The 142,711-nt window shown below is 40.4% G+C and overlaps 6 protein-coding genes and 2 long non-coding RNA genes across 14 annotated transcripts; 3 read left to right on the forward strand and 5 right to left on the reverse strand.

The window, feature by feature from the left end:
• Positions 1-13,327: 13,327 nt before the first annotated feature.
• PSMA6 (proteasome 20S subunit alpha 6) lies at positions 13,328-24,273 on the reverse strand. Of its 2 annotated transcripts, XM_066322107.1 has the most exons (7): positions 24,122-24,273; positions 20,118-20,212; positions 19,289-19,370; positions 18,973-19,128; positions 15,944-16,122; positions 15,191-15,285; positions 13,328-13,535 (listed from the first exon to the last, which is right to left on the reverse strand). In XM_066322107.1, the coding sequence occupies exons 1-7, from the start codon at positions 24,195-24,197 to the stop codon at positions 13,478-13,480; spliced, it is 741 nt and encodes a 246-aa protein (XP_066178204.1). In that variant the 5' UTR covers positions 24,198-24,273; the 3' UTR covers positions 13,328-13,477. The 2 variants fall into 2 exon arrangements, with proteins under 2 accessions (XP_066178204.1, XP_066178205.1); XM_066322108.1 differs by lacking the exon at positions 20,118-20,212 and having other exon boundaries at positions 24,122-24,230.
• Positions 24,274-25,082: 809 nt separating this feature from the next.
• LOC136363048 (uncharacterized) lies at positions 25,083-26,523 on the forward strand. Its single transcript, XR_010743889.1, has 2 exons — positions 25,083-25,543; positions 26,370-26,523. It is a non-coding gene; the product is annotated as an uncharacterized lncRNA (long non-coding RNA).
• Positions 26,524-28,489: 1,966 nt separating this feature from the next.
• PRORP (protein only RNase P catalytic subunit) lies at positions 28,490-66,693 on the reverse strand. Its single transcript, XM_066322110.1, has 7 exons — positions 65,289-66,693; positions 64,183-64,230; positions 62,710-62,842; positions 52,311-52,418; positions 31,419-31,567; positions 30,603-30,798; positions 28,490-28,902 (listed from the first exon to the last, which is right to left on the reverse strand). Exons 1-7 carry the CDS (start codon positions 66,287-66,289, stop codon positions 28,774-28,776), a joined length of 1,764 nt encoding a protein of 587 aa, XP_066178207.1. The 5' UTR covers positions 66,290-66,693; the 3' UTR covers positions 28,490-28,773.
• Positions 66,694-67,440: 747 nt separating this feature from the next.
• PPP2R3C (protein phosphatase 2 regulatory subunit B''gamma) lies at positions 67,441-80,874 on the forward strand. The gene is made up of 13 exons (XM_066322116.1): positions 67,441-67,539; positions 68,200-68,327; positions 69,359-69,463; positions 70,044-70,156; positions 70,947-71,044; positions 73,400-73,470; positions 74,205-74,337; positions 75,403-75,458; positions 75,535-75,610; positions 76,227-76,363; positions 77,919-78,056; positions 79,663-79,722; positions 80,426-80,874. Exons 1-13 carry the CDS (start codon positions 67,491-67,493, stop codon positions 80,612-80,614), a joined length of 1,353 nt encoding a protein of 450 aa, XP_066178213.1. The 5' UTR covers positions 67,441-67,490; the 3' UTR covers positions 80,615-80,874.
• Positions 80,875-81,633: 759 nt separating this feature from the next.
• Positions 81,634-97,833, reverse strand: FAM177A1 (family with sequence similarity 177 member A1). The gene is made up of 5 exons (XM_066322120.1): positions 97,684-97,833; positions 93,588-93,764; positions 86,675-86,741; positions 84,873-84,970; positions 81,634-83,870 (listed from the first exon to the last, which is right to left on the reverse strand). The coding sequence occupies exons 1-5, from the start codon at positions 97,750-97,752 to the stop codon at positions 83,658-83,660; spliced, it is 624 nt and encodes a 207-aa protein (XP_066178217.1). The 5' UTR covers positions 97,753-97,833; the 3' UTR covers positions 81,634-83,657.
• A 4,007-nt stretch (positions 97,834-101,840) lies between these two features.
• Positions 101,841-116,971, reverse strand: SRP54 (signal recognition particle 54). Of its 5 annotated transcripts, none has more exons than XM_066322111.1 (16): positions 116,765-116,965; positions 113,272-113,380; positions 111,818-111,909; positions 111,153-111,237; positions 110,530-110,634; positions 108,901-108,967; positions 108,757-108,814; positions 107,961-108,111; positions 106,925-107,073; positions 105,462-105,562; positions 105,270-105,356; positions 104,778-104,851; positions 104,419-104,527; positions 103,476-103,646; positions 102,931-103,026; positions 101,841-102,305 (listed from the first exon to the last, which is right to left on the reverse strand). In XM_066322111.1, exons 2-16 carry the CDS (start codon positions 113,347-113,349, stop codon positions 102,214-102,216), a joined length of 1,515 nt encoding a protein of 504 aa, XP_066178208.1. In that variant the 5' UTR covers positions 113,350-113,380; positions 116,765-116,965; the 3' UTR covers positions 101,841-102,213. The 5 variants fall into 5 exon arrangements, with proteins under 5 accessions (XP_066178208.1, XP_066178210.1, XP_066178209.1 ...); XM_066322113.1 differs by lacking the exon at positions 116,765-116,965 and adding an exon at positions 116,339-116,725; XM_066322112.1 differs by lacking the exon at positions 116,765-116,965 and adding an exon at positions 116,316-116,725.
• Positions 111,987-113,258, reverse strand: LOC136363053 (uncharacterized). The gene is made up of 2 exons (XR_010743890.1): positions 113,000-113,258; positions 111,987-112,961 (listed from the first exon to the last, which is right to left on the reverse strand). It is a non-coding gene; the product is annotated as an uncharacterized lncRNA (long non-coding RNA).
• Positions 116,972-117,295: 324 nt separating the features above from the next.
• LOC136363051 (uncharacterized) lies at positions 117,296-138,302 on the forward strand. 2 transcript variants are annotated; one of them, XM_066322118.1, is made up of 8 exons: positions 117,296-117,407; positions 127,980-128,101; positions 129,200-129,338; positions 130,159-130,280; positions 132,014-132,124; positions 135,394-135,500; positions 136,863-136,953; positions 138,092-138,302. In XM_066322118.1, the coding sequence occupies exons 1-8, from the start codon at positions 117,311-117,313 to the stop codon at positions 138,206-138,208; spliced, it is 906 nt and encodes a 301-aa protein (XP_066178215.1). In that variant the 5' UTR covers positions 117,296-117,310; the 3' UTR covers positions 138,209-138,302. The 2 variants fall into 2 exon arrangements, with proteins under 2 accessions (XP_066178215.1, XP_066178216.1); XM_066322119.1 differs by lacking the exon at positions 117,296-117,407 and adding an exon at positions 125,645-126,142.
• The last annotated feature ends 4,409 nt before the right edge of the window (positions 138,303-142,711 follow it).

Genomic DNA, 142,711 nt, shown 5'->3' on the forward strand with positions numbered 1-142,711 from the left:
GATGGATTTGCCATGAACTCACTGTAAACGTGAACATAAGAACAGCAGATGGGAGGAGAAATACCAAAATACTGAAAGGGGAGAGGATCCCACTTTGAAGGACCAAAATCAGCTGCCAGTGTGGAATTGCCATGGGATAAACCTGGGAATTCTCCTGCCCCCAAACCTTTCTATCACTAGAATAAAGCCAGACAAAACTTGGTTTTGAATGTTGCTACATGACATTGCCCACAACAGCTATAGGAACTCAGGAAATGTTCCCAGTGAGGGTCAGGGCTGGGGCAGAAACACAGAAACTGGCTGAAACTGAGCATTGGGGAAAGGCAATTAATTGTCAGGCAGCCAAAACAGATCAGGGCAGAGAGGTCCAGCTGAAGACTTGGCCTGACAATGGCTATCATCACAGCAAAATGAAACCTGGGTCAAGCTGATGCAATTTCGAGCTGCATGTGGTTTATTTCATTGTAAATGGGTGTGCCACACAGATAATTTTTTTGTTTGTTTAGGGGTTGGGGTTTTATTGGGATTTTTTTGGGATTTTTTTGTTGTTTTTTTTTTTTTTTTCTTGGTTGTTTGTTCAGGGCTTTTTGTTTGGGTTTTGTTTTTTTGGGTTTTTTTGGTTTTTTTTTTTGGGTTTTTTGGATTTTACGTTTGTTTGATTGTTTAATTGTTTTTTTGCTTGCCTTTAGGTGTCTGGGTGTTTTTTTTTTCTCAGAAAGTGGAGGGCTTCCTGTGATCACTTGCAACAAAAAACTCCTGTTCCTGAGTTTGGAAGAAAAAGATTAGGGAGAAGGCAGGACTTTCTCATGGGCTTGTGAACAGCCAGAAGGATCATCTTTCTGTCCTCACTCTCTTTTTATTGCTGTGTGTGTGCCTGGCTGCTGCAGGAGCTGCTGCTGCAGCTCCCGTGGGACAGGAGAGCAGTGGAGCTGTGCCTGAGCCAGTGCCAAGCCACTCCTTTGGCCTGTGGTTTGCTGGGGAATCTCCCAGCCCAAAGAAAACACAAAGCACCTGATGGCTCTTATTAAAGAGTTTCTCACTTCCCTAAAGCAAGCAGTGTCCTCCACTGCTCTCAGACCAAGCTGGGACCAAACTGCCTGGCCAGGAGGAGGATGCTCCCAAGCCCACCACACTGAAGTGTGTCCAGGCAAGTGAGGGGAAAATCACTCACCTCTTAATAAGGCACATAAAGGTGCTTTATGTCATTTTCTGCTTCATATGAACTTTCCTATGGGTACTCTCGTCCACTTCCACAGTGAAATAAGTGGGAAACACTGTTGAGGTGTGAGTTCCATGGGGTGGGGAGCCTCAGAGGCTGACTGGAAGGTCAGTGACAATCAGCTGGTCCCATCCTAGCCCCATTTAACCCCCCTGTAGCACTCTACTCTCTGAAGCACTGCAGGAACAGAAGGTTTGGTCTGTGAGCTCAGACCTCTGCCCTTAGCCCAAGTATCTGTTGGGATCTCTCCTGCTCGTTTTCCTGGAGGAGGAAACACTTGGAAAGCATTTCCAACAAGCCTGCAGGACCTGGGTGGGAAACACACACATCTGTAAGTCAGATTGGTTATTTAGGGAAAAAGGATTAAAACCAACCCCATGAGAACTGCAGGACAGATGCTCTGTAGCCCTTATGTGGAAACAAGGCACATTCCTCCCATTCTTTTCAGCCAGCTTTGCCTTGCAGCTGAACACAGCAAGAGACCTTAGCAACATGACTTTTCCCTGGGCACATTTCCCCTCCTTGCCTTTTTTAAAAAAATCTTTTTTTTTTTTTTTTTTTTTTTTTTTTTTTTTTTTTTTTTTTTTTTTTTTTTTTTTTTCCCCTGGGCACATTTCCTCTCCTTTCCTTTTTTAAAATTTTTTTTGTTTGTTTGGTCTTTTGCCATTTTTGCCCTTTTTTTCCCCCTCTGATTGGTCGTATGTAGCAACAGCTGCTTTAGGAGGAGTCTTGCCATGGCCTCAACATCCACCGGTTCAGCTTACTCAGCTTCTCCTCGGGGGGATTTCTAGAGGAAGGCAATCAGCACTGTGGCTAAAGCAGCTTCCCTTCAGCAGTGAACAAATAATCCCTGACCTCCAGAGGAAGGGCAAATGCACTTTGCTAGAATGAGCCCTTTCATACAGCCCGTGGTAATGCCTGGTCCCTGTCCTGCTGAAAGCAGGGGGAGGAGAACCAATCCAGTCCGTGTGTTCCCAGCCCCTAATTCCCCAGATCCCTTAGCTCACTAATCAGGCTCGAGGGGTTTTGTGGGATTTAAAGGGATTTTCCTCTTTGTGAAAATTATATTTCTACTAAAGTTAAAAACGCTATTAAGTCCTGGTTGTCCAGAACCTCTTCTCCATTTACATGCTGAGTTTGTTTTCTCTTACTCCTTATCAGCTTTAAATCAAGAACATTTTTGCCCCAAAATTTCCACTTGTGTGGGTTTTACAATCTGCCTGTTCCCAGAGGCACTGTCTGTTTGCCCTGACAGAATAGTGGAGGATAAAAGGAGGATTCCTGCCTCATCCTGATGCCAGAAGGGTCTCTCGGGAGGTGAGTCTGCAGACTCTATCCTGAATGGAGCCAGGAGGAGTTCTCTCTCTTCTTGTTGCTCAGAGGGCACCGTGTGGCTGTGAGATGACAAAAGCCCTGCGTTTCAGGAAGAAGAAAAGCAGAAGGAAACTGTGCAAGGCTGGGGTTTCCCAGCCTGTGACACTGCCTTTGACCACGGCACTTTTGAATGGAGCAGAAGTCTGGGAGCAGGGAAACCAGGAGGGGGTTTTGGTACCTTTACTTCTGCTTGCTGAGATCTCAGCTGAGGCTGTGGCCATTGCCCCACCACAGGGAACCACTGGCCAGGCATGATCCTGTAAGCTGTGAGAGGCACAAAAAGCCCATAAAACCCATCTTCTGCCTCCTTGGCTTCTGGACCACTCCTCTCACCTGCAGGGATTTCTGCCACTGTTCTGCACTGTTGGAAATGAAGTTAGGTTTGAGCTACAGGTGGAAAGATGTCACTGCCCACCTGACCACAGGAGATAAAAGCATAGACCAGACCAGCTCCTTTTTATCAGAGGAAACACCATTATTCAGTGCTCAGCAGTGAAAGACAAAAAAAAAAAAAACAGAAGGAAACCACAGTGTCCAGCAGCTGCAAACAGCCTGATATCTCTGTGCTGAGCACACACACTCGGCTGGTCTGCAGGACAGCCACAGAAAATCTTCGGACAGAGGACTGCAAAAAAGCCGTGCACAGTGGTGAAAACTCGCACTGTGTTACAGGCTGTGGGATGGAGCCGGAGCTGGGGATGTTTTTGCCGGCGTGGGAATTCCCTGCAGGGAGGAGCTGGGTGTGGCACCGGCACAAACCGGCTTCTCTCAGGGTGGACCTGGTAAAAATGTGTGTGATATAGCTGGCTTTTCCCAAATGTTAACGTGGTTACTATAGGCAGAATTAAGCTGCATTGTATTTTATTAATAAGGGTTTAGAAGGGTAACGAACGGGTATTTTCTGATTATACCAGAGGGTTAAGACTGAGGTTGGGTTTTTTTGGGTTTTGTTTTGGTTTTGTTTTGGTTTTGTTTTTGTTTTGTTGTTTGGTTTGGTTTTTTGGTTTTTGTTGTTGTTTTTTGAGGGGGGCTGATTTTTTTGGTTTTGGGGGGGGGTTGTTTGTTTTGGGGGTTTTTTTTGGGGGGGGGGGGTGTTTTGGTTTTTTGTTTTTTCGGGGTTTTATTTTGTTCTGTTTTGTTTTGTGGTTTTATCTCTTCTTTGTAACGTCTAAACCACCAAGCCTGAAGTTATGGGAAGAGGGTGTCACCTTGTGACCCTTCATTAAAAAAAAAACCAACAACCTGTTAAGTTTCTGTTTTCTAGTTATGGGAGGGGGAGGTCACCTTGTGACCCTTCATTAAAAACCCAACAACCTGTTAACTTTCTGTTTTCTTATCCAAATGAAAAATAAACCAGAGAACCTCAGAAGAAAATTTACACCCGTGTAACTTGAACTGAGTGGAGCATCCACAAAATAAATCTATAAATACGATGATAAGATATTATTTCTAATAAATATTATATAAGATATTATTTATAATAAATAGTATAAATAATATTATTTATACTATTTCTTATAAATAATAAATCTATTAAATAAGGGGAATACTTAAAACTGATCAAAAGAAGAATGTTTGATTAGCATCTATTGAATGTTCAACACAGCTCTCCTTAAAGACAGAAGTCCTAAAAGGGGGAGCTGGGCTATGGGTGGACCTTGTGAAGCTCCCTTGGCTGAGAAGCTTTGCTTATTCTGTCTCCTAATTTGTCTATTTTCTTAGTTTTTTATTAAACTTATAAATTTTTTAAGAAGAGTGGAACTCATTTTTCACATGGAGGTGGGGGAAATTATTAAAATGTTTCTCCCAGGTCAGTAGGGGAGTAATTGACTGCTAAGTGTATGGAAGTTGAAAGGGGCAGGATTAGGACTAGCAGTGATTCAACAAATTTCAAGTCATCTTTATCTCAGTATTTTGTAACTTACTTCCAGCAGAAATTCTCATCATTTTTGTCTCAAAACAAAACAAAACAAAACAAAAAAAAAAAAAAAAAAAAAAAAAAAAAAGAGAACTGATACATGATATGCCTGTGACCTAGGCATGAAAATGTTTTTAATGATAACTGAAAATTGTTTATAGAAGTTGCTCAGTTTGCAGAGTCCACACCATAATCATGTTAAAATTGTCAAAATAATCATCGTTTATAATTAAGAAGAGAAAAGAAGGAAGGCTAGCAATATTTCTCACTGTCATCAGTGGCAGAAGGTCTTCAGAAACAAGCTGAGAAAAGAGGCTGTAGCTGCAGGGGAGTTAAGGAACCACCACGGCCTTATCCTGCTGCAGGGTGAGCACTCAGGGGCTGCTGGAGACACACCACCAAGGACATTTTCAGTGAAAATTCCAAAGCACAGATGCAGGAGAAACAAGCCAGGCAGGTTCTGCTGCAGCTATATTTAATGCTGCTCTGAGTCCTCTCGCACAGCCTGTGGCTGAAGGCTCTGGAGAGCACTGAAGAGCTTGGGTTGGCTTCCTTTTCAGCTCAGCTGTCCTCACATGACCCTGCTTACTGAGGACAATGCTGTTTTCTTTCCCAGCTCTAAAAAAAATCAAGAGATGTGCAAAACCGACTTTGCCCAAGCTTTGATCACAGTTTCTGTAAATACTGGTTGTGTCAAATGCCTATCTTTCAGCGTTGATGTACTTCAAGAGTTTTTGCTGTGTTTTATTTATTTCTTTTTCAACAGACCTGAAGGTAAATCCAAGCCAGAAGATTATGAAAGAGCAGAAAACAACACACTAAGGCAGCACAACTAACCTGTCTCAGCAGCTCCACACTATTTGTCAAGACCAGAGGGAGGGAGCTGGAGCCTTTCAGCAGCTGGAGCAGTTCCAGGCAGCAACCACAGCTCCTGAATGCAGCCCTTTCAAACACCCATTTTGCACAAACAGAAGGGAACACACAGCAGAAGGAGTTCCACGCTCTTTGTACGGCTGTGGATGGGGCAGAGCCGGCTGAAGGACCACCTGGAGGATTGCACTTCAGTGCTGGAGAGTGCCCTGAGCTAGCAACGGGAGGGATGCTGGCAAAAGGCAATTGTTTGTTCTCCTAGGAAACGATCCATCTGAAAATGTCTCAAATGCCAGCACAATAGAAGCGTAGCAACCCGCAGCATGTGGCACAAGCAAACCGAGGGGTGTGCTCTTTGCACTGTGACAGGGTGGTGAAGCAGCTGGGTCCTACCCCTCCCTGTTTCCTCAAGATCTTATCCCTCTCTGTTCTGCAAGACTGCAGCCCGTGCAAGTGTGATGAGGCAGAGCTGAGCCAGACTGGAGTTAATCCTGCAGCAAAGGGCTGAGCTCTGATGGGCTCCCTGAGCAGTGTCAGCAATCACAGGGCTGCCCAGTGGGGGACCAAGTGACAACTGAAGGCAGCTCCTTCTGACTCCATGGACCTGTGCCCTCACCTGCTCACACCAAGAGCTCCATGTCAGCACCTGAGCTCCAACTTTGCCCACTCTGCACTTGCAGCACTGTTGCCTCAAGTTTACCTGCTTTTCATTGTTTGCGTTTTGTTCTCATGCAGCTTCAAGTAAACGATGTGTATTTTTAGAAAATTATCTATTGTTTACATACTACTCCTCTGGGAGGAGAAAGATGATTGATGGTGATGTTCACCAACGAGGTCAAAGAGGTGGTGACCTGTGTAACCAATCTTGGCCTGTTTATAAAATTGTATATTATGTATATTATTACGTATATTATGTATAAAATTGTACATTATGGAGTCAGAGAAATAAAGTAGAGTTTTCCTGCTTGACCTCCTGCTGCCTGCTTCATCCTTTCGTGTCCCTAACAGTGACACAGCACATCTTGGTCTTTCCTGTGCTTTTAAAAGCTCCATGTTCCCAGCATGTGTCTATCACACATGTTGATTCTTGTCACAAAGCACAAGTGCTCATGTGCTGTTATGCTTTGTGCTTTGATGTGCCACCAAGTGGGAAAGCATCACACACTCGTTATTATCTGCATTTGAAATATAGACCGTAACATCCTCTTGCAAATATGTACTTCATCAACAGAAGTAGTTTCTCAGTCATCCCGCTGAACTCATTGGACATGCTTTTATTTCTCAATATGTCCAGCATCAGTGAGCAGAGAAATCCAATATATTCTCTTTTTCTCTACTAGTAACTAAATTCCCTTCTTGAAACTGACCTTTGCTATTTCATTCCTGTAATATAGACCACTTGTAATGCTATTTGTCATTAATTTGTTTTGTTATCTTCCTCTCTCTGACAACCTTGTTCTCTTTTCCTTACCTGCATACCAGGACATTCACATAATCTCGGTCTGTTTTATTTCTTCCTCCTCCAGATTTATTTTGCAGCCCATCTCTGTAACTCCTGACTTTGAACCTATGGACCATTAATACACTTTATACAGATGCACTTTGTCCCCTGATGAACTACCTACACAGGAGCCTGTGTCTGTTTCCTGCGTTGGAGTGAGAAAGGTGTAGGTGTCAGCGCAAAGTGCTCAAAGTAGGAAAAAAAGGTAAAAAAAATTATTTCCTGGTAAGTACCCTCGTCACCCAAAGGATAAAACTATTTTTGCATCTCCAAAGCCAATTCTACACTATTTAGTATTTACTTGTTTTGTTACTAGGTAAGAGAGGTTAGTAATGGAAACTTCTCTTGGAGATAGGAACGGGGAACATCATCACCTAATCTTCTAACAAGTATCAGCAAATATTTCATGTGTGCAGACACCCACCAGGTGAAGAAACTAGGAGCTACAGGCTGAAAAAAAAATCCACTGGAGATTGAGGTTTTGGGCAATTTGCCACTACCTTGTGGCAAGTCAGGCAGCCTTCCTGGTCATCACTGAAAAATCCTTCTTTCTCTCCCATCCTTTTGCTAACAGCTCTGACTCCAGCAATCCTCAGCCTTCTTCCTGTCACCTTCAGAGGCAGTGAGTAACTAAGCAAACCTGGTAGTCTGCTTCCAAGGTTCATCACATCCTTACATGAGAAACGTTTTTTGGTTGTTTTTTTTTTCTGTCAGCAGGCATTTCCAAATACTGTTAACTGAAACTAGGCTACCATTCAATGCAAATAGTTTTCTTCACAACGCCCTAAAGGTATGCAAGGCGACAAGTGGTTTAAGAGACAGAAAAGGAAAAGAAAGAAAGAAAGGCTGCCCATCCCACTTGTGCTAAAACCCAATGTAAGGCAGCTGCTGTCCCCACTGGCAGCCAACTTGCTGCAGGTTTTCTTGACACCTTGTTCAAAGTCCTGGCTTCCTAAATGACCTAAGAGTGCACTGCCTCTGCCCAGCCATCCACGCCAGCCTGCAGTTAGGTTTCATGAAGGAGGTTTCTATGGATTGTGAGAACGAATATCCCGTCTTTCCTTGACGAAAATACTTACTTACAAGAGAGAATTTTGGGTGTCACTCCTACCAGGTGTGCCAGCAGTTTATCCAGCCTCTCCTTGTGGATCCTGTGCTGCACTGCCCCCTGTGCTGGTACTGTTATTGCAGGACTGGTATCAAGGTTAAACCAATGCTCACACTGAGCTATCGTTCTGGCTGGGTTTTGTTTTGGTTTGTTTTGAACTTACACATGTTTTCCATATAAGGTTCCCTGGGTAGCCCTGGAAATTCCTGGGCTGGACAGTGGTTTCAGGAAGAGAGGAATGGAGAAGGAGCTGCTGTCACAGCACTGTCCCCAAAGAAACCTTCCTCAGAGGAGAAGGGAGTAGCCTCGATGCTGCCCAGGTGAAGGCTCGAGGCACCTGCTGACAAAGAGCAACACACAACTTTGACGAGCCATGTGTCATCATAATGGTTTAAGTCAAAGACTAGCCAAGGGGACAATGAGCTATGGAAACTCCTGTTCCTTTGGTGATGCAGGCTGTGGTTTCACAGCGGCTTAAAGCAGAGGTAATGCAATCCTATTTCCCTCTTCCCTTCTTTACACCTGCACTACAGCAAATGTGATCCCAGAGCAAGACGACTTAGGTCACTTATGCAACAGAGAACTAAGCCTAAAATCCCAACGTTTTCCATCAATTAGCAAAAGAGAATGGGTCTTTACAAATGCAAATAAGCACCGGTGCTTGCTGAAGGAAGAGCCAGAAAAAAAAAAAAAAAAAAAAAAAACCCGGGGAGATTGAGGGCACCTGCAACCATCACAGCAACATCAGACCAATGAGTGGTATCGCTATTCCTGCTCATGCCAATCCATGTTATTTTTCTCCATCAACTAGTAAATTTGACTCTCGAACTTGAGAGAGGGTTGCTTTCTACTCTAAGGAACCTCATAAAGGATTAAATTCCTTATGTTCACAGCTCTTTATGCCACTGGGTGTCACAAGAGTCAGTTTTCTGCAAGAGGAGACAAACACAATTTGTTGGCAAAAAAATTGAAGTCTTGGCTTGCGTATGCTAACCTGCACTGCATACTATGCTGCCAGAGGCTCAGAGAGAAGACTTCATTCCAGAGCTTCGTGGTCCAGTGAACGTATCAGCTAAGCCACAAAGGCAGGTAGGAGATGGCCATGAAGTACATCTGCAGTGCCAGGATGCTCAGCTACAGCTGGCAGGTTCTAAAAAGGACCAGGAGAAAAACACTACCCCAAAAACTGGAAGCACACGCTACTTGGAAGATGACTCAATCCTGCCAAGCAGTTAGCTTGATGTTGACTTAGAGATATGCTGGTTCTATTTATTCATCAGGTTTATAGTGAAGTACATTAGAGTTACCACATTAAACATTGCAGCACAGAATATTCATAGAAGATGGTGACATGGGTAAGACCATTACTACAAGAATAGAGGAGTATGCTAAGAAAATCTTAGTGAAGAGAAGCAAATACTGCAAATAACTGAGAGCTTTGTCAGTCACTTAAAAATGCAAGTTTATCTATACAGATTTACAACAGGGGACGGGTTAAAATGCTTTATGGGGTTTTCTAAAATATGAGAACCACAATAAAAAAAGTCCAGACTATTTTAAACAACTTTGCATAAGCATGTGATGATCTTTGCTTTAGTTTGGGCATGAGAGCTTCACTGTTCCAACAGATCCTGAACTACAGGATGTCTTGCATTGTTTCCAAGTACTTTGGGTTACAGCAAAACAACGGAACAGAACAAATTGTTACTAGCAAGAACTGGCTGGAACAAGCTGTGACAATTTTAAAATTTCCCATCTGAAAAGGCAAAACTTCACTGATTATAAAATGAAAAGCAATGCTCCTACTGTTACTACCCTGGTAGTGTAGCTTTTTTTCCTAGAAGGAAATATGAATATTGCTATGGATATGCTTCATAAAACTTGATCTCATGACCCTGCTGTTTTACAGAACTCAAAATAGCAAGCTTTGCTTCTGTGCCAGGAAAAAAAAAATGGGAAAGTTATGTACTTTTTTTTTTTCTTCAGATGCTAGAAAATGACATAGTTCTTTCATCTTACTTTCAACAATGCGTGCTGAACCAAAATATTTCTTATTTGGTAAGCCTGGACATTGATTTAATGCAAAACAGGACAGAGAAGGTAAAAAAGAATGCTGCACATAATTCCATGTCATTAAAATTGTTGTGATCTATCTATAAGTATTCACCCCACCTACTCATCCTTAGACTGTGATCAGCTTTACAGTGAAAAGACAGAGCCAAACACTGTGCATTACACAGTAGCACATATTGCTCTTAAGATGAACCTGAAATCCTACAGAAGTTCACTACTGCCTGCCTTAACAGGATTGTTGCATGTTTAGAGAGGGTCTCATGAGTGGAGATTTGCCACAGTGACCACGAAGCGATAGAAGTCTAAAATCTGTGTTGACAGGAGGAAAAGTGCCAGCAAAACTTCAACTCTAGATGTGAGGAGAGCAGATTTCAGGCTGCTCTGGAAGCTGGTTAGTAAGGTCCCCTGGGAAAATGCCTCTGAACACCTAAAGGATGTGGTCACTGGTCACAGCCAGCACGCCTTCACGAAGGAAAAGTCCTGCTTAGCAAATCTGATTTCTTTTTATGCCAGCTGATCAGGGGAAGCCAGTTGAAGTAATCCTTTTGGATTTCAGTCAAGCCTTCAACACCATCTCTCAGGGGATCCTTCAGGACAGAATGTTCAGCACATAGCTGGATAAACACATCATGGGATGGGTGAGCAACTGGCTCCCCATTGAGCTACTTTTGTTTATGATATATATAATAACTGTCTTTGGGGCCCCATTTGCCTGGAGGGAGGGAGGTTACTCATAAGAAATCCAGATGATTTTCAGAGTTCAAGAAATACTGATTTACCTAAGCTAACTGCAGGTACTTGGAATTTGCATCCTTCCACTACACCACAGATAAAGAACACTGGAAATGAAATGTGGACAGTTACAAGGCTGTGCAGAGCCAGTCCAAATTTAGTACAGGCAACACTGCTGTGGGTTTGGTATGCAAATAAAACTCGATCCTATACCTGTTTAACTACTTGTGCATTCACACTCTAACCGCATCTGCCAGTTTTCAGCACCGGCACAACAAACCACAAACACATGGAGCAATCCCAAGTCTGGTATCACTCTTCCTGAGCTCTACCCAAACTAGAGGCACCAGGATCATGCCATGCATACTCCAGCCTCTTTTGAAGTGCCAGGTTTGAAAGAGCAGGTGATATCAGCTACAGCTCAGCACCAGCCACAGCTGTACAGCTTGCTTACAGGTGGTATCTGCTCCAGGGTGTGAAGAATGTAATTATGTGTTATGTGTAATACATGGGGGTTTCCCATTTGGTCAGGTATCCCCACACCTGCATTGCTGCCTTATCTTCAGGAACAAAAAGCTTTGACTGAAAAAGAAAAAATTCCCATTATTAATACGCAAAGAGAACCACGAAATTTCTCTACAGGGCAAAATACTCACAAAAATGTCATTTTAATTGCTGTGATTTCAACTTTGCTTATTAAAAAAAGGCAATGTTTACAGTTAATATATTGTACACAGCTTATTTCATCATCTCTGAACACAAGATGAGATGTTCTGCATTGCAAAACAGGCAAGGTATGAACAAACACCCACTGCTCTCAGAACCACCACCTGAGTTACAGTCCCATACAAGCTCCAAAATTTAGAATTAAAGGACTTGCAGGCAATTTTGATACTGAATACTATGCAAATGTGTTCTAGTCATATGGATCCCTGATTGTCATCTTCCCTTTTTGTTCAAGAAGTCATTCATGACATTTTCCATACATTATCAAAGCTGATCAAGAACGAACTATCAATGGATATTTTGTGGCAGACTAAATGATGACTTAAGCCTACTCAAATTCCATCTAGGTTGTTCAACTGGACTGTTAGGAAGAAAGGCCCTACGGATTTTCAGAAACTGAGCTCTCACTGGCAGCTGAAATGACACAGACCTTTCTAAATGTGCCATTAGCTGCACAAACACACTGATTTTTGCACAAACCCACACAGAATTTTCAGATAACCAATCTAAATTAGAAGCAGGGGTGCTTATCTACACTGCACCACCTGACACGAGGGAAGCTGAAATTTGGTGGCACAAATAGAAATCCAAGAAGCTGTGTGAAGCCTGCAATTCACTATACATCTGAATCTCCTCAACTCAGTTACCACATAAGGTTAGCATCATCATTTATTAAAGCCATCAAACACAGAATTGCAGCTTCTTTACTACAATGAACTTGAACAATACATATTCAAGGGGCTTTAACTGTAAAGCACAAAGAAAAAATAAAACAACTTCAGTTTCTGACAACTTATGAAGCCTTTCCCAAATGCCTTCAAAAAAATCACAGGGAATTTTGGAATAATTAAAACCAATTATGAGAAGTGCAAAGCAGAAAATATGAAGGTAGGTAGGGAGTTATGCTGCATTAACTTGGCATTCTTAAAGGAGACTTGTGTGCAACAACTAAAACTGCCTGGGAATCTTCCCTTTCTCCTCAGTGCCTGCTCCCTCACCACTTTATCATCTCCCTATTTACTACTGAGGCTGGAACCTCTTCAATTGAAGCAAAACAAAAAGTTTTTTTTTCTTTCACCTTCAGGATTTTGCAGTCTTGTCTCCAAACCCAAAACCTCTGAAGGAGCAAGAATTGTTTCCCAGAGACATTCCTGTTGATGGACTTTATCTACTGGCCTTGTCTAGCCCCAACATTGTTTCTGGCACTGTCCAAAGCCTCAAAATCCAGTAGGTGACCAAGCCAAAATCCCAAAGTACATTACATACAGAGTATTTTCCCTAAATAAACGTCAGCTTCAGAGCTGTTTAATTACAGAAGACATGTCCTAAATACACTACATGCACCGCAAATAAAACAGTCCAAAGGACTCACAAAAGGGCTCAGACTCACAGCTCAAGCTTTTTCCCTTCTGCTTTTGCCCTATATCCTCATAGAGGCCTGAAAGATCTATAAGAGATCTATATGAGACATCATAAGATCTTCCTAATTTCCCCACAATTCCCCTTACAACATTCCCCACAACCAGTAATGTTGTAAGGCTTTCAACTTCGAGCCATGGAGAGAATGAACATGAATGTAAGAATTATCTTAAGACACACACACACCTCACAAAAACTGATATTAACTTTACATGAAGAGGGCAAATAGCTCACATGAAAAATACAGCTGAGAGCACAAAATTTCTCTTAAAATACAATTAAAAGGCAAGCAATAACGACAGAAACACTAAAAGTCATCAAACATTTTGATGACAATTTCATAGAGCTGGAAGTTTAAAAAACAACATTAAAAGGAGACACCAAGAATTTCAAAAACCTCTGTTTTATTTTGTACAGAGTAAAATACACCATATAGTGAACACTGTTTTCCACCCACAACCTAGAACCATTATTAAGTGTTTTCTTTTCACCAAACATCCTAGACAGAAGCACAGACAGTGGAAACAGGAATGCTAATTAGTCTCTCTCTGCCAGAGCTACAAGGTGCACATCAATCTCTGCTTCTGTGAGGATCCTGAAAGAACAAAAAGAAATCCTTAATAGCTTAAATGATTCTTCCCCTTAAGCTCCAATATTACAACCTAATATCTATACAAATAAGTTTTACAGCAATGCATCTTTCTGCCCTTTAAAGCCCTGCTGCCAGTGCCACAGGCTGACATTCCAATTCTCTTGAAAAATAAAGGAAGGATCAAAGGCACTAGAGAGCAAGAGGTAAAAAATGATAAAAAAGTAACATGTCATTCTTCCTGAGTAATGCATTTGCAAGTTGTGACCTAGTGAGAAGGCAGCTTGATCCCTTGAGGGGCAGTAGAAAAGTGGCCATGCAGTTCCTGCGTGCTTTCCCACAAACACTGCACTGGTCTGCTGTCCTCAGCACACACCACCAAATGCAAAACCACCCACCACCACTATGTCCACCTTAAAAACATAAGGAAGGAAGCACTTCAAAGACTAAACCTGTAGGACCCAAAGGTTTGAAGCCTCTCTTCAAACTTTTAAAGTCTCCATTTACCAAGTAGTTAAGACTAAAGTAGCAGTGAACTTTGTTCCCAATTTAACGTTCCTCTCTTTTTCTCTTTTTAAATAAAAAAAGCCAAAGCAAACTAAAAAACCCAATGAAAAACTAAAGCAGAAATAACTGAATCCCTCTGCAGCAAGCCAGACTTAACCTAAATTTTAGGTAAGCCATACTTAGAGAGTTCTTTCGCATTGTAAAAAAATCCCCCAAACTTTTCCTCCCACATTTCCTGCATACTTCTGCAGCCATACACTGTTGTGAGAAGGCTGTCAAGTGCACTGCATCCCATGGGAAGCTTTCCTGCCCTCAGCAGGAAGACTTCCAGGTGTTGTCTTGATACACTGGCCAAGTAATCTTGGTGCACACAGTGTGCTGCAGGCAATAATGGAGGAGGGAAGAAATAGCAGGTGCTTTGCTTTCATGGGAAATGAAAGCATTAATTTAATGAATTAATACATTTTATACAAATTTAATACAGTTATTTCTTTGCTTAGATGGGAATGCAGAGTACTTGGAAAGGAGATAGTTCAGGCATTTCCAGTTCACTGGTGATTTTTAAAATCCATGATCTTTTAATCATATCAGATTTAAATACGGTTTTTCAAACCGTACAGATCCATACTCTATTGATTACATATTTTAAAGTTAAAAATGCTATCAATTAAAAGATGAGCAAGAATAAGTTAAAGATTAAATTTAGAAAAAGAATAAAGAATTTAAGGGACTTCTAAACACTCCAAAATATAAACCAGACTTTACTGCATTAGTTAGCATGACTGTGATTTGGAAGTGGACTCCAGATGCCATTTCTATGAAAATTTTTTATGCTTTTAAGCATGAAAACACTTCTAGACCAGATGTAACTACATTTTGATCATCACAGACCGCTATAACCTTTTAAGACATGAAAGAGAATGCTTTTCTCTACTAAATCCCTTAACCACATCATGGATTTTAAGACAGCGTTATTCTTTTTACACAGTGTTTTCTATATCCATGCATTTTGAAGAGTTACAAGTAAAAAAACTTTCTGAACTTCAATCTCTGAAATTTCTCTCTTCTTCTCGATTTACAATTATACAAGAAGATAAAACTAATTGCACATAATCAGAGAAACACACCAAGTTTTATCAACACTGATCACTTACCTGAACTTAGGATTTTCCACTGTGACTACACCAACTTCTATTTCTGAAGGTTTGAAATCAATGGATAGTACAGTAGACAGGCATGTTATTGCTGTCTGAAAGATGACAAAACCCCCTATCATTAGAAAGACAGCATTAAAGCTTTTTTTTTTTTTCTTAATAGATGTAGCATTAACAACTATCCTTCCTTCTGGTTTAAAGTTACTTCAAAATCTCATCTTAGAAATTCCAAATAGTTTCCCCTTGCTACAGAACACAGCCCCTCTCCAGTCCTCTCTCTAAACAGTCCAATCTACAAAAAGCAAAGGGACGTGTTTTCATAGCAGAAATAAACCACAACAAAACCAAAACCTTTTATCATGCAAAGATGCTGTTTGAAATACCTTATAATATGAAGATTGTTTCAAATGTCACTAAAAGTTAAGTCATATTGGTATCCTCAAAATCAAGCACTGTAGTAACCAAAACCAGCTACAGTGCGAGTACTACAATTATAGAATCTGCTTCAGCTTACATAAAGAAAAAAAACAAAAACAAAAAAACAAAAAAGCAGATTAAATGGCCATTCAAACGCTTGCAGAATATCTTCCAAATGATTTTCTGGTTGGAAGAGCTGTATTTGCTCTGGCAGCAATACAGAACTGTAGGGAAAGAGGAAATGCCTAACTGCATTTCCCTGCATCGCAAGCCTATATGCACCACATTCATTAAAAAAGACTTTTAACAAATTTTCATGTCTTTCTGCTGGCCTACCTCTACTGTTTGTTCATATGTCCAGTCAAATTTCTTCTTTACTTTCTTTTCAAGAAAACTGGTCGATTCTGTCTGTTTAACTCCTGCAGCTGTGGCCTTGAATCCACAATAGTAACCTGCTGGATCACACTTGTATACCTGAGGGCCGTGCTCTTCATCAATACCAATCAAAATCATACCTTGAAGAGAAAATTTGTTAATTTATTTATTTCCCCAATTTTAGCAATTTAATTCCACTGAAGAAGAACAGAATAGATACTCCTCTCTGTGAAAAAACATGCATGCACAGCAGTGCAACTTTGGGAATCAGTCCCATACCTGGAGCTGGGATTTCCTTTTTATCTCTAATTTGCCATTTCTTAGCAGCATCTCATTACAAAGTGTGCAACTCAGTTTAGTAGAAACTATATTTCTGTCTTTCCCAAAGAAGGTTACTCATTAAACACACAAACATTTTTGCCATGCTCAATGTGTAGAGAACCACAAAGTCAGGAAACAGAAAGGTTTTATTCTGTTTACCAAGCCACAGCTCACATCCTGTGTTTTTTGACACAAAAGGGTGAACAATAGTTCTATTATCATGTGCCTTATACTCAAAAGCAGCTTTACAAGCATGCTGAAATTAATGGAAATATTAACAGATCAAATTTAGATTTCTTGTTTGCAACCCTGAAAAAACACTGGATTACATACCTTTTCCTCTTTAAAACTGACCACATCATTGAAATGCATGTGTTCACCCTCACTTGATTTACAGTTGCATGGTCTCAATATAAATATTAAAAAGAAAGTCAAAAGCAACACTTGCAATAAAAACCCAAAATAGAACAAGGTCATGGTTTTCAGTTATTTTTACTTTACACTTGTGTAACTTTTAACTAGTAGTTAGAGCTGATAAACTTCTGAGCAGCTATTACTACATTAGGAAAAAAATCCCCTCATATTTTCAAAAAGGCTAAGTAAGGGAAGTTAAGAAAAAATACATTTTTATTCATGTATCTAAAAAAAGATATTTCCAGTAGTATCAAGGCATGGGAATTGCCAAGGGAAGAAAGAAACAATCCTTCCTGAAAATTACAAGCACACAAGCATAGGAAAATTGCCCCATCATGGAAACTGTGGTGCAACTCTGAATGTCGCTTCTTTAGTGAGAAGTCTCAGTGCCTGCTACGATTACGAGAAGTGATTCATCAATTCTGAAACTATTCTCCTAAAAAAAAAAAACCAAAAAACAAACCAGTCCAAACCCCAACCAATCAAAAAGAAACTCAGACAGAATGTTTAATGAAAAAGTAATTGAGGAAACCTGTTAAGTCTTTTAGCTCAGTTCCTGAACAGCCTAACAGTAAGGATGAAATTTGCTTACGGCCAGACGTAAGAGAAAAAACAAGTCAGAACCAAGCCCAGAACACACAGATGACCAGAAACATCGACAAAAAATGACTCAGCACACAACTTCTTTTCAAGCTGCATTTGCTGTTATAAACAAGACATGTAGAAATATTTGCAAGGGAAATATTTTAGGCACTTTTTCCTCTACATTATATATCCAATAGCTAAGCTAGGAGCAAAAATTATGTAAATCTGTCCTGTACATACTACTTAGATAAAAAAGCCACAAAACCTGCACAAGGATAATTGCACTCTCCATCTCTCTCTTTTACCTGTGACATTTGCCCAGACACAGTGTATTGGGCTTGCATGGCAAGGATTTGGTAGAGAGCGGGCCCAAGGGCTGGCTTCTGTGAAAAGCTGCCAGAAGTTATCCCAATGTCCAAAGGAGCCAAAGCCAGCTGGCTCCAAGACCAACCTGCTGCTGGCTGAGGCCAAGCCCATCCACACTGGTGCTAGTGCCTCTGGGAGAATGTATTTAAGGAAAAAAAATACCAGAAGGAAATTGCAGACAGAGAAGAGAGGAGTGACAATATGTAAGAGGAACAACTCTGCAGACACTGAGGCAAACGATGGAGGGAAGGAGCTGCCAGAGCTGAGATTCCCCTGCAGCCTTGTGGTGAAGACCATGGTGAGGCAGCTGTGCCCCTGTAACCCATGGACATCTATGGTGGGGAGACATCCACCTGCAGCCCCTGCAGGAGCCCATGCTGGAGCATGTGGATGCCTGAAGGAGGCTGTGGCCCCGTGTGAAGCCTGTGCTGGGGCAGGCTCCTGGCAGGAGCAGTGGCACTGTGGAGAAAGGAGCCCACACTGGAGCAGTCTGTTCCTCCAGGGCTGCACCCCACAGACAGTGGGCTCCTTGCTGGAGCAGTCTGTGAAGAACTGCAGCCTGTGGGAAGGACTCACTTTGGAGAAGTTCCTGGAGGACTGTCTCCCATGGGAGACACAGTGGAGCAGAGGAAGAGTGTGAGGAGTCCTTCTGCTGAGGAAGAAGCAGCAGCAGAAACAATGTACTGACCACAGACCCTCTTCCCATCTCTCTGTGCCACTGTGCGAGAGGTAGAGAATCAGGAATAAAGCAAAACCTGTGAAGGAGGTAGGGGGAAAGTGTTCTGAAGATTTGGTTTTACTACTCAGTATCCTATTTTTATTTGCTTATTAATACATAGAGTTAATTTCCCCAAGGTGAGTCTGTTTTGCCCATGGTGGTAATTGCTGAGTGATCCCTCCCTGCCCTTAACTTGACCCATAAGCCTTATTTTTTCTCTTCTATGTGTAGCTGAGGAAGGGAGTGATGGAGAGGCTTTGGAAGACACTTGGCATCCATCCAGGGCCAGACCACCACAGACAGACATGGTTATAAAGAGCATCTGCTGCTCACAGATATCACTGCACAGGGCAAACAGACCAGGCCCCAAAAACGAAGGTGAAATAGTATCAGTGAGGCTACATTATTGCAGCTGCTGGGCCAATGGCAAAATCATGGCTCCAGTTCAAGACCTACAACACTGCTCTCTCATTCAGCTGTTCATCCCTCTTACTCCCTCCAATACCAATTTTGAAAACGGGTGAGAATTTCTTATATATGAATTTGACAAGAAACAGTAAAGATCATTTTCATACACTGTACTTACAGCAACCAAGGGGCCTCATTTCAGCATTCTGTGTATAGACCTGAGAAATATCTGCAATCCTTTTACACAGCATATCCACAGGGATGTCATATCCATACTTGTACTTCCAGTTAGCAGCCTCATAGCGGGCTCTCTGCACCTGGGATCTGCTGTCAGCTAGACAAAAGAGAATTAATATTAATTCCACTGAACATGTACCATGTTTATTTCTAGCACTGCAGAAGAATATAAATTCCTGGTCCAACTTTACATTGTCTTTAAATATACCCATTAGAACTAGGTAAGTTCTCCAAAACCAGACTGATGAATTAAATACCTGTCATTCCTGTCATCACACAACCAATATTTTCAGTAATCTTGAATAAATGAGTCACTGTGTTGGAATCCAGTAACTTGTCCTAAAGAGGAAACAGAAATAACAGTAATCACTGTCCTTAAAGTAAAAAAAAGACAAATGACAAACTCTGAATCCTCTGGTTTTTACAGACGAGCCCAAAAGGACCCATAACAGCTAAAAATTGTCTTTCAGGCTTTCCAATTTTTACTGCTGTAGGTATGCAAAGGAAGAAACTGGAGAACAGGGAAGATTAAAACTAAAGATCTGGAGAAGGAGAACAAGAACATGGTCAACATCACAGTCCTCCCTTTGAGGAAACTTTGAGAACCCACATAGAAAATCTTGTTCTCTTATTGATTGCTGCCCTTCAAACATAAAAGAATTCCCCCCTCTTTTTTAACAGTACACCATCACTGAGCTGAAACACTCATGAAAACCTGTTCCACATACTATAGGTATAAGATCTCCTCAGCAGAAATCAAAGAAATCAGGGAACTGGTTATGGACAACTCAGCCCTTACCAGCCAGAGCAATGAATGCATGCTCAATACAGCAGGGTCAACTTACAATTTATATTTATCCCTTCAACAACCACAGAGAAAACCAATATTGCAATACTTAGTGAGAAAATGTACAGTTGAGCACTACATGGAGCTAGAAGTTGGAATAGGCAGAATGAAAATTAGATATTTGGTTCAAATAGCCATTTATGGCAGTGCTAGAGAGTATAATACCAGTATTGCTGAGTCTCACCCCATCTTTTTTTCCCCTCTTCTTCCAGACCTCCCCTCAAAAGCAGACTACTTACAGGGACTTTCTTCTGTGTTACAATTACTGCAGAATCTTTCCCACGAACAGCTACAGATGTAAGTCCACCTTGGTTTATGGCCTTAAATGCATATTCTAGAAAAATACACAAGGGTTAATAAAAAACTTGTGTCAGAGACACTAGTACAATTAACTCTGACACACCTTCCCCCAACACATGAATCTCACCCATTTATGGCCTTTTAGTACTTTAATACTCGTGCAACACTTTGTGTCCTTAAGGTCTTTAGTGCAATGTGCATTGCCTCTCTTCATAAAACCACTGTCACTGCCTCCTTCAAATATTTCTTCTAATTTCACTTTTTAGAACAAAACGGCTGTTCTGAACTTGATCAAAATTGTCCAACCTTAATCTACAGCAACCATAAATTCTTACAGAAGAATTTTTGACATGAATTTTGGTGTTTTAAAGGACATAAGCTTCTTTTCTAATTTTTTACTGATACAGATGAAAACTGATAAGACGACACAGGAGCAGACAGGTTTTAACATTACTCTCATATTTTCTGACTTGACATTCAAACACTGCAATGCTTTTCTTCACTTTTTGTAATGAAAGCTACAGAGATGCAAATTTAACAGTGTTATTCATGTAAGTACAATGGATTAAGAAGCAGACACTAAAGTAATGGTCGTGAAATAATCCATGAAATTAATTTCTCCTGATTAATGGTTTCAAAAGCCTTATGAACAACAACTTCAAAAACTGTTTATCTGGCAGCATTTTATAAACATTCAGGAATTCCTAATATCTGGCTGAGTGGCAAGTTTGAGACAGCAGCTAAGGTAGGTGAGTTTTTTTGCTAGCTATACTCACGAACCCAGAATTTAGAACGTGTCTACAAACAGCATAGTAAATTACTAAAGCTATTTCAAAATAATGAAAGCGAGAAACTTGGCTATTTTAAAAGCTGCAATCAGCTCTACAGAAGAAATTGCACAACTTATTACTAAGGAAGAGTAATAATCAGAAGAGTAATAATCTGAAGATGGAAAAAAAATCAAATCTTGCATCTTAATGTTTAGTCTGCTGAGTCAGTGTTGAGGAAGGGCTTATTGTTGTGTATTTATGGCACTGTATTTCCTACTCTCAGACATCAGAGCATTAACTGGTTACCCAAATGTGCCAGAAAGGATGTTCCCCCTTTCTCTCTGTACTACTCTGCTCACCCAGGGTTATCAGTGCAGGCCTGCAGCAGAATACAAAACTCAGTAAAACATGAGCCAGCACTGCCTGCAAACTGGTCATGCTTGAATCCTTGAAACACTTGTCTATTTATCTGTACAACCACCTGAAGGGAGAGTGTAAAGCAGATGGACAGAGCCAGCCCTTTTTCAGTGATGCTCAGGACCAAATCAGACATGACTGGAACAACCTGAAACAGGAAGATCCACCTAAACACCTGAAAAGATGTTCTACTGTGATGGTGAGTGAACTCTGGAACAGGCTGCCTGTACTACTCAAAACCCATCTGGAAACACTCCTGGGCATCCAGCTCTAGGGTGGGCCTCCTCGGGCAGGGGCTTGGGGCCACAGAATCTCCAGAGGGCCCACCTAATCTCAGCCATTCTGTGGCTCTGAGACACTTGGGTGGCAGCAGGAATAGGTGGCTTCACAAACGAGTTTTTGCTCACCACTACCAACAACCAGGATTGCTACACTGCAGCCCCTTCTGGTGTTATTAACCACCTCCACTGCTCAGTTTTCAAGGAAACAGGCCAAAAGGTGAAGTGGCTCTTACAATGTAACAAATCCAAGCAGCTAGTGCTGGTTTAAGTCTGTTTACTGCTGTGTAAGTATTTCAGCAGCACTGCAGACATTCTCTCTGAAAACAGCAGCACTTTGCTGTTCCCTGAATAATCACAACAGCCAGAAGTTTTACTGTAGTAATTTTCTTTACCTACCAAAACTCCACTCAGAAGAAACATCACCTTTGAAGATTAAAACTAATTGGTAGCAAGACAACATTGATGCTCTGAGGGATTTTAACCATAGTAATGTAAAAGAACTGTTAAGTTTTCTAATATGAGATCACTTCAAAGCCACATGAGTTTTCTGAGCTTTGGAAGCAGAAGTCAGGCCTAAGATGAAGTATAGGCATTTCAGTCCAGTATAACCATGGTGGAAATCTCTGTTCCCATACCGCCAATCCAGAAAAATCTCAAGTTTTAAGGCAATCTTAAAGCAACACACATCCATGCTCATCCTTGACAGCCCCTAGCTAATTGTAATCCAGCAAAGAGGCAAAGATGAAACAAAACCACCTAGATGTGGACATTTGATTACAAGCAAACATGAGATTTCTGCCCATGCTGTGGCTAGATGTGACACCATGGGTGAGTTACCAGCCTGGCTGTGAGCAAAGTGAACTCATTCTTGCTTGAAGTTAGCTATGCACATCCACATATTTTTCTTCCTATAGCATATAGGTACTTAAAATAGCTTTAAGACAGCTTCAGGCTGTGTGCAGAAGCTCTCAAATACACATGCAGATACTTGTTTCTAAGACGCTGTTAAAAGGTATGGAGGTACTCTACATTTCTCATACGTTAACCTAATGGATAGATATACACCAGAGCAAGAAAACCAAGGCTCAGTTTTCTCTGCTACAGAATGCAGAAACAATTCCCAATGACAGAGACAATGAAAAGTGATGCAGACTAACCGTGTTTTAATGGCAGTGGAAGGTCAGAGCCCAGGACTCCTCTGCCACAGAACACTGAAACCCTGTGTGAGGAATCACTGTCCCTACTACCCCTGTGTATTAGGGAAAATCAGCATTAGACATGCTCCAGATAGAAGACAGCACTCATATGTAGGTATCTAGCACAGGTAACTTTCTGTCTGTGTACAGACACCTACACACAGGCCACCTTCTTGATTCTTCCTTGCAGAAAGGACTGCCAGAAAGACTGGACCACTTGTCCATGAGGCCTAATGCATACAGGCTTCTTCCTGAGAAAAACTCAAGGGCAGTCACAAAAAAACCCATACATGGCTGCTTCAGGCAGTTCATGCAATCTGACCCCAGCAAGCTCCTTTCCTGCAGAACAGATGGATTTATGGACATAACGTGCAGTGGATGTGCAGTGAAGCCACTGCAGCTGGGAAAGGCAGCATCAGGATGATCCTGCAAAACAGATAATCTGTTCCTGTTGTGAGGATCCTCCAGGAGCACTCTCAAACTACTGTGCTGCCAGACTGTGAGCTGACTGTATCCTACACGAGGGGCAGCACAACGCACTTCTGTACAACCTGTGCACTGCAAAAATAGGAATAACAGAATCAGCGGCCTACAGAAGGAGCTGAAGCTTGGCTTCAGATTGTTCCAAGAAACCTGAGAACAAAGGATGGTTGCTGCTATCCCACAGGCCACAATGCACAGAACACGCGGCATTCAGGTGTAACAAAACAGCTCATGAGTTACATCCAAGAAGTGACTTTGTCATTCTGGCATGCAGGGTTTGGGGCAGTTCAAACCCCATTTCAAACAGCTATCATAGTCCTCAGATCCCAAAACGCAGCGCTCCGAGGCTTGGCAAGATTCACTCAGAGAAACACTTAAGGCAGACTAAACAGCCTCTGGAGAGCTGCAAGTTTAGTCTCCAAGCATCTGAAATCGAGCACCGAGGACTCAGAGGAGAGGACCCTCCCGGTGGCAGGGAACACTCCAGAGAGCCCACCCTGGCTCTAACTCTTCCTTATCCCACGCGAGGATCCCTTCCCGGGCTGCCCACGCCGGCACCACCGGCACCGCCGCTGCTCCACGCTCCCACCAGGCTTTCTTTCCCCCACACACCGCGGGACCAGGCCAGGAGGGAGCCGGGCCCCAGAGTCACGACAGGCGCCGCGTCTCCCCGCTCCACACAGGCGGCCGGGCCCGGCGGAGCTTTCGCGAGCCGGCCGCGGCCCCGCTCGGCGGGGGCAGGCCGGGCCCGTGACGGGGCAATTCGGCGGCGGCCCCCGCGGGCCCGGACACGCACCGACTTGGTAGAGGCGGCCCTCGGGCGAGAAGATGGTGATGTGGCGGTCGAAGCCAGCGCTGGAGCCGCGGGACATGGCGGGAGCGGCGCGCGGCCGGGGGCAGCTGTGCGCGTGCAGGGGGCCCGCCGCAGCCGCAGGCACCGCCGGAGCGCTTCCGGGTCACGCGCCCCGCCCGCGCAGGCGCGGAGGAGAGCGCGCCGCTCCCGCACAGTCACGGCCCGGCAGCGGCGCTGCGCATGCGCGAGACCCGCCATACGTCAGCGGTGGGCGGAGCCCCGCATACGTCAGCGGTGGGCGGAGCCGCGCCCGCGGAAACAGCGAGCGCCTCCCGCCCACGGAAACGGGATAAGAGTGTCCTCACGGCCTCCATCGGCACTGGATAAAAGTATCACCGGGAAAACAAAGCCCCTCCTAAAATTCCAAACTGTTTCCACGTGCCCTCTTCAGTGAGAATGATTTTAAAGCATGTGCCTCAAAAAGCATGTTTAAGGTGTTCATAGGTAATTGTTGCCGCAGCTGCGTTAGAATGCGATGTTTAAAAGGCTTTTTAGCGGCGTCCGGTACAAAGGGAAATTCCCCACATTTAAACTGGTGAATATATATTCTTTTTGCCTTTCAACGCCTTGGAATTCCCCTACTCTTTGTGGGAAGGCATTTTTTTTAAAGTTGGTCGTTAAAAGAGTTGGAAAAGCTGTGTTCTGGTATCCACAGCTCTACTTTAAAATTATTATTAGGCGAGCCTAATAATAGGCTGTTTGTGTATGGCACACTATAAAAGTCTGCATTCCCAAATTTTTCAAAATACTTCTCCTTGCTTATTAATACTATGGGAGTAATACTATGTATTACATAGTATATGTACTATATATAGGGAGTACATATACTCCCTATATATACATATATAAAGGGACAAACCTGAATTTGTCCCTTTCTTTAGGGAAGGACTTTGTGGGCAGACATGAAATATTTAAAGGGAATACAGAGAACATGAACTGACTGCACCTGCCGGGCCAGAACGGAGCCAGTCTTATCCAAGGCTCTGTCTCCAAATGTGGCCAAAAGGGGCATTCCCAAGGAATTAAGACTAGAGAGGGCCCTTCATGATACATCCCTGAATCCTCTCCCAGTCTCAGACACCTGGAGGGACTTCCCAAGGCAGGGATACTGTCTGGTTATTTAGTAACCCTTGCTGGTTCCCTTTCATGAATTTGCTGCTCCTCCTTGATCCCACGTGAATTTCTTGAATCCGCAACATGCCGCGGCAAAGAGTCGGTCAGAATAAGGACAGGTCGTGTGGTTTTGTCTGAATCTTCTTTTATCTGAATCTTCTATCTGCCAGTTCCATTTGATGCTTTTGTACTGACACAGCCACCAATGCATTCCTAGGCATTCCTTCCAGAACACTGACTCTTATGACCTCTGTGTCTCTTAAGAACAGTTTCCCCAAGATGATGATCCATACCTTTACAGTTCTTCCATCTACAGAGCTCTTCCATTCTCTAGAATGATTTTTTTTTCCCCTGAGAAAAAAGGGGATGAGAAAATCCAAGTAAATATCAAGTGTTCAGCCTGGTTGCCAAATAGTACCCAAGAAAATCCTTAAGTCTGGAATCAAAGACTCAGTATTTGAATTAGACAAAGGAAAGAGGAACAGTTGCTCAATACCATGGACATGATGGAGTAGAAGTTATGCTGTTTTCAGGTTATGGCTTCCAGAGTACAGCTTTGTTTCCAAAAAGCAATCATGCTTTTGGTTTAATGTTAAATCACTTCTGATGAGTACGGGTATGGAGTCAAATCCTGTGCTGCAGGATCCTGAGGAAAGCTGTTCTCACTATCATCTTTTTAACATAGTAAGCAGTAAGTGGGAGATCTTGGAGGTGATAATAGCTGGAGTGCAGGCTGAATCAGTTCATCTTTCTCATCTCCATCTTCTCAGTGTGTCTCTGTCTCCATGGCACACAGCAAACCAAGTTAAGGGCACATTCCTTTGGATTCCCATTCTCCTCACTTAACGTAGTACACATAAAACAAATGGCAGTCAGGGTCTCTCTGGGGGTACCAATTGCTGTACTGTTTGGAAGACTTGCCTTTCTGGCATTATCATGAACCCATCTGTGCAATAAATTACCTTGAATTTTTACTGTACCACTATATAAACAACAGTAGATGTCAAATAGCTCTGCTGTTTGTTATTGGCTTAGGTTTGGCTCTCCCATTTATTTTTATTGCCAGTGAAATCCCCAGAATTCCTTTTAGATACTTGGCAGCAAATCCTCATATTCATTGTTATCTTGAAATGCCATATTTCAGTAATCTGAAATCTGAAGGCTTAGAACAACACAAAAGAAATGTTATTTTACAGATGTCTTAACTAAAATTCAAATAATTAACCTCAGAACTGAGCCTCTGGGTACCATGTGCATCTATGTAACAGGTAGTATACACCTGAAAAAGTCTGTAGGATTATCACTAATATTTCCCCTTTGGTTCCACAGAGGCCATTAATTCCCTGTAAGGATCTACAGAGAAGTGTATTAGCAGCAAACAGAAAAAAGAAGTCACAAATCTGACACCAATGTTGTAATAACTTCCAACTGTAATTTCCATCATCTGTTCCATCACCCCCTAATTATACTAGTAATGTGTATTTAGGAAGTGTTGTCATTTAGAAGGCATTACAGTATCTCTCCAAGGACAGTTTTTGAGGTGAAACCCAAGTGATTGCTTAGGGACATCTGATCAAAAAAGGAAGTAGAGGATGCATTTATTGCAGCTATATGTGGACATTATGCATGCCTGTTAATGACCAGAGTGAGGTAAAACACAAACTGGAAGAGATGAACATGTCTGGCAATGACATGGGTACCCTGAAGGTGCAGTTTCTGCCCAGCCAGGGCTGACCTAAGGCAGAGCTGCTGCAGGGATCCACCTTCTGCAGCCTGACATTTGAAGCCCACTCCCACACAGGTACCAGTACTTGTGCAATGGTGCTAGTTGAATCATATTGACAGAATAAACCAAGTTTCAAGCCCCAGCTCTGCATGGCTTTGGGTTGATGACTATCAGAGCTAGTACCACAGGAGGACTGTAACAGCAGTGATTCACAGCAGCCTATGCTGTGCAGAACTTCACACAGAGGGTGCAGCAGCCTTGGACAGAGTGGCAGCTGCTAACTAAGCAGTCCTGCCCAGGAGCAGGCACCTAATTTAAAAGCAGTATTTCCACTTTCGGGGAGATGTGGCAATTCTCTGACTTAAAGAATTATAAAAGCAATCTTCTGACAAATTAGAATTATTGAAGAATGAGAGAAGTAGATCCAATCTCTCTGCTTTCTCTGCTGCCTCCATAGGAGCCCCCATGTTCTGTCAGGAAAAGGGTTTGTGATGAACACTACCAACAATATGATGAATTTAGAGGCAAGGTTTTATGTTCCCTTAAGAGGCACCCAGCTCCTTCACACTTTCTGCACAGTACCTGAAGGACTTGACTGAATGCAAATCACACCTGCTGGTTTACAAACTCATACCAGAAGTAGAACATGTGTCAGGACTGTCCTGGAAAAAACATCAGGGAACATGCTTGAATGCTGAGTCCTGAGGAACTTGTCATGAGAGCTTGTCTCCACTATCTTCATGTTTCATCTCAGTTTCAAACAGGATTTTTGTATGAGACAAATGTGACAGGCCCAGGTTGTTTTACCTGAGCTTTATGTGGAATTTCTATGTTTTGGGGGGAGAAAGGTTTGCATTAAAGTCGTAAGTGCAATAAACAAACATATTTACCACACACACACTTACAAATAACTTAGAACACTTTTCTGTAATTTATACTATTTTTTTGCTTTATAACTTTGGATAGATTTTATAGAAATGTACAAGAATCAATTTTGTCCATTATTGTCCTTAAGAATTTCTAGCTATCCATTTTCATTTAAAAAAATTCATGAATTTCCATCAGCAAACTATTGCAGTGATGCCAAATCCTGTCAGAAACAGCAAATTTAGGAGTGTGAAAGAGCCACAAAACATTCCACTGGTTGTTTCCTCATTCTTCCAAACAAATGATTGCTATATGTTCCTCTAACCAATCTCTTGCATTCTGTGTGATCAAACAAATTCTAATTAGAGTGAGGAAGTCTTAGGTCTGTGTGTGTCTGGTGAATGGGAAATGCATTGTTTGTTCCCCTCATCTCCACTGAATAGAAGTAGACATTGTGCAACTCAATGTGTGACTCTTGCAAGGTCAGCACACAAACTCTGAAGGTACTCTGCAAGTCTTGCTTAATTTCTTCTCTCTGTGCACTTTATACATTTCAGTGTAGATGAAAAGCTTGAGAAAAAAATAAAAGATAAAAATGCCCGAACTGTAATTCCAACAGGAAAAAATGAAGTTTTAATTCAAATCACAAAATTGCCTGTAAAAATGGAAATAATGGACCTAATTCACCCTCACTGGACCACCACTGATGTTAAGAGATGTATGCAGGAATGATTTTGTCAAAAGCAGTCACTCAATTTTCTTTAGTTACACACCTCACACATAAATCCCATAATTGTCCTGCTGAGTTCTCCTAGCCAGCAAGAGTGATTACAAAAAAAAAAAAAAAAAAAAAAAAAGGCAGCTTCAGCATGTCCAATTACATTCTTCATCATTTCTGTTGAATGCAGAGCCATTTTCTTGGTACTTGGTAAGAATATTTTTCCTCAAAAACATCTTTATAGGGAATATGCCAGGTATCACCTGTCGTCTGAACCACACAGTCGTAACGGAAAGCAGGCTGTTGGGAAAAAACAGAGGAAAAGCTTTTTTTTTGGACTTTATACAACATATTACTAAAATATCAATTACAGGTTATTCCAATGCTTGCCTTAAAAGCAGTTTTATCTCTTAAAACCTTTCATTTTATTTTCTTACACAAAACAAATCCTAAATTTTAGTACAGCAAAAAAACCTAAACTATCTTCTAGTATTTTGTGGTCTAGGAGTCATTATAAATTCTGGCTTCAATCAGCAGCAGGTAATAATGATTTCAGCATAATGCACTCAATTACTAGAAATGGCAAAATGATTGTTGTTTTGTTCAGTTCAATGAAATCATAGGGGAATTACTCAGGATGTGGAGTTTATAGGCTTGAACACAGGATTTAATGACACTAATGACATCTTGTATTTGTTCTCCCAGTCTGTCTCTTTACAGAGCTGACTTGCTCTGTCCCAAGGAGAAGTAAGAAAAGTAGATGTAAGAAAAGGGTTTATCACTAACACTGTCAGAAGCATCTGGTTGAACACACAGAATAAACAATTTTTCAGGTCTGTTATGTTGCAGGTGTACTAACCCAACATATATAAAACAAATAGAAAAGAAACATTACTGGCTAGTAATTATGGTTCCCAGGACATACTATCACTCTATATGTATAGTCTTGGAAGTCTACTTTCCTGTGGTAACTTCCAGAATAATAATATTAGAAGACAGCTAAGAATATCAATGACCCTAATCACTTGTATGGAAATTAAGATGTGAAAAATAGTGGTGCCTTTGTACAAAAGAAAGAAACAAGGTGCAGCTAAAGCTGTGTTATTCAGGTAACCCTACCACTCATTATTTGGCTCCATAAGAAGAAATGTATATATGGCAACAAAGGATGAAAGGCTGTCATTCTTACCAACTGGTATCTGTGTTTGTAATCATGAATGTTATTTTACAATTTTAACCAGAGAAGGAAGAAAATTAATCTATGTAGGTGCAGTAGTGCTTTAAGCAAGCAGTAACAATACAGACACACCAGATAACAAAAAACCTGCATACAGAATGTCATATGATTATTTTTTTCCTTAAAAAAAATCTTTAAACAGCTGCATTCCTGTTAATGTAGTGTTCACAAGGATATATATCTCCTAGATAATAATAGTAGTATTCTGCCATAACATGACATTACTGCAATTTCTGCAGCTGAATGAATGCCCATTATAAACCTGACTGTTCCAGGCTTTCCCTCATGAAACTTTACACCTATGTTAGGTTACTATTACAGTGAATACTGAAATACCTGTACTTTTCTGCTTCTTTAAAATAAAGATGAAAGAAATTATATTGTAAAATTAGAAGCATGATATATTTTAATAGTGCTGCAGAGGAGAATGAGGGATTTCAAAGTTTAAAATAAATTAAAACATTGGCACTCAGGTTTTATTGAGGCCAGTAATGGTTTCACAGAGTTTCCAGCTCTGGAAAGATTTGTATACATAAACTTTTATTTACATTTTAAACATTTAGGTAGCATTTCTTGGGTCTCTTACATTTTTCTGTTGGTGGTGTACTTTGTGAATCCAGTGAATTTTCAGTTAACACGGGAGTTTTGAGCGCTTCGGTACAAATCCATGTCTTAGATTTCAACCAGATATTTTGGCTTCCAGAGTTTGAAATAATGTATCTTCAATGAACATGCTCTGCGTGTTTTCTGACTGCAAACTTACCAAAAAATGTATAGTCTTTCCTCGTGCAGAAGGGAAGAACACGATCTGGTGCCCACGCTGCCACTTGCGGAACAGGTGACGTGTCACAGTGTCAGGGAGACAAGCCTTGTGATCCCGCAGGAAATCTCTAGTAACAAACCTGCAGTGCTTGCCTGATCGGAGAGTGGCATACAACAAGAAGGCATCATCTTCAGAGCTTCACAAAACAAATGGAAAAGACAGACGTCATTCACAAGGCAGTAAGTAGCTGCAGGAAGTGGTTCAAATGCTGGTCAAGATTTATTCGTCAGCAACATTGAAAATTCCCACCACTATTCTAGTTCTCTGTAAAATAAAAAATTGCTTACCACCACACACTAAAAGCTAGAGTGCAGTAAAAATTAATTGTATGCTACTTAGAGCACTTTTTTCACCCCCTTATCACAATCTGAGAATATAATCTCCTGGCACGAAGTTTAACAAAACCATGCTATGTGGAACAAAACTGCTAAAACTCAACAGTGTGCCCCCACACAGCAGCAGACCACAACTGCACACTGATGCTACCAGAAATTCTCTAAGTTCAGGGCACTGTGCTCTTGGCAGTGGTTTTATCAGTCATATATCCTAATAAACCATACAGCTGTCAGTATGATTCTAAGTGATGAAAGTCTTCACAATGCAACTTTTTATGTATTATTGAAGCAAATATAGCACTGGATATGTTTCTTACACACACACAGATAGAGATACTAGTAATGGTACTAAAAACTAGAGAAAAATGCACATAAATCAGGTGTCGGTCTTTATTATATTGAGCCATTTTCTTCAACTTACATATTTTCAGCAAAGAAGAAGTCTGCCTTATTCTCCATCTCCTTCATAATATCTCTTTTCCAATTTGAAGAGTTTGTCAGCATATGTTTGCGTCCCAGCACAAGCAAACGGGCATTGTCTTTTGCCAGGGAGTTGACAGCATCAGACAGCTGCAGAAAACAAAGCAAACCCAAAGATTTTCTTAGCTGTAAAAACAGAGTGACAGGGAATGAACACTGCCATGTGTGTCTCACCTAAAGGGACTTCTAGACTACTCTCGTTTCACACAGCTCTTAACTGCAATGTGAATTAAGCAGGTAACTAATTTAATTCCTTAATCACAAAGAAAAAAAAAAAAAGAAACAACAAACCAACTCATTGAAGGAAGCTGCTCTCAACCACACAGGAAATACAGTGCTTTTATACTCCAGCTCCTGCAGTTCAAACGACATGAACGACCTCGGGCAGAGTTGCATGGAGGTGTCAGAAGTTCCAAGTCGGCCGAGGGAAGTGAATCCCGCTGGGATCTAAGTGATACCCACTCGTGGTCACGGAGCACCGGGAGCTGTGAGCACACCGCCTCCCCAGCCCCACCTGCTGGAGCTGGAGACCTCTACACACGGCCCGGGCTGCCCAGCGAGGAGCAGCAGGACACTGAAATCCGTGACCTCGGGACAAAGGCTTTATGGAAACCACATCTAGCTGTCCATTTGTGAACCAACATACTGAGCTGGTAAACTCACTTCAGAGGGACTGTTTGGCAGTCTCTGAGCGCTGTGCCTGTTCTTCAACAAATGTTTCTCAGGAACTTGTGCCTGGAACTTTGCCTCACTGCTTCACCCAGACTGAGCTCAGAGAGGACAAAGGTTCTGGCTTTCAGCATCCATGTTATTACTGTGGACTGCTCACAAAACAATGGCATTTCAGTTCGACCCAGAAAGACAGAAGAATTGTTTCTTGAGATTGATGCATCTGTCATATTTGAAAGACAAGGACAGTATGCTCAACCACCAGGGAAAGGTATTTCCTAATTTTTACCTGCATTTGCTGCCACTATTAGCCAACATATAATCTCCTGATTATTCTTTAATCCTTCCTGTTTTTCTAGCTACCTCCCCCTTCCTTGCTACTTTTTCTCCCTTTAATACATTCAACGGCCCTTCTCCTTCTCTTGCTCTTTTCCCTCCTTTTCTCCTATTTGTGACCCTTCTCATTTTTTGGTATAACTTACTTTTGATTCAGGGGCTAGAAAGAATTGTTCATGTAACTCTTGTGTGCCATTTTACAACACATTTAGCTGCATCTACCTGCAAGTACCAGCAGAAAGGGGTGGCCCCATTCAGTCTTCTCTCAAGCTGCACAATCTCACCACTTCTGTTATGTCAGATCTGTATCACAACTACACACGAGCTCACTGATCCAACAAAAGACTTTTTTGAAGGGTTGAGCTTGCAGGAACCCAACAGATAGATTTGAGTACAGGTCAGTGACTGACAGGAACACATCACTGGAGGTGGTGAGGACAGGAAGTGTGGGACTGCTCTTCAGAGGAAAAGATCTGCAGATGGCTCAAATTAAGTATGCCATAAATCTGGATCTGGGAGAGGAAGCCAGAAGATTTTCTACATTAGTTTTAACTGTTGAGCTATAAATTGCTGTTGCCAGTATTGATTCTGAGGGACTAAAGGCTCTGTTTTCATACAGATATAGGAGCTTGGTGCTAATCAAAAGCACAAATGCCTAACAGTACCTATTGGAACTGACTTCCTGCTTCCAGGAGATCACACTGGATATTGGCTACACATGCATACAGTCTACTTTTCCCTGGTTAAAACAAACAAAACATAATGTGAGCAGAAAAAGGCTAAATGCAATAAGTTCTCATGCACTGAACCAGTCCTGCAAATAGCTGTTTTCAAATACCAAATGAGAATTAAGTTGGTTAATCTGAGTTCATTAAAGCTAATAGAAGTTAGGACTGTAGCTAATGCATCCACAGACATTTTCATGTCCGTGGATGCATTACAGAAGTCAACAGTGAAGAAATAATAACCATGAGTAACTATAGCAAACCCTTAAAAATTCCAAACAAAAAACATGTTCTTTTTGCCTAATGTTCTGCTACATTAAGGGAAGGTTAGCAAAAAATCATGTGAAGAAAAGGAAGTTAAAAAACAGCAGTTCCAGATGCAGACTGGTCAACAGTAGCTATTCCTAAGTTTATGAAAGACTTAAGGGTCTTGGATCCAGCTCCTGTAGGTGTTTCTGGAGGTTGTAACTAGTGGCACTTTGTACCTGTTAGTCATGTGCACTTTCTTGTCCTATGTATTATTAGCATATGAGGTTTTCTAGTGTGAAGTGCTTCTGGGAGAAAATTGAGAGGTTGGTATGAATTACCTACAGCAATGGAAAAACTCAAAGCAGGCTTAAAATGTAGTAAAATTAAAGGGAGTCAGCATTTTAAAATTTTGAAACTCCTGCTTACATAATAACCCACTGTCCCTCCTCTACATAACACAGAGATTACCCTTACTTACACTACTGAAATACAGAAGATAGAAATTATTTTTGCTTTCATAAGATAAAAATAATTTTGTTCTGCACACCCCTCTTACCTGGGACAACTTTTCTAAAGAGCCTTTTCTCTCACTTTAGGCTTGGGCCCTTAATGGGGGTGATCTACAAGGAGTCACAGAACTTACATGGTGGGTTTCCCAAGTGTGTCTACTCCCACGCCTGACTGCTTCTCAAAAAAGCAAGATGTGAGACACACTAACACTTGTTTCAGTCACAGAGGAAACTAACTGAACACAATGGTGTTAATACAAAAACAGTAGGAGTGATCTTTCATTTAAAAAGTCAAGGGTATTTTATTCATCTAGTATTTTCAGAAGTTGCATGAGTGTGTAATGGAGCACAAGGAAGACAGATTAATTACTCTAACTATGAGCAGAGCAGGACACAGATTTCCTAAGACTTCACTGCCAGTCTTTTTCTGATCACTAGATCACACTGTGCCACGTGTCCCCAGTTTCAAGGGTTAGCTTTAGGTAGAACAGCCTTTCTCATTAGGTGCTGCTGGGTAGATTTCCACTTGTGAAATGGGAAATTCCTGCACACTGCTGCTGGGAGGCACACCACTCAGTGATTCAGCAAAAGGTGACTCACCTATATACACATACAGCATGAAGAAGCAACCACCAAAAATATTTAAATCACATTTTTTATGAATAAATCATGTTCGACATTGCTTAAACATTTGGGTTCACTAACTGCCATTTGAAAGCAAAACTCACCTACAGGTTATCTGCTATATAACAGCAACAAACTCCTCTATTATTGCCATTTTCACCTGTTGCTAGTGCTCTCTCCCACCCGACCAAAGCTGTGAAATTGCAGAAGAAACCCCAACACAGACTGTGGTTCAGAGCTGCCATTATTGTACTGTCAGGCAGGGCTGAGCACGATCATTGTCTCCAAAGTTTAGTCAGCAATTGCAGCCAGTCAAAAGACTGTCCCACTTCACTCTTCACTGGTGTGGCCTCATCTTGAGTCCTGGCTATAGTTTTGGGTGCCACAGTATAAAAGTGACATTAAGCTATTAGAGAGCATCCAAAGGAGACCAACAAAGATGGTGAAGGGGCTGGAGGTGAAGGTGTATGAGCAGCACAGAGGTCACTTGGTCTGTTCAGCCTGGAGGAGACTGAGGGGAGACCTCACTGCAGCTACAACTTCCTGGGTGGGGGGGAAGTGGAGGGGCAGGCATTGATCTCTTTGGTGACAAGTGACAGGACCCAAGGGAATGGCCTCAGTCTGGGTAAGGGGAGGGGGAGATTTAGATTGGACACTGGGAAAAGCTTCTCCAACCAGAGGGTGGTTGAGCACTGAAACAGGCTCCCAAGGGAAGTGGTCATAGCAGCAAGCCTGACAGAGTTCAACAAGCATTTGGGCAACACTGTCAGGGACGTGGTGTGATTCTTGGGGTGTCCTGCACAAGGCCAGGAGTCAGTACTTTGATTATCCTTGTAGGTCCCTTCCAACTGGGGACATTCTATAGTTCTATAAATGAATTCCTCTCATGGCTACATTTATTTGACTTAAGAGTTTCACCATTTTTGATTACCTTTTTCCATAGAAAAAGATCAAGAAAATAAGCCCAAGAAAAACCTGTTTACTTCAGTCCCACACACAGGAGACAGACAAGAGGAGAAGCCCAAGATTTTTCCCACAGGACAGCCAGTTACTCAGGAAAGGCATGTATGCTGCTTGCAAGAAAGGCTGGACTTTCTCACTGAGCCTGGTAAATTCACCAAACCACATTCAAGATCATTACCACAGCACCAAATAAAAATGCTTCTTATATTCTCTACATTATTATTGACGACACAGTGTAAATTAGTCTCCAGTGCTCTTAACTCAAATCCGGGGGCAGTATACACATTTCTTGATTTCTCTGGAGCTTATCTGTCCTTAACTGGCAAGGGAGTAGCTACTTCAAAGGGAAAGCAGTGATGGATGAATAATAACAGTCACTAAGATTAATCAGCCTGGTTTACTTTCTTTTAGACAGTCAGCAGCTAACTCCTGGGAATTATCCCTTACAACACCAGGGACCTCTGCAATACTTCAGAAACAATATTGTTGGGAATATTTGTATCCCGTGTTACAGTAAGACCATTTAGACTGATGTAACACATCATCACACAAAACTCTATCAATGACAGCCCTTCACACATCAATGATGGCAATCACACAATGTTTAACATGTCTTAACCTGTCTGCATTGACTCCACGCCTGGAATTGACTTATTCTCTCTTGACACATTCACTAGAGATATGTCTTAACTCCCCACCACAATTCATTAAAATTTGCACATTTTTAGATGTTAGCTTGAACAGTCAACACTATTAATCAAAGGCAGATTATTGACTGAGCAGGAAAACTAAACCACAGAAGCAGATTCCCGAGTTGATTTAATATAGATTGAGGATGGTACAGTGGCCTCAGTTTGCTCAGATGAGGTGATGCCTAAATACAGCTGTGCTACTTGCAGAGTAAGTCTGTATTCAGAGACTGAAGATGCTTCTGCAGCACCCAGGTCCAAACTGACTGGTACCAAGTGTGTACCAAGACACCAAGTGCTCCTGCACAATCCAGTGTTCCCGCTGCCTGAAGGACTTGGCTCAGTTGTAACACTGGGTGAATGCAAACACATTACTTTCAGGTTAAAACTGACTGCAGCAATACTCCACGGACTGTGACCAAGCTAATGAATCTCATCTTGAATCCTGAGTAGTAGGGAGAATGAAGTAGAATAACTGTAAATATATTCAGGTCAGATACAGAAGCAATAGCACAATTTATATTTTTCAGTATTCATGGTACCCTGGCTGTTATGCCAGTAATGTGCATACCTTTAATCACAACTCCATTTGATTTCCACTGAAGATGCAACCTGCTCAAGCCAATCCCTGAAACAATTCTGAATGTAGAAATAATATGTTTGTAGATAGTCTCTGACACTGCATTCTGCTATATTATAAACTGTAGATAAAGTTTTCAATTTCAAACAATCTAGAAGAGCCACTTGTCTGTTATTCTAATGATGAGCTCAGAGAACAGCACAACACAAACCAAAACTGTGTAAATCAGCCTCAGATTTGGTAAGACTATTATGAATTTCTCCTGTGTAGATAGGGAGGGATAGGTACTGATCCTTCCCAGCAGAGAGCCATATAAGGAAAAAAAAAAGTTTTGAAACAGGTATTTTCTAATTAGTCATATCCTGCTCTGTCTTATTCCCAAAAGACACAAGAGGTAATCTGATGGACAGTGAAGCAGTATTTCCTACATGAATTAACAGAATCAGAGTGGGATGCATGCAGAGTGAAGAAATATATACCCAATTTAAAAATGGAATTAAAGTGTGTGTATGACATGAAGGATGGGGAGGTGGAGGAGCCATTAACTTTTTGGAATCTGGCTTTTTAGAATGGACTGTCACCTTTAAAAGGTCTCAGCCACTTTGTCAGACTGAGAAACCTTTTAGTGTGAACATTCTTGCTCACACTTTTTGAATGTCTCTGCTTTTGAATGGTAATGTTTTCATCCTCATGATCTATAGATAAATGAAGATCATCCACAAATAAAAAAAAAAGAAAAATGGGTAGTGACAATAGTTAACAATAGCATGGTATTAGATGAACAATGCAAAGAACTCTAGAAATTATGGCTAAAGAAGATACAGACATTTGAGGATTTACTGAATTTTATAGTACAAGTTGCAAAAGAGAAAAACGGGCAAATTTTTCTGACTCCTACAATTCAAGAAATACACAGACAAACAAATATTTTTCAGTTGTCTAACTGCATTTTTGGAAGTTGAAATTTGTAAGTTACTTCAGTGCCAGTCAAGTTTCTAAATCTAAAAGTTTTGTTAAGCAGCTACAATATCATTTTCTTTCCCAATTACTTACGAAAAAATGTAATGTTGATTTAAATGTACAAGCAGACCTTTGATGTTGTGTCAGCAATTATGAAGCAGGAATAAAGACGGAAGAGAAGGGGTGAATCTGAAATTCAAAGCAGCCTTCTGCTGGGGTAACAAGTGGAAATGTACATTTCACCATTAACTATAGCCCAGTGCTAACAACTAACTTTTTCTATTTTAATTAAAACTTAATGTTTTCTATTTCAGTTGTGGACTGGCAGTAAACCATTTTTGTTCATGAATTTGAATTTTCTGAATGTCTTCCTTTCTAGTCATGTAGAATGACAAAGGTATTTGTCCTTTTCTCATCTTCTCTGAGATATTTTTTCTCCGTAGCTGATACCATGGTATACTTTTATTTCTCCTCTTACTCATCCTCCTTCTTGTAACAAAGAATAAATACCAAGATCTTGACAATGACTAAGGGGCAGCTTATGTGGATTTGATTTTATCCAGACATCTCCTGAGAACTTACTATTTTGTACCAAAACCTGGAGATTTACCAAATATTAAAAAGTCTTAACCCTCCACACCAAGGAGAGGAGTTAGGTGATACTGTCTATCTGTGATTATACAAAAGTAGGAAGAGAAACATGTAAATCCAGAAAGTGTTCCTTTTGCATTTCCATAAATCAATACTATTTTTGTTCTCATCCTTGAAATCTTTTTGCTTGCACGGCTCTTTCATCAACAGTATTTTCTCACTGATCGCTACTGCACCAATATTACACATACAACATCTTTATATTCTTGAGGAAGAAAGTGAAATAAAAATAAAAAGGTATGAGGTTTTACATATTCTTGCATAAGCTTCAGATGTGAAACTTTACCGGTCAGAGCCACTAACTGTAAATGGAATATTTTTCCCAACTGAAGTCACAGCTTCAGGGGTCCGCTTTCTTTCACTGGAAATCCAGACTTTGCAATTACACTGATACTCTTGTTTTTCTACTATTACCAGAACAATGTATACACAGACTTAAGGAAATCAGGCAGTTTCTCTTACCACCTTTCATTTTAGAAACAATGTAAAAGTCCATCGGAAATGAACTAGAAACAGTGTGGCTATTAAAAAGGAACATTTGGGAGCCCAATGGAGCTGGGCCAGCCTTAAGATTTTCAGAGTGGGTCAGAAGCTGTATTTAAGTACTGAAAATCCAAAATGTGAGCAGGATCTCTGGGTCGTGGTGGCAGCAGTGGTAAAGTGGTGTTATGAAAATGAAAGCACAAGCTTGACTGATCCTTTCCATAGATAGGAAATAACTCGGTGCAGGACTGAAATCGTCTTTGTAAGACTGAAACTGACAGTTCAAAAGGTAATAACTAACACTTCAGCTCTCACCGCTGTCCTATGCAGATGTCTGTACAATGTGACTGACCTAGACTGATGTTAAGTGTTTTCCCCACGTCCTTTTTGTGGTTCAAAAAGTCCCAGGCAGTACTTTTGTCCTTTGAGAAAAGGTCCTGCAGCAGCTGAGGACATCACTGTTACAGCAGGCACAGGCATCATGCTGTTATGGTGTATTAAACCTACACTTCTGCAGAGATGTCCCACATTTTAATAAACTTGATAGTTCCACATACACTTTATCATAGGCACTATTTCTAAGCTCACAGGACAACAGACATCCAGATAGAATGACACGATAACCAAGGAAACATCAGTAAATCGACAACTTGCAGTTGAAAAAAAGCATCAGATACAGCATGGAATTGTTACAATCAGATACAATTTTCACACTGCCTTTCTGCTGTTTCTCAGTAGTACTATTTTCCAGTTGCCTGCTACAGATTATTATACAGAGGTTACCCTTAAAACTTTTATACATCTTTGAAAATTATTGCTCCAATAAGAACCTTTGCAGCTCTTAACACATAAATACATTAACAAACACTACTGAAACGAGTGGTGATTTCTCTGTGAAGGTCAGGAAGAGGAATATTTTGTGCAATATGAAAGAGAGCATATAAATGTTCTCCAACTGCACAAACATCAGCAGAAGCAAACTAAAGCACAAAGGTCTGAGATGGAGGAGCAGCTGGGTGGTCAGTCAGACCCTATCTGTCCTGGGCCAACCATGAAACCACGGCTTTCAGCAAGCAGGAACCCAGGAGGGAATCTGTTCAATATTGCTAAGAGAATAACTGGTATTTATCAGATTGGAAAGAACCCAGGGGACTTTCATATCCATCAGTACACCTTGCACTGCCAGTACCATGAGCAGAGGTTCAAGTGTCTCAGCTGGAACAAGGCTTACCCTGGCAAGAAACTCACTGTTCCTACAAAACCAACAAAAACTGGATGCAGTGTAATGCAGCTGATGTAAAATGTGGGTCAGCACTATTTATCTTACACAGTCATTAGTTTTGATTGTGCATCATTGCAGATTCATGCCATTTTATTACCAGTAACACTGCCAGCAGTGCCCATGCCTGGGGATCCTAGCAGTGAAAGTCTAAAAGCCCACCACGATAGCTACAGTCCACAAGATCTAATTTTTGTACTTTGATGCTTTTTTAATTAGTATATTGGCAGCAGTCTGCAATACTCAATAGCTGGACATTGGGCAGGCCACTGTTTTATCTGAATTATTTTTCTTTAACTCAGAAGATACAGCAATTTGACAAATAATACTGTCAGATCCCACAAATTAATTATAGATGATATTTGGCTTTTGTCTAAAGGCTCGGCCTCCTGGGAACAACTGGTTATTTGAAAAACTTTGTATACTTAGCCATTTTTTCCCCTTTTCAAGAGAAACAAGCTTAAGAATATGAAAATATGACCACCAGAAAGGCCAAATAATAACCACTCCCAAGCCCCAGCCCTATTTCATAGAGCATCAATTTTTTAAAGCAACTTTTGGCTTGCCAACTCAGAATTACCAGTTTCCAGGTATCTATACAACTGTATCAGCCAGTACTTCTGAGGAATTAATGTTGCATCTTTCCCTCCTAGGTCCATTTCCATGGAAAAGATGCAGATACCCAGCTAACAACTCTGGAGCATCCCAGACTGAACATCAGTGCTCAAGTTCAAGACAGAACTATAATTTCAGAAGTGTTCTGTTTATCAAATTTATCAGATAGCAAATGATTAAAACTGTGCTTTATTACTGTTTTATGTTAACTAGGCTGGTGGACTAAACAGGCTTGTGGAAATGAGAGTGGGTGGGATGACAAAAAAGAAATCCCTAACCTATAGCATTCAAATTTCTGAAAGCCCATTTGGGAATGCCCATTCAATGGCAAGTTAAAGGATTTCACTCTTTAAGGCATGATGTGCAGATACATACAGACAAACCAGAAGTGAAAATGCCAGAACCCTCCAATTCTTTAAGACACTTCCTCTTCCTATTGAGACTTAAGGCCATTGCACATAAACAGATTTAAACAGCACAGTGCAATGTTTTGCAGGGACATCCTGTATGTGACTTCTGATGATGAAAGCAGCAGAGTGACATTAATGTTAGATGAGCCCAGGGTAACTACTCCTCATACAGAAACATGGAAAATCAACATCAAATCAACACCATTAAGACTCTCTGGTTTTGCTCTATGATAAATTGCAACCCTCTTACAACTACTTCATTTTGTTTATCCCAATGTGCAGCAACTTAGGGCTGTGGTGGAAGAAAACTCCTATCAATCAATCAATCAATCAATCAGTAGTATAGATAGCATTCAAGAAATAGGTATTCCACTGTACTTAAGCTTGCACTGAATGTAGAAGCTCAAACTCCAGAGAACCACAGCTCTAACAAACACCTGCATCATACTTCCACTTTTTTTGATTGGTTGGTGGAGTTTTTTTGGTTTTTTAGGGTATAATGTAAGCACTACCTAGTTAACCAAAGCATCACACAATCAGGAAATAAACAAGGAGAGAAGGCATCAGCAAGGTTGATCCTCCCACACTGGTATACCACAGAAGTCAGGAAGAACTGTGTAACAACAACTTCAGAACCTGTGGAATTGAACTGGCTTTTAGCTGCTGTTGGAGAGCTTATGGCAACACACTGTACACAGCTCACTCAGTCAGGTCAACTTGACTCCTTAAAAGCTCAAGACTCAAAAATTCAACTTATTAATTAGAGACAAAAGAAATATTACTGCCAACTCACTGCTTCCTTTTTGTAAATGCTGGTAAATTTAAGCAGGTAAACGGGTAAATGCTGGACAATAAGGACAGACATAAGCATCACTAATACTTTCTGATCTATCTAAGAGGTAAATTGGTATCAACAATATGGCAGAAGCACAAATCCAGTTTTAACAGCCACTACAGGAAGCACTGAGCAAGGATAGGACAATACAGCAGCTGGAAATGGTAGAAACTATTTGGGAAAAATTAGAAGAAGGAATTAATACTCCATTAAACTGGTTGGAAAAATCAGAGTACCTAATTTTGACAACCTCATTAGCTTTTGACTCATTATAATGCAATGCATATTTCCAGCTAGAACTGTGAAAAGAACTATTCAGATCATTAAAGATCAGACCAGTGAATAATAAATCAGGAAGAAACAGCATCACAAGCCATCATCTCTGGGTGGAAAGGAAAAATCAGTAGATGCATGTAAAGATTAGTAGGAAATACGTAAAATAGTTGAAATAGAGAATTTCTCATTAAGAAAAAGGTTTCCTAACAATGATATGGGGCAAATAGTTACAATGCCAGAGATAAAACATTCAAAGTGATTTTAAAACGTAATTTGAGGGGGATTGTATTTAGGAAATAATAATTACAGAACAGAGGAACTGAATGTTTATTTTACAGAGATGTACAGAAAAATGAGAACACCAACACAAATGATGCTTTAGAAGGTCGTTTCTTCATTGAATGATTTGCAAGTTCTAATTTTTAAGATCTTGAGTCAGGCATTTTTCTTGGAGAGTGGGACTGAATATTTCTATTGTACAACAGCTACTTTCCTGAAAACTTGAAGAACAGTAGCAGCAAAGGTAGCCATAGTTATCTTAATATGTCCTTGGTACTGGTGTTCTTACTACATTACTCCTGTTCCTCCCATGATACCAAGCAACAAAATTGTTTACAAGTTTCAGCATGTACAATACCAGCTTAATGGCACAGTTCTGGTAGCAGTCCTCAGAGAAGTGACAGATACCTGAATGAGATCTCTTTATGCTAAAACAAGTAAACATATTACTTTAATCTAATTTGATGTAATTTAGATTAACACCACAGATAAAGGCATAAGTCTGAATTAGCACGGGGACTATTTTATTTTGACTCTTTTGTTTTTTGCCTTGTCTCATTTTCCCTCCCTTATTAGGAAGAACTGCACAAATATACCCTGAAACAAAATCAGTAAAAAGTAGAATAGGGATAGCATCTTCCCTTTCATATCTGTATCTGATGCACAAAATCAATACTGGCAAAAGGTGATGTTTGCATTAAGAAGTGCTCGATACAGAATGTCACCTCTAATGGACAACAGTATTCTGGGTAAGAAGAGTTCTTACTATTTTTCAGAAGTTTAGTTTGAAACAGGAATTCTTGTGGATTGGTTTTAAGCAAGAATACTGCCAGCATGATTGTCATCCCCAGAATGGAATTTTAATTCTGGCAAAATCAGTTTCCTACATTCAAATAGGAGTTCCTATTTCCATGTTCCAGACAACACAAAACCATCAGTTTATGAAGAGATTTAGATTAAAAGCTGTGGACAATTGTACTTGATTTTCCATGAGTCTAGATTAAAAAAAAAATACTTTAACTTCAGTTTTAAACTTCATTACCGGTTATATTAATTTAATAATCCCAATTTAAATATATTTACCTATATATAAAAGTCTCTTCCAATCCTGCTTTGCAAATAGAATGCAACTAGAGAAAAAACAAGAAATGCAGCTTAATGGATTGTTGGATCATTAAACATCATGTCAATATGCAGAGATCCCTGGGAATAACATATTGTTCAAAAAATTAGGCTTTCATAGCTTCATAAATAAATCCAAGTGAACTTTAAGGCTTTTGTTACACTGCACCTTTTTGCCTTCAAATAACACAGCTTCAAATAAGTTTTCTTTCCTACTTTTACTAGAAAGAGCATATCAAATGTAAAAGCCAAGCATGAACCAAAATTGGCTGCTTTCCATATATATAAATAAATCCAGGTGTACATGAATGAACACAATCACTGTCCTGAGGATTACCTATACTGCTTTTAAGATGACAGTGAAACCAGCACTTCCCACATTCAAATCAAATATTTATTTTTACAGAGAACTGGCCTATTGTAACCCAACCTTCCCATTTTCTGGCGTGCTTCTCACAGCCTCTCACTACCATGGAGACTTTTCATATGACAACCACTTCTAAAGAAGCAGTTCAGTTCTCTAAAGACCAGGTTTCCAATTTGGAGGCCCAGCACACCTCTCATTGCCACACTGATAACAATTCCATGATTCTGAGAGGCAGCTGAGCTGCCCAAAGAAAACCCCCATCCTGTGGTTTCTAAGGGACAAGTGGAAACAGCAAAACAGAAACTCATCCAGTGCAGAGGACCTGTTCATTTGACTTCATCACCCAGGTTTTAGCAGGAGTCCTCTACAAGGTACAACAACCAAGCTAGTTACTAAGTTTGCTAGTTACCAAGTTCACTGGGACATGAATCATCAAGGCAGTTTCACCCTGCCCTGATGAATTTCAAGCTTATATTCCTAGTGATCAGAAGAATCCTACTTTGAAAGACATGATGCAAATTCACTCATAAAAAAAAAAAGGTATACTTGGTGCTTGGGGGCTCCCGTACTTACACTAACTTTTGATTTGCTAATATCGCTAAATACAAAAATAACAAACATCAGATGGAAACCAGTAGAGATAATTAATTTAACCATATAGGTTTTATTAATTTTATAGCCAGAAACAAAGGTTGCAAATAGTAAAGGGAGGCAACACCAGGAAGAATCTGACTCTGAGAGAAAGTAACAGGCAGAACCTGTCAAATTACCTGACAGTCGGATTTCTTTAACTCGATCAATTTCTGCTGCTCTATTCTCACCAGGAAATGCAAAACTAGAGTGGAAACCTCTGAAAGGAAAAATAATTGCTTACAGCCAACTAATGAGGCATTTACTCAGGAAATCCTGTCAGCTTCCCATCTCCCATTTCACAATGTTGAGAATTTTTTGAAGTTTTAAAGAAAGTTTCCCCTGTATTCACAAAGCCAGCCTGACTTTGTGCTTCCCTTTTTAGGATGTCCCATCTAGTCCTACTCTCCTGTCCCAGTGCTGCAGAAGCAGTGAGGGACATTGGAACACACCTTTATGGGAAGAGCCAGACTTGGTGGCTCGAGGTGTGCAGGCAACACGGGTGTTTCCTTGGTGGAAGCATCCATGCCAACCAGTTTTAGGAGTACTTCTAGAACCTCTCACACACTGATGTCCAATACATCTTCGCTTACAGTGTACAGCCATACACAGCTGAATATATTAAATGCCCTTTTATTTCTGTTTTAGCCACAATCAGGAACTGCCAGGTTTCAGAAGAGCTGCAGGGAGAGGAGAACTTGCAGACCAGGCCTTCCCTCTAGGTTTTAACTGGCAACTGAGTCTATCTCCTTCAGCTCTCTCGGGAAGTTTAACAGCCTTGCTCTTTGGCATCTGGTGACCAAAATTCTTGAGCTTCAGCTATGCTATTTTAGGATGGCCCCAATATAGAAGGAGAGGGGGAAGATTTCAGCAGATTGGTATTGATCTCTGAGATGTGTCTTCTGACTTCTGCTGGGATATCCAAGGAATTCCCAGAAATTAACTGATGAGATACAGACGCAATGCTGAATATTTCAGTCATGAATCTCTAACACTAAAAATAGGTGAAGTTTCAAGAGCACCCCTTACTGCTTGAGCTTCTTTCTCTTCTAAGATCATGTTACACAGATGGTGAAGGTGGTCTTCAATGAAAACACCAAAAATCTTCATCTTTACAGTTTGTGCAGTATTTACAGGAAATGAAAGTACAGGTCTAAAGAACGAAACACATGTTGCAAAGATAAAAAAATCCTCCAATCTTGAGCAACAGGCCAAATGTTTTTGTTATCATGGAAATGCAAACTTGAACCACCATTACAAGACAGGAAAAAGAAAAAAAAGAGATGGAAAAGGCTGAGAGCAAATGAACAAACACATCTGACTGCTTTGTTGAGTGGTAAGACAAGAGGTGGTCGGAGGCAGAATTGATGAACTGTCACGGCATGACAAATAAGACCTCTGTTGGATGTATTGATTCCAAACAGAGAATGACTCATGGACCTACTTCATTCTTGCTTCATTTACAGACAGTAAAGTACTTGAACAAATCACAGATGCTGCCAAAGGAGTCAGAGAAGAAAAAAATTCTTTCCCATGGATGATTTTTTTGGGGTCAAATTTATTAATAACTGCTTGTTTTGTAGGACAGCTCATAGAGTAGAGCTAATGTTTTGTACAAAGTATCACTGTCTCAGTAACTGTACAGATGATCTTTTATGCATCTTGAGTTAAGACTGACTTGAGGACTCATAAAGATTACCACATGAAAACCTGAGCATACTAGTATTTGTATTTGTCCACCATACATGTATGCACAGAACCCAATTTTTTTTTGTGTTTCATGGCCTCAAAAACAGCTTAACTGGAACTTAGGAAAGTTGTATTCACTATTTTTCTCAAACACTACAAGCTCAAATACTTTTTTTTTTTTGCTCTCCTTTCATCATAGAGGATTTCTAGGCATTAAGCAGAGATTTCAAAGAAGCAAAATTATGTTTCAAAATTGATTTGGGTTATTAAGCCAAGAGAATCGTGGATGATGATTTTTTTTTCTTATTTTTTTTAAAATTTTGCCTTTAGTTGAAGAGTTGGAGGTTTTTTGTCATGATAATTGTCTTTACATTTGGAAAATAAGCCTTGCAAACTGAATAAAGTGCATACCAAAGCAGTAGTTCTGAGCTGAATTCACAACATGCAATTCATCAAGGTTCTTTAATTCTGTGGCCAAAGCTGATTTTTTTTCAACAATTTAACATGACCATTCACCATTTTCCTGTAGACTACCATCTTATGTCCTGTTTTTCTCTTTCCTTTTAAGACTGCAATCTCTCTTTACCCATCCTTTTCTCTACTGCTAATGTAGCCAGGAGTCCAGCAATAACTACTACAGAACCACTAGAATAACTAAAATTATCACGTTAGATATCCTCCTGTTAAATATAATTTTAGATCTTTAACATACAGAAAAAGGAAATGCAATAATATGTTTACGCACAACTATTATTCCTGCTAAATTCACTTAATCCCTTCCCCAATTCAGAGAGCAATCTCCACTCAACAAGCCTGCTGCTCTTTCCCTGGAAGAGACAAGAAACATAAAAAACATGAGGTGTCCCCTGCGCCTGCCACAGAGCACTCCCAATCACAGCAGTCACAGCCTGGCTTTTTGTGACAGCCTGTGAGAGCTGCAGGAGGACAGCTCTGCTGGCTTTCCTGACAGGAGACTGCTGCTTCAGCCCAGAGATGTGGTATGCTGGCTGCTGCCAGCAGATTGGGATGGGAAGGGAGTGGGACAGCAAGGATCTGGCTTCCTCAGCTATTATACAGGCCTACTGCAATAGGCAATTATATGGCTTTATATGGCAATTACACAGACTCATGTAGTCCATTTATAGAAGCGCTGATTTAAGTTTAGGAAGAACCACTTTGAATTATCTGCCAAGAGCAAAAACTATTCCTTTGTGCCTAGTCAGCCTTGAGCAACTCAATCTGGAACCATTCTACCAATTGTTCAGATGTCTTAATTTAATATAGAGATTAGAGAGGGTAAAGTTAGGGCAGAGCTGACCCCAACTGCCAAACTGTTTGAAGAAGGGAATTGTGAGTTAGCTTTGATCCAACACACATTTGAAATGTATGTTCAATTCCTTCTAACACCAGATGGGAACAGCTAAAAAAAAAAAAAAGACCTGGCTGTATAGTTAATTCACAACATACCAAACTCGTTGAAAATTAAAAATAGCAAAATACTTTTCAAACTGTTCCTGCAGATCATGCTCTCTTACCCCTGTCTCACCTCCCACCCTGGCCCTCCAACAGTTCAGGGGCAGCTGAAGCAGAGTAAAGTACCTTCATTCCTCTTCCACAACCCAAGGGTGGTCTCTAGAGCCTAGATATCCTGCTTGTACTGGGATTCCCTCTCATTTCCAAGGAATACTTCTGCAGAAAATCATCATAAACAGGAAAACACCCATTTAAGAACTATGTAACAGTTTGTTTAGTAGGAGAAATGGACAATTAGTGTGTGGAAATTCCCGCTCTTGACCTTTACAAGGTGAAAGGTGAGAGCACTACAGAGAGTACCAAATGTGATTGTGCTGGGCAGGGATTTATGTAATTAGATACATCTGGAGGAAAGGATTAACTACAAGTCATGACAGAGCCTGAATCAACTTTGCTTGGTTAAACTGCAAGGACATCTCTGTTTACAAACCACACGTTTGCAGTACAGTGACTGACTCATTCAGGCACAATGCATCAGGTACAGTCTTAAACAGCAGCAGATGATAAGGCTGAATGATTTTAGACTTTAGGGAGGTTTGGGGGTTTTTCTATTTTCTGAATTATATAGCCAAAATAATTTCTGTTCTATAATATCTTAATAAGGAGTCAACTTCAAAGTCTAATTTAAAGTGCCACAGTAAGGAAGCAAAGGGTTGAAAGGAGGTGCTGTCCAGTGTTGCAGTTTTAGAGTCACTGTGTATGCAGTGCCTTCAAATCAAATGGTTTCACCATTCCCTAACACTCAAAAAGAATCTTTGTTCCCATCTTCATGCTACCTCCTTTTCTTTTTTTTATTATTTTCAGGAATTGAGTAATTGATGCAACTACATCATCATTTCTACCAGGAAAAAGACTCAGAATAAAACCCACCTGGAAAAAAGGGAGATTGGGAATTATATTTACAAACCAGGAGTGTCATAAACCAGAGAAACTGCCACATGATGTTCCAGTAAATCTGTCAAGTCAATAACATTCACATGATTTGCTAAGTGCTGGCTGTGAGGACTGAAGTTGCCTGGGAAGTCACATATCTAGCTTTCCAGAATGTCAGAACACTTCAGGAATTAAATGAGTAAAAATTTTCCCTACCATTTCTTCTTGTTTTCTGTCTCCTCTCATCTCTCAAGGTACCTTTGCCTTGCTACACAACCCAGCCCCTCTCCAAGATGCCTAAGGCATGCTAAATGGTGTTACAAATGTTAGGCTGTTTGAAACAGAGAGGAATATTTTATCTATATTTTCTTATTTCAGTCATATGACTAAGAGTCAGCTAGAGTCTTGGTCTTCAGCCGAACAGCTGCAGTTCTGGAAGCTAAATCATGAAGTTAAACAGTACTTTTTGTTAAATTTAAATTAAGACCAGAATGCATTTAAATTACCATGTTTTTGTCACATAAATCTTAGGCCTTCTCCTGTGTTTAACAACACCCTTTATTTTGCCATTCTCTCTGAATCACATAAGGGACAGCTTCCAAAGAAACTAATAATTTGCAAATAGTAACATTTAAGAGTGTCTTAGAAACACAGCAACAATCTCATTTTCTCTTTCAACCACACTGCATACTAACTACATACTCTAACAGAGAAGTTCATAAAACCATATCCTGACTGAGTCTAACAGCTGCAGTAATGAACCCTTGAAAAGAACACAGACTGACCCATACCTGGAGACTCGAAAAAATTTAGCTTTTTGACAAGTAAAATAATTTAGCTTTTGACAGGCAGGACAGCTTTAACACAGATCCTCAGAAACACTGCTCATTTACTACCTCTCTAGTCAAGCAGAAGAAGTCACAGCATACCTTTCTTCTTCAAAATGGGACTGTCATGCTACCCTAACTTGACCTCAGCAGCCTCCACTCTTGGCTTTTTCCATCCTTTGTGCTCTGCCTCCCACTTCTCTCACGTTATTTCTCCTCTCCATCTTCCCAGCTGAGCACTGTGTTTCCCTATGTAGACTGAAGAAGTTACTAAGGCAGGCTGTAAATGCCCCATCCATGCCACTCCACATTTTCCATCTGTCTTGTGGTAGAGTCAGCCCTCCAAGGACAGACTACAGCACCCAGGGAGGTCAGCACTGGGACCTACTGGGCAGCAACACACAGAACCAGAAAAGCAACACATGAACAGATTACTGTGGCCTTCCCTTCCTTCAAACTGAAAGAAATCTGGAGACAGAAGAAAGGATTGCTCTGCTTTGTGGGTTTCTTTCTGTTTTTAGCATTCTTGAAAAAAAAGTAGTCAGAAAACAAGAATACATGCTTCTTGTCAGAAGTATCCAAAATAAGAACAAAAACATAGTCCTTTTTTGACATGTTACAACACAGAAGTTCAGGGTCATGAAGAAATAAAACAGGATCTGCTAGCATCCAGCATGATCTTGCATTTAAACTCTTTTCCACTTGGAAAAAACTATAAACTCAATAGTTAATACCACAATTGTGCATAATGACATCTAACATTAAAAAAATTGAAAGTATCTCAGTTAATTGAGAGGATCAGTGCAAGGAAAAGTCTTTAGTAGTCCATGTGTCAAGAAGATTATTTCTTTTGGGAAGTGAAGGAGCTATTTTGTTGTTTAGAGTGCAAATACACACTTCCCATGCCAAAACAGGTACTAATCAGGCAGTGAGTATGTGCATGTATCTACAGCAGAAATAATGGGCATCTCCAATCTCTCATGTAATGGCTCCATACTTCCAAAACCAGGATCCAGCAAACAGGAGCAGCAAAAGACTGGTAGAAACCCAAATGATTAACACTTTCTGTGCATGACAAAATGTAATAATCACTCACAGCAACGTAAGTCACAGGACAAGTAACTTTTAGCTAAGAGAACCTTCTTCTGGAGATAAGCTGGTGTGAGCCCAAGTCACTGTTCTGTTGTGTAGGAAGGAAAGGTAAGTCTTCCCAAAATCCTCCTAGTCAGTAAACAGCTGGGATTCAAGAGAAATTCGATCTGTACCTTTTTAGAACAACCTAAATGAAAGTTGGTGCCTCCACAGTGTCCTTCCGGAGCTCTCTGGCATCATGGATTCCAAAGTCCTTCTACTAAAGCCCAAGCTAAAGAGAAACTCAAAGGCAATTTATGCTGTTCAGCATGCTAATACCTCTTAGTAAGACTTCTGATCAGAAATCAGGAGTAATTAGGTGTCAAAACCAGGCTGGCTCTTCACTCCATTGCCTCCAGTTTCTACAAACCATTCAGAACCCTGTTTAGAGTTCCCACAGTGGGAGAGGCATGCACTGAGGAAGGACACTCATTTATTTCTCTTCCTCGTCTTTGGCAGCATTGATCTGTCTTTCTAGATGTTAAAACATTGTGCCACCATGGAATTCTTCTCAGATAATCAAAACTTCCTCCCTGATCCCACCCAAAATGACTTGTGAACTTTATTTTTCTATTTTTGTAGTCAGTAAAGTACCCTCTTTGTGAGACAGTATCCCATGAAACTACACTGCCCACTGAAACATCTTTCAGCAAGTTTATCTAGCCACTCTAGCTCACTTTTATCTACATATATGAGAGTATACATGATTTCCAAACAATAGCTTTAAAGTAATTCTTAGAAGAAAAATGTATTTCTTGTAATTACTAAGAGTGTTTTTCTTCTTTTATTATTAAGCTCATTTATTAATTCATTTTGAGAGTGTGAAAGTTTAAATTGTGGCTTTGGAATAGGTGTAAGCAGCTATTTTGCTACTATTAATTTAAAGTAAATTTGATTGACAAAAATACCGAAATAACCTAAAGCAAATTGTTAATGAAATGCTGCAAAGGAGTATCAAGAACTCTCAAACACAGGTATTGACAAAGGAGCAGGATTTTTCTTCTACATATGAAATGAAAAGAACTGAAGCCAGTTTGAGCTGCCCTTGTCAAACAGGGCTTCAGTCTCGAAGCAATAGGAAGTGAAATAATGTTTAAATGTGTACAGGATGTGCTTTGAACTAAGTAAGGGGTTATTTTAATGACAATTTTTACTAGCATAATTATATTAGGCTAAATTTTCTACACAGCAGATTTACCCTGTTCCCCCAAATCCCTATTAAAACTATGAAAACTTACACAATCACAGTGTTTGTGTAATAATGTTATTATTCATGCCTTAGCTGTAACTATAAACATTGAATACACGAGGAAATATATGACATTTTTACAGTTAATACAGTCAAATAGATAAGAACCATCTTCCCACTAATAATTTTTAATTTGTGAAACCCAGATAACTTTCAACTTCACTGTAATGTGCTACAAAGTATTTGCTCATTTTCTCTAGAGGATAACTAATAATGAGGCACTCACTGTTTTACAATCAGCATACACAAAACACTTAATGAATATTTAACCAGCACTTACATTTTGACACTGCAGCTTTCTGGATTTTACGTGGGAAACATTGAGTCCATCAATAACAATATCAAAAGGAAGTCGATTTTCCACAAATGTTTGAAAGGCCTCAAATTCCTGAAATAAATAAAAAAAAAAAAAAAAAACCCCACAGGGGAATAATATGTTGAGTTTAATAGGAAGAAATTCATTCAATTTTTATTAAAAAAGGAAACAAAGCCCAAATGTCTCACTTTTCCTTTGTTGGCTACACTTCACATCATTACTTGCTTATTTCCTAAAACAACCACACCAAAAAAACCCACCTCATCTTTTAAGCCATAAGTCTTACATTGGACACATCCAATAAAACCACTACAACCAAATATTACATTACAGCTCTAAACCAAAACTTTACAGTTATGCAGATTTTCAAATTTACCATCTGAACTGTACACTTCTATAAAGACACCTGCTACAGTCATTGTCACACAGCAGCTGCTGAACACAGCAAGTTTACAATCCAGTAGACAGTTTCACTACCACTAGCTCTTTACATACCCAAATGTAAAATAATGATCATACTTAGGTTCTCTGGGAGAATTATGAAATCTCTGAACGCCAGTCAATATTTAAATAAACCTCCATTTAGAAAGATAGCACACCATTTGTGAGAAACATGCAGCTTTAAGGCCAAAACCATGAATTTTCTTATTAGGTCAGAAATGTAATGCACTGATTAAGCAAAACATCCAGTTTTTCCCTCATAAGGAAACTTATGAGGTTTAAGTTTGAGTGTCCATAAGGGAAGAACAGACTGCAAGGCTATAATTAAATCTTCAGGAATTTCTACCTGGATTTTTGAGGAAAGATTTAGTAGGTTTTTTTGCAGACACTTGCATAAAATTTCTACTTCTTGCTTCTGACTGTTTTTAATAAGAACAAGAACTCTGCATTATCCTGATGGGCAGTGACCTAGTTGCATAAATTACCTTTCTAGTAACAAGTAAGATTTATTTAACACTGACAGAGCTTTCACAGTCCAGGCTATAAATTAACTTTCACAGGAACTCAAAATAATTAATATTTCATGTCTTCTGCAAAGGATTCAAGAAGTACTCTTCTAATCTTGCCTTGTTCCATGTAGCAATATGACAACATACATCTAAATAAAAACCACTGCCTCAGCACCCAAAAACATATATAGCATATACAATTCTTCCTTGGAGAAAGAAATGAAAAAAGAACTCATTTCTCCAGAAAATACAACGCTGTCAGGAAGTAACAAATGATCACTTCAAATTTAGTGAATGCTTATGACAAATTATACTAGGAAAATTACTTGTACTAAGAGTACAAACCAAGCAAGACAAGGTGGCCTACTCAGCTGTTAAAATTTCAGGAATAATTTCCAGGTGAACAGAGCTGTTCCAGTCAAAAGCACAGTGGTATGAATACAGGCAACACAGGGCTCAGCCTAGCACCCTAGGAATCAATCACCTTTTATGTGATCTTTGCTTTCTTTGTGGCTTAAATAAATGTTCCTATTGAGAAAGTATAAAAAGCTGGACAAGGAAATTATCACTTGAAACAAAATAAACTGTTGGTAGCTGTGAAGTATATTCCCCCCAACCCTGCCCTAATATCAATGTATTTTCCATAGATGAATAAAAATTCTCTTTGCCACCTGACAGGGACACCAAGACAGAAGGAAGTCACTAGGAAAGGCATCAGCAGGGATAGCAGCTAGGTAGAAACTTAATATAGATATAGAGCGCAAAACCAAACAACAAGATTCCTGACTTCTGGGCTTACACCATCCATGGACCTCCCCATGGTCCAAAATCTGGCAAGTCATCACTGCAATACTGGAGAGATGAAAAGAAAAAAAACACATGCAGCCCATATGAAGGTAAGATAGAAAAGCTCTGAGACAAAGATGAGTGAAAATAGAAAAGACAAAAGGTGGAAGCAGGAGAAATGTGGTAAGCACTCCAATACAGCATTATTTTCTCAATGCTAACAAATGGCAATATTATTTGAAGTAACATAGTTACAGTCAAGACATTTTTAAGAAGCAAACTGTACAAGTAATCTTGTCTTTACGGGCTCAGTTCAATACAAAACAAGCACTTTGCAGAGAATTTTTCAAGTGGTATTTTATTTCAAGTGACAATGGTTATAGAGCAGCTCCTGAAAAGGTGGTTTTCCCTGATGGGCAGAGTAGACTATTTTGTTCAGGGAACACTGCAGCATGAGCTGAGAAGCAGCAGAGGGGTTCAGTAGGTCTGCACTCTCCTCTGCCCACTCTTTGCTTGGATCCTCCTGACTCTCTGGGATTTACTCCTGGAGCTGGGGAGATGCTGCAGCTTTTTCAGTGTCACTCCTTTGGCCACTGCATGTTTCTGCACCATCTCCTCCTGTCCATGTCTCCTAACATGCTCAACAGATGCCTGACAGACAGCATGCCCTGCCAGCCTCCCAGATCAGCTCAACTGGTTTGCATCTCTATGAGTGAACTGTGCAAAACAGCAAGAGAAAGTTTGCTGGTGGCAAGGAGACTTATCCAGGCAGGGAAATAAGGAGTTAATAGCAAAATGCAGGAGACAAATGGCCAACTTTAATTCATGTCACCAAATACAGAAGACTCCAATAAAAAGCCTCAGACAGACTAAAAATCCCAAGGGTCAGTTCATTTTCTCCTCATCACCCGTATTTCCCCAGCAATACACGAGAGTGTGTTCTTTCCTTTTCCAGGAAAAAAAAAATAATAATAACAGAGCAGGTCTCTTCCCCTGAGAGACAGTTTTTGAGCTGCCAAATTTCTCACCCTCTCTGGACACCAGGCAGGAAAAGGGCAAAGCCTGGAAATAAGCAGCAGGCTACCTCATGCAGACACCCAAAGACTTTCACTGTAGGACTGTGCTGGGTCTGGCTGAGCTAGACTTAATGTTCAGCCCTCACAGTGCTGTGCTTTGCTAGCTAGAAAGGTGTGGATAACACACCAGTGTTCTGGCTACTGCTGAGCAGTGCTCCCACAACATTAAGGCTGTGTCTCCAACATTCCCCCTCATCAGTAGGCTGGTGGTGGGCAAGATCTTGGGAGAGAACATAACCAAGATAGCTGACTGAACCTGACCAAAGGGATATCCCATCCATATGACACTGCCTAAGAACAATATCCAAGAGAAAGAAGGGGGTGAGGGGAGGGTGTCTATTATTATGACCTTTGTTTTCTGGAGCAACTGCTATGCATACTGATGCTCTACTTCTCAGAGAGTGGCTGGATATCACCTGTCAATGGGAAGCAAAGAATATTTTATTTTCCTTCCCTTCTGCATGCAGCCTTTGCTTTTACTTTAATAAACTGTCTCTATCCTGAATGCACAAGTGTTTTTTCCATCTCATTTTATACCCCTACTGGCCTTGTCCTGCTGAGAGGAATGATAGAACAGCTTGGTGGGCATCTGCTGTCCAACCAAGGCCAGCCCACTACAAAGAGAGAAAGCAGACAATTCAAAGAATGCTGATCTTTTAAGGATTGGGATTTGTCTGGATTTTATACAGATCTTACTTCAGCCACAGTAATAAACAGATGATTCATCCACAGTTCCCTAAAGATATCTCCCCCATTAGCTAACTGTTAGAAGAAATTCAAGGCTTTCTTTCTAAGCAGTAAATGAAGTAGAGCACAACTAATCAAAAGAACCCAGACATGATGGCCATTAGTGGCCATCAAGGATGACATGAAGGTTACAGAATCATGGAATATGCTGAGTTGGAAGGGACCCACAAAGATCACTGAGTCCAGCTCTTAGCCCTGCACAGGACCATCCCCAAGAGTCAGGCTGGTTTAGGAAAAGAAAACCCCAAGCTATTCACAAAGGCTTGCCCTTCCAAATGGAGACTGCAACGTGTGATCTACACACACTCCACAGGTGCATTTACATGGAAACATCCTGTTCAACAAGGCAAGGGGCACTTCTGATGAGTTCTTTCAATTAGCCAACAATTAGCCAACAAGTAACAAAACACATCTCTCCCTCTCCAACCCCACCCCACCTCCTCCAGGTAAAAGCACCAAAACAAACACAGCCAACCTAACACTGATTTCTAACTGGTTCTGACTGGGTTTCATCTCACAAAGCTTTTATGGAAAAGTCCATTTTCCTGATGGATTCAAAAACGTTACTCAGACTGAAGGAACTAAACTACAAACACATTTTGTATTGCTTACTGACTTGAGCCTCCTTAAGGTTCTGCAGAGAAGTACTGCAATACAGCAGGGCTGTTACCTCATGCAGGACTTCCCCCCACATGCACAGCACAGCACTCAGTGTTGCCAGTGATATCCTGTTTCACACCATGAACAAAAGGAAAGGGAATTTTAAAAAACCCACCTGATTTCATTCATTGCCTTACTGGGAAAACAGGGGAATGCCAACTATGCAACCCTTAAAAATGATTCACTGCACCTTCTATTAAAAGACCTCTTCTTCACAAATGAATTCACACTGACTAAATCAAATGAAAGAAAAAGCCAGCTATAACTAAACCCATGATGGAATTTATATTGATGTAAAGAATTTATGTATTTTAAAATAATTTATTGCTTAATCACTAGGGTGTGGGTGGCTCAAGTCCATTCATATCTTGGCAAAAGCACAAAGAGTTGCATTCTTTTGTATTCCACACCGGCTGGATGGCTCAGGCACTATTTCACCATCTTATACTGGTATGTACAGGTGCTGCCCCAGAAAGGGGTGTTTTCACCTTCTCCTTTCCTCATTCATTCCTGCCTTTGTTCCCTCACCTATCCATGCACACAGTGTTAGCACAGGGAGAAAGACCCAAGGGGATGAACTCAGCCCATACAGCAGCTTTTAGTCTGCACCACTCCCCCTGCTGAGGGTACAACACAGAGGACTGTCCTGGCATGGAAATGCAGCCAGGGAATGGAATGAGCCTGGCAGCAGGTGACACTACAGGGATCACCTTTTCCCACAGGTAGCCCTGACTATGCTCACTAAATTATGAAATGACGTTTTATGAAATGTAACTCTCAGCCTGGAATATTACAGCAAAGCCAAGAGAGGTTGGTTGTAAAAAAATAGAACTATAGGAATCATTGTTTGAAAAAACAAGTAAGAAAAAATACTTTAAATAATTAATTTTAAGGTTTTTCTTTAAAATAAGTGTACATTCAGACTTCAAAAGTCTGGTTTACACAGTGAGAAGTATTTGAAGAACCAGCAGTAATAAACAGGAAAATATTACTTTTTGTACATTTCTAGATTTATAGAACAGAAATACATGTTTTTCTCCCCATACCAGTGTACATACAGATTACAAGCTTCAAAACCACAACAAAAATGAGAGAAAGAATTCATTATTAGTATTTACAGATACTATGTTGAACATGATAACAGAAACAAACATTTCAAGAAAATATAGCTAAACAAGCATGTCCTTTGGTAAGAGCAATGAGAGTAATCCACATGAGTATTTTGAGGTAATTTTAATGTCTGTAACAGTTCTAAATGCATGACAAGGTTAAGATTATAGAAAAATTAAATCTCTTGAACATTTTTCTTCTTAAGTCTAAACAAGAAATATGTTGGCAACTAGAAATAAAGATCACATTCTTGAACCATCCATAATGCCTACTATCTAAATGCCAAAACCCAAAGTAATCTAACATACAAAGGAGATACATGAGCAAATTCACAGAAGACTTACAAATACAAGAAAGGCTATTATGTTCCTGCCAGTGCACAGAGTTAAAAAAAAAATTTAAAACCCACACACAAACATATTCAAATCACTGCAGAAAACGCTGTTTGTCACTCCCTCTAAACAATAAAGTTTTTGCTCACTTCAGGAATGGTGGAGGGACACTAGTTAAGTTTAAAAATGCAGAACTACAATATTCAAAATGTATTTTTTCCAGAAGAAGTTACAGTACTTTCAGCTTTGTACAGCAAAAGAAGCAGCGCTTCCTCTCTTGTTAAATGACAATATCCTCAAGTGCAAGGAAAGAGCAAATTCTGATTAACAGAATATTATACTGCACTTAATTATAATGTAACTACCCCTATTTTCAAAAGATCAGTGTATTTCAGAGAAGTGAAAACATTCAATTTTTAACAGTTTCATAAAATACAACGTTATGGGAGTTGCTTTGTTTTCAGCAATGTTTCTTGCTATCAGAAGAAAAACCCAAGAATGAGCATTAAGTGTGAGAAATAAAATTCAGCTGTCCAATTGAAATCCAGCCAGTTCTTTTTTTTTTTAAGTCCTCTTGGTGGAGCACTCTTAAATCTGTTTGTTGCTATGCCTGAAGGGTTTGAACGTTTCCCCTACAGTTTCAAAGCTTGGAAATCCCCTTCAAACCCTTCCAAACAGGGCAGCTTTTCTCAGTATTGGTATGGTATCTCTCTGTACTCTGGATTGCAAATTGGGGCAAATTCTGGAGTTGGAAGGAGAGCCAAAGTTTTACAAGAAAAAAAAAAAAAAAGTATCCATCTAAAAGGTAAGAGTTAGAACTTTATGTTCAAGGCTCCTTGGAAAGAGAAGCATCACTTCATCCTCTTGCAAAAGAACACTGAGATGAATGGGCTACTTCCTCTTTGTCGTCCCCCTGTGTTCTAGAACAATATGTAAAATCCCTGCTAGCCCAGATCCAGTGTGGGAATTCACATGACCACAAACCCCATCTCTTCCTGCCTTCTTGACAGCACACACACTCCTCCCATGAGCTTCCTTCCCACTGCACAACAGCCCTTTCAGGCTTATTTAGAGGTATGTAGGAGCCACAAAGGGAATGAAACTGCAGCATTTGCGTCAACACCCAGGAGCAGCTGCGACACGAAAGTCATCACAGCAAAAGTTCATTCTGCCTCTCAGCACACCAATTAGATCCTCTCAGGCTCAATGGCATAGCTCCCAATTAAATGCAGCCAGAGTAAACAAGCATCTGACAGGAAACATCACGTAGAAATTTGGTAGGAAAGGTGACAGTCTTGTAACTGTTTCCCGGTAGCCTGCAAGGTCACAGCTTGCTCTATCAGATCATCATATGACATCCCAATAGATCTTCCAGAAGCAGAAGGATCTGAATTGATGCCTATTTTAACGTGTAACATTTCCTTATCACAGATAATCAGTTTTATAGTTCATGCAAGCCATCTATTCAACATATTTGTAAACAGTGTTCAGTACCATTCTGATGTACAAATCTATGTTGTTTGATTTGCTTTCCTAAAACTAATTACAAAAAAGATTTATTTTTTTAATCACCGCACAACGAATTACTTTTGGCATATCCTCAGCAAGCCAAGTCTTTGCTCCTCGTTTTCTACTCTGATCACATTTATTCTTAGGTGACAGAAATAAAATAAAGCAACGATGCTGTTGCAAAAGTAAGACAAAAGACCATTCCTCATAAGGAAGAAAAATAGATTCCAAATGCATTTAGATATTCAATTTGAAACATTGTTGGAAAAAAAAATTTAGAGCTTGAAACAACTCAAACTGTTTCCCCAATTAATCATTTCATTGCAGGAAATACAGATCCACTAAAGAAAACTAGTCAGGAGAAAAAGCTAAAGTTTTCTATTTGAATTACAGCCACTGCAAAAAAAAGTGACTGACTGTAAAATGAAATCCCTCCCACCTTCTCAGATGTATTTGCTTACATCCTTATTTCAGCCTTGCCACTTAGTTCCCCTCTGGAAGCCCCTGGCTCCAGAAGAGGTCACACAGTCTGACATACCTAAAATGGGCAGTATATTTTCATCACCACACGTCTGCTTTCATAGCACAAAGGCAACTAAAAAGTCCCAAATTTATTTCTGAAACATCTGCTACATCATGACACTGTTTTGCCACTACCCCCACAATCATGCTCAAAATTCATTGAGGAAGCAGACTTTGAGCTGTAAACACACCAAGTTTATCTCCATTCAGGGACTGCCTGTTGATACAGAACTAGAATGAAATCAACTTGAATCTAACAAGTAGGTGGCCCCGGAGTGATAAATGATGGAATTTCAGCTATCACACAGACTAACAGAATCTACCGACATCAGAATTTAATATAGTGGATTGAGTCTTTGTTTCATTAGATTGTATTCATTCAATCAATCAGGCTCTCACACAGGGGGAACATCATTTCTACCACGCTTCAGATTGTGTGTGAAGGTCTGGTTACCCAGAACTCCCTTCCTAAATCTCTCCACCTTCAACTGGTGCTGCCAGTCTAGCCCTGTCCACTTGACACGTTTGAAATTTTCAAGCCATACAGAGTTCAATAAAACACAGCCTTTTATCTATTTTATGATATTACAGAACACCAGTACCTATTAAATACTTAAAATTACTGCTACATTTTTAAGGAGAATTTTATTCTCCTGTACAATTCACAGCTGGATCAGATCAAAAGTCCTGAACTGAAAATAAAATCTGTGTGGAAATTAGATGTCTGCACAATAGGCTGCGGGTATCACAAACACTCCAAGACTGTTTCACGTTTCTGTAACTGATAAACGTGTTTAATGTCTGTGCCTGCAGAAAGCCTGAAGAATAAACCTGGTGTCCTCTTCCAGATTTTCAAAGCTGGTGAAGAACTGAGGTGCCAGCTGCAAACCCCAAACCAATATTTAAAGATAAAGCAAACCAGCCTCGAGATGTGGTGTGGGCTCCATCTAGTGGGCCTCAGCTTTGTTCAGTATCAGCCACCACCAAATCTGTTATCTCCAGACAAAACGTGTCAGAAATAGAATCATAGAATCATTAAGGTTGGAAAAAACCTCCAAAATCATCATGTCCAACCTGTGCTGACCTTGTCAACTAGGCCACAGCACTCAGTGCCCCATCCAGCCCTTTCTTTAACACCTCCAGGGAGGGTGACTCTACCACCTCCCTGGGCAACCCATTACATGTTTTACCTCCCTTTCAGTTAAGAAATTCTTCCTCATGTCCAACTTCAACCTCCACTGGCACAGCATGATGTTGTGTCCTCTTGCTCCGTTGCCAGTTGCCTGGGAGAAGAGACCAACCCCCACCTGGCTGCAGCCTCCTTTCAGGTACCTGTAGAGACCAGTAAGGTCTCCCCTGAGCCTCCTTTTCTCCAGGCTGAACAACCCCAGCTCCTTCTCCTATGACTTACTCTCCAGACCCCTGACCAGCTCCACTGTCCTTCTCTGGACACACTCCAGCACCTCAGTGTCCTTCTCATGGTGAGGGACCCAAAACTGGATGCAGGATTAGAGATGTGGCCTCACCAGTGCTGAGTACAGAGGGACAACCACTGCCCTGGTCCTGCTGGCCACACTATTGCTGATGCAGGCCAGGTGCCATTGGCATTCTTGGGCACCTGGGCACACACTGGATCATGTACAGCTGCTGTCAAGCATCATCCCCACGCCCTTTTCTTCTGGGCAGCTTTCCAGCCACTTTGTCCCCAGCCTGTAGCACTACCTGGGGTTATTGTGACAAAAGTCCAGGACCTGAAATTTTGCCTTGATGAACCTCATAGAGCTGCCCTTGACCCACTGATCCAGTCTATCCAGATCCATCCAGAGCCTTCCTGCCCTCCAGTTAACACTCCCACCCATCCTGGTGCTGTCTGTGAACTTGCTGAGGGTGCACTGGATGCCCTTCACCCAGATCATCAGCCAAGGTGTTAGACAGGCCCGGCCCCAGCACAGAGCCCTGGGGAACCCACTGGTGACCAGCTGCCAGCTGGATGGAGCTCCTCTGCCCACCACTCTCTGGGCCCAGCCATCCAGCAGCTTTTCACCCAGAGACAGAACAGAGCTCCTGTTCAAGCTTCTCCAGGAGGATGCTGTGGTAGGCAGGGTCAAAAGCTTTCCTGAAGTTACAGAACTGCACGTGAAATTGTGCCCTCTCATATGTTTACCATAACCTTCCAAGAACTTGATACTCCTATTGTACACTGCAACTGTAAATATGAAAATGTATCTCTAAAATTGAGGTGTAGTTGATAGGTTGGTGGGTTGTAGAAGGTGACAGAACAAAACTATAACCAGGGGGTTTTTTTGCAAGCCCAAGATGTCTTATTTTGTTCTATTCACTGAGTTTTATTCCATATTTAAAATGTAGCTTTTGGGGGATTAAAATATTTTAATTTTTTAATGTAACCCCTCCCTACATTTTAATTATTTCAGTATCATTAACAGCAGGCTGAAAATTTAAGAACAAATAAAACATGAAAGGCGTTGAGATTGAGATGCAATTTATAAACACAACTGAAAAAGACACACAGGATACTTTATGGCTTATCTAATGACTACCAATGTTTAAAGCAAAGAAAAAAATTCCTAGTGTTCTCAAAGTGCCTGAACATTATTTGTATATTATTTGTATACCCTTCCAGCCAACGAACCTGACACAGTAGGAGACCTACCTTTGGACTTGTCTTTCTGAAAGTGTCAGTTCCGTGTATCACATCCTTTATTATCCTCTCACTGAGATTACTGTACTCCTCTTCAGTGAGGTTACTGTCCTCCAGCTGGTGCTTGCAAACTGGGCATTGCCCACTGCAAACAGAGTGAAACAAGAAAATAAAAGGAAAAAGGGTTTTAAATAAGAAATCCTTTAAATATTACTAACTTGTCAAGTGTCTGTATATGAGCACAATTCTTTAAAAGAACCCCAACACTGTACAATCATCAGAAAATCAGTTGTACTCTTTCTGCAGTGCATTCAAAACCCACTAGAGTCACCACTCTTATATTCTTTTTTTTTCTTGAAACCATTTTAATTTTATTCAAATACTTATCCAAGTAGGCTACCTCAAACTTGTTTAGTTCAAAATAAAGTGTTCTTACAGTCTGAACAAAATAACTACTATGGAACCATTTTGTTCACAGATTCTTAATCCATGATAAAATGTGATCTAAGTTAGTTTAGCTCTCAAAGTCTTTAACTTTACAGACAGTAAGACAGAAAACAGAATTAGCTCTCAGTCAAAATGACTGCCTTTAGAATTTTAAAACTCTTAAAGGCTGGAAAAGGTTGTCTAAAATACGATGAATTATTATAACAGATTACAGTATGACACACATTCTTACATAATAATAACCTATTTTATAGCAAACAACTCTTAAAAGTGTGAGCTGTGCTGTTCATTTAAGGGCTTCAAAAACTGTGTGCTCTATATGTGCTTTCACTTCACAGTATGCAAGATAGAATATTTTTATAAACCACCTAAAACCCCCATAATCCAGTGGAGACGTTCTCATAATTAACACATTTGTAATTGCCAAATTGCTACAAAAGCACAAAACAAGATTGCAAACACAATAACATTTAAAATAGCAGTTTACAGACATCAGGAAAACTGCACTGTAATAGAAACACACCCCCAAATATACCTGTGAAAACCTAAGAACCATTTTGTCTTCACTGAAAATGAGATAGGAAGGGAGACACCTTTCATCTGTACAAATTAACTGCAGTGTGCAAATAGTATCAGTTTCCAATAAAATAACACTTTGCACACCAAAGCTGCTCTGCTAGAGACTGGGTTAAACAACAGTATTATAAAGCCAACAAAAAAGAAAGTCTTTAAATCCTAAACAGGAGACAAATAAGCCACATAGTAAAATGACCCCTCTTATTTTTTTACTGCTTTTTTTGTCTTGGCTCTGCTAAGTGAACTCTTTTCCAAATGTGCATGTTGGGTCTTGTTTAATGTTCAAGAATGAGTTGGAAACTGGAGTTTGTGAAATCATGTCACAACAAAGGTTCCTATTTTCAAGGACTGAAATACTTTTGTATGTAAGGAAAGCATTTTTTTATATATATTTTTAAAGGAAGTGCTCAGTACAGACTAATCAAGACAACACCTCACTTATAAATAAAATGTTGCATTTACCTGTCTTTAATGCTGGTCAGGTTTCCTCTCCAGTTCTCTCCTGGTATACTAATATGTACAGAGGGAAAGATAAAAACATTAGGTTCTTATTTAACAATTACTGAATTACGTGTCAGGATCATTATATTTTGGTCAACATTTAGAAATAAAAAAAAAAACAATCATCAATCAAACGGAATTATAAAAAAAACCTAGAAATATTATATAAAGAGTCAGCATTTAACAATATGCAAAGAGCTAACATCATCAATCTCAGCAGTTTATGCTGATCCCAAACTTTAAGAATTACACAATCAGTGTGCACTGACAACTTTTAAATTCCTGCCCTACACATTCATCAGCCATTCCAATAATGGTAGTGCATTCCCACTGCCACATTTTCCATCCAGGAAGACTAACTTGTAAAATGCCTCAGTAGTTCATATAAATCAAAGCCAACAGTTAAAAAATCACAGACAGGCTCACATCCAACCTCATGACAAATATGGAATGGGCTCAGGTGAACCCCATTGTGCATGTGCACTGTAACAACTTGTAATCTGCAGTCTGACAGTCACTACTCATGACAACAAATTGTGTGACCAACTAAATCCTGTGCCAAAACACAGAGCCTCCTGTTAAGATTGTATAGAATGCCAGGAGATGAACAAAGTCCATACATTTAATTTTCACTTTACCTAGTGGGATTTGCTGCCTCTTTCCTCTAACAAAAGAAACTATCTAACTTTCAACTAGCTTACTGCTTCTACATTCCAATAAATTACAGGAAAAGCCTTCATACACCAGTCAATATTCCTTATCTAGCACCCCAAAAAGAGATGAAGTCAGCTATTGTGAATTGCCATGACCCAACATGATTTCCCAATTTTTGTACCAAGGAGTAATACTTAAGAGGTAAAAGAAAAGGTGAAATCAGTAAAAAATTTAAACTTTCACAGTAATTTGTGAGAAAAAAAAAAAAGGCATGTTTTTTGTGAGACACAACACGTCTCTTGTGGAGAAGCAAAAATCACAATGAGATGTTGAAGGGTCTCAGAGTTGATCTGTGGGACAATTTGAATCCCTCCTCCTTATGAACTGCATCTTGCTATTGAAACTTCATTTACCTTTCAAACCATAGCTTTATACTCCGCATAAATGTTTTGTGAGGGTATATTTGGTTCTCTCTCAAATATAAGAGGATACCAAAGAGCTGTTTTTGTAACTCAGCACCTTTCATACCCCTGCTGAAGTCGAAAAACGACTGCAGGACATCCAAGGTTGGGACCACATCTTTAGCCAACATTTCCTGGTAGAGTTCAAAGGCGAGGTTCATTTCTTGGTGACGGCTGGCTGCTTTGATACAAGATTCGTAGCACGTCCGTGGGGGAACCATAATCTTCTTTGCTTCTTCCAAAACAGTCAAGGCCATTCTCCACTGATCTGAATTACTCAACCCCCTGATTAGAAGGTTGTAAGCCCCACTTTCTAAAATCTTAAACCTGACTTTCATTATGTCGTACACATCACGGATTTCTGCGACCTGTCCCTGCTGGACACACAGTGTCAGGTACTTGATCAACACATTGTATGCAATGTCACCATTACGTTTTGCCATGTGGCTCAGCAAGGACTTGGCCACCTCAATGGGGCTGTTGCACCTGATCATACTGTTCAGCATCACCTCGTCAAATATTTCAGGCGATCGGAAGTCTTCCCTTAGTTTGTTCCATTCCTCAGCCTGCAAAGGTTTTTCTGGAGGTTCTACATTGCGAAACTTGTGCCTCAGCTGAACATGGCTCATTGACCATCTCTTTGCAGGTCCAACAGAGGAAGAAACGTGGGATTTCTCTTCAGGTATTTCTTCAGTCTTCTCGTCCCATCCTTTTCCTTCTTTGCAATCAATTTCAGACCTTTTATTGGTAGGTAAGACATCGGTTTCTTTGGGGTCCACTGGTAATGCAGTGTTGGAAGACGTCATAAAACTGAAACAGTTAATTCTTTCCCTATTAGGGATGCTGAAAGAAGCAGCAAACAGTTGTTGGCATCTTGAAACAGGCCAGAACATGTGACATTTCCATAGCAAAGCCTGAAAACCCTGCAGACTAGTTTGAGAGAAGAATGCCATCACAAGACGAAATTATTTCACTATTAGCTCACAGTATCTGATGAAGTTATAAAATGAAAAATAGTTTGCATGGAGATGTTCACTAATAAAAGTCCAAGGGCTGTCAAGCTGTATAAGCTTCTCTTTCCAAATGCTTGTTCTGTGAGTCCTGTTTGTCTCTTATGGACACAAAAAACGGTAAAATCTTCTTTCACAAAAATCAGTCCCTTACACTGTGAGGACAATCATCCAAAATGAGGCTATCTTTCTTTCTAGAGAAGATGTTTTTCATATTATCAGTCCTGCTTGTTGGTTACAGCAATGGTGTGCACTGTCTATGTCGTACGCAGAAAGGCAACGCTGACACAGCTGCACAAAAAGCGCAGGGTTTGTCTTCCTTCCTTTGTCCACGTTAAGTCAGGAGATTTCCTAAAAATAAAAACAACACCACGACATCATGACCTGCTCCGTGGTTTCCTGTTATATTTACGTCTGCACGCTAGCAAACACTAAACTCATATAGCTCGACGATCTCAGGTGAGAAATCCCAATGCTGATCCTTCAGGCAGTCCCAGGACCGGGACTTCCTCAACATTTTTCACCTAGTGAAAACCTTCCGTTAAACTTGTTTTCCCAATCCCAAATCCCTGGTAACGCCGCTGCCAAAGAGGCAGAGCAACACCGCGGGCGGTAACTACACCGAACTCCCGGGGACATGTTAGATTACACAGGCAAATACCGGGAGGTCCGCAGGCTGATCCGCCTCAAGGGGAGACCCCGCAAGGTCCGGGTCCCTCACTCGCTGCCCCGCGGACCTGCTGCGGCCGTACCGCAGAAGCCCCAGCTTTTGGGAAAGCCGCTCCCGCTTTGCCCTCGCTCCCTCAAGTTCTCCCTCCCTCACGGCCCCTCTCGCTCATCCCGCCGTGAGGCGCCCACCTGACGCTGCACCCGGCGGCCATGCGCGGCAGGCGCGTGCTCCGCGGCAGGACACGCCAGCTTCCCATTGGCCAGGAAGCGCGCGGCGGGCCCGCCCCCGCGCGTGGAGCCAATCGCATCTCAGCGGGGCGGGGCCATACGTGACGGCGGGAGGGGCGGGGCCATACGTGACGGCGGGAGGGGCGGGGCTGCTCCGCCATGTCGGGTGAGGGTAGGAAGCGCCACAGGGCAGGGGCGCGTCGCGCGGGGCAGCGCGCATGCGCGGGGAGGCGGTGGGCGCGTGCCGATGGACTGGGAGCGGAGGCTGCGGGCCCGGCTGGCCGCGCGCCGCGCGCGTGAGTGCCCCGGGAGCGGGAGCGGGATCGGGATTGGGATCGGGATCGGGCGGGGGGAGCGCACCGGGGTGCCCGCAGTCACCGGCGGGCCGAGCGTCCAGCTCTGCCGCGCTGCTCTAGTTGGCCGTGTCCGGGCTGCCGCAGTCGCCCTGCGGAGAAACAAAGTGCCGTCGTTGAGGCGTCGGTGAGCGGTGAGGAGCCGTGAGGAGCCGTGAGGAGCCGTGAGGAGCCGTGAGGGCGGCGCTGGCCGGCACACGGCCCCGCGGCGGGGAGCGCTTGGCCCCGGGGGAGCGCAGCCACAGCCCCGGCCTGGAAGGAAAGGCCATTCGGGGCTGCGCCTCACAGCCTCTCAGACCGCTGAAGCGGGAGCGCTGCTGCTGCCAGGCGTCCCCCTGTAGCTGCCACGGCTGCACACCTTGCCGTGAATCGGGCCTGTGCAGTCACTGAAAGAGGTGCTGTGTGCGTACTCAAAATGCTGATGGGACCTACTCTTATGTTATTTATGTGATTGGTTTGTGCTCCACTCATTTTCACTTCATATTTGTGTTACTAGACAGCACAATGGGATAAGCCTCAGTATTAGCTCTGTTTTTCAAGCCCCTCGTTACGTTAGAGCTCTGTTTGGAATGCAGCATGAACGTTCTTTTCTGTGTCAATCAGCCAAAAAGAGTGAACAAGAGCTAAAGGATGAAGAAATGGAGTTGTTCACAAAATATTACATGGAATGGAAAGGAGGGAAAAAAAGTGACAATGTATCATATGCAAACATACCACGATTTTACTACAGGGTAAGTGACGTATCCAGATAAACTTTTAACAAGGGGCTGTTACGTGTTATGAGAAAAGTTACACTCACTCTAAGGACCCTGCAGCTTCAAAAGCGAGAGTAGACTGAAATCTGAGATGTGAATAGCTTAGTCTGATTTTTTTGTTTTGTACAATTGTGAATTTCAGCTGCTTTATATAATTACTAAGAATCTTATCAGAGCCAGTGGAATGTTTTGTTAATCAGGCTGCTTGGTAAGGATGGGAAGTTCTCTTTCAGAGGCACTATACATTCTAACTAAGTTTTGACATAATGGTGTTACACATGTACATCTTCTGGTTCCTGTTTAGATGATGGGATGCTGCCTCATGAACATGGTGGGTCATTGGTCTTGCAGACTGAGTGATAAATCTGTTGCTTGGATCATCCATTAGAAATGCTTGGTCCAGCAGCCTAGCTGAGAGATGAATCAGACTGGGATGGCAGCACATGTTGACATCTTGGTATTGCTGGCACTCATCACTTGACACCTCAGTTGCTGTCAAACCTCTCATGGTCACATATTCCTTAAGGTTTCATGTTCCTGCCAATTGAGTTCTCAAGTACCTATGTTTCAGATGTGCAACTGTCTGAATTCCAGTGATGCTGTACTGTTTGGCACATAAATATTGGCAGAACTTTCACACTAGATGTTATTTCATCCTATTCGTTGGCCAAAACAAGTCTGGTAGACATTCATGCTTTGGAGAGTCAGGCATACCATAAAATACAATGTGCTGCTTCTTCCAAGTAAAACATAACAGTAAATGTCTAAAACTCTCTGTTCCATTAAACATGTGCTGCTTTAAATAAGTGCTTCAATATTGAAATGGTTTGAGACAGTGTGCAAGTGATATCTCTTGTACCAGAAGCAGGTTTGCTAGACTGGCTATTTTCTGTCAAGTAAACAACTTCAATCAGAGTGTGTGACTCAAGATTACCTAAGAGTACTTGCTGGATGTGTAGTTTTTGAATGGTACTGTGCAGAAAATTAAAATGCCACAATGTTTCCAGCTGCCAGCTGAAGATGAAATCTTGCTTCAGAAATTAAGAGAAGAATCTAGAGCTGTCTTTCTGCAAAGAAAAAGTAGAGAACTGTTGGATAATGAAGAGCTGCAGGTAGGAAAATAATTTCTGAATGCCTTGTAATGGCTTCTGAATGGATTTAAATTATCTCCTGTCGGAGTTTGATGATCTCCTGTCTGCCCACAGAATCTTGTGGTAAGATGCTTTGTATTTGGGCACAGAGTAGTTGGTAAAGCTGAAGTGCTGCCCAGCCTTGGGCTGGTAATGCCAGTGTGGAGCTTCCTCATTATGATGTATTGGAGGACTAAATTGGCTTCTGGTTTTCCAGCATTTCACAGGGATTTCCCTGGTGGGCCCAGACGATGAAATAAGTTCTGTTTATGTATCCCTGAGAGAGACTCCTAAGATGGTTGATTTTTTTGCACTGCAAAGACAAAAGGGATGTGACCCTAGAAATGCTAGTGAGGGAGAGTGTGCTTGTGTTTAGCAGCATGTAAGGGAATGGAAGTAGCAGACACTCACTTTTCTGGCTGATCTGCCCATGTGTCCTCATTAACTGAGAGAACCTTGCATCAAGCCCACAGTTTTGCTGAGTTTCTTAAATGCTGTATCTTAAGCACATTGACATCTCTAAAGAGATTACCTTCTTAACCAAATATAAATACCTTTTAAGAATCTATGGTTTCTACTGGACAAGCATCAGACATCGCCAATGATTGGGGAAGAAGCAATGATTAATTATGAGAACTTCTTGAAAGTTGGTGAAAAAGCTGGACCAAAATGCAAGTACGGCTTTCTTCTCTTCTATATGCTAATTTTGACTGAACCCAAGTGTTACTGAAACTTCCACTTGCTAAAATAGATGAGAACAGTTTAATGGTGAGGAAAAAAATCATATCCATGTAGTTACTGATGAACTGGTTACTTTACATCCTTGCAAAGGTGTGCTCTGTGTCTCTGAGGTGACTTGTAACAGAGGTGCCTAAAAGAATGGTAGTGCAGCCTTTTGAAAAAGAAATGTTTTATCAGCATGAACATTTTTTAGATGTTAGTGCTCAGCAAGCAGCATGTTATGTAAATGACCTAGAAATTATGTTTCCAGTGATATTGCCCAGCCTTCCCTAATATCTTCTGATGCAGAATTTCCTACCAGATGTGTACAGCATGCAGTGAGTGAATGGTCCTTCTTTATGCTCCTGTTGGAGATGGCTGTTGTGCATGGAGCTTTTGTGATGAGCTTTGGGCAGAAGCAAATTATTTGTCAGTACTGGCAGTTTCTTTCATGTGCATATTGTTGTAGAAGATTGGAAGTTACCAAACACGTTGTAGTAAAGAGAAATTGAAGAAAAGCTCTCAAAAGTTATACATCACTCAAGAGTCTCATGAGCAGAAAAGGTAGCTGATTTTTATTGAGTTTGCTGTTGTTACTTGGTAGGATTCCACCTGATGAAGGTAATGTAGCATATTAACACATTCTGTATTAAAACATTATTTTACAGGATCTGTAAATTTCAAATGCTGTAAATGGATCTGTCAATGCAGTGTAATTAGAAGTACCTTTGTGTTTATTTTACAGACAATTCTTTACAGCAAAGATCTTTGCTAAATTGCTCCATAATGATCCTTATGGGAGAATATCTATCATGCAGTTTTTCAATTATGTCATGCGAAAAGGTTAGTGGATGCTTCTTCCTTGTCAGAAGTTGTTTCATTTTAAGGTTATTTTCAGCTTTATTAGTTACCTGATGCTCCCTTCAACAGCAGTGAGATCTGCCCTTAACTGCTAATGCTGTTTTTCCTTGAGGCTTGGGATTTTTTTCTTGTAGGGGTCCATCATACCTCTGAAATCCCCCTCTCCCTGGCCACAGATACCCTTGATCTGTTTGTTATATATATTGTTACTCTGATTTCCTTTATTTACACGATACTATGAAGTGCAAAACAATACAATTCCATGGCAGATGTGATCTTAACCACTGTGCTTGGGCAGATAGCTTTGTTTGCTGTTTGTTCTTCTACACAGTGGTGCTGTCTGTGTTTTCTAACTGTTTGTCAGATATGTCAGTATGTTTCTGTGCTTGTCACTTACCATATTTTCAACTATTTTTTTTATAAATATCCACTTGGGCTGAAAAATGCCCCCCCTTTTTTAAATATTTATTAGATGTTGTTTAAAAACACTAGGCTGGCTAGCAGAAAGGAAGATTGTCTCATTATTTTTTGCCCTTGCTACTGTGTTCTTAGATCTGCTGAAACCTTCTGGAGAGCAGAACAGCACCTTTCTCTGAGCAGCTCAGCCTGCTTAACTTAAAATCTTGTGGTGCAAGGGATGAGGAAAAAGTGTTGAGCAGGAAGCATGATATGCAGGTGTGCACAATATGCAAGAAATGAGACCCATTTTCAACAACAAACCCAAAAGCTACAGCATAGGAGACTTGTGGCAAAGTCTGTTAGAATAGTATGCATTTTAAAAAGGCCCACCCAGATTCTTTCAGAGAATTCTTTCGTCTGAAAGGTCCTTTCAGAGCTTTGTTTCACCCAGAAATTGTGAGTCTTGTGTATTTAGGATGATGGCTTTTTTCTAAGCAAACAAAACAATAATACAAAGAAAAGCTGCCGCCACCAAACGCTTCATGTGTGATGTATTTGCCTTTAAACTTAAGCCAATAATGAAACAACCTCACTGTAAAATGTCTGCCATCTGAGTGACACTTAGCCCACACAAGAAACACTTACCTTGAAGAGTGCATGTTATAAAGGACAGCTCATATGGCATAAGAGGAACTTTTGAACTGTTTCTTCAGAAAATGGGAGTTAAATTTACTGTTGAGTATGTGAATAATAGTTTTTATTAATCTAATCTATACTCGATCACTGTTTCAGTGCTTTAGCAATGGTCTCAAGCACATTGTCCTGTAGATTGTCCAATTAATGTGTCTTCTCATTACAAAGATAGATGCTTGTGTGACTCCAATTCTCCTCTTGTAACTCAGAAATGAGGGCCTGACCTTTGGCTGTAGCTGCAGTGTCTGGTGCTATACCAGGGGCTGTAACAATCTATCTGTGTATGACATTGTGCAGGTGTTTAATGCAGTGAAAATGCACTGCTGCACGTTTCTAAGTCAGTGAGAGAGAATGAATCCATGTGATTCCATATGGCCAACTGTGTGTGCTTGCAGCTTGGAAAGCCTGGGCTGCATCCAAAGAAGTGTGGCCAGCAGGTCAAGGGAGATGATTCTCCCCCTCTGCTCTGAGACTCTTGTGCTGGAGGCAGCACAGCAAAGACATGAGCCTCTCCTGTGAGCACAGGCTGAGAGGGTTGGGCTGTGCAGCCTGGAGAAGACAAGGCTCTGGGGGAACCCTCATTGTGGACTTCCAGTACTTAAAGGGAGCAGATAAAATGGAGAGAGTGACTTCTTACCCAGGCAGATAGTGATAGGACAAGGGGAAACAGTTTTATATTAAAAGAGGAAACATTTAGAGTAGATGCTAGGAATAAATACTGTACTCAGAGGGTAGTGAGGCACTGGAACAGATTGTCCAGAGAAGTTATGGATGCACCATCCCTTGAAGTGTTCAAGACCAAGTTGGATGGGGCTTTAAGCAATCTGATCTAGTGGGTGGCATCCCTGCCTGTGGCAGGGGAAGGTTGGAACTAGGTGATCTTTAAAATTGCTTCTAATCCTAGTCATTCTGTGATACACCAGATAAAATGTGGTGTCTGCTCAGCCATTTTTCACACCTAGTTATTATAAAGCAGTCATGGCAAGGATGTATATTTACATTATGAATAGTATATATTTATGAAGTGTATAGTTATAGTACATTGGGAGTGACTCTTACAAATTTAGAGACTGAAACAGTGTTTCTAAGCAATACATGGTTGGCTTTGCTTAAAGCTTAGAAAAATGGGAAGAGGCACTTAAAATCCAACTGTGCCTTAAGGCCTCTAGAATAACTTCAAATTTTGGCAAGAACTCAATAGCTCCATAGGTTTCTTGTATTGTAATTCTGTTTTCTCTTTCACAGTGTGGCTTCATCAGACAAGAATAGGTCTCAGTTTATATGATGTGGCAGGACAAGGCTACCTCAGAGAATCAGTAAGTAGATTCTTGATTAACTTAATGTCTCTCTTTAAGCAAATGACAGAGCATCAGAAAAATCCCAATTTTTTTTCTAGTCTTGTCTTGTGAAAGCTTATATTATAACAGAGATTGAGGGTGGGCACATTTGTTTGGATAATTTGCAATTCATGTATTCAAGAGATGTGGTGGTGGGAGTGGTGCTAGCCCTTTAAACTTATGGATAAACAAAAAGGATTGTATCTACAAAGATTTCATGTCATTAGCCCTTTACTAGATTTAGTAGGATATGGTAAAAATCACAAATTATTCTTCAGGGAATTATTCTCCTGTTCTAAAAGGAGGTAATGTTATTTTAAAAAAAAAGTCGTAGTTACTACTCAACTTAAAAAAACCCCCAGAATTATTGAATATTCAGCAATGAGATAATCCAATCAGGAGTTATGCTCCTGATATTTGAAAAATGTACAACTGAATGCATTTATATTTACATATAAATATAATGTACTATATTAAATTCTGCTTTATTAATAGAGTGTTTCAGCCCTAGAATCACACGTGCATGTGTATGATCTGGGATTTCTTGCACAGAGACAGAAGATTTCTTTTTTTAGCTTCTTTCATGCTCTTTTCTGCATTGTTGCAGGACTGTATTTTTAACAAAATACACTTGAAAGCCAGGGAGGAATATAGCAAACAGGGAACAATAGTAACATTTATTGCTTATCTTCTTTTCTTTCTTCATTCTGCAGGATTTAGAAAACTATATTTTGGAACTTATCCCTACTTTGCCACAACTGGATGGCTTAGAAAAATCTTTTTACTCCTTCTATGTCTGCACAGCAGTTAGAAAGTTCTTCTTCTTTCTGGATCCTCTCAGAACAGGTAGGTCTCTTAAAATGTTTCCACTGAAGCTACTTGTGTTTTCAAAGCAATGTGTAGTTGTCCTGGTAGGCTTTTGCTCAGCATTAAAGATTAATCTCCACTGAAGACCATGACATTTTATTGTGGGTCTAATGATCTACTTTTACAGCTAATGAATTTCTGTGAGATACCTATCAGCTGAGGTACTGTAGAGTTATCTCATAAAATCTGACAAATAAGATCTTATTTCATCATAACGAGCCATTAGCAGCAGCTAATTCTGTCAGTGTTTTGGGTGAATAGAAAACACAGCAACCAACAACACAACTGCTTGTCAGAACATCCACAGAGCTCGGGAATGGTTAGAGTGATGTGCTTTTGCTGTGATTAAATCTGTGTGCACCATGTAGACCCACCAGGAAAGGTCTGCGGTTAGGTCTGCTAATGCTTGTTTCAAATGTAGCTCCCTCCTATGCCCTCAATTTCAGTCAGGAGCTGGATGTGTTTTCAAGGTCCAGCTGTGCCCCTTGTAAAGGTCAGAATTGTGTGGGCAGCAGCCTCTGACAGAGGTAATTACAAACGTTTGGAGAGGGTGGGTGAGAAGTTACCATGTCATTATTTTGCACAGCTGTTAGCACAGTGTCTGTGCACCAGTCAGAGCTGCACCAGCAGAAGTGCATTCTGCTACCTTAGCTTTGTGTCACAGCTGTAGTTTTGAAGATGTAAGAATATTATGTCACTTAGGAGACTATTATTTCATCAAATGTTTTAAGCATGCTTTCTTTACATTCCTCTTTTACATTTTGAGTTGATGTTGAACACTCACATCTGGCATTTAAGGCGTTGGGATAACTCCTGACAATATCAGTTTTGTCCATTAATTTTAAAAGGTATTTTATTTTATCTCTGAAATTAGAGCCTTATCCTTGATGTTCAATATGGGTTTTGTTTAGCTTTTGTTTCTTAAAAAGGCATCTTTTTCTGCTCCAAATACTTCTTTCTTAAGTAGAACCACCTAAGTCAGAATAGTCAAATGGATATTTTGGCTGAGCAGCTGTTGAAATGAATTTTCCTTTCTTGTTGCAGGGAAGATAAAGATACAGGATATTTTAGCTTGCAGCTTCCTGGATGATTTATTGGAGGTAAAGGTCTCTTAACATATCCTGTTATTGTATTTTAATTTACTCTTTCTGAATTCTAACTTTATGTTTCACTTAGTTAAGGGATGAAGAACTTTCTAAAGAAAGTCAGGAAACAAATTGGTTTTCTGCTCCTTCTGCATTAAGAGTTTATGGTAGGTTCCTTTATATGTCAACACTTTTTCACTTTCTGGTATGACTTAGTTCCATTACTACTGCTATTTTTCCTCTGCTTTTGTCATGTCAAATCCTCCTGCTAACTTGTGTTTTCAAATCTTGTATCCACCCTTTGAGTTTATCTTCCTGACTTTCTTTATAGTTTCAGTTCTCTACTGATGCTCCTCATTGTGGTTTTATAATCTGTCACCTTGTTGCACAAAGTACAGGATTCCTCTGTAGCCTTCTCTTCTGGCTCTATTCATGCCTTTGCATCATCTTTAGCTCTTTTATTAATGCTTACAGCATATTTGTATAAAATAGTATGCTCTTAGCCTTCTGCTCCTCTCTCAGTATCCACAGCTGTTAACTTAGATTAGAACTGCTAACACCCCATTATTCCTCTCCCTCCACGTTCTGTGCTTATTTCTGATGCTTTATGAATATTACTGTGGATCTAGTAAATTTTCACTTAACTGTACTAATTTCATTATGCAAATTAGAATATTTAGCATTTCAGTGGGTTTTCTTTCTCTATTGAAACAGTTCTTTTCTGATAGAGTTAAAAGATGTTGTTTAAAAACATCTTATGGTTTGCTTTTCTTATCTCCTTAGGTCAGTACTTAAACCTTGATAAAGATCACAATGGCATGCTCAGCAAAGAAGAGCTGTCCCGGTATGGAACAGGGACTCTGACCAACATATTTTTGGATCGTGTCTTTCAGGAATGTTTAACTTACGATGGTGAAATGGTAATTACATGTTTTCCCTTTGTCCACAGCATAACATCTTTGGCTTGTTGACTTGAGAATTGTCTAATCTTTAAAAAAAAGTGTATTTAAAACAAAGAGTAGCTTGAGGTAAAGTAAGAGGTTGTTTTTTTTTTTAATCACTGTGCACACAAATGACCATGCAACATATTAGAATGTGAATTTTAAGAGCAAAGTGATTGCAGCAAATGAGTTGCTTGTTTGAAAAAGCAGAGGTGATAGAGAATCCAGACAGCCTAGGATAAGGCCACTTGTAGATTCAATTACAAAAGTGCGTGTTGAAAAACTGTATAGATGCAGCAGTACTTTTTAGATACATGTAATGCTCTAAAGAGAACCAAAGACAAGTGGCACACTTGAGATCAGTGCAAGTTAGCTAAGCTTCTTCATGAAGACAACTGTGTAAGCTTTCCATAGCTGTGAAAAATGAAAAGTCTAACTAATTTAAAGTTACATCCTATATTTTTTTAAATTTTAGTTAATGTTCAGCCACAATTCTTATCTGCATTCAGACAACTGGAGTGTAAAGTGATGTTACAAATTCACTATGCAGCCCTTTTGCCACCTGAGCAGGTTTTTTGTTAGAATCACTTAATCATTGAGGTCATGAGGGATCCTCTTAGTTGTCCTGTTTTGGACTTGGAAACAGTAGAGGTTCATCTCTGTATGTATGAACAGTAGAGGTTCATTTTCCTGATGCAGCTGAGGGTGTTGTCAGCACCTTTGCTGCAAGGGCCTGTTGCAAAGCTGCTTTCTGACTGGTCAGCCCCCAACTGCACAGGCACATGGGGTTATTCCTCCCCAGATGCAGGATTTTGCATCCCCCTGTTGAACCTGACATTCCTGTTAGCCCATTATTCCAGGCTGTCAAGCTCCCTCTGAATGACAGCATAACTCTCTGATGTTACAGGTAAACAGGGTAATCATAGACACAGGGCTGTAGGATTTCTGTCCTTGTCACAACTGTATCTTGATTGGGAAACCAAGAATCCATACTAATGAAGAATGATCCTATACTAATGAATCCAATACTAATGAAGAAGAAAAGTGTGATACTTGTTTGGAATGTTAACTAATGTTTCTAGCACATAATTTGCCAAATTACTGACTCTGGTCTAAGGATTATGTACTTAACTGGACATATAGTTCACTCTTTGGTAACAGTAGGCTTACTGCCACGTTTAATTTATGATTATAAAAACATTTTGTATGTTTTTTTCTTCACTAGTTGGGTATGTTCAGCAGTTTAAAGATCTATTAAACATTGTTTAAAAGCATATATATGGCATGTTTCGTTTGGATTTATGCTTGGAATGTTATTTTGCCTCTAAAATGGCAGGATTTCCCATTATCAGCAGTCATTAAAAAGTAACTTTTCTGTGCACATTAGTGGTAGCAGCCATTTTCTATTTCATGTTGTCTTTTTCAGAAAATAAACTGATCCCCTACAATGAAATAGCTGCCAATTATAGAGTTCCTGCTTGCAAAATCAATTTAGAAAGAAGACTATAATAAACATGATTGTATCTACTTCTAGGACTATAAAACCTACCTGGACTTTGTGCTTGCATTAGAAAACCGAAAGGAGCCTGCAGCTCTGCAATATATTTTCAAACTGCTTGATATAGAGAACAAAGGACACCTGAATGTCTTTTCCCTTAATTATTTCTTTAGGGTAAGTCTCTTTATACAAGTAGGCCATTTTCTGTGTTTATAGTGTTACAGCCTATGTGCTGCTGCATGCAGATCTGCAGGAAATCACTTTAAATTACCAATAGCCACAGGCAGGCTAGTAACGACTCCTAAGAAGATTTAATTTTTTTTTTAAAGGCAAAAATTGGAAAGATTTCAAAAGGTATTTTCAGTAGTCTATCTGCAGTTGAAATTAACTGTTTTGATTTTGAGTAGGAAAAACATTTTCTATTGATTTGGCGTATTTTTTAAATTTAAAGGTGTCCTAAAATTGCATGATGATGATGACCTATTAAAATCTTTTATGATGGTTCTAATTGATACTGCCCATGGTTTTAATTTCAACTGTAACCCTAGAATTCACTAAAAGAAATGAAGATAGTGAAATTTATTGATAGGCCCACACAGCTGTGGGATTTTTCATTCAGTGCTATACTTGGAAGAAGCTTCTTGCATTTTTCATAGCCCGCATTTGTATCTGTTGCTTCCAAGCTTAATTTTTTTTAGTTGATGTTAATTTTAACTTAAGATTGTAAAATCTTCCTCCAAAGTGTGGTTTGTGTGTGATGGGTTTTTTGTTGTTTTGGGGTGTTTTTGTTTTTTCTTCTGACTAGTGATGATTTTGGTTTGGAAAAGGGAGCAGGTGTTTCGTTGTTTTGTCTTGTTTTTCTCATAGATACCTGAGAGATCTTGGGAAGTGCTATGCAGTAAAATAGTCTTTTTGCTGGTTTCAGCTGAGTTATGAGCTTGATGCTTTATTCATGTAGAGGATTCCCTCAGTAGTATCTATTCAGACACAGGGACAAGCACTCCAAATTTTGTTATATGGATCTTTGTATTACAGCTGTGGAAATAAATAATATAATTGCAATTAGCTGTATGCTTAAAAAGGATGAGGAACAAGGTACGTACTTCATGGAGTCAGTAAAGCATCCAGGCCTGCTTTTAGATCCACCTTATTTCTGTATTGTAACAAGTCTCCTTTTGGACATGGAATGTTCTAAGATTTCCTTGAAATCAGAGCAGTTCCTCTTGACTCTGGGAATGATTGCTTTTCTGCTAGCATGAAGTGTGAATAGGTCTGTGCTGGCAAAGCTGTGCTGACAAGGCTGTGCAGCTTGTGCTGGTGAAACAGTTTTGTTCATACCTGTCACTTGCAGATTTGGTGTTGCAGGTGTTTAAATAGTACCACATTAAAAGAATTGATTTCACTTTCTGCTGATTGGTCATTTTCCTTCTCTCTTTCCCTGGCCTATATTTCATACTGTGTCAAAAATGTAACCTTATGGTTCAAGTGTATTAATACATCTTCAGTTTTGAGTGTTGAGGGATAATATGTGAATTACTCAAACACTGGTCATAATGAAAGTGAGATTCATATCATAATTAAGAACTATGAACCTAGAGTTATATATCATTGATAATGCCTCAACTCACTCCTGCCTCACATGTGGAAGAAAAAATACTGCAGGCTGTACAAAATGCTTTGTTAGAGGGCAATACAGCTCAAGATGCAGAAGCATTTAATAACTTCCATACACTGTCAGTATTATACTGCAACAGCCATTCCTAACTTCTCTTTTTTCTAGGCTATTCAGGAACAAATGAAAATTCATGGACAAGAACCAGTTTCTTTTCAGGATGTCAAGGTTAGCTTTACCAAGTGGAGTACTCTGTAAAAGCTTTGAATAATCATTTCATCATTTTATTATGTTACATCATAATTTCTAGGTTGCTGTATATTTACTTGTAGAGTTATAGAAATGAGCTGACTTGTCCTACTCAGGTTTGAAAATTACTTTCTAGTCAGCAGTTGCTCTGTAAAATAACTGATATGTTCTAGTAGTTTCCTTAATAATAGACAAATAATCTGTTAAATACATGTTGATGTTTCTTACACTTGAAGGGACTTGCTAAGTCCCTTTTACAGTTCTGGGGATCATTCCTTGAGGAGTAGGAGCAGACTGGTGACTTAAACAGCCTATAAAACTGATTACTGCTCACTGTATATTTAGCAGTTTTAGTACTTTAAGAAGAAAGTACAAAAGCTTCTACAAAACTTAGCTCATACAAGTGAGCTGAGTTTCATTTTGCCACTTTGAGGCTGAAGCCTCCCCAGAAAAGCAAATTTTTACTTGAGATGTGGGAGCTAAGGACACTGCTCTGAACTGTAGCCAGTCAGTCAGTGTGCTTTGTATCTTAAATGCTTTGGGGCTTAACAGCTGCTTTTTGTAAATTGGTGTGGGTGGCACCAGTTACCCAAAGATCATCCTGTATATGGTATGAAATAGCCATTATTCTGCTCATTAATGTGTGGGGGCTTTTCTCCCAACTTTGACTTGTCTTTCATAGGATGAAATCTTTGATATGGTGAAGCCTAAGGACCCTTATAAAATCTCCCTTCAAGACTTGATCAATAGCAGTCAAGGAGACACTGTTACCAGCATTCTAATAGATCTGAATGGGTTCTGGACCTACGAGAACAGAGAGGTCCTTGTGGCAAGTGACAATGACAGCGCTGCTGATGTTGACGATACGTGACTTCAAATGGGAGCAGACTGTATCCACAGAGATCTCCATCTGCTGGGCCAACTGTTGGAAGCTGGAAACATTCATTTTCTGAATCAATTCCTCTTCCATTTTACTTCTCTCCCTTCGTCCTTTGCCCCCCACACATGATATAAAATGTGGTACATACACGGATCACAGAAATAATTTCTGAAACCAAAAAAAAGCAACTGTTGTTTAAGAGGCAAAAATTACCCTTTTTATTTAATAAATGTTTTTGGACTTTTTTTTTTCATGTGTACCAAGCCCTAGTCTTATTTAAATACCTTATTCTAAGTATGAATTTACCCTGAAAGTAAGAATGTGGTTCTTCAGCACTGGCCTGTATCCACTCAGCCATCCCAAGCTTCCCACTCCATTCTGCATGGCTTCCTCTAATGGCAGCACTGTTGACCATTCTGTTGTGAAGGCAAAAGTTTTGAGTAAGAAGTAAAGAATTTAGGCCTTTTTCTTCTATGCATGACCAGTTTTAAGTGTGTAACAGGAAGGATAAGTAAATTATTGAACTGGAGAGTTACCTAATTTTAAGAGATTCATTAACAGAAATAAAACTCCACTAGCTTTAGATCTAGTTAAAACTATGCCAAACACCTGTAGAGGCTTTCACCAAGTTAACCTCCTGTGCAAGTATTTTATGTAATCTGTCTTAATTGTACAGCTGAGCTACAGCAGTAGTTAAAGCTGTGAAACTTAATCCTTAAGAAAGCCCCAGAAATGTTTCAACTTTCAGACAGAATTACAGTAGCTCCAGCCAGATGTCTTTGCAATCCTGCATTATTTATTAGTTTGAGGTAGTGCTGAACACAGAGTACTACATGACAGTCTAAGGAAGGGGTAAGGGTAAAATCATATTTTGAATTCTGCTGCCTGAATATTCAACCAGGATGAGTGACTTGGTAAAGGTGAAAACAGTAAACAGGCACACACACCTGTGAACAGGCATAAAGTTTCAAAGACCACACAGTTTTAAAGGAAAATCCATAGCCAACATGCAGTTCAAAAATTATATTAAATATAAAAGAACCAGTTAATGCATTTACAGAAAAATTAAACCAATATGAAAGTAACCACTTTCATACTGTTTGCAAAATGAAGGATTAAGTTAAGGCACAGTGAGTAATACAGTATTTTATACAAAGAAGGCAGTGAGAGCATTTGTTATGCAACAAATAGTAGGGAAAAGAGGTAAAAAAACCAACTGACATTTATTGGAAGAAAAGTAAAGTATCCTTCAGCTGTATTCAGGTATTACTTCAAGGTATTACTCAAGCTATCTGAGGTTTTCTTTCTTTGATGCTATAAGAGCTCCTAACAAGCTGCTTATTTGTGTATTCCCCAAGTGTTGAATCAAGCTCTCCCTTGCAGATATTCAGGGCTAAGTAGTGATTTTACAGTGTGGTCAGCACCCTCTGTCTTACAAGTCAGAAAAGGCAAAGAATGGAATATCAAAACAGATGGACTAGAGCTGATGATTGAATCCTCCTCCTTGGATTTCCTGTACTGCTGGAGAGCTACAGACTGATGTGAGGAAGAGTTTGTGCTGTACAGGACATTAGTTCAGGAGTGGGTCACTAAAGTATGGAATTAATTCCAGAAACTAAGAGCCAAGTTACCTGACCTGTGGTGTTACATCAGTGGGATGTCCCTGGCAGTGGGAGCAAGGCCAGGGACACATCATGATACTCAACAACCCAATTTCATTGAGGACTATTTTTAACTCTTTTTAAAAGAAACCTCAAGGACAGAGGTGATGTTCTACATGGTAACTAGTGCAGGTTCTCTGCTCCTTCACCTACAACAGTTATCCACAGAAAGTGACTGGGGCAATGACGTCTGATTGTTGCAAAGTAAACCATTCACCTTTTACAAGCTACAGGTACAACAGTCATTGCAGTAAAATAGCCTTAACTGGTATTAGATGTGGAGCTACCTGCACTTCATTTAGACAAAAATAAAAATTTCTGCTGTTTCAGGTGCAGTATCACAACACATTAAATTTATTTAAGAGAAGGAAATAGTCCTAACTGTGGTTTTGTTGTTTCTAGTTAGTTATGGATTCTGTGCTAACAGGATGAAAACCATCTGCAGTGGCACATCCCTCACTGGCAATTTAACATTCAGCACATTGTTTAGGTTACTCAAGTAGACAGACTTGGGTAATCCATGTCCTAAAAAGTTCATAGTTCTAGACTGGTACTACATAGAGTGTCCAATGCACTTAATATCTAAGACTTTAGTTTCTTTCCCAGGACCACTGAGAGCAAGCATTCAAACAATGGGTCTCTTAATTCTTGGATGTGGAGTGAGAAGATCCTACGCTGACTGATGTTAGTTCTGGACTTTGCTACAGCATTGAATGGAGCAGCTGAGCACTATTCACCTCAAAGAGTGCTGATAGTTGTTAGTAAGTTTTTTAAGGGTGCTTATAGCCTCCTGGAAAGCTGGGGGTTTTTACTTAAAAAAAAAAAGTCAGTGGACCCCTTAATCTAAGTAACATTAAATCTAACATTTTTCTCTTGTGTTAACAACAGAAAAAAATACATGCATACAACAGTGACAATAAATAGGGGGAATACGACTCTATTGTACTTACTTTTGAGTTACAGGATATTAATTCCTATTAATCTATTCATAGAGAGCCGAGTTGCAAACAATGTGCAAATCAGGTTTTTAGAAGTAGGAAACAGCACTGCCTGTGCAATCCACAGGTGTTAGAGACACAGCAATTCAAAGAAAAGACATTTCTAATTGCTTTACACAAAAATTAGCTCACACATTCAATTTTAGACCAAATGTTTGTAGTGCAATATTCATTTTAACTGAAGTGCCAATTTGGCAGAATGCCTCAGCCTTTATTAGGCAGACAGACTGAACAGACATCACCTAGCTCTCTCCTGATCAATAAGAATGGTAGGAGTTGTATTTCACTGAACAAGCATAATCCTATTTTTCCTGTTTACAGGCAGATTGTGACACCTGACAGTTCTTATTTCCTACAATATGCAGAGCTTTACACTTAAGGAGGGACAGGAACTACATCTTGTTTATTTTCCACAATGGGTGGGCAATCTCCCTCATTTTCGAAGTTTACATTCACAAATGAAGAGCATGCTGTTGCTCCAGGCTGGTCTGTCTGGACAGGAGCTTCAGCTTGTGGCTTCTTCTGCTGTTCCTGATGCCGTCTTTCTGCTTCTTCTGACATCTTGTTTTCCTGTTCCTCCTCTTCCTCCTAGAAAGTGATAACCAGATTCATATGCTACTATCTACTATTTACCATGTATTTAGATTAAATTGAAATCTTTCCATAAAAGCATCCCAGTTGCTATTACAAGCTAAGGGCATTTGTTCCACTAGAAAACAGTCACTAGTTGATCATAAGATGAGGTACATTCTAGAAATTACATTATGGGGAAAAAAAAATCACCAAAAGTGAGGGATTAAACTGTGTTAAACTAACAGAAAAAAGACACATATCTAGATAAGCAGTTTTAGTTAATACCAATATTTTAGTTAATAGCAATAATTGAGAGCTAAAGCTTTTTTAGCTCTCAATTAAAAAAAAAAAGTAATAAAGCTCTAAATATGTCTTCCATCTCTTCTAAATGAGTATTATTAAGGGTTTGGTTGTTTTTGCCTAAAGCACTGGCTACCTATCAGTATTGTCCCGTTACGCTTCAGAACAAATGGTAACCTCATGTTCAATTCACCCTTGACACTGTGTTGAACAAGTTTTAGAGTTAGAAAACAAGTTTTAGGGTTTCTAGGGTTGGAAAGTGCAAAGCTAGCAGCCACCTCTTTACAGTTTCAGTGTCCATCCAACTTTCTCACAGTGTTGCCTTGAACAGGCACTGCACAAGGGAAACAGAGTCGGGTCAGGACCCACCCGTTTCCAGGACTGAGGAGCTGGAGAGAAAAGGCTGGTGGGTAAGAAAGTGTTAGTCATGCATCAAGTGAAAACTGGAGGCAAGCTCAAATTGAGGGTCTAAAGCTTCATTTCAGTGCTAGAATACAGATTTTATTTTTTAGAATACCAGTATTCTAAAAAATAGAATACTGGTATTCTATTAATATTAATAGAATTCTATTAATAAGTCTAGATATCCTAGAATTCTAATAATAATTCTAATTCTATTAATATTAATAGAATTCTATAATATTAATTCTATTAATAAAAAATAGGGAAGACAAGTTGGGAGAAAAGGAGTGCAAAAACCCTAGCTCACACACATACCTCTCTCTTCATTCTGTAATACTCATCGATGGCATATTGGTATTTTGGTGTGCTTATTCCCAGAACAGATGCAATCTTTTCCCCCAGGAAATCACACACTAAAAAATAAAGAGAGGTTTATGTAGGATTGGTATCTAGAAGAAATTTCTGAAGTGCAGTTTTATTATAAAAATTATGACCATCTTTCTTGAACGGTTTTCTGTAGTCTTACTTCACCCACAAAATAAAAATCTGTGAGGTTAATCTCGTTGTAGGTAATTATTAGCTGAATATACTAGTAATTGTTCTTTAGGAAAAAGAATGAACAAAAGGAGAAGAACATGAAATTCAATTAATATATAGGGTGGTAGTGTTTAAATTCTGCTAGTTTCAGCTTTGGATCTCAGTTTGTTTTGCTAGGAAGCAGTTCAAGGATAAGCCTTGAGCTGAACTTTAACTGAAATTAAGGTTAGACAAAAGTACCTGGGTACCAACTATACTGGCAGTTCAATCTAGTGGAACTAGCAAACTAAACAGTATTAATTGATATAAGCATAATTCAAGTCAGTTTTAACAATGATCTGTGCTGCATACCAATGGATTAATAAAATATTTATGTTTCAGCTGTCTCAATTTTCGAGCTGTGGGCTGCATTCAGTGCTACTTTCCTGAAACAGGTAGAGCAGAGTCAGAAGTATGGAATAGGGGTAAGCTTGTGTCAGGCAGTTTCTTTACCATGATGATGGCTAGAGATAACACAGATTGAGTAAAGGCAAGCAAAAAGTCAAATATTCTGCACTTCAAATTGTAAATCTGCCCCAAGGATGCAAATGAGTTTGTCATCTTCAGGGGAAAAAAAAAAAAAGTTAGCACTCAGTCACTGACTGCTTCAATGAACATTCACAATAACTAATTTTATGGATATCTTGGCATCCTGTGCAAAAGACCAGCTCAAATTACAGATGTAAGAGCCAAAATGGAAGTGCAAAGAAGAAAGGGCTGATCTTCAAATTCATAAAGGACTTCTGAAAAAAGGAAAGCAGTATCTACCCTTGCACATGAAGAACAGATGCGTCAAGGAATATAATTACACTGTACATTAGAGAAAAAGTGTTTCTAAAAATAAGGACAGGTTAACTAATACAACAGACTGCCAAAAATTTTAGAAAGATTCAAAATTATGTGTACAGTGACAGAAACTCCATAATACTTGTGGAAAAAAACACCCCAGTGAAGATACTTTACATCTTGGAAAGGACACAGACTATGACAAGCATTTTTAAAACTTGGCAAAATTTTAAGAGGTCCATGAGTCAAATAAATGTCTGTGCAGTGAGTTTAAAACCCTTGACAATAGTCCTGTTTATTTTGTAACCTCAGAAGTTCATTGTATGGCACAAAACTAGATGTGTTATTGGGATATTTTCTAGTTGTCTCCAGAAAAACTGTTGGTTTGGTCACACCAGCCAGCAGTCTTTTCAGGTGACATCACACAAAATGGTTCCACACAAAATCTAATAGAAAACAAATATATTCCTTTGCCAACATCAGTCTATCTCCACATGAAGAAAAAGGGGGGAAGTGTTCATCAAAAGAGTGTTTTCTGTTCATTCTTCCATGCAAGAGTTGTTTACTGAAAGTAAAAAAAAATAAATTTAAAAGTGCCTAAGGCAGGAGAGTACGTCTCCACAGATTAAATTCAGCTCAACTCATACTTCTGAAAAAAACAAGTAAACCCAAAGATGATTTACAGCCTGTAAACATGACTTTGTGACTTTCAATATTCCCTTTGTGGTTTACCCCAGAATTAAATAAAGCAATACCTGATAAGGTTGATGTGGCAACTCGCAGCATGTGAAACCACAAGTAGGGTCCCCACGTGAGTGTTGTCTGCAGGAACAAGAGCAGTGTGAATATGTACAGCTCATGGCACAAAATAACACATGAAAAACCTCAAATGGCTTGAGAAAAAGACCTGCAGTGTTTTTTGTTTTCTACCTACTACAACGTTTTTTGCTTTAAAATAAGTGTAGACCAAACAAGTGAAGCGAAGTAGCACCGTAAGATATAAAGATAACCATGGTTTACCTGTGGGAAAATTTCTGTCACTCCTTTTTGTTTCCTGCTTCCAGGCTTGGGAAATGACAAGCAGCCAACTCAATCCCTGACTAGAAAAAGCTTCCCACAACATCCTGAATTCCATCAGGCCAAGAGGAGAAGCTGAGCCCCTCATTACAATTATAAATGAACTGCAAAAGACTGTTTAAAATCAACCCAAACATTCTAACCTCTAAGGAAGAGGCAGCTTTAAAACATTCACAACCAAATAGGAATTACCCCTTGAAATTACACCTGAAAAACAGCACCTGGAGCCCCGAGGGAGGGGGACAGTTCCCAAAGCTCTGAGGGAGGATGGAGAGGCTGCCAAGCAAAGTCCCTGGGATGATGTGGACCATGAGGAGGACAACATGAATAAAACAGGGCTCAGTTGGGGTCACCTCAAGCTTTTGCATGTGAGTGAGGAAGTTTCTCTGCAGAGCCTGCACACCAGGGCACACAGCACGGGACATAAACATGAGGAACTGGAGATCTGTGTACAGGGGGAGGGTCTCATCAGGACCCCAGGGATGTGGTGGATGGACTGAGTGCTGCTGTGCAGAGATACAGACCCTTTAGGAAGGGCTGGCCACGAAGATAAAGAAAAGGAATTGCTCTTTGCATGACTGGGGTGTATTCACAGCAAAAATACTGCAGCCTCCACACAAGCTGATATATATATACATTGTAAATTAAAGATTTAGAACTGAATTAATTATAAAATAATGGGCGTGCATAGGGTATGCTTTTCATCAAAGGAAGACACCGTATCTGTTTAAAAAAACCAAACAAATCCATGTAATAAAAGGGAAAAGCAGACTCCAAGCTAATGGGGAAAAAAATTGTAGGCTTTCCCTTTTGTGAAAAGGCAAATTCAACTTTCATAGTGAACTAAAACATATTTATAGTTAACAGGCAAGCTCTTTGATAAATATTTCCCTCCAGAAAAGATCTCTGTAGAAGTACTTCTCTTCTTGAAAGTGTCAGCTTTTATTAAGTAAAACACATTAGCTCTACTTAGCTACATAAGTATTTATTACTTGCTGCTAAGAACTCTTTGGTAGTCACCTTTTTCTATGGTCTTATTAAACAGATATCTGTACAGGAACAACCAATATTATTGTAAATAACACAGTTAATGGTATACCTGGTATAGCCTCAGTATGCATGTACTAGACTTTGGTGCTTTCCAAGCATAGTTTCTACAAATCTGTGCAGCAAGAAATTGTCTGTCAAGCCAGAAACTCAAGTTGGGCAGGCTGACAAAAAGCCAGATGCTATATATTTTTGGCAGTGGATATGGAAAATGTCCTGCCAAGGTAAAAGTGTAAGCAAAACCAGCTGCTATCCAGCTCACACAAAAGCACCTCCAGCTCATTGATTATGTGCTCAGTTGGCAGACAGGCTAACGAGGAGTTTGTCCAGTTGAAGAAGTCAAAAAAAAGTGCTGGAAAAGCTTGTTGCCACAGGTGCAGATAATGGCACTGACAGGACTCTGTACAGTCCTTCATGACGAGGTGACAGGGTTAAAAAGCACTCATGCAGGGCACAGGACAAACAAGGGCCTGCTGTGTGCTGTAAGAAAGAAGCCACAAGAGCCCCCATAGTATTTCAGAGTGAAAAGACAAGCTGAACTTCAGAGCCAGAACATTCTGAAAAGTTTGTAGCAACACAAACGTGGGTAACAGCTGAGGCTCAGCAGACAGAGGTTCCATTTCTACTCTTCCCCCACCACAGCTAAAAATCAGTTTGGTACATTGGAAGCACTTCTAAGTTCAGCTTCGTGGGAATCTCTGCTCTCTGGCAAAGCCCAACCAGACATTTCCTCATCCCTGACAAGCAGGGCTTTGCCAGACTCCTCAATTAAAAAATAACTTCCTTTACAGTGTCTCAAAGGGCAATATAGAATCATGAGAGAGGCTACTACACAGGAAATCAACAGGAGAAAGAAGATGGAGAGTAAACCACCAGGAACAACAAGAAAACACCTCCAAGGAATCACCTGCTTTTTCCACCCATTCCCCCTTTACCTCTTCAGGGAAAATTGGGGTGCCTTCCCAGAGCATCCTGGAGATGGAAGCAGAAATGGCAGATGAGAGGCAAGAGCTGCTGCTGGGGAAACTGGAATGGTCCCAGTGACATGAACAGGGCAATGGCTCAGTACAAATTCATCAAATTAATCCTTGTCTGTGAAGTAGCTTTAACACCCTGAGCTAGAAACTGGAAAACCATACCCAAGTCAGGTCCTACAGAGCTGCAGAACCACATACCCAAACACTGTATGTCAGCTTCCTTTGGCCAGCCAGAGAAGCCTTAATCTTCATTCTTTAATCAGCTCAAGGATGCAGCAATATTGTATTTCTTGACAGGAAACAAGGGATAGTATGAAACACCTTCACTGTTTATTGTATTTCTCCTGCAATCAGTCTCTTTCATAGATATTTCTACAATATTTAATTATATTATTCAGCTATCCTGACTTTATTCTGTTGTTAAAATGGAAAACACAATGGTTTTGACAACCGATTTTTAAATTACAAAAAAATCTTAATGTATAATTTTAATTTAAATAGGAACGAAGATAATGGATTTAATCACTGATAAAACCAAGGGGCCTCTGCTTCAGTAGCAGAATATGATTTTATTTCCTAGTATGGGGCTGCAAAAGGCAGTACACATGTTCCCTTGAATTTCTGAGTGCACCATGTTCCTGAACAATCCACATATGTATTCAGCTTTGGCAGATTTCAGCTCTAATAACACTTAAACTTTCCAAGGTATATAGGCTTCCTTTTTCTCAGAGAAATTGGCCAAATGAGAAAAATAATAATTTCCTGATTTAAGAAAAACAAAATCCTGTATGTAATAATTAAGATACATCACCAAACACATACTTTTTCATTGTTTATTGTGCCAAGATATATTTTAAATTAGCTTAATCAATGACTGTTCAATACTGCAAGAGGTTCTTTTGTGTAAGACCACGTAGAACTGTGGCATCTACAAGCCAGTGAAAACAAGATCAGGAACACATATATCATTCCCCATCAAGAGCTTCCGCCATATTATGAGTAGTTATTACTTGGTCAGTGACTATTTTTCTCCTTCATCCTCAAATTCTTAAAAGAAAATCAGAGTTTGATGGTCCTCAAGGGAGAAATTTTTGCTATTTGAAGTTAAGGCCCTTTTAAGTAGAGGATATCAAGATAACCTTCCTGCAAGGATGTGTTTCAATCTTTCTGAGCACTGAAGGTTAATAAAATTAAATCTCTCCTGGAGCTTTGTTGCAGATGTCTTCTTGGGATGGATCCTAAAGTTATCACACCAACAGTCACATTGCTCTCAGTTCCTCTGTAAAGATTTACACTCCACCTTCTGCCTATTCATCTAACAGTGAATGCAGCAAAGAGTTCACACCAAGTGTCCCTCCAGAGATAAACAGAAGGATTATCTTCTTAATTAATACAAAATAAAGTTTTGGTGGACAAAAATGAAAGAAAATAGACATATAGAGTGCAAACATCTATATTTTAGGACAAAAGAATCAATACATTTATGCTATTAAAGCATTTGAATTTCAGTGTGAGAACATTCAGATAATACTGAATTCTCTTATCTAAAAAGAATACTCTGTGTTCTGGATAAAAAATACAAAACACTATAGAATGGACACCCCAGTCCAACAATGTTAATGAACTGAGTGCTGACCTACAGAAGCACCAGAAGTTGTTTCAAAGAAAATTTAAAACCCAGTTCTTTTTGAGAATTTGTTTTGTTATGAGTAATAGGAATCCATTACACCAAGTGTTTTGGTTATGGTATTACCAGGATATATACATACTACTCTGTTTAGTAAGAAACACATTGGCACTGCCTGCTTGGCTCTAAAACACAAATAAACCAAGGTACTTACTGAAGACATTTCTTTCCAACAAAAAATATTTGCTTCACTTAAACTCATTCAGAAACTGCCAGGATGCTAGTACCAGCAGAGCCTTGAAATTGCATGATGGAAAATTTCTATTAAAAATATTAAATGTGCTTTTTCTAAAAATAAACTGGTCTAGAAATAGCTATTACTTGCAACATACTTTTTTGTATCCCAACTGAGATAACAAGTTTTAGACATGCTGGTCACAGCAAATAGACTATTTAATTGCTTTTACAGAAATCCTACAAAAAAAACCCATTTTAAAAGCAGCTGTTGGCTAAAACATCAAAGCTCAGCTTGGACTAACATTTCTTCAATTGTCTGGCTCAGCTGGGATACACAAACCACGCAGGAGATAAAGTAAACCTCACTTAATGGCAACTCCTGCTCTAATCAAGTTCATTCTGTCCAAGGTAAAAAGCAACACATAATCAGGCATGCAATGAACTACTCCACAATAAACTACTCTGGTTTGGGGGGTCCTTTTATTAAAAAGTGTATTCAAAATTAAGGATTTAATAAACTACAAAAGGAGAATCATGCAATCTTAACTCCACCATACAATATACTTTTTGGCATTCAGAAAAGAAGTCTGTGTTAGGAAAGGAGGGGAACGATCCTGCAGCATTCCTGGCTGTTGTGCACACTTGAGGGCTCTTTAGTTAAGTGTCCATTTGCACAGCAGCATGCATGTCTCTGCCCTCAAACACCTACACCAAGGCCTGTGAGCCTTCCACTGCTGCATCACCATGGAACTCTTCTACTGTCAGGAAATGGCACCAAAAATTATACACATTTTGTTCCCTAATCATTATAATTGGGAACAAAAATCTCTCAGACATCCAGGGGTATCTGACATGACTGCCTAGTGGGGAACAGACCCGCTCTGAAGATACCTGAACATTACCGTAATAGTCAGTAAGTTTCACAGTTCCTGCCTTTATTTGAGAAGATCTTTAAGGGGGGAAAAAACCACCCTAGTACCCAGCAAGGCAGCTTCACATCTTACTCATTGTTTGTGATTACAATATAGTTCTTTTCCAACCATACACTTCATGTGTATTTAATACTGGTAATATCCTATCTGCTATCAGGCTAATGTTATTTTTTGTTGTGTACAATAACTGCCTACCAAGAAAGAGAGCAATGCCATCAATCCATACAAAATGCAGTGCAACAGCTTCACTTGTGGAACCCCCAATGCCACCTGAATTCCCATAGTCTCACTGGAGTTTAGTCCTCAACTCTTTTTTCTTCTTCAAGATAAATTAATTTTACAGAGGGGAAGAGAGGTGTTGCTTGACAGGCAAAACAAACCTCCTATGGTGCACCACTTCTTCAGAAGAGTAGAGAAGTCAAAATCTTCAGCCCCTTCAAGAAAGTCAAGCTCTCCCAGGATGGATACATGCATTAATAAATACAGGCTTCTACTACAGAATAAATAGAAAGGTTCAACCACAACACTTCTTAATTATGGATTCCCAAACAACGGAGCAGGAGTCATGTCAACAGCAATGCCAAGGAGAAAGCAGGGCACTGTGCTCTGTGCATGCAAGGAATCTGCTCAGAAGAGTGGGAAACAAGCAGCTCTACACCAGTGTCTGCCTCCAGTGTGCCAGCAGGCAGGAGCTGCTGCACAAAGGCATGGCTCCTGCTGCCTGACCACTCACCAGCTCTTTGGGGAGGACATAGCCAGTTTGGGAGCCTCCACCTCAGTACAGAGAGAGCCAAGAAGAGAATTCCACCAGCAGGCAGGGAATAGGACTGCAGACTCAATTTACTGGGGCAAGGTTTGGGGTAGAGATGGTTGGGACACCAGTTTCTGGAGCTGTCATTGAAGAAACATGAGACTGGGCATGTGGAGAGATGAAGAGCAGGATGTGGATCTCCTCTGGGACTCACTGCCAGAGGGTGGGGAGCTGCTGCTGGTGTTGGCACATGTGGCTGTAAGCTTTGCAACCACACTATCACTACAAAACACTTTATCAGACAGGCCAAGGGAATAAAACAGATTATGTATTTCATTTTACCTCTAAGTATAGATCCAGAATCACTGACAAAAAGGGAAATGCATTTTAGCAGCTACAATGCACACTACTGGCTTTAATTGTTGAGACTTCACTTGAATCTGGACCAATAAAGGGGAACTCCATTCTCTGAGCAAGATCTCAACAGCTTACCACACAGATGAATATTACTCACACGGGCTAGGCAGGTCCTTTAAAACCTGTTTGTTAAAAATCATGAATTACACCAGTCTTCCTTTATTTCTGCATGTCATCTGTTTCCTTCCCTCCTATACTCTTTAAATTACATCAAATTGTTGTTATGGTAACCCAAAATTACAGGTTTAACTCTCCACTGTCAACAAACATAAGGAAAAAAATGTCTCACTACCATTTTTTTTTAAACAACAGTACAAATCAAGGAGATACAAGACAAATATTATCAGAAAAGGAAATGCTGGAGAGGATAAACTAGAACAGTGAAGAAATTAAACCCATGTCTAATTAATAAGGCTACTTTAGTGGAGGAGAATTCAAGGACAAAATTTCCCTGTAATACTTTTCACAGTTCTCTGAGTCCATTGAATTATTAGATTTATAATACTAAAGACTGCATCAGATTTGTGACACAAAAAAATAAGTACAAAATGTTTATAATTGCCAGTAAACCAGAAGTAGCAAATTATCAAGCAAAATACCTACAGGATCTACAGGTGGCAACAGGTCTTTTTTCTCTTGCTCATCTTCCTCTTCATCTGTGCTATATTCTTCCATTGTCTCTCCACTTGCAAAATGAATAACCCTTCTTGGAATTTTCTTCTTCTTTCCTAGGACACCCAGCTCCACATTCTCAAAGCCGCTATCTGCCTTTGAAAGTTGCTAAAAGGAAAAAAAATAAAATCATTATCTCAAGTACATGCTTCTGGAACTGGAAAGTTCCCCCTTAACAAACTTCATGAGATATTTAAAATATTTTAGATTAATTAGCATTTATGGTGGACATTTATAAGAGCTTGCCTGCAGGTGAAAGACTGAAACAGTCTTGCTGCACATACGTAAAAACCGATCCCATCTCTAAAAGTAACAAAAAGGTTTCTTCTGGGGAAGCCATGTTTCATGAAATAATTTGATAAACACATAAACTTTAATATTTAAAAGTATTGTTGAGTTTGGAATTAATATAAAATGAAATCAATCAAGCAGCTCATAGGCTGTAGCCACCACTTTGCAAGTTCAGACAGACACCTCTAACACAAAAAAGAACTGAATTAACTCAGCAGCCAGGCTCAAGCTTTAAAAAGATGCACCAAGGAATCTGCCCCTGTGGGCTCTCATCAGCAACCACGATTAGCACAAGGGACCAGGGTAAAAGGACAAGGCTTAGTTTTGTGGCTAAGAACGTGCAAAGTGTAAAGCACAATGTCTGGCTGTGTTCTCCAGCTGCTGAATGCTATAATGTAGTCTTTGGGTCACAAGCATTAAGAATATATACTTCTAGTTCAAAGGCCAGTTAATAAATCCTTAGGCTAGTCACTCCTGCAGGCAGAGAATTTTAGTAAGGTTTTGTATTGCTGCTATCAAAACAGAACCTTCATCTCGGTAGAACTTTTAGATGCTACTGCATCAAACGCACAAAACTGTGCTGGAAACACTTCCGCCATGTAGACAAGGCCACAGAGGTTAGGAAATGCCAACCACATGTTTTTAATGTACCATGGACATTTTTAAAATTCATGAGCCCATGTAATTTGAGACTGTATCATAAGGAAGGACATGCATAGTGTGTGCAGAATCCAGGTGGCATAAAAATCATTCCGATTTCCGGCTTCTTCCCTGCACAAACCTAATGATCTCCCCACAGTGCACAATCCAAAATTATAAATTAAAATAACGTTCCATCACACAGCTGTAAGACATCCCTTAACTGCTGCAAGTGCAGCATCACCATCCTCATCTCTCATGCTACATTACACAACACAGCCTAGCAAGGCGAGAGGCTTGGGTAGCCGGGAGAGACAGTGGGCAACGGGAGAGAGAGGCAGCAGAGGGTCCTGGGGAGCAGAACTCCTTTCATTCCAGCCACGGATTCCTCTCCTGCCCGTAGAGAAGAGGGAGGGAAGGCAGAGACCACGTGCTGAGCTCCACAGCGTGGAGAGGGAGCGCACCATTCATCATCTCTCCGAGCCCTGTGCCACTGCCTCTCAAAACTGCAAGTCATCTCGGCTTCCCCCGGCACTGCTTCAGCCGCGGGGGCACGCTTCGGGCATCTTCCTGCAGGAGCACAGCAGAAGCCAGCAGCAAGGTTTCAGTGGGGTAATTCAGCTGAGACAGGATTGTATTTTCAGGCAGAATCACGTTTTTAAGTAGAAAGATAAAACTGACTATTCTGGGGCCCGGTGCAATCTCTCTGCTGTCTATCGGTCTTGGGAGCAGGGCAAAGCTACAAAAACACAAATGCTGAGAACAGTGAAGCAACCTGAGCACAGAGAGGGCTCTTTGCTGCCATTATAAAAGTGCCACTTCCCATGACTCGGTTCTGTATCTTTTTGTGCAAAAAGCACTACAGAAGCAGCATTTCATGAACATTCCACACTCCTTTATTGGCATCATACAATGACACTGTTTTTATATTTAATCACAGCACTGAAGAGCACTGTTTCTTGCAAACAAAACATCATAAATATAATTGTGATTAATAGCAGCAAGCAATGTGAGCCCCTCCTTACAGTTCCTCTAAAAGCACAGTTTCTTCATCTGATTTTGGCTCATTTAGTGCAAATGCTTCAAATATTTTAACTTTTTTTAAAAAATAGTGTTGTTTAATACGTCAAGTTTTAAAAGCAAGCTTTAGTACCCTGAACACCCATCCCACACTCACACTACCTACAGTAAGCAGCTCCAAATAGCTGGTACTGGTACATTTCAGACAAATGCAGTAGCTCAAGACAGCAAGGATTCACCAAGGAACAGTAAACTTGGTTCCCTTACTAATCTGGCTCAAAGTCCTACATTATCAAACAAACAAAGAAAAAATAATGTATGTTACCTGTTGTTTTGGTTATTACCTAGTAAACAAACCTGAGTGTGGGTTTCACCTGCACAGCATCAATAAAAGCCAGCTCTCTCAGGTAAGAGCAGAAAGTTCAGCACCCATAAATTTTATCTTTCCAAAACTGTGCTAATGCAGATCTATTCTAGAGTGATCAACTAGATTCACTTTAGAGCTCAAATGTTACAGTATTTCTTGTTTGAGAATTTATACTTTTGATCTTCCTTCACAAATCTGATCTCTTCCAATTTAAGAAGTTTTTACAAAGATCTTTCTTCTTTGGCTTTAGTCAGGTTTCAGACCTCTTTTTTCTTTTCCCCAGGCTCCCCTTTCTCAAACACATTATATGGTCTTGAAAGGCTCAGCACTTGTGCCCACGTCACACAAGTGTTTACTTTGGCTTCTATTCCAAGAAGAATTAGACACCAAGGCCAGTCACTCTTGTGCTTTTGCCACACTAGCTAACACTCTTAAGGTACTCAGTAAACACTGTAAGGCGACTTCCCCTTTCTTTTAAATGTCCTCTTGGAGTTTTTCTTGGCTTTATGGCACACATACAAACCTTGCCTGTCAGGCAGTCAGGATCTGAAACTCATGTTCCCTGTTTACCCTCTCTATACCCACTCTACCTCACCCCTGGTCCTTAAACAGGGAGAGAGCAGGGGATCTTCTGACACTGCTGACACAATACCCAGCACAACAGAATTTTAGTCCACATATAAAATGCCGAAATAAATAAACTACAATTAAGGATAAGGTGTGCCTAGACACCTGCAGGGAAGCTGGGAGAGCTGACACAAGGAGTATTAGGTGATGCAATAACGTAAAGTTTCATGAAGGAGATGAAGCAGAAAAGTAAAAAGTGATAGGGACATCAGGCTATTCACTTTGGTGCCTTTTAACCCGTCCAAGGCAGAAATCCCTGGAAGAGCGTGACCCAAAGCACCAAAGTGTGTGATGTCCACTCTGTGCCAAAGATGAGCAATTCAATTTGCACAGATCTACTGACCTGATACTGCTAGTCCCTATAAGGCTGCTAACAGCTAATGAAAAATATTTCTACTATGCTATCTTGCCTGCCTTACTCTTTTATTTCGATTTTTTTTTCTTTTTCTTTTTTGGGGGGGCTATGGTTCGGAGGCAGGGGCCGTTTAGGTTTGAGCGGTTTAGTGGATTTTAGTGGATTGCTTGCTTGACTTTCCACCCTTGTATTACACATGAGTCTTTCAGAAACAAAAGACAACAAGACTACAGTGCCGGAGGACGACTATTAGAAAAGACTCGCTCCCTGGAAGCCTTGGAGAGGCACCACAACCGGGGAAGGGGCAGCGGCAGCACGGACAACACCCATGGCGAAGCCGCGGCCGGGGCAGCAGAGCTCGCCTGCCTGCTCGGTAATTAAAGAGCTGCTGACCCGATCACCTCCCACGCCTTCGCCAACTTGGCAGGGCGGAGGGAAGTGGAAACCTGCCTCACGTTAATATTCATCAGGCTGGTCTGTCAGAGGCATTGTCCGCCGACGAGCAGGAGACACCGGAGACACGCGTGCCCGCCGAGCTGACTGTAATTACAGCGCCGGAGCGAAGGGCCCACGGGCTGACGGACAGAGCTCTTTTCCCTCGGCGGAGTCACTGCAGCCCGCCGCCACAGCGCGGAACGGGGCTCCTCAGCGCCGGGAGCCCCGGGAGCCCAGGCCGCGGCCGCCCCTCACGGCCCCGCCGCCCGCCCGCCGCCCCGGGCCCCGCTCACCTGCTCGGGCTCCATGGCGCCGGCGGCGGGCCCGCAGTACAGGCTGATGGCGGACAGCCCCTGTTCCATCCTCCCGCCCGCCGCGGCGCCGGGGGAGGGCGGCAGCGGGCCCGCCGCGGCCCGGGGAGGCGAGAGCGGCCGGGCGGCACCGCCCGTTCTCCGCCCGTCACGCCGCCCTCACACCGCCCCTCACACCGCCCGTTCTCCGCCCTCACACCGCCCTCACACCGCCCCTCACACCGCCCCTCACACCGCCCGTTCTCCGCCCTCAAGCCGCCCTCACACCGCCCGTCACACCGCCCTCACACCGCCCCTCACACCGCCCTCACGCCGCCCGTCACACCGCCCGTCACACCGCCCCTCACACCGCCCGTTCTCCGCCCGTCACACCGCCCGTCACACCGCCCTCACACCGCCCTCACACCGCCCGTTCTCCGCCCGTCACACCGCCCTCACACCGCCCTCACACCGCCCTCACACCGCCCTCACACCGCCCGTTCTCCGCCCTCACACCGCCCGTCACACCGCCCTCACACCGCCCGTCACACCGCCCTCACACCGCCCGTCACACCGCCCTCACACCGCCCGCCGGGGCGGTGCCTGCGGCCCTGGAGCGCTCCGGAGCCGGGACCCGCCCGGCGGACACCGGGGCGGCGCTCGTACCGGCTCCGGGCACTTCGCTTCTGTCCGCGGCACGACGCTGAGTGGAGCCGGGAGGGAGCCGGGGAGAGGCCGGACACAGCCGGGGAGAGGCCGGGGAGAGGCCGGACACAGCCGGGACAGAGGCCGGGGAGAGGCCGGAGACAGCCGGGACAGAGGCCGGGGAGAGGCCGGACACAGCCGGGACAGAGGCCGGGGAGAGGCCGGACACAGCCGGGACAGAGGGAGGGGAGAGGCCGGAGACAGCCGGGCCGCCAGGGACGGCCGTACCTCCTCCCCTGAGGCGGAAACGCACCGCCGCTGCTCTGAGGGAACAGAACACGTTCTGGGCCAACACGCACAGCATCTTCCCAAAATAGCGTGAAGCCTTGCGAAAGAGTAGGATAACATTTTAAGAAGCGGATGGAGCTCCTTGGTAGTAGTTAGGGGGTTTGCTAGCCCAAGAGCGCCGTTGCTCAGCCTTGGAGGGTTGGGTGTTGGTTCTGGGAACTCAGCCCTTTGTAAAGAGCGATCCCTTGATCAAGAAAGAAATGCTCACCAGGAGTGCTCTGGGCGAGAAGATAACATGCATGGCCCAGGAGGGTGGGAGAAGGGTTTGCCGGGTGAGAGGTTTGCTCAGTTGTTCCTGGGGAGATGTGGGAGCACTTCTGCTTCCAGCGTGTGCTGATCCTGGCAAAATGTACAGTAATAAACGTCAACTACCAGTGAAAACAGCTGGAGGTGGAAGGTTCTGAAACATCCTTTTTAGAGGATTGAGAAGGGAGTAGTTTTTTGGGTTTGTTTTCTGGTCTTTTTTTTAGGGGGGTGAGGGGGTGTAACATGCACTTACATGACAGCAAGAGCCATCTTTCAATCCTGCATCATTAAGAATAGTTTCCAAGAAATTACACTCTAAAGCACAACATGGGCTCTTAAGACACTTTCTTAGTCATATTATCAAAGTGTAATCTAGAACCCATGACAAAAGCCCAGGTAAAGTACAGCTGCATCAGATTTATACTAGCATAAGGCAGAAAATGTTCCCTTGTGAAAAGGGCCGACATACAATGTGTGATTACAGAATGAAAGGTTAGAGTATTATTTTAGACAGTATGGGGCTGAACACCTGCTTAAGGGATTACAACAAACATGCATCACTTAAAAGTTGCAAAGAAACAAACGAATGTTAGGACATTTCTTGTAAATATTTCTTGTCCCCAGAGTATACACTCTGTTTAGTGAAGGATTGGTTTGCATGGAGTAACAGCTCCTCAAGAGCAGCATTAAATCGTCAACCAATTTGCTTTCCTTCACCTCTGCTGTGGGTAGAGCAGCTGTACAATCATAGTGTACTTAATCTTTCATCTCCCAGAACAACTGGCATTTGCAACTTGGACAAGTTTAATAAATTTAGCACAGTAATGGTGAAAGTCCTATGGAAAGGCAGAGTTAACGAAGCCAGAGCTGTTTGTGTGTGCTAATAGTTAATTGTCCAGCTTCTATCACACAGCCATCTATTGACTATCATAACCATTTCCTCTTTGTAGGCTGCTCAGCAGCAGCCTCAGCTCAAACAGCTCAGACAAAAGCTTGTCTGACAGCAGCAACAGCTTTCAGCAAGATATACACAGGAAGGCAGACCTCAGCCTTCTAAGCATTTTTCCAGCAACTTTTGCTTGACTCTAGCTCTTCGAAGTTCTCATATGCTGGAGAAAACTTTTCTGCAGACTTCTCTGAGATGCCTTAGAGGATGAGTACAAAAACCCTAACGCACAGAAATGGTGCTGGGAGTGTTGTTATACATTTGCAGGAGAGTTTTATTTGTATCAAGCTATCAAAGGCTCTGTAAGTCACTGACCCATTTAGATGTGCTCCTATACAGTTGAACTGTTGTTCTTGGTGCCTCCATCATGGATGTAGTTTTTTTCCGTACTTGAGATCCTCGGGCAATTTTTCTAAGCAGACTCCAAAGTATTTTCTACCTGGCTTGCCAAGTTAAGAGCAATGTACACTTTGTTCATTCCAGCATATATCTTAGAAATAACAATTGACACATCTCAGACTTAAAAAATAATTCTCAATTTGCCCCTGTCTCTGCCAACACTCAGCTAGTGACAGCTCTTTTCATATCTGGTTGCAGTTTTAGTACTTTAGAAATGGTGAACTCAAAGTCAAAACTAAATGTAGGCCACAAGCTGAAAATAGAGTTAATTGTTGGTAACTTGACTGACTGAGCCTGTCCTGGAGCACAGTGCTTCACTGTTCATCCTCAATATCCCTATTCATGTTTGATTTCCATCAAAAGCATTAACCATCCACTCTCTCCTACGGGCTGCATTTCAAACCAAGATTTCATACTCTTTCCTGCATGGTTTTGCATATTGCATTGGTTTATACTGCTCAAGAACTGAAAATTCTATAAAAAAGAAAAATCAGGTTTTAGGAAGCACACCCCTTCAGTAGCTGAGGACAGCTCCCCAGCAAGCTGGTGATATACAGGGACTCATTCTTTTGTTATATTTAAAACACAAAGATTTAAATTAACTGATCCTTTTCCAGATTAATGCTAGGCATAAAATGCAGTGCATTTAGGTAGATGGTGTACTTGAAGATTTTTCAGCATCCTCCATATACTGAACACACAGCACTAATCAAACAGGAGATAGTTTCACATTATAAACTACATTACAGCACAGCTTGTTTTATTAGTGCAAGAGTACAATTTCATATAAAAGACATTCCCTGTTAGCTGCCACCATCTCAGAACTGGCTGACAGAGGGACCCACCTGTTTTAACTACTGCATTTAACTTTTATCTAGACAGCAGCAATTGGTGTCCATTTACAAACTGCAGTAAACACTGCAGTATATTAAAATTTATAATACACTCTAAGATAAGGGTAAAAGATCTTACCATATTTGCCAAGATTTATGTTGGATTTCAAGGTTCATCTTGGTCTACCTAGTTTCTGAAGTGTGCCTGTGGATTCTACCCTTTGAGACCAGCACAGTAAGCTGAAATCCTGAACTGCTATAGGAAATGAATATCAGACTGTAGCTGTGTTGGGGCAGTATGCTCTGTTAGATACAGCTATCTTGGTTTTAAATTTCAGTGTACCAGCACAGAATTCCATCTGATATGCTTTAGAAATTATCTCCAGAACAAAAGAACTGCTTAACTGGCAGCCTGGTATGAAGATTATCTTCAGCATATGAGACAGTTTTGGTATTTGTGTACCTGTACTTCTTCAGTTCCTTGATTCTTTGTGTATAAGGGAAGAACAATGAAATTCTATGCAACAAAATCTTGTACAAACCTGAGCACAGCACACCCACATTCTAAAAATCCTCCACAGATGAGCACAAACAGCACATATTCAGGTGCTGAACTATTCTTATAGTATCTATGCCAAACATGAATTACAACAATCCTTAGGGGGGAAAAAAACCTCACAAAATAATCTCATTACATACAGATAAAGGACAGTCAAAAGGAACTGAAGAAACTGGCCATTCCCTTGTTTATAACCACTTAAATTTTATTTTACAGTATATTTGTGACATTTTATGTTACTATAACCAAAGATCAAGGTTGTTTACAAATATAATGGCTGCCATTTGATGTAAACGATTAAAAAGTGTCTCTAGATATTAAAATTTTACATCATGATTTTGTTTTATTAAATTGAATTACTCTTTGTGCCATCAGTTATTAGTGGAGAGGAACTAATTTAAGCAAAAATAGTTTTCAGAAATTAGATGTAGAAACTGAGAAGCCTGGATAAGATTTCAAAAGACCACTCTCTCATCACTGTAAAAAGGAAGAAAGCAAATTCACTTCACTGAAATTGCAATGAAGAGTCAACCAAGTCCATTTGTATTAAGGCTTCTTTACATATTATTGAATCCCATCATGCCTTTCATATTCCCAGCAGCACCTTGTTGAAACTGTCTCATCATTGACTGCAAACCAGCCATGCCACCTGCAGAAAATAAGTGAGAACATGAATGTGTTAATGAACTCTGAAGGACAGCTCTCTTGCCTGAGGCAACATTACTGTACACACACTATTCCAGTAATCTACAAAGGCAGAAGCCCAAGACAGTCAAACTAAGTTTTTAACAGGTATTGAAAATAAAGAACTGAGTAATTACAGAAAGGTCTGCAAAACACCAGGCTTTAAGAAGGTTTTAAGATGACTTGTGCATTAAGAACTAGACAAAAAGAAAAAAAAAACTTGATGGAATGATTACTACCAATCATATTCTAGTATGGTAACTTTATAATTTAAAGTTGCTTTTGTCAAATTTAATTACTTGAGGCAAATCTTAGAAGAGAAGGGAAGTCTAGGAAGATTTGTTTTACCACAGACATCCTTTACCATTCCAAATGCTCATTTTGAGAGCTGAATCCAAATAAGGGACTAGATTAAGCACTGCTAAGTGCAAAGTATTTGGACTAAACTTCCTGATTCTTGTTAGAAAACCCTAGAAACACTTAATACTGATATACAATGCAGTCTCCCATCTCCTTCCTCACTTCTGTATCTCAAATGCTCCACTATAATTGGCAGTCCTCTCTTGAAGCTATAAAAAGTCAGCACATACCCATATGATGAAGAACTCTTGGATCCATCATCTTGGCCATCTGCTGATTCAGTTTGGCCAGCTGAGATGGGTTTACGTTCTTGGACATATCACCACCTAAATAAAAAGAAAAGAGCAAAAACAAAGCCAAATGTTACATCCTAATTCTAGATTCAAATCCATGAGTCCACTATTAGTAGTTACTACACCAGCCATTCAAAAGTCTGTTTAGGATCAGCAGTCCCTGCACTCCACATAACAGACTGAAGTGTCAGTAGTGCAGGAGTAATCAAGTCTGCATTGATGGAAATTCAGTAGCTCTCCTTGCTAAGTTCCACATTGGTGTCATGAAGAACAGTGCAGCTCTTACCAGTCACATGAAAGACCTTTCAAACATCATGAAAATGAGCAAGCTACAACTTACTTACTCCTCTCCCAATCAGTATTTTCTCATTTCCTTTGTGTTCACACATCAAGTGACCTCCCCCCTTAGTTAATAAATTTTAGGGTGGAGTTTCTGGTGTTGGTTTGGGGTTTTTTATTTAGTTGTTTAGGGGTTTTTTTACCTTTGAAAAGCCCTTTGATGCCTCCCATCTTTTTCACCATCTGTGCAAACTTAGTGTATTGGGTCAAAAGCTCCTGAACATCTCTGGTAGAAACACCTGAGCCTCTTGCTACTCTTTGGATTCTTCCTGGCTGCTTACTGAAAACTTTGGCACCATCTGTACTGTCAAGTTCTGCAATTACAGTGTGGAAAAGAAAAAAAAAATCCATTGAGTCACTGACATTAAAAATGTTACAACTAGTAGCAAACCCATTGTTGAGAATTTAATTTTGAGCCAAAAAATAAAAAACTTAGTTTTAGAAGTGACAATGCAAAATTTTACATAAATCATTGAGACATAATATTCTAGGACGTAACACTACAAAGCTGTTATCTTCATATGTTAATCACCATGATAGAAAAAAGCTGTGTGAATAAATCATGCTCTTGGGATACTTGGTCTTAGGCCATATTATGGGGTTTAGCACAAGGGTAAGAGCATACTACTAAAGGACTGAAAGGTGCACTACAAACCACACTGAATTCCATAGGACAGGCTGTATCACCAAATAAATTTGAGGGTGGGTAGGAAAAAGGCAGCAATGCCAGATTAAAGATTAACATATTTTATTAATCTGCAAGTATAGCATTAATATTTTATAAACAGTTACAATACTATGAATAAAAAAAATTGATTTCCAACAGAATGGAAATTATTCAAAATCTCACCTAATCTGCACAAGACAGAGCAGCAACAGGAAAAGTATCTCTAAATATTTAGATTTATTAAGAAGTTTGGAGACACATGTACTCCTTGCTATTCCCAAAAATGTTAAATATTTCTTGTCATTATTTTCTGTCATTGTACATGCTGCAATGTTTTTTTTTTTTTGTTTCCAGAATGCTCTCTCTAAATAAGCTTGTTCAACAATAAAGAAAGAAACAGTGGGGGAAATTTGTTTTACCTTGATCATTCATACTGTCCATTATAGTCATGAGTTTCTTTAGTCTTGCCATTGATTCCTGTTCATTGCCTTTACTCATGAAGTCAGTTCCAAAACCAGGGATCATGCCCTTGTTTTAAGAATGGAAAACAAAAGCTGTGTCAGAATAGGCAAGGCTAACTTTAATTAAGCAGAAAGAAATATAGACAGCAACTGTTAGTTCAGTAGTTACATGCTGCAGCAGGCAAATCATTTCACCTTTTTGAAAAATACAGAGCACAGATTAGAACAAATTTCAATGAAGAGTTTTAAGTTTACAGAAATTTGTCAAATATCAATGAAAAATCTGATAAAATAAAATTATTTTGGGGATAACTAACCAAGATCTGACTGAATGGTCCCATTTTCATGATGTTTTGGAATTGTTCATACATATCTCTTAATGTAAATTGACCTGAAGCACAACAACAAAAGAAAAGTTAGAAGTCACACTAACATTTTGGTCATACTCTCCTTTTTCAATTATTCTTTGTATTCATAAGGTAAATACTATACTACATAGATAAGTAGATAAATAAATCTCTTCAGTACTAATATGGCTGAACAGTTTCAGATGGCACATGCTGAGCCATTAAGCTAGTTATTCTGCAGATGTAATCTGACAGACTTATCATTTGAAAAACACAGTCCAATTTACTTGGCCACCACCTTTACTAGAGAAAGAATAACCCTTCTTCACTGAGCACATGAATAAGCTGTTTGTCTCCACACAACAGGAGACACAAATTAACTCAGTGGTCCCTGTCACAGAGAACCTGCCACAGTCAGTTCACTGCAATGCATCTGCTCTTCAGGCTTTGGCAATAACTTACCATGTTTTAGCTTTTCTATGAGTGCTTCGTTATCATCCAACTTTAACTCATTTACTTTATCTATCAATCCTTCAATATCACCCATACCTGGATAAAGAAAACAGATCTGAAATTAGCATTAAAATATTACACTTTGACTTTCCATTATCCAATTCTAAGTATCTTTTAAGTACAGTTGTACATAGAACATACCAAGCAGCTTGCTGATGAAAGGCTGTGTTTTAAAGGGTTCAAAGTCATCTATGTGCTCGCCAGTTCCAATAAAAATAATAGGACTCTTCGTGGCAGCAACTCTGCAACAAAAGGTATTTTATGAAATGGCCTCTCGAACACCATCCCTCTTTTGTACTATAATCAGCTAGGCATCATCAACACTATGCACTCTGTCTGAAGTATCTGTCTTACTCCTCAAACTATTAATGAAAGAACACCCAGCATTTGGATGTTTAGCTCAGAGTAATTACAAAGATTTTTCTCCAATTAGTACTTTACAAAATACAAACTGTATTTAGAAAAAAATCATCACCAGAAATAGAAGTTGCTAATTTTCATTGCTGAGTTTAAGAAACCTGAGAGGAAAGAAAGAAAAACAAATCATCTCCAATTTATCCTAATACTGGGATATTACTGATACATACACTGATACTAATGATAATACTGTCAGATGACTGGCATTGATTACAATTTAAGGTACCACATAGAAAAGACAATCTCACTTTCAACACAGGAAAAAGCTCAGACATAACTCAGAACCTCTCCACCACACTGGCACTAACTTTTAGATAAAGTTCAGTTTCCAGTCCACAGACAGTACAGAGCAAACACAGCACACTTCAGGCACAAAAGTGTGCACATGACAACTCAAACAAGAGCCACATGAAAACACCAAAACTTTAGTATGATTCTATAACATCATGCTATAAATAAAGCAAAATACATATGGCAGTTTAAGAACTCCAACACTTGAGATCAAAGTCAGGCAGGGATATAGCAAGTCAGGGTCAGTTATTTTGACTGTTCTGACAAAACATCTCAGCTCCCAACAAGCTGTATCATTGAAAGGCAGTTGGAACAAGCATGTAAGGCTGAAGATAAAATGCAACATTTTCTGGTTTATATTCTGCCAAGATACAGCATATGGGAAGTCCACCAAGAAAGGAATTTGGGTAAGTATGACTGCAGACAACTTTTCACCAAGTTTCAGGACATGGCCAATCCAGAGGTTTGATTTACATTACAGTTTTAAGGTCACTAGATAAGAGCACTTTTTCCCCTTTTGGAAAGAAAATCTGGAGATGCAAAACTCTTAATGTAAGTCATATATCTACTGACCCCAAATTTATCTTTCTGGAAAACACTTAATAATCAATATGCAATGAATATTGCTTGATGCTGATTTCAGAAGACAAACGTCTGACCTGTGACAATACAAACTACTGGACTGAAAATACATCATATCATCAGATTGTGATGGTAAATATCAACAGGTGATCCTACCCACCAGAAGGAGGATTCAAATCAAAGTGTGACAGTGACTGACTTAGATTCTGTGCAGTGTGAGAGTGACACTTCATAGGACAGGTTTCTGTGACACTAACACATCTGGCTGGCTGTGCAGGGCCAGATGTTGGACACTATTACACCACAGTACTTACGCACTAAGAGCTCCACCTCCTTTGGCATGTCCATCCAGCTTTGTAACAATAACAGAAGCTACATCTACTTTGTCTTTGAAAGCTTTAGCTTGAGCTTCACAAGCTTGGCCAATGGAAGCATCCATCACATAAACAATGTTATCTGGTTGCTAGGAGAAATGAGATGCATAAAATAATAATTTCCTGCTTTACTAAGCAATGTTCAAGCATTAGTATTATTATTGTGTAGGTTCAGGAGCAGAACTTACTGCAATAACAGTATATCAGAGCTGTATGCTAGAGTTTAAAACAGGACCACTGTTTTATGAACAGTATTAACTAAGGACCATTGAAAAATTCTGATGCTGTATAACTATATGATTCATCTACAACACAAACCATAACAATTTAATAGGTTTGTGCTTATTAGTTATGACTGAAGTGATTTTAGCCAGTATCTTGAGCCAATAAGATAGCTATTAACTGCTTGTAGATATCAGTTAACATCTTCCATTTGGCTTTACATTTGGATATTTAATATATCCATTCCTCTAAAAATAAGTTAGCCATTAGCAGGAACTGTGTGGAAAGAGTCATATTGTCATGCAAGACCACAGAATCAAAGAAATAGCCAGACTTTTTAAACCTATAGAAACAGCATCTTCATTTACATATCAAAAGAGTTGAAAGTTATCCAATCATCTTCTGTGTTTCAGTGCAATTATTTGTGACAATCACAGAAACTTTAGTATTCATAGTTAAAGGAAACCAGACTGGTTCTTTTATCTAGTTTTTCAATGCAAAGATCCCAGAAAGGAAAAGTTAAAGCAGGAATGGCAGTCTGGTTATATGCAAGCATCCTTGAAGAGAAGAACAGAAGAATTAAAACGGTCACAAAACTAAAAAACACTGGTCATTCAGCCCTTGCTTATTCATATCTGTAATTTCTAATATAATCTAGGAGTTAAAGCAAAATGCACACAGAACACAGGATAAAGATGAATGAACTGTCATCAAATGATTATGCCAAGTTACTGTATTTCTCAAAAATACTCACTATGGCATTAGCAACTTGTAACATCTCTTCAAACAAAGAGTCTTCTTGTTTGTGACGTCCACTTGTATCAACAATGATTATTTCAAAGTTTTCATTCTTAAATTTCTCAACACCTTCCGAGGCAATTATTACAGGATCCATTTCTGTATAACTGATCAAAAAAGAGAAACAAAGAGACTCAGAATTTAATCACTTGACTATAAACCTGTTAACTATAAATCTATCTAAATTTCAAGAAGGAATTCCTCTTATGTAAAGCAAAAATTGGTTAAAAATGTCTTCCTAAGCCATTTACCCTTACTGGTCAGTTCTACACCACCCTCCCTCAAATAAGATTTTTAGCTGAGCATCTAGACAATTCACCTGCAGTGAAGCTTAGGGGAAAGTTATTTACTGCTTTATAAAAGACATTTCAGGTCCACCTCTGTCTCTATTTGATAACAAAAATTAAGCACCCCAAAATAATATCCTTTGATCTGTGAGATACTTCCCAAAAATCTGACCATGTCTGGTAAAAGTCTGTGAGCTGCTACACATGGAGTAACCACTATAGGGAATTATTCCTGGACACCTGATCTCTTTGTATACTATCCTACCTGCTGCTCCTGGCACTATACTGAACTGGGCAGAATTCTCAACTGGTCAGAGCAACTATGACTCGGAATGTATTACTGATATAAATTGATATAAAAGCAATTTGGCAATGCTAGATGGGGGTTAGTGCAAAATGTTCAATACAGAACAATACATAATTGGAGTTGAATTGTTCTCCAAAGTGATTCTGAAAGATGCTTACCTCCCATAAAAGGGAATTCTTGCTTTTGTGGCATTCTGCTTTAACTGGTCAAAAGCACCTGTAAGACAGGTATAGTCAAGGGACTGCTTAAGAAAATTTTCAAATATTATAGACAGAGAACTGCATCATTAAAGTCTGTGTTACCTGCTCTGTATGTGTCTGCACATATTAAACAAGTCTTCCAGCCTTTCCTCTGATAGAAGTATGCTAACTGTGAAATGAAACCCAAAACAAGTGGTTACACCAAAGTCCCATTGACAAGACACTTCTAACAGCTTGAAGTCACACACAGAGGACACAAAGCCACCCTTGCTATAACTGAGGCCACACAGTAAGACTCTTCACTGTTAGAATGGTCATTATTTAGGAAAGCATGTTATAAATAATCATTAATAGCAAGATGAAAACTCCTGCTTGACTCCACTCCTGATTTCCATTTCTTGAAATGACACATTCCAGGAATGACTACAAATAACTTAAGTTCCCATTTTACTAATTCCTGAATTCTTCTTACTGTTAATACTACCCATTGGACTAGCATGTAGATACTACCCAAAGAAATACTTCACTATCAGGTACCATAATGGCTACAACTTGTACAGCTCTCTGTTTCTGTACTTCCAGAGGAACAAAGGTATTTCCATTGAAAGGACACGTTTGAAAGCAGTGGATAGAATCCTTAACCTTCCTACAACACTCAGCTGTGTATGTTCATAAAACACTGACCAAAGACAAATATAAAGTTCACCTACATAAGCACTATGAAAGTCTTCTGAAATCAGAGCAGGCTATCCTGAACATTTCACTATGTGTGAATCTCAAAAGGAGATGACAAAAAACCAACTAAGATGTGTCTTTTTTCCACAGGATAATTTCGTCTCAGCACTTGGAATGTATCAAGCTCTGTCTTGGGGTGAATGATGAGTGAGTCAAGAGCTTATGGTTTGAAATAAACAGGCAGATTAGTGAGGGTGGTGCTGTTGTGGGTGTTTGTTACAGGTCACCTGATCAGAAGGAGCAAGCAGACAAGGCCTTCTACAGGCCCTGGTTCTTTTGGGGGACTTTAACTACCCTGACATCTGCTGGAGAAGCAAAACGGTGAAACCCAAACAGTCCAGGAGGTTCTTGGAAAATGGAAAGCAAAGATTAAAACTTCCTGTCACAGTTAATGGATGAACCCACAAGGAAGGGTGTGCTGTTTGACCTTACACTAACTAACAGGGAAGGGCCTTGTTGCAGATGTGAAGATATGTTGATTCAGAGCATTCTTTTTTTAGCCTCAAAAAAATACAAATGCAAATTTCCTCAATGAATCTATGGCTGGAAGAGGTTTCATATCACCAACTTATACTTAACTGAGGTATATAATACAAAGGCCAAATTCCACTGATTTTTCTAAATAAGAAATGCAATGAACAACCATTCTTTGTATAAGTCTTAAATCTAGAAAGTGAACTACAATGTTGTGGTTTAACTCCACTAAGTACAAGGACAAACAGAAAGACTCTCTTATAGAGTATTGTTTCATCAATAATTCAGTCAAATTTCTGAAGGAAATTCTACAAGCCATAAGTTGCCCCAAAAGAATATTACTTTCAACATTGATCTCATATCAGAAACCCATCTCAAACACATCTCTACATGGTAGTGAGTTAGAACTTCCTAAGAAAACCAGCACAGATCCCTACCTAAGGAGCCCAATGACCACCAGCTTCCCCAAGTAAAAGAAAACCCAACAAACTAAAAACTAAACAGAGATCCATAGCATGTTACCTTTGAACAAGTTGTTGTTTTACCACTTCCTTGCAAACCAACAAACATTATAATATTCTGTTTTCCTTTGGTAGGTGTCCATGCCTTGACTCCAGGATCTACAAGCTAAAGAACAAAAAGCAACAAAAAGGTAGCAGATCCAAATTTCAAAAGCACAGAAGAGCTGGTGTCACAGTCTGCTAGCTGCCTGGTTTCATATTTAAAGGAGAAAAACAGTTTTTGCACATTCTCATCTTCATTTGGCTTAGATTTTTGCTGATTTACAGTGAACAGCAACAGCCCTTACAGGATACCTATAGTATATAATATTCTGCAATAACAGTGTTAATTTCTTTCTAACACCAAGCACAGTCAGGATGGCCTGTATATAAATCCTTTACTCTTGTCTTTACATTTCAATTGAAGAGTAAGAACAATTGAACTTAAAGCTTAAACTGAAGTTAGTTTGAGAAATGCCCAGGAAGTAGTTTCAATGAGAATACTACTGTTTGCAATAGTAAGAAGCCTCACATCAGAAAACATAACTGCAGGTATCACATAACCACCTAAAAGCTTGGCTTGTCACTGCACTACTCCCAGACTGAACAAGGAAAGTGATGCAATGCAGAATTTTGAAGTCCTACCTTAACAAGCTCTTTAAAGACTGCATGCTGGATCATTTTTCTTTTGTTAAGGCCAGATGCCATTTCTTCAAGATCAATTGCAGACCTGTGTTCAAGAAAAGCATGAAACAATAGCATAACTTAAAGCATCACTTGAACCTAGTAATAAAGTTTTGTAACAACTGCAACAGCACCCCGATTTGTTCTCAATTTTCACATAAGATGTACTTAAGAAGTGACCTGGAGACATCTTTACACAGAGGAACAAAAACAGATTTCTAAAATGCATCTTTCAGACTTGCATTTGCTTAAATTACATCTGAAAATAGGCAAGGTAACAGTGCTAGTCACATCCACAGATCTATTTATAGCCAGCACAGAACATGTGAAGATGATGTGCCCATGAAGTAATGAAGAACTTGTTTATCAGACAACTCAACTGATGACAGCAACAGATTTTTGAAACACGCCTGTAACAGCAATAAATGGCTAAATTTGACCAAAGATTCTTTTGATGGCACTGGATGAACATTTAGTTAAAACAGCTGTTTTCCTGTTAAAAGAAAACTGTGTGTGTCTAAAAATACCCCAACATATTAAGTTATAAATTAGTTGTTCTTTTGTAACGTCAAATTACAAATTTCACAAATATCAAAAGTTGAATGCATTTTGATTATTTCACTTACTTGACATTTTCTCTAAGTTGCTTCACAAGTTTGATATTAACATCAGCTTCCAGTAATGCTGTACATACTTCTTTTAACATAGCATTTAAAACCTTTGGAGTATAAAAGAAAAACCAGAAAAATTGTTTTACAATACACAGAGACGAACTAGGTCACCATTAGGTCAACATAAGAATGTGAAACTTTATTTATGATAGAACCATGGTTTTCACAAACTAAATGCATGTAGTCCCATCATTAAACCAACTGTCACAAAAAAAAGTCTGTGCATTTGTTCCTACATAAACACAATTTAAATCTGAAAGGAAAGAGTTCACAATTGTAGCAACTGCACACTACATAAAACTAACGCAAAACACTTCCTACTGTGTTATGGCCAACAGCTCACATGGCAGCAAGACTTCCTGAACTCCCCTCTGGGGACTCCTTCAAGAGTACACCAAAAAAAGTCTCAGATCACATCATCATTTCTGTAAATGCTAAAGATGGACACCCTGCTACCTGCATTTTCAGAAACTGGACTGCTGCTCTGATTGTATGCCTTTTAGGCAAGCAAGTGCCTCAGCTAGAAACCCTGTTTATTCTGACTTTTCAAAGTCTGGAACAGAAAGATTCTTCTGAAAGTAACAGCTGCATAAATGGCCTCATTTTCACATCTTGAGCTGGTGCAGGAAAAAAATTTCCATTGCTGATAAAGTTTAACTGGGTTGTATTTGATTCAGTTAAAGATTACTTGTCTCCCAGCAGAAAACACATGAAAACATTTTCTCTGTGCATAAGTTCTAACCCTACAGCTCTCCATGAGCCTATTCTTTAAGCCACCTGAAAAGAGTTTCTAGTAATCCATGTATTCAGACACTTTGAAACCATCACAGTAGCTATTCTTCCACCTTGTATTGAACTCCTATGACAGAGCACACTGAGTTCCAATTTCAAACCCTCAATTACAGAAAATACAGACCATACTAAGCCAAACAAACTTGCAGAACCACACACTGGCTTGAACATAAAGGCAGCAAATGCAACACACTCCCCACATTTCAGACAGCAAAGCTTACATTTGTTCTTCCACATTTCAGCTTCCTGCAGCCTGGTACACATCTCCACAGTCTGCCTGTGCACACACAGAAATCAGAGCAGGCCCCTACCTTCCATCCAAACTTCAGCACACATTACCTCCACAGAAATAGCACACAAACTTAAGCACACATTGCCTCCACTAACCTCCCTGAGTAAAGCCACCAGGCTCAAGGACCCTTTGACCATGGGACCCACATAAAAATCTACTTTTAAGTTCTAGCAGTACTATTAGGGGGTTAAAACCCCTAGCAGAAATTTCACTTGAAGAAAACAAACAAGTTTAGGGAGCCCACTTCAAGCTTCTCATCAGCCTTTGAGAAGTTTTCCTCAGAACTTGTTCAGTGTTAGTGGCATCACATTTGTACAGTGCATACCTCTTCATTGATAATCGTGGCATTGCTCAGTGAGCGCAGTGCTGAAGTTATTTTTCTTCCAAGATCTGCCAGAACCATTTTGGCGGCTTCAAGTACGACTCAGAAGGATCTGGAAAAAAAATTAAAAAAAAAAAAAATTAAAATAGTTGAATCTATGCCTTCACAAATTCATTATTCAAGTAGCTTTTGGGTAAGAATCCTGCTTTGCATTCCAGAACGCACACAGGTTTTACTTTTTTAAAGTTATTTTTAGGAAATATTGGCCTGAAGTTAATTTTAGGCAATCCTGATGGCCTATTTAAAAAGAGATACCACAAATCAATTAGGAAGGATTTCACTGTGTAGAATAAATGTGCATTGAATTCACCATGAAGAAATAAAACCAAACCAGTCCAGATAGACTTCCAGAACAAATGCCCACTTCTTTTTATGCTCTTATCAGCAATATGCTGCAAGACAGAATAAAATCAAGCAGAATAGCCTAAAAACTCTGCATCCTGCAAAGACAGTATGACCAGAAGCAATATTTTGCAACATTATTTATCAGTTGCATTTTATCCAGCTTTCACTAAATCAAACTGAATTTCCCATTTCAGTAACCCCACAAACATGCTTGTATTTTAATAAACAAAATTAATTTGTAGTTTTTAATAGCTGTATTGGAAAAACAGACTATTTTTGTTCACTAGAAACACAAATCTCACATATAAGCCTAAAGCACACCATAATTTACACTTAGGAAACCACAGAAATTAATTTCTGAAGGGTACACATTCTAGTAAACATGCAAAACCACTCCACTACCCTTATCAGGTGGCAAGATTCAGGAGAACTCATGGCAGAATTAGCAACCTAAAATTCTGATTAAGGGCAAACCAAAACTTGTCTGAAGAGCAAAAATTTGCAACACCAGAGCTACAGCTGAAATGGAACACTTGAAATACTTCTTGTTTATCTTCTATTTTCAGTGTTGCTCTCCTGTAGTCAGCTGAAGCTACTTCCTTGCTGAAAGCCCAAATTGGAACCTCATACCTGAGCTCCCCCTTTCAGGACTGAAAGCCAAATTCTCAATAATGGGAGCCTCTAACCAAAACAGAGGAGAGTGTCAAAGATTTTTGTGACTTCCCCTGTCTCATATAAGAAAACAGAGAAGAAAGGCCAGTCCATTTACTGAAATGAAGAATCCACCACTAGCTACACTCTAATTTATTTAACAGAGAGGGCTCCAACGTGGCTAACAAAGCAGCTCACTGTATACACACATTGAGATTTATCAGCTGCACAACCCCCAAAAAGCATGGCTTAAAATGTGCTTATAAATAATAAAAGATACATTCCAAAAGAGCTAAAACAAAACACTCATGCAAGCCAACCTCCAGACTGCTTTGTCTAATTGAGAGCTACTATTGTTACCAATTTGGTGGGTTAAACCAGCAACAAACGCCCCAAAACAAGGTGTAACCCACTCTGCCCTGATACTGAGGTCACAATGCAGAGCAAAGTCTCCAGGAGCTTCAGAAGATGGAGAATAAATAAATCCTACGTAAGTACAGGAGTTGGGTATGGCAAATGACACAAACAAATATATTTACACATTTTAGATTTCATGTACATTGAACATACAATGATACAATGATCACTGAAAGCAATGATATCCATCACAATGCCGTTTCCTAAGGAACTCTGCCAGCAGAGTATTTGCAAACCAGTGCACTAATAGGAATTGATGTCCATCTTCTTACACTGCTGGAAGAAGACTGCTGTGTGTTATCTGAAGTGGTAAAACTCCAAGGTCTCCTTACAAGGCATACCAGTCACATTACTGCAGGGCAATTCTGAAAAAGCATTATCATCAGCAGGCTCTACCAAACAGGCTCAGCAGAACAGACGTTCAAAACATTTTCCAGACAATTTTCTGTGATAATCGCATTCTGTGAAAAAACTTTTCTTTCTGTGTAAGAAAAAATAAATCCCCAAACCTTTAAAAATAACCCTGCAACTCAGTAAGCTTTGAGCTGCTAAAATGGTAACCAATGCCAAAAATTAACTATAATACTTGGATATATTAGCTAAGAAATGTGACAAGATGACCAACATACAGAAATCATCTGATCACTCAATATTTAGAATTAGTTTCCAGAGTTCTACAGATCTCCAAATACAGAAAGTGAATTATGCCCTAATAAATGAATGTTTCCTCTGCAGAATTCCTAAAGCTTCTTCTGATAGCCTTACAATTATTCCTATAATTCAAATCCTCTGCTAGGGAGACGAGTTTAAGCATTTTCATATCAACTGTTCTCACTAGCACATTAAAATATCATAAGCCATCAGAATTCCTAAGGGCTGCCAAGTACAGAAATTAACAGAACTTGTGACAAGGTCCATCCAAGTGGAGAACCACACTCCAGACAAAAAGCCACGTAAGATGTGTCAGCAGGTAGCCAGCTTGGGCTGGCAGGTAGCCAGAAGGGCATTAGCAATAGCTGCAGAACGCGTAGTTCTAAAGGATTTCGCTGGAATGCAGCACCCCACAGAGACACAGAGCAGGGCTAAACCCCTGGGTCAGCCCCAGGACACAGCCAGGCTGCCTCGGGCTGGCCTCTGCACACTGAATCCCTCCATGCTGAGCTCCCTGCCACGTCCCGAGAGCTCTGTGCTTCAGCCACACACCACCAGAAGAAATAGTGCACGTCTTATCACGGCACAGCAAACCAGCAGTGAAGCCACTCTGGAGAGACAGCCTGCCCAGCATAAACCTCCGACCAAATCCCCCCTGCGACACTAGCAATGCTCTAATGTAAGGCGCTTCGAAAAAAAAAAAATACAGGCATAACGGTAACAGCAGTTTAAACAGCTGCTTTAAAAGATAACAGGTGTTTCAAAAGATAACAAGCAAAAGAACATTTAAAAACTGTCCAACAAACTTGTACTACATGTACCCATAAATGGATTAAGATCAAGTCTGACACTGGAAGGGACAAGCGGCTGTTTCACAGGTGGGAATGCCTTGTGCTCCTGCAGCTACACTCAACCTCACTTACGAGTTTCCACCTTCTAAAATTACCCGGCTCACGACAGGAAGGCGCCCCAAAGGCAGCAGCAGGGAACGGCTGTCGCTTACGGCCCAATGCCCTCGTTTTCACGGGAAAAATGACGAAGGCACAGCCTGTTATATGTACCCGGCCGCTGCCTTTCTCCGGGCACCCAGGGCTGGCCACGGACGGCGGCTGGGCGAGTCCCGTCCCGGTGCTGCGGACAGCGGCAGCTGGGGTCGGGAAGCCCAGAACGGTTCCCCCGGAGCTTCGGCGGAGTGAGGGCCCTGCCCGGCCCAGGCTGCCGCAGGACAGACCGCCGCCCGTCCCCGGGATCGGCACCGGAGCCTCCTCCTTCCCCGCCGGGACTGGGCCGGGGCCCCTCCGCGTCAGGGAGAATCCGCCACGGGTCGCGGTCCCGCTTACGGAGCAGCTGCGGCGGCAGCGCGAACACTCACCGGGAGCGCGGCGCGGGGCCCGCGGGCGGAGCCGTGCCCAGCCCTGCCCGCCGGGGCGAGGCCGCCCAGCGACACTCCGCTGGAAGCGCGACGAGTCGCGGCCGCCGCCGACCAGGGAAACGTCAGCACTGGCCGTCGCCCCACAGGCCGCCGTCGGCTTCCGTTTCCGGGACGCGCGCTGGCCCTCCGCGTCGTTAAGGTGGCGCCGTGTAAACCCCGCGCGGCGGAGGCGCGAATTGCGCGGCGCCTCCTTAAAGCCGGGCGGGAGGCGTGGCCGCGGGAGGGGCAGGGAGGGCGGAGCTCCTCCCCCTCGGCCGCACCACAGCGGAGGGCGGGGCCTGGCGCGGCGTCCCGCGGCAGCGCGAGCCCGGGCCGGGAGAGGGCGCCGCAGGGCGGCTCCGAGCATGCGCCAAAGGCGCGTTTCCGGTCGGCGTCGCGCTCCCGCGTGCGCACGCGCGGACCGCGGCGGGGGGCGGGCGGGGCGTCTCCGGCAGCGCGCACGTGCGTGAGGCGGCGCGCGTGGCGCCCCCCCGCGGCGGCGGCGCCATGGAGCTGGAGGCGGCGCGGCGCGCGGTGCTGGCGGCCGTGCGGGGCACGCGCGCCAACGACCTGCCGCGCCTGCTGCGCTGGATGCGCGACACCCGTAAGCGCCCTCACCGCGCCCCGGCATCGCCACACGCTCGGCCCCGGGCGGGCACGGCGGCACGGCGCGGCGGCCAGGGCCCGGGGAGGGCAGCAGACCTTGGGAGAGGGGCGGTGTGAGCGGAGGCACGCGGCTGGCACGGCGGGGAGCGGCGCTGGGGAGGCTGGAGCAGAGCCGGCCACCGATCGAGAGGCCGGGTGCGGGCCGCGCTGTGCGGGCCCGGCGCTGTGCCCCGGGACGGGCCGCGGGGTGACCCGTGACCCCGGGGCCGTACAGGTCGTGCGGAGCCCACACTGCTCCCACCGCGCCAACACGGCGTCAGGTATTAGGTTTGTTCGCGTTTAGCTTCACACGTGTTCGCAGCAGCCTTTCAGGAGTTTGGAAATAGCGGTTTCAGCTAATTTACAAACTTGATGTCACCTTAAGTTCATATAGCTCTCTGTTTACTGCCCCTTGTTTATGCCTGGATGTAATTTCATCAGTGTGCCGCGGTCAAGCATTTTGTGGCCGATGAAGAAATATGGGTCAGTGCAGAAGCTGTAAATTTGCAATTGAACCCAAAGGATGACACGGAAAACCTCAACGTAGGTAGTGCATTAAAGCTGTAGTCACATAGTGCCGTGGTGAATAAAGTCTAAACACCGCTTAGTCTCAGGGTATATGTGCGTTTTTCCATTGCAGATAGGAATCTGGAAGACCCCCTCCAATCTTGTGATCCACTCTCAAGCATCCAGTATGTGTGTGTGTGCTGTTTATTAATGATTGTCTCCTGGGATGTAAAGCTACCCGGATGATCATGTGTTAGGAGAAATTCATCATGTGATACAGAACTTCCCCAAGTCATGCCCTGTTCCTTGTTCGGGTTATGCTTCTTGTTTGGGTCTTTGTTCCAGCATGTCCACTTTAGGGTGAAAACAACTTCCTAAGCCAACACAAAAGGGACTGTGGAACAAAGGGCAGCTCTGACACCAAGGAATTGTCCAGCTGCCGAGGTACTTGGCACTGCAAACTCACTGTCACCCTGTGGTTTGGGGCTCGCACAGTCACTCAGGTGGAGAGGCAGGACAGATCCTTCTCAGGTGAAGCAGGCCCTCTACTGGATTTGTGGGAAGAGAACCAGCTGGGAACTGCCTTAACTGTCCGTGACAGGCATGCAGCCCTCCCACCCAGTCGGATTATTTCTTAGGAGAGACATTACCAAATGTTCCAGAGCGTCTGGGAGTCAGCCTTCATGACCAGAGCAGAGATGGGCCTCCCTAGAACCTGAAGGCTGAATTTTGATGGAAGAAGTTAGTGCTAATTGCAGTTAAACATTCTTATTTTCAGTGTGTGTATGTATATATCTACACATGCATTTACTGCATGTGTGTATAGACATAATGCTAGAGCAGTCTGCTACAAGCAATACTGCATCCTTCCTTTCCTGAGGTCTTGCCTGGACACAGCAGCTTCCTAAACAGTGCTTGAGTTACTGTAAATAATCTTGTTAGAACTGGTTTTCTTCTCTCTCGTATGCTCCAATAGAAAAAATCTCATTGAATTTCACATGCAATCCTTCATATTGCTCATTCACTTAACATAAATCATAACAGCTATGCACTGTGTTAGTTTGTGTGGTGTGCATTTATGGCATTCTCAGCTTTCTGACTCCTTTACAAATATAGTAAAGCACATGGGAGCTTGCTAGTGAAACTTGAAAATACTGAACTGTTTCAGTTAGGAAACTAATACTTACTGTTTTCTCTGTTTCAGTTCTATGATCGTGTTTTACTTCTGCCATAGGAATTTTTAGCCAATGGCATGGTTTATGCAGACTCCAAAATCCTTTGTCAGTGAATACATTTTAATATTTTTTTTTATGTTACAGCTTCCAAAACTTACCATAGATGGTTTCTGTGAAAGGTAATATGGTTATTAGCCTTTGTTAGATTGTGATCTCAAATATTTTTTCTGAATTTGAATGATCTGGCTTTCTACCTAGGTCTTTCAGTGAAAGGATACATATATTCTTTCCTCATATTTCCTTTTAATAATTAAGATGCAACCTAATGAGTAAATTAGGTTCCAAATCTTCACGTACTTTGTGTGTGGTACATCTGAGCAATCTGTGTCCTTCTATCTTTATACTGTTCCCATCAATAGTGATTGCTGCTGCCTCACTATGTGCCTCATCTTTAAACATAATTAGCTTTACACTTGCCATTCAATGGCTTTTCAGCAAATATGCTGCACATCAGAGAATGCAGTGGACAGGGCAATCAGGATCAAGCAGCTGAAGTAATGTATGTGATTTCACTTCTGTAGTCTCCTTGTCAGACCATCTTCAGAATCTTTTTTGGTCTAGGATTCTTTGCTTACAGGCTTGTGCACTGATAATATTTTATGCTAATTCTCTCTGTCAAAAAAAAATGCTCATTTTTAATATCCATGGCTGGATGCTATTAATTAATGTTCTGAGAAATCAAGTTGTACTTTAGACATCTGCATCCTTGACTTACACTTTGTGATTGTGTTTTGTGAAGTGCTGCTGCAGTACAGAACTGTAGGCAACCATAGTTGTTCCAAGGTGTGTCATTTAGAATGCGTGACTTAGGCGAATCTTATTTCCCTGATTGCCACATTTGGGAAGAGATTTAGAGCCTGTAGATTTTGGTCTCATGCTAATGCTTGGGGAAGTTACCAATGGAAAAATATTAATGTTTATGCAGTTCTTGTGATCTCGAGGTGCTGCATTCTCCCTCTCTAACATACATACATGTTTACATGTAGATATATGGTAAAAGAGTGGAAATTAGAAAGCTTTATGCCTATGTGTAAAAATTTAATTGTTAATCTATCAAGGTATGTTTCACTGCCTCTTTGGGTCATTAACCTGTTCCTGTTTTTCTATTTGCTTTGTCTGAATGGCTGTGTCTTGCTTTATTTCTGGCTTTGACCCTGATGAGTGCAGGACTAGAGCACAAGATCAGTATCACTCCCTAACTGGTTTTATTTTCTTGCAGCATTGGACAGTAAGTGAGCTGAGGCATTTGTCCTACAGGTCACATTCATTTTAGCCTTTTTGCATTTTCCTCAGAGATGCAAATATATTGTGTGATGTCCCCAGCACAGACTTTGGATACTTCTCTTTGAATTGTTTCTCTGAGCTGCTTCTGTGGCTGCATACTGGCAGTGTAACTTTTAATGTGGCTTTTTTTTTTTTTTTCCCTTCAGAATTGTTGCATTTGAATAATTATGCTGTCCATTTTAATACTCAGATAGTCCTGTGATATTAAATAGTACTTGGACTGAGGAGTGAGGAGCTGGTAGAGGTTTCTGCTGTTGTACCCTGAATACAGCTAGGGAATGTGGTGTTATCTCTGTGCAGAGAGAACTGTTTTATGGGAGATGTCAAAAGTTACCAGATCTCTGTGTCACACAGAAATAGAAGCCTAGTCTTTGGTGATACAGATGTAGGAAGAAAACAAACAAAAGAAAAAAAAAAAAGTGGTAGGGATGGGGGATAATATTCTGAATGAAAACTAGGATAAATGGAAACAAAAATGATATTTCCACAAACTTTTTCTGTGGTGTGAAAGTTCCCTGCCTTCTCCTCCTGTATCCCATTCCTGTTTCTGTGAAGATGTTGAGTTTACAGTTTTACCTCCAGCTGAGGAGAGCTGGGCATGATTCCAGCGTTAGCTGCAGTTGGGCTTTTCCTTCTTCACACCTCTCTCTGAATGAAAGTGTACATGCATCCCTACAGTAAAGTCCTGCAGAAAATGGTTGACCTTTAGGATTAGTGTTGCAAAGACAGCCTTACTTACTACTGTAACTTAGTTGGTGTTTTCTGACTCACACACTGAATGCATGAAATGTTATTGAGGAACTTCCATGGAAGATACCAATTGATTTATAGTAAAGTGAGTTCTCTTACCTGAAGGAAAGCTTTACACATTTTGAACTGAAAGAACATTGAATATTTTCTCACTCCAATGATTTCTGAGTAACCTCCCTTAGTAATTACGGTAGTGTAAGTGAAGGAAAGATTCTATTTGGTTTTTTCTTTGTATGAATGTGGGTTTTTTTGTTTTTTTTTTTTTTTTTTTTTTGTATTGAGAATTTTAGAAATTCCAGATCTTCATGTGTGATGGAAGAAGACGTTACTGTTTTAAAGCAGCTGCTTAGCAACACTGCTTGACTGTTTCACAATCAGGCAGCTCTTCCCACACACTGCAGTGAAATGTACGTCATTTCAGGGTGACTCGCATTCCAGCTTTTCTTTTGAGTTTGTCTTAGATCTTAAAGAAAACTAATAATAAGAGTTGGGAGAAAAAAAAAAAAAAAAAAGAACAGGAACCTTTGGTGTCTTAACTTTTTTTATAATAGGATGATTAATGCTTTAATATCCTTTTGCAATAACCGTGTTCCAGAAGTTCCGGCTAAGAAAACCTGGGTGAAGCCCAAGAGCTAATTCAAACCACTTGGGGAAACCCCCCTGAGCATCCCTCTCAGATGGGTCCCAGCATTTGATGTGTAGCTGGGGCATATTCCTACTTGAACCTCCACTGCCCAAACTTCTAAACTTTTCAGTGGTGGAACAGGTAGTATTTGGTAAGAATGAATGCTGGAGGAGATAACCAGTGAATTGACCAAGCTGTCTGTTTACAGGAACACAGGAATCAGGGGAAGGAAATACAGGAATCTGAATCTTGAGTTTGAGGTTGAAGTCAGCAAAGCACTCTACCTACTGGCAACTACTGGATGCTTTTGCTGTTCTTAGCACTTCAATGCAGATGACAAAGCCTATCTCTCAGTCAATGTCAGTGAAACACAGATAAGGTGATAAGACCCTTTATGCTCCTTGTGTTCTGTCATGGGGTCTTAAGATTGAAATATTTTTCCATCAGGACTAAAACTTACTGTTGTGGTATTAACTTCCGAATTTTTTTCAGTTCATATAACAGTGTAATAAAACACTCCTACAAACCTTTTCCAATCTATGCATTTCCTGAGAAACTTTTAAATAGGAAGCTAAGATTTCAAAGTGATATGCTGGTCTGAATTGCTGATTGTTCCTACAGTTCTCAAAATATTCAATATCAAGAATATTACTCAAAATAGTAGTTAAAAATAATCATTGAAAATCTCATTACAAATCTTCTAATTTAAGGATAAACAACATATAGTGAAGTACTTTTTTTTGTGGATTCCCTTATACTGGGAGCAAACTAGCTTTTTGAGAGGTTGGTGTACAATTTAGTCTTATGATTTGAAAGTTGAGGGCAGTCAGTGCTGTAAATTCAGGCTTTTAACAGGCAGTGAGGGAGGAGTATCTGATAAAATCAACATAACTGATTATGGAGGATGTGCTGCTTTTGTACAGTGTTTTGCATACTGAGAAAGAAACTCCTCATACTCTTAGGAGCAGACCAAGTGCATCCAGCATTTTCTGTCCTGTACTTTATTATCTAGGAATTGGCATGTTCTCTGACCTGCTAGGTAAAGTTAGCAGATGATAATTTTCACAAGACAAGAAGAGGAAACAGGATAAGAAAAAACTTGATTCTTTAAATGTTTCCTTTCAGTCCCTGCAGATGGAAATAAAGTGGAATGAGTATCTTTAAAAAGGATGAAAATACAGGTTTTTGCAATGGGACAAGTGTAGTATGTGTTTTTGTGTTTGTGTGTATGTGAAAGAGTAATTTAGTACAAGGCTTCATATCCAAATTTGTAGAAGTGATCTGTTCGAGTAAAATACCATTTTAGAAGAGATAAAAATAACATTGCATTTTCACATTAACTGGAATAGATTTATTTGTTAAAATGATACCATACCAAAAATGGTATTCTGTTTGATAAACTAAAATGGGATGTTACCTGTAATTGGATGAATCATTAGCTTTGGAAATTTGCATTAATTTCCTTTGTTGTGACAAGTGATACTGATATGAGAGAGATCTCAAGAATCCCAAATACTTCTAAGCTGTTAGTCACTGAAGCATAATAGTGGTGGGGAAAACTAGGTATTAAAAAACAGGTATGAGACTTACCTTGTTTAAAATTTAACTTCAACACTTCTTTCAATTAACAAATGTAAAAGGCTTAAACTAATAAAATTACCTCTGGTTACATTTCTATTAGAAAAAGCCAGTTACTTTCTACCAATAACTCTGTATGCTTTGGGAGAGAAATAATATTTAGGGTTCTGAAGTACTTGATATACTGCGGTCACATACTGCATCTCAAATTGTTTAGCCAAGAAGGGCAGTACTAAAGCTTTAGGGATGTGGTGCTTCCTCCTTGACTTGGTTGTCCAGCATTATTTAAACATGCTGAATTACTAAATTAACCTTGTATTAAGCAACATGGCTGTTCATATTTGCTTTTCTCTACTGTGAGTCAGAGCATATATATCTAGAAGGCCATAAGGTGCTTGCTGCTATGGTTGCCTTTGCTAAATCCTCTTCTTTCCTCTTCTTCATTGACATGTAATCTTCTGTTGTCGTTTGGAAATCTCACATTGCTTGTCTTCTATCCTCTGTCTTGTAGTGCTGGGGTGTTCGTGTGTTGGTGTAGCGGTGCTCTTTGTCTGGTGTGAGGCTTTGTGATGTTTTCTTAGCTTGTGTAGAAAGGCTGACTAGCACCAGGGTGATAATGAGGCTTTTTGCAACGTGTTAATTAAATTTTATAAATGCATGTTGAGTAAATCCAGTGGAACCGGTTTTTGAAGTAAAATACAAACACTAAGCACTCAGACTTCCTCCATAAACAAATGATTGTGATTCATCTTGCAGTGTTTCATGAGCTGAATGTTTCTTTCTGGTTAGTTGTCTGTCCAATGAGCACAGATTGGCTTGCACACTCCATTTCGTGTTGTATACATTCTGTGTTTATAGCAGGTACTAAAATTATATATAAAACAGTTTTCTATTTTTGTTTCTTCTTTGAATATCCCTTTTAAGGCGATACTGAGATTCTCAAGAATGAACAATTTGTTAAACACGAGGGTGGAGTTGATAAAACCGTACCAGCAGAGATGCAGATATTTTCATATTTGGTACTGGTGTTTCTTACTTGATGGCAATCTACGAATATTTACATACTGCAGAAGTAAATGAGTTATTGTGGTAGCTGTTGCTGTTTCTTGCATTGACAGGAAGGAGTCGACTCTCCGTGTCAGAGTTCAGTCACAGACTCTACACACAGGTGTGGAGTGTTGCACACACAGCTTCTGCTACACCTGCCATTTTGTCATCTCAGATGGAGTCTGTTCAGACCTCCTCCTTTTCTGGCCCTGCTTATTGTGCTTTGGAGTGTTAACTGATAGTTAGAAAGGAGCATTTCCATTTGTCATTTATTTTTCAGTGTCAACGCTTCAACAGTTTTTTCTTTGAGCTGCATGTGTGTTGTCCTTAGGACTTGTTTTGGACAGAGCATACAAGAACTTGTGTGTGTCATACTTTGTTTTGCAAGAAGAGATCAGAGGGCACTATGCAAGATGGTCAGTGTTGTGACAGGTACTGTACAGATTGAACTCAGGGCAGGGAAGGGATATTCTGGATCAAAGGAAGATGGATATGAAACCTGTGTCCCACTGAAGGTGTGTGTTTCTCCAGTGTGGAGCTGGAACACTGAGTAGTCTGGAGAGCTCTCCATCACTAATGTTGGCCAGGAAATGTCACCCAGGCCACGGGGGAGCAGATCCTATTGACCCACTGGATCTGGGAGGAAGAGAGCTGAAGTTCTGTATTTGCAGTGTGATGTGGCTGGCTTGGTGGTCTAGGAACACTTCCTGCATTTCATTAAATGCTATATATGAATTCGATACTCTTAACAGGCACTATAACAGCTGGATGAGCTCTCTTGCATAGTAATAGTATTGTTTTAAAGGAAGTGCCAGATGTAGGGGCTTATTGCCCACAGGCACTGATCTGTTCAGCTGCTAATATCAGCTTTCTGCTCTCTTGTTCTGTCTGTAGTGCGATTTTCCCCTTGCTCCCTCAGATTTTATCTGCCTCAGCAAACTGCCTTGGCACTCTGAGGGCACGTTGTGGTGCTGGTGGTCTCAGTTAAAATACAGTTACATTTGCCCACCTTCCCTTCCCATAATATCTGAGTTTGCTTCAGAGCTGTCTCACATCCATGGAGATCTTCCCTGAGCTGACTGGAAAAATCACTCTGTTCCTGGGATGTTCATAACAAATCTGCAGATTGTTGGATGGGTGGGTTAAAGGTTTCAAATGAAAACATTAAACATTAGAGGTTTCAAATGAGAATGCTGACAAGCTGGAGCTGCTGCATTGCACCTGTTGTGTTGGTGTTGGTGCTGTTGCAGCTGCTGCCTCTGTTCCTCCTGTGCTCCTCACTGCAAAGTGTGCATCTCTTTAGGAGCTGAGGTTCTGGAGAACCTAACTGTGAGCTCTTTGGAGCAGGGAATTGCCTTCCTGAAGTGTAACAACTGCAAATGGTAATGGCCCATCAGGGGCCTTGGAGCATTACTGCTTTACATTTAATAAATTATAAACCAATTATATTTTAAGGGAATACAGATAATTTAAAGTTTCTGCTGTTTACTACGGGGGATTCAGGATTATCTATTTGGGTCTATTTTCAAAAGTGTTGAAAGAACCATTTACATTTGCACTCTTAAGAAGAGAGCATTTTGCACCAGTGGATGATGGTTTCTTTAATCATATTGTCCTCACTACAGTGCTTGAGCAAAAACCATTTCAGAAGCATTTTATTGTTTAAAGGTTTGCAGGTTTCTGATTCCTATACTAGCCTTAAAATTTCTCACTCTTTCTAGCATTTCCTGTGATCCACAGGAAAGATTAAGTGTATTAACATAGAGAAACTTGTCATGTGTTCTGTAGATTTATTTTGAACCTGTTTACCATCAACCTTTCCTGTACTAATGTTCCCACCTGGAACAGCAGTGCTAGCAAACATTGCCTTTTTTAGAAACATCTGTAAAAGCTGTCAGATTTTCTTTTTGTGAGTGATGCACTTACATGTAAAAAACAGAGTTGCTGCCCAGCATGTTGGCAGTCTAAATAAAACAAGAAGCAAACCAGGAGGGGTGGGGAAGAGAGGACTTACATGTCTATTTTTAGATGAGACTTAATAGATGGGTTTGGTATATTTTTTTTCAGGATTAGATTAGTGGTTGCTTCTTATTTGTGATGGTTGTCTTTTACAGGTATGTAGCTTTGACCTGAGATATGCCTTTGTTTAGAACCAGTTCAACATCCTCGAAGTGGTGAGATGTCCAGACAAAAAGGAATTTCATCTAGTCATTCTTTTGAGGAAGACATAACCAGAAGAGAGCAGAGTCCAGGCATACAGCAGATCTTGAGCTGAATGCCAGTTAGGAACATCATATTCTTAACATGAAATTGGGGGGATATAAGCAGGATGTTGGCTGCAAGATGAGAAAAGTCTGGTAAGAGCAAGCAAACCTTTAGCTGGAGTGTCTGATCCTCAATTCTGGAGGTCAGAAAGGATGAGAGAATCCAGGAGATCCAAAGGGAAGTCTTGAGAATCGTCACACTCTAGGGAAAAAAAAGTCAGAAAAGGTCAGGATAGGCAAATCTTGGTTTTTCATGGAAAGAAAATTGATGTGACACATGGTAAGTCTTCAGGGTAGTAAATAGTTACTATATAATGGAGAGGAACAGACTTTTCTATTTCCATTGTGAGTGGGGTAGATAATACTAAGTAGTGGCAGAAGAAATTAAATCAGTAATTAAAAGGGGTATTCCTTTCTAATATTAATGGTACTCAAGCACTGGAATAGATGGCCATGGGTGGTTGTAGATTCTCCAGCATTAACAGTCATTTTCAAAAGAGCAGTTTGGAGAAGTAATGACACTTACTATTGATTGAGCCTTGGAAGAAGAAAGGATTAGTGTCCTCACACGGTTTCCTTCTCAATCTTTTTTGTCGATGTCTTTAAAAAAATGTGCTAGAGTAATGCGGGAATATCCTGGAAAAATAGCAAAAATTTACAGTGTGGCTTTGCAAAAATGTGTTGGTTTACATACATTCCTGTTTTCCTTCTCATTTGAAATATTTTAATAGTTTAGGTAAAGTAAAATATATTGTGAGTTGAACTGTTGAACTGTGCATTATCCTCGATTTTTTTTTAGAGTTTATTAGAAAGAAACTTACATATAAAAAGAAACTTGTATTAAAAAAAAAAAAAAGCCTGCATTCAGGCAACTATTGAGTTTTGTAATTTCTCCAATAGTTCAAAAACATCTTTGATGTTTTTTTATATCTTAAGCTGAAACAGTATCACTTTGGTGGCGGCCCAGGCCGTCATATGTGAGTTATAAATTTATAAATATGAAAATAATTTGAGATTTCAGAAAAGCAGTGCACTTATTTTACGTGGCAAAGTTATTACGATCCAAATCTGTCATTGGCTGGAAAAGCCAACAAAGGCTGAAAAATGCATACAAATAAAACCCTTATCCATCTGGTGTTGTTTATGTCTTGCAACTGTATTGTAGTGGTCATCACTTAGTCCACACGACCACATGATCTGCATATGATTGCTCAGGAGTTTTTGTTTGTCTTGATTTATAGATGACTTTGATGAGCTCGTGGTGAGTAACAATGATGTTGTGCTCAGAAATATCGCGGAAGATTTGCGGAATCGTTTACCCATCGAGGCAATGTTCCCTTCAGAGCACCGAGCTGTTCAGAAAGTAAGCTAATAACATAAAATTGTTATGGTCTGCTTTTGCTGAACCACATCATTGACTCTGATTTCATTTTTAGCAGTGGTTCATAATAGAGAATGAACATGGATTGAAGTATAGGAAATCTCAGTTTGGTTTTTTGGTCTGTTGCTCTATGTTTACATGACTCCAAGAAAGTTTCTTTGTAGTTTTTAATACTTTGATCATACATTATGTGGGATAGCTTTCATTCTGTGTGGTATGGCACCTGTCACAGTGATTCTTTAATGCCAGCTCCATAATAGACTCCAACAGCCCCCTTAAAGACAGCAGGAACACAGGGCCAGTGTTTTGCTGTTGCCATAATGTAGGCAGCCCAGAGATGATATCCAGCTCTTTTCAGATTCTGATGGCTCAGAAAGAGGTGGGCTGGGAGTGCTGTAGGAGGAGAGTGCACCTTTTCTACTTGAGCTGTCTATATACAAGGAAAGTTAATGCATTTCCCAGAAAAGTGGTGTGTGGCTCTTCAGTTGGAAAAGTGGATTGGACACATGCAGCAAGCCTGAAAAAGTGAGGAAATATGAGTAGGAGGATGAAGATTATGCCCCTTGAAATGATGAGAAGACAAGCATCACAACTGGTATACTTTTGATTGAAAGTGACACCCATGTCAATCAGGGGTGCTCCTAGATAGATACATGAGGCACAATGATGAAAACAGTCAGCTGAGGCTGAGGAGCAGAATTGACCTTCCTGCTAAATTTAAGTTACATTCTCCTCATTAAAAGAAGAGAAAAAGCTTCCTTTACCCTTTATGTTCTCTCTAGCCAAGCAAGCACTAAAGAGACAAAATTCACATCTGGCCCCCTGCTCAGGTATCAAAACCAGCTTGCTTTTGTTTGTTGACTGCCACTCACTGGTTATTTCAATGGAATTTGATGACCCAGTTTACGTGCAGGATTTCTGTGGGATTTTGTTTGTTTATTTTTAATTGTTGCATAGGGAAAAACATGGATTACAGGGATTTTGGGAAAGGTGGGATGGTGGGACAGTTAATGTGTGACAGTGTAAGTGAAGTTAAAAGACTTGGTTATGCCTTTCTCAAGGTTTTGTTCCTCTTCTCAGATACAGCAGCATCCACTGCCCATGATTCATGTTGATGCATTCCTTTATGATGATGATGTTGTTGATTCATTGTGTGAGGAGGGGAAAATGAGTAGGAGCTACTGCACAGAGTGTGGCTCATACAAAACTGCATCTTTAGGTAAGTGTTCTTTCGGGAACAAGAGAAACAAATTGAGTTTAACTAAACTGGTTTGTGTGGTGACTCAGCTGGACAAGAGCTGATGGAGGGCTTTGTCCAGACTGCTGCAATACACAGGCTGGAATTATTTCCCATAACCAGTGGAAGGAGCCTCCTACATATGTAAGTTGAATTAATTTGCAGTGTGTGAGTGACAATTGTTGCCCACAAAAACTGGGCAGGTAAGAGATAGACTATGTACCACTGGAGAGGAAGATGCAAGAGGAAGACAATACTGTAGAATCCATGCTTTTGCCTTGGTCTCCTCTCACATGCTGAAAAACAGTAGAAAGTACCATCTGCCTTAAAGCTTGTGTGTGGTGTGGTACAGGTCAGTGCTGTTGCTAGCATAGCACAGCCATTGAAGGAATGGTTTATATGGAGAATGTTCCATTCATTAAATCTTTGGAGTTGAAATTAAAGCTATTAATACATCTGCCCATAAAAAGTTTTGCACAAATCATGTTGAGCCTTAGGTACTCCATTTCCTTTTTCAGTTAAACAGTTCCAAGTTACTTTGTTGTGTGTTCTTTACCATACGTTATTGTGCAGAAAAAGGTAATTCAGTTTCATGAAGGATTTCAAAATTCTCCATGTAAGGCAAAGGCTGCTTGGCTCATTACCTCTGATCTGCAAACCCTGGTGTTCCAGGGTGCCCAGCACTAATGCAGGCAAGAAACCACACAAGTTTTCAGTGAAGATAATTCTTCAGGTTACTATTTCAATGGTTAATTAAATAGTACTGCCCACCCAACACCTTTGTTCTGTTCTTATTTCCCAGAGTTTATTTCGCATTCCTTTTCCCTCATGGAACTGAAGTTTCTTTATCAACATGTACTGCCTGACCTGACAGGAAAGGTAGTGGTTGACGTTGGCTCCAGGCTTGGTGCAGTGCTATTTGCGGTAACTTCCAGCACAGGAATTCATATTTTATTACTGTGACAAACATTTTCCCTCTTTTCTGACTTCCTACTCTCATTACTCAGTCTTGGATGGGTCATTCTGAGAGGCACCTCTGATCTGACTCTCTGAATAGTGTAAGGTTCTGTTCACTAGCAATTTCGGTTCTTCCTCTGTTCCTCACAAGAGGGAATACAAATGATCTTGCTTATGGAGAGGAAAAGTCTGTTGTCCAACAGAGTAGCATATTGCTGTCACACATGCTGCTCTTTTGCTCATTCCTGCTGTCTTTCATAAGTCAGTTTGTCCTCTTATGTCTTGACCATGCCTATATATAGATTAGTTATGTTAAATTCCTTTATGAAGCTGATAAACCGTTAAAATACACAAAGGAAGACTTTGATATGAATTTGTCTCCAAAAACATATTGTCCTGCTCTGCATTTTAAAATGCACATAAAATACTTCATCGAGAAACTTGAGTGCAATTTTGATTGCTTTTGGCATAGCTGGTACAACATATGGCCAACAGCAATGCAAAACACACATTACTACTTTTTTAAAAAGTCAGTGTCTGTTTAGGGCTCAATCTTGCAAACACTTGAGCATGTGATTTTATTCATTTGAATAGTCTAATTTTGGGATTACTCAAATGAGGAAAGTTACTCCCATTTGTAAATATTTGCAGCTTTGGGTCCTTAAATGGTAACACTTTTGCTAGGCTGAATTTGTTTTGAAGTATTTAAATACTTGTTTTATTATAGTAGAAGATACTCACAAAGCACTCTTTCAAAAAAGAGCCTGCTTTGTAACATGGTTTTGCCTTGGAGGAGGGGTGACTTCACCTTCACAGGTTGCTTTTCTACTCTCTGAGTTGAATAGTTTCAGAAAACTTTAATAATGAAGTTGTAATACATGTGAATCTCAGATATTCTGCATCTTCAGCATGGTTTGTCTTTGCCATTGTTGGCAAAATGTAATAATAGTGCTCAATGGAGACAGCGGGACTTAAAGCAGTGTCTTTGTTAGGGCACTGTACGCCCAAGTATTTGTACTAATTTTTTCTCTAACATTTCCAACAACTTCCCAAAATCTTAGTCCAAAACTATTCTTCTCTTTTTTCTTTTTTTTTCTTTTTTTTTTCTTTTTTTTTTCTTTTTTTTTTTTTTTTTTTTTGAGTATATATATACTTGTATGAAGTATCTGAAAATGTCAGTAATACAGTAACTTAAAGGTGCTGACAAAGACTTGGTATCAAAATATCCCACTATATTATTGATACACTGTCCTCCATTTTCACTCATTTTGACTACATTACGTCTCATGTTTTTGTTCTTTTCTCTTGCTATTTTCTTCCTCAATTCTCCCAAGAAACAAAAATTACATGTAGAGCCTTTTCCCTTCACACTATTTTTGTAACTTGTTTTGTACACATTTTTCTTTCTTAGACTATTTTCCATCTGTTTTGCAGTGAACTTGGAGCTTTCCTTTTCTTCTTGTTATTTTGACGTGTCATTTTGGATCTTTTAGTAAAATTTGTGAGGCTTAAGTGGGAATTTCCAAATCAGAAGCTTAGCTCTGAAAAATATTTCACACCCACTGAAAGACATTTGTCAACCTGCTATTTTAAAATGTTTTTTTAATCTTAACTCGTGTTTTATTCTCTTCTTTTTAAATGAAAAATTTGAACTTGTTTTAAAGGCATCACAGTTACTTAATTTCCTTTTCCTGATGTAGGGTTATCTTTATAGCTCAGCTTCCCAGCTGTATGGAGTAGAAATGAATGCAGACTTTTGCCAGTTGCAAGAAATGATGATTACAAAGTACGAGTTCATTGACAGAATAAAGGTAATTAAATATATGTTTCAGTTTATGTATTTTTAACCACTGTGTACAAGGTATCTGGTTGAAGTGAGTGGCTGGTAAATCAGCATTCTGAGAAGTTTCTGCCTTTGCTTGTTTTGATCCTAAACAAAGGCTTTACATTAGGAAAAAAAGATCTTACAACAGAGAGGAAGAGGGAAATTATCAAATAGAAATCACTTAGCCTTTTTCCTGACTGGACTTACCCATTGGCTCACACAAAACAGACATATCTTAGCTGATTCTCCCAGTGAAATTAATGACATCATTGCCACTCACATCTGTGAAACTGAGTGTATGAAGAATTTCTGTCACAAACACAAAATGTCTGTGATTCACTTTTGTTAGCGGAAAAATATTTGTAGGATTTGCAAATTTGCATCTAAGGACACCTAAAGAACTTAAATTTATCTGTATTTCCTTTCATAGAATGTCAGTGTATATGTACCTTCCACAAACAAAATGGGTTTCAAAGAACTCGCTATCCTTATGGGAATCATTTCCCTAATTTCATTATGGGAGTAGCTACTAATATTTTAAAGAGGAAAAAAAAATTCCTTTCTGGACCATACCCATTATTTTGTTACCAGCAAAAGTTGGTAAGTAGAATATGCTGAGTAGAATACTGGCTTTAATCCTGTGTTGTGTGCATGTGCTCTTGAATGAAGTCACACAAACTGCTGAGTATAGTAATTTCTTGGGTATTAAGGTAACCCAATTTTAAAATAGAAAGGAATAATAAACATTAAATATTTAACACAGGGTATGCAGTATCAGTGGGTTGCTCAGTTCAGTCACAGTTGCTGACAATTTATCCATAACCTTCAGGTTTGGTGTGTGTTTTGTGTTCATAGCACTTCATGGTGATGAAACTGAAAGTACAGTTAGGAATTCTGTCAAGATAATTCAGTGGAACTGGAGATCTATAGGCATGCTTTTCAGCCCTGTATATTTTTTATTATAAGCTTTTATGTATTTTTTTCACACCTTGTAATTCTGCTGAAGTATTCATTTTGGAGCATAAAGATAAGATAATAGATTTTCAAAGCAGTGCCCGAGGACTTAGCTATTTGAGTCTCATTAAATGCTAATTTAGTCATGTGACTCCTGTTATCACACTGCTTTGAACATTTCAATCTTAGATTTTTATTTCACCCCCATATGAATCCTCTCTAGAGGTACATATTAGCTTGAAAAATCGTGGAACTCCAGATGCTGGTCATAATTCATGACACAAGTTTGAAAAACATTTTAGAGACTCTTCTTAAATAGAGATTTTTTTTTCAAGCTATTCTGAATTTTTATTAGAATATGTTCCTAAAGGATAGCAAAGTGAAATGGTATATTTAGTGGTTAAATCTCTGAGTGAACCTTGTGTTTCTTTCATCAACACTTGGTTTGTTAAAGTACACGGAAGGTTGCTCAGCATCTTTTGCCATTTGAGGAAACACAGGGAGGAAAGTAAACAGTTCAGCAGATCTTAGGAAACTTGAGACCTCGGTTCAAAAATTGCCTGTAATCATGAACGGCTTGGTGTGTATTCCATTGGACAACAGAGCAATTTTAAAATCAGTTGCTGCCTCTGTTGTGCTGACACACAGCCAAGCCAATCAAGCTGAAACAAACCCAGCAATACTGGGGTTTTGACTGCAGCAGTACCTGGGGCTGGCCCATTGGGCTTAGGTGGTCCCAAATTCCCCAAGAGGAATGAGGATGTGTTTGGGGAGAATGAGGTGCTTAGGTTACTTTAGTCAGTAGTCACACACAATGGTCACCTACTCTGTAAATGCAGAGTAATTTTAGGTCAAGTCTTAAATCTCAAGTCAAGGAAACATCAACATACATTCAAAGTTTTCCAGTAGTTTAAGCATCTTTCTGAATGTGGTTTAAAATATTAAGACTGCTATTAGTATCCTGTCATGTGCATGGGGTTATTCCTCCCCAGGTGTAGGACACTGCATTTGCCTGTGCTAAATTTTAGAATTTTCCTCTCTGCCCATCTCTCAATGGTATCAGCCACACCTCCCACACCTTCCTGTCATCAGTGAACTGCCTGAGGAGACATTTCCCCTTCATCCAAGTCATTCATGGATAAGTTAAAGAATACTGGACCCAGCATTGAGCCTCAGGGGCCACCAGTGGTGACAGGCCTCCAACTAGACCCTGTGCCACTGTTCCTGACCCTCTGGGGTCTGTCATTCAGTCAGTTCTCAATCCTCACTGCCCACTCATCCAGCCCTCACACCCTGAGTTTGCCTATGAAGATGTTGTGAGAAACAGAGTCAGAAACCCTGCTGAAGTCAAAAGTAGACAGAATCCACTGATCTCCTCTCATCCATCCAGGTAGTTGGTTCATCACAGGATTTAATCACAGAAGTCAATTTAGTTTAGTGAATCCATGCTGACTACTACTTATCCTATCAAAAGATATTCCAATTTACATTTCTCATCAGATTTGGGATGCAGAATAATAGAATATCCTGAGTTGAAAAAGACCCACATGGATCATTGAGTCAGATTGATAGATTTCTCTGTCTTTAAGAGGAAATCAAACACATCAGAGTGTTAATGAGCATCCATATTCTCCTGTCTCACTTGTTTTGAAAAGTGACATGATGTGCTAATATCCTTTTTGGTAGGTGAAGGTAGATGAAATCAAAACAGCTCTTCCTTTGGCGACTGTAGAGGCAGTTGTTAAGTAGGATCCTCCAGTGCTACTGAGAATCCTGCCTTTCTGCCATTCCCAGTCCCAATATGCATTGTGAGAATTCAGCTGTCAAATCTGATTCTGTAGTGTCTTTTCTAGCTGTAATCCTTCAGTAACCCACTGACCCTGGGAGATGCCTTTTAATATCCTCAAAATACCTTCAACTAGCTTAACTTCTTTCCTGAAATCACTGGACATTTGTGATAAAATATATATCACAAATAGTGATATATAACAGTCATCACATACATCATCTCCTCTTTTATGGCACACAGTTCTAAACCAAAATCCAGAGCATTTATTTTACTTAGCATTATGGATTGAGTATTTTAATTAGAAGTTAGATCTGATTTTTTTTTTCATTTTTGAAAGGTTATTATGGTTGTATTATGTCAGTTTTATCTACTGTGAAGCCAGTGAAATACCTGCTTTTGTGACTGGTTCAAAAGGGTGGTAGCAAGTGCTGTATTAAGCTGACAGGCTTCATGACTTCTCAAGGGCTGTATTCATCTCTTAATTTATGCCTTGGGAAATTTTTCTCCTTCAGGTGGTTCATGCAGACATCTGTACTCAGCCCTCACTTCTGCAGAAGGCTGATGTTGTTGTAATGAATAATGTCTTTGAATATTTTCTTGACAGACAGGAACAGGCCAGGTAAGCTCTGTGTCCAAACAAGTTACCTATTTCTTTGGCAATGTATGTGTAACCTTGTGAATTATGGAAAACCTTAAGGTTGTGCTTTTTGAAGGCACATACATAATTTATATAAGGAAATTGTTTCATGCTGCCTACTTTTAATTGTTATACTTAACTGCTAAAGTGTTGTGGCAGTTGTTTGTTGTTAAACCCACTAAACACTGCTGCTTTGTTTACCCAAACCTTGGCTTGAATCCTTGCGCTGATATGTTAAAATATTATCTTGCTGCTAAAGAATCTGAAATTACTGTATCAGCATAAAGCCTAATCTTCACTGACTTGTGGATGTCAGAGCTTTAATATATACACACTACAAAGCATGGTTATGGATGATATTTCTAATAGATATTCGTAAGGATGTGATAGCAAACAAACATGTGGCTAAGGTTCTCTTTCAGGTACAAGACACTCACAGATGAGCTTTTGCTAATCCAGCAGCATCCATTTAAAATGTAAATAACTTGATCATCCAAAGTTTAAAATGGGCAGTCAGAAAGGAGTACCTGTGTCTCCACTTGGTCCCAGCCAAGTCTGACATTCTGTACCAGCTTCAGCTAAGGCTTGCCCTACTGCTCTGGATACCAGGTGATAATGCCAAGCAGAGAGGCACAGAGTGGATGGGTGAAGGATAGTGAGTGTTCCAAAATGCCAGGAGATACGTTTCCAGGCACAGGACTGAGAATTCATTTGATTCTGTCATAACTTGGGGATAGTGGTTTAGTGTTGCATTAGTAGCATGAAGACAAATGACATTTGAAGAATGCTGGAAATTAAATTCTTTTTAGTCTGAATTGCTGTGCTGTGAGAAATGATTTTACTTGCAAAATAAAAAAAAAAAACAAGGAATGCTGGGGGCTATATTTAAATACTCTGATTACTAATGTCTTAAGAGAAGTACTTTGTCACGACTGTACACGAAGTCTGTATGTAAAGAGCAGCTTATTGTGAAGCTTGTGGCACTTCAGGACTGGATTTTCTTCAAACCCCAAAATTTAAAGGGGCCAAACATCAATGTTTAATCCTTGTTCAAAGTGAAAGTCTTGACAATGCCAAGTGTTATGCACGTATGTATGAGAATTATAAAGTTACGAAGTCTAACATTGTAAGACTATATATTCTCTGTGATTTTAATACAGAGCTTGGTTTTATTCCTGCAAAAACATTTGTTTAGATATTAATAATGGCTAATAAGCATGTATTGCAAGTCTTTAAGCTTAGTCTACTTCTGGCCAATAAACTGCAAGTGTTAGATTCATTGTATATCAAATACGAGTGGTTTTCCCCCAACAAACTGGTCACCTACCTTTAAATATGTTTCAGAGCTTGGGAATTTATTGCTTGTAATGTAAGGAAAAGAGGGTCCTTACTAGTGACAGTTCCAAGTCTTGAGGAATCACTTTCAAAGCTCCAGGTAAGTTCCATCAGCCTGTTTTAGCTGACACACTTGGTTATTTTCTGTCAAAGGGCATTTCTATAGTGGAAGTTAGCTGGTTGCCAGTATTGCTGTAAGAAAGGATATATAATTTTGTGCAGAGGTTAAAAGGTGGAAGATTCTGGATTCTGTTCTGAGGTTGACCACCAACACATCTTCCTGTACTTCAGTTGTCCTCATAGGAAAAGGAAAATTCCAGCCTGTATCAGCTGGCTTCATGAATCATTGTGTTAACATGTGTATTAATATGGCAGTATGAGCTTTTGGAAGTACAGATTCGTCAGAGATATGGTCTCCCAACTAGCCAAGGGACTACCATCAGGCATCTTAAATCAGTTACACAGCTTTAAAGTGCAGTTGGAAGCAAGCACAATGACAGTGCATCTTTCAGAGATGTTGAAGGCTCTGTGCTGTTCCCTGAGCAGTGAGCACTCCTGATGGACCACACTCTGCTCTCTGTCCCTTCTGCCATCAGTTGATTGTGTGTGTGATACACAGTCAAATTACTGGCCTGGCTTTAGTTAGGAAACAAAACACTGATCAGACATGACAAGGTTATGTATAAAGTGACTTGCTCGCAACAGTAGTTAGTTTTAGAGAAATTAAATCACTTGTTGCCTGTATGCTGATGGGTGAAGTAGATTCTCAACCCCAAGAGCAGCAGTGGTGTCATTTGAACTTTTCTTGGAGCAGGCTGTAGTCACAGAGCAGCTGAGAAGCCCTTTGTAGCCTTAATACAATGCTCCCTGAGTGTGAAACAAGAAAATACCTGTGATTCTTCCATGATACTGTTAGCTGCTCCCTCAGCACATCTGTCAGAATGTCACCCTCTGATCAGGGGGCATGAGGCTTATACAAATACATAAAGAAAGGCAGTTATAATATGCTAACAAAATATCTAGGCTATTGACCGAGATAATTTTTGAAGTTACCTTTATTATCTCCTGTTTGAGTTAAAATGACTTTTCCAGAAATGAATTTATCATTGCCATATAATTGGGAATGACTAGTCTCTCATATTATGCCTTGCCTTCTTAATGTTGAAACTCCTTAACCTTGAAACTCCTGCTGTATCTTAACATGGTGGTGATTTAAGGATCTGCTTTCATTGTTTCAGACAGATGTACAGCTCAGTCAATGGGTTGAAGAGGTGCAGCTAAACTATGATGTGTATATGGAAAAGGATGTGGACAGAGAAGCACTCGAACAGATACATTTATACAAGATCCTCTAGTACCTGGAAAAATTTACTAGTATCCTTATGATATATATCTTGGGCCTAAAATGAATTTGGATTGATTTGTTTGAATAAATCAGGTCAAAATTCATATTGTGGTTAATTTGAGTCATATATGTGTTTTTTAATGAAAAAGAGTTTTTTGAAACAGGTTTTCTTATGGAGGCATTTTCTCTCAACAGGGTATTTTTTGCCTTTTAACTAGGAGATATCCTTATGGTTTATTTTTTGCACAAATGTTAAAAAGAGTCTACATAGTAACACCAAAAGAACTTTTCATCAGTAGCCTTGTGCACTGCCAATGCTTGCTAATATATCAAACCTAAGAATAGGGAATCCTTATTTATGTGAATGATAAGAATGCATTTAGCATAATGTTACATAAAAGCTGTAGTGCTGTTTCATTTTAGTATAAACCATTTATTATTATCAGCAATATTTATTAACAGTATTATCTTTGGTTTTCCTTTTATGGAATTTGTAGGTTTTCTTTCCAGGATCTGCTCGTTAACCAAATTATCTACTGGCATATGTTATGAGGGAGGCAAGTTCATCCATTTAGTTAGCTGTCCTTAAGGTGGGTATTAATATAAAATACTGGAGGACACTGAGGAACCATGGAGAATTAATACAGCAAGTCCAGGATGATGGAACTCTCTTCCTGCACTTCTGCTATGGATGGTAGGAAGTAATAAGGGGTTAAGAAACTGAAAATTCTGAACAGGTGTCACGGCTTAGCAGAGGCTTGGTGGTGGCGTAAAACAGTGAAAATTTGTAACAGAGAGAAAAGATCCACATATGCCCACCACATTTATATTTAGATTTTACGTTCTAAGGATGTAAAGCTTTTAGTCAGCTGAAGAATGTTTCGGGTATTAGCAAACATTAACAATCCCAAGTGCAAAAATATTAACTTCAGGAGTTTTGGACTAAGTGTGTTGTGACTTTAGAAGCCTTGTTTGAAAGTTTGCTGCACAACTTAGGTCTAGTGTAAATGGAAAACATTAAATTGGATTTCAGTCTTGAAATGATGTACAGGTCAGTGACTTTGATAATATGTGCTGTAAGCACAAAGGATCAGTGGCCTTTAGGCACTCACCAGCCCAGTAAATAAATGGGACTGTAGAAAGGATAGTGAGTTTTAAGAATTCTTACTTTCATGGCCTGTTCAGAGAGGAAGAGGGTGTTTTAATTTGAGTGATACTGAACCGCTGCTCAAATACTGCATTAAATCTATTATTCATGCATTTAAAAAATGAAAAAAAAAAGATGGAAAGCTTTTCTTAATACATTTTATTTTGTTGGTTAATTGTCAGTGAGACAAGTGCCCCTACAAAAGAAGCCTAGGAGAGGCTAAGCAACAGGGTGGAGGGGTAATGCAAGACTAAATAATCTAATAAGGGGAGAATAAAAATGAAGAAAAGAAATGCATGCACAGTTCAGAATGAGGAAATGAGCACTGTGGTAATCAGTACAGTGGGAGTTATGACTGAATTGAGTGTATAAATAGGCTGCTATAAAAGGAAAACTGAATGGGTCATAAAAAACTACTTCATAACCTTACTACCATGTAAGAAGAAAACACCATGTTGGAATGTTTTTTACTTTTTCCAGAGGTCCTGCAAATCTCCCAAATCAATTGTCAGGACTTAGGGCTCATGATACCGGGTATGATCTGTGCCCTGCACCTTGTTTTGGTAATATGGGAACTACAACGTTTATTGCAGTTGTTTCCCCTCTTCATGCTGAGTCTTCAAATACTTTTTTTGGGTGTTGATCTCAGATTAAAAAATTTCAATAGACTGGAGCAGATCACCAGCATATTTAATGACATCTGTATCCTCTCACTCTGAAAATAGCATGCACACATCTGGAGCTCATATGCCACAGAGGGTGCAAAAGGGAAACTCCCCCTGTCTTTTTTAGCCATCAGGAGAAACTCAAGAGGTGAGTTCAAGCTGCTGAAATGTCTGTTTTCCTCTCTTGCCCTTGATGGGTCCTTGATGGGTCCAAAACCCTCACATTGACACATTCACTGAGAAGAGGTGTTGGTAATTCAATTGGGTTTTATTAAATTGATATTAAGAGATACAACTCCTCTGTCCTGTTAGAGGCCTCTTCCCAACTTGACTTCATGGGGCCAGAGATCATAGGGTCTTAGGGATGTTCTGAGCTGCCTAATTCACCTACTGAAGAGCTAGAAACAACTAGTGTAGGAAAGAAGGTAGTAATTGTCTCTTTTCCAGCTGGCCCCTTTCAGTCCTGTTACACACTCCCACACACAAGGGTAGCAAAGGTAAAGTGTGATGTGGTTTGCAAAACCTTATGTGAAAGGGGGCAAATCAGTCCTCTCTGTGCAAGCTCAGAAGACCTGAGAGGTCAGCTGAAATCATCCCAAGAGCGTGTGTGTTGCCTCAGCTCAGGTTCTGCTTGTTCAGCTTGAGGAAGCTGCCAGAGTATATTCAGCATGTTGAGTCTTTGTTCTTAGTTCTGCTACTGCTGAGTTGCATGGTATTTGGCCAATAATTGAACTTTTCTCTTCCTTGGTGTCTACAGTGGAAATGAGAACAACAACTCCAAAATCAGAGCAAGGTTGTGAATTAATTGAATATCAATTGCTTTGAGATTGTCATATAAAAAATGTTAAACAGCGGAACTCTTCTTTGTAAAGTGACCTAATTTAAAAGACCTGAAAGGCAAAGATAATACCAGTACCTCTCTGAGATACCTTCTGGCTCTTTCCTTCACCTGACAGCATTGAAAAGGAAGCACAGATTAACCATAGTACAGTGTTGAAAATGCATAAATAATTGTTTCCTAAGTGCCCTCAGTTTTTACACTGCCCTTGCTCTTAGATGGCCCCTGGTGTTGGGAGGAAGGGAGAGGGGAGAATCTGGCACCCAGATTTCTGGGCCTGCGTGCAGGACAGCTCTGTGGCAGCTGCTGGAGATGTCACAGTGGCTGCCACAAGCTGCCAGCCCTCACTGCTCACTGCCCCACACGGCTCTGGGGCTGCACAGCTGGTGTGTGCTGCCACTGCCTGTGAAACTCAGCCCTGCATGGCCCAAAAGAGGTCCCAACCCCAGCTACAGCAGCACTGCACTCTGGTCATGAACAAGTTGTAAATCACAAAAATTCACTTTTCTAGGGCTGGATTAGAAAAAAATACATGAGGGAGATGCACATCTGCAGCACTTAAAATCACCAGGAGTTCCTGTCACACATGGAAAGCAGCTCTGCTATTTCCCAGTAGCGTAACTTCCCATGCAGTACCCTGGTTTCTGCAGAAAGGGCTATCTGAAATTTGAACCCATCAAGAAATAGTAGTAGTAGTAAAATAAGTACTCTGTAGTAGTAAAAGATGAAAAAAATACTCTGGATCCACTGTAGTAGCACAAAAAGGTCAAGCTATAAGAATGATAGATTCACTTTGCAGACAGTGCAGAACATTGCAAATGTCTTTACTTGAGACTTTGTTTTCACAAAATCACCAAATGCCTAGTGGGAACAGCCTGGGTCTCCAAGGCATGTCATTTTCCATGTGACTTTTCTCACAGTAAGCAATACTGGAAGGTGCCAATGACCCATTATTGGGAAAACTTGACAGTGGAGCAAGCTTGAAAAAGGCCAAATCCAGATTCCTTCATTCCTCACCATATGTATCCTCCTCTCTTTCCTAGGTTTCTCCTGTCTTTTATCTCTTCTCAGCTGTCTTTTCTCTCCCTGCTGCCAGTGCCAGGACCAGCCTGTGGTGCAGCAGGAGCTGTGCCTGGCTGTGGTTGCAGCCTGCAAGTTTTCTCTGTTACTAGAAGTCAGTAATAGAAAATGTGACTGGTAACTTCAGCTGAGCAACTTCTAGGGTTCGCTGCAGGCTGGAATAATGACAGAAACATTTTTAAGAGGCTGCTTTGTACTCTCCAGGAATTCCTCATGAGGACTCCAGTGAAAAGAGCAGACCCTGCTCCATCTCATCTCTGAGGCCTCACAACAAACAGACTGAGGCTCTGGCTGCCCCCTGCCTACCCTTGATAAAGCAGGAATTGACATGTGCAATGCCAGTACTCTTTTGCCAACATTTTAACAAATGGCCTCTCTTATGCCCTTGGGCTGTCACAAGCCCTCTGCAGTAGAGGGGGTTGTATTTGTAGAAATAAGTGGAAGAAGAAGGCAGTGCTGCTTTTCCAACAGATGCATGTTAAATGCTCCTGGAAATGCTATACTTCCACTCATTCATTATTTAAGAGCAGATTTATATGGCACAGTGTTTTGAGGAAGGAAAAGAGATGAAGCAACATGCTTAAGTGCATATGTTTTTTAAATTCCTGTGCAGAAACTCAGTGCAGCTTGTATCTTTTAAAAAATCGACATGTTTGTGTAACTCTAGGGGTGAGTCTTTTCCAGCAGGAACAAGGTAGCAGTATGCTGGAAGGCTTAGAACTGATCACCTCCAGAGCCCCTTGTAACTTATAATGTAGGAATTCTCTGTGTGAACACATGCTG

Source organism: Sylvia atricapilla, chromosome 6, assembly GCF_009819655.1.
Source record: "Sylvia atricapilla isolate bSylAtr1 chromosome 6, bSylAtr1.pri, whole genome shotgun sequence".
NCBI lineage: Eukaryota > Metazoa > Chordata > Aves > Passeriformes > Sylviidae > Sylvia > Sylvia atricapilla.

What these genes read in the sequence shown, in the direction of transcription:
- PSMA6 (XM_066322107.1), bottom strand. Translation starts at nt 24,197, where the DNA reads ATGTCCCGCGGCTCCAGCGCTGGCTTCGACCGCCACATCACCATCTTC. An exon ending in GGGCCGCCTCTACCAAGTCG is followed by an intron (nt 20,213 to 24,121) that starts GTGCGTGTCCGG and finishes GTATTTTTCTAG; the next exon opens with AATATGCATTTAAGGCCATA. An exon ending in CATATGAACAAACAGTAGAG is followed by an intron (nt 15,286 to 15,943) that starts GTAGGCCAGCAG and finishes GTCATCTTTCAG; the next exon opens with ACAGCAATAACATGCCTGTC.
- PRORP (XM_066322110.1), bottom strand. Translation starts at nt 66,289, where the DNA reads ATGGCATTCTTCTCTCAAACTAGTCTGCAGGGTTTTCAGGCTTTGCTA. An exon ending in ATAAAGCTATGGTTTGAAAG is followed by an intron (nt 64,231 to 65,288) that starts GTAAATGAAGTT and finishes TGTACATATTAG; the next exon opens with TATACCAGGAGAGAACTGGA. An exon ending in TCAGAAAGACAAGTCCAAAG is followed by an intron (nt 52,419 to 62,709) that starts GTAGGTCTCCTA and finishes TATTTATTTCAG; the next exon opens with GAATTTGAGGCCTTTCAAAC.
- PPP2R3C (XM_066322116.1), top strand. Translation starts at nt 67,491, where the DNA reads ATGGACTGGGAGCGGAGGCTGCGGGCCCGGCTGGCCGCGCGCCGCGCG. An exon ending in TCTGGATCCTCTCAGAACAG is followed by an intron (nt 74,338 to 75,402) that starts GTAGGTCTCTTA and finishes TTCTTGTTGCAG; the next exon opens with GGAAGATAAAGATACAGGAT. An exon ending in TTCTGCATTAAGAGTTTATG is followed by an intron (nt 75,611 to 76,226) that starts GTAGGTTCCTTT and finishes TTATCTCCTTAG; the next exon opens with GTCAGTACTTAAACCTTGAT.
- FAM177A1 (XM_066322120.1), bottom strand. Translation starts at nt 97,752, where the DNA reads ATGGAACAGGGGCTGTCCGCCATCAGCCTGTACTGCGGGCCCGCCGCC. An exon ending in GCGCCATGGAGCCCGAGCAG is followed by an intron (nt 93,765 to 97,683) that starts GTGAGCGGGGCC and finishes TTTTCCTTTTAG; the next exon opens with CAACTTTCAAAGGCAGATAG. An exon ending in TGCCACATCAACCTTATCAG is followed by an intron (nt 84,971 to 86,674) that starts GTATTGCTTTAT and finishes TTTATTTTTTAG; the next exon opens with TGTGTGATTTCCTGGGGGAA.
- SRP54 (XM_066322111.1), bottom strand. Translation starts at nt 113,349, where the DNA reads ATGGTTCTGGCAGATCTTGGAAGAAAAATAACTTCAGCACTGCGCTCA. An exon ending in TTTCATCAGCAAGCTGCTTG is followed by an intron (nt 105,357 to 105,461) that starts GTATGTTCTATG and finishes TTCTTTATCCAG; the next exon opens with GTATGGGTGATATTGAAGGA. An exon ending in GACCATTCAGTCAGATCTTG is followed by an intron (nt 104,528 to 104,777) that starts GTTAGTTATCCC and finishes TCTTAAAACAAG; the next exon opens with GGCATGATCCCTGGTTTTGG.
- LOC136363051 (XM_066322118.1), top strand. Translation starts at nt 117,311, where the DNA reads ATGGAGCTGGAGGCGGCGCGGCGCGCGGTGCTGGCGGCCGTGCGGGGC. An exon ending in AGCACCGAGCTGTTCAGAAA is followed by an intron (nt 128,102 to 129,199) that starts GTAAGCTAATAA and finishes TCCTCTTCTCAG; the next exon opens with ATACAGCAGCATCCACTGCC. An exon ending in AGTTCATTGACAGAATAAAG is followed by an intron (nt 132,125 to 135,393) that starts GTAATTAAATAT and finishes TTTCTCCTTCAG; the next exon opens with GTGGTTCATGCAGACATCTG.